At 37.9% G+C, this 135,402-nt stretch overlaps 3 protein-coding genes, 1 non-coding gene and 1 pseudogene across 6 annotated transcripts; 2 read left to right on the top strand and 3 right to left on the bottom strand.

Moving 5' to 3' along the window:
- Positions 1-25,367: 25,367 nt before the first annotated feature.
- Positions 25,368-38,821, bottom strand: LOC132436640 (uncharacterized; annotated as a pseudogene).
- A 13,201-nt stretch (positions 38,822-52,022) lies between these two features.
- On the bottom strand, positions 52,023-71,767 carry C13H18orf54 (chromosome 13 C18orf54 homolog). The gene is made up of 9 exons (XM_060029551.1): positions 71,602-71,767; positions 70,926-71,022; positions 68,917-69,245; positions 67,426-68,208; positions 66,720-66,870; positions 63,368-63,470; positions 57,020-57,151; positions 55,631-55,701; positions 52,023-52,183 (listed from the first exon to the last, which is right to left on the bottom strand). Exons 3-9 carry the CDS (start codon positions 69,197-69,199, stop codon positions 52,099-52,101), a joined length of 1,608 nt encoding a protein of 535 aa, XP_059885534.1. The 5' UTR covers positions 69,200-69,245; positions 70,926-71,022; positions 71,602-71,767; the 3' UTR covers positions 52,023-52,098.
- A 181-nt stretch (positions 71,768-71,948) lies between these two features.
- On the top strand, positions 71,949-97,942 carry STARD6 (StAR related lipid transfer domain containing 6). Its single transcript, XM_060029084.1, is given in 9 exon segments — positions 71,949-72,684; positions 73,316-73,544; positions 74,841-74,934; positions 75,124-75,173; positions 85,262-85,388; positions 88,491-88,608; positions 90,945-91,038; positions 95,184-95,315; positions 95,317-97,942. Coding segments are annotated over 7 exon segments (678 nt in total). The 5' UTR covers positions 71,949-72,684; positions 73,316-73,544; positions 74,841-74,844; the 3' UTR covers positions 95,384-97,942.
- Positions 78,897-78,969, top strand: TRNAA-UGC (transfer RNA alanine (anticodon UGC)). Its single transcript has one exon. It is a non-coding gene; the product is annotated as a tRNA-Ala (tRNA).
- A 10,122-nt stretch (positions 97,943-108,064) lies between the features above and the next one.
- POLI (DNA polymerase iota) lies at positions 108,065-134,188 on the bottom strand. 3 transcript variants are annotated; one of them, XM_060029082.1, is made up of 10 exons: positions 134,097-134,188; positions 132,514-132,636; positions 130,380-130,544; positions 126,137-126,289; positions 123,717-123,953; positions 122,726-122,904; positions 121,810-121,901; positions 119,393-119,523; positions 114,253-114,458; positions 108,065-112,244 (listed from the first exon to the last, which is right to left on the bottom strand). In XM_060029082.1, the coding sequence occupies exons 1-10, from the start codon at positions 134,134-134,136 to the stop codon at positions 111,423-111,425; spliced, it is 2,148 nt and encodes a 715-aa protein (XP_059885065.1). In that variant the 5' UTR covers positions 134,137-134,188; the 3' UTR covers positions 108,065-111,422. The 3 variants fall into 3 exon arrangements, with proteins under 3 accessions (XP_059885065.1, XP_059885064.1, XP_059885066.1); XM_060029081.1 differs by having other exon boundaries at positions 126,146-126,289; positions 134,097-134,167; XM_060029083.1 differs by lacking the exon at positions 132,514-132,636 and having other exon boundaries at positions 134,058-134,174.
- Between the last annotated feature and the right edge of the window lie 1,214 nt (positions 134,189-135,402).

The following is a 135,402-nucleotide window of genomic DNA, read 5'->3' as shown; positions in this document are numbered from 1 at the left end:
CTTATCAATTCAACTTGCAGGACCCAAAATTAATTAGGAACACAAAAATTAAAGTGTAGTGAATTTATTATGTAAATATATTCCTTATATGTGTTTTCACTTCTATCACAAAACAGCAAGAAGGAAACAAGAATGTTCCAGTAGGATATACTTAATGATTGATACACGGAGCTCTATACATTTATGAAATATCAGAAATATAAAAAGAAATAAATGTATTCAGATTATTTAGCTCAAAACCTTGGAGATTTTAAAAGGATAGACAAATGGTTAAGATGGTAAATTGTATGCTATGCGTATTTTATGAGAAAAAAATTTTAAGTGTACGTAAAACGATGCAATATTCTCAAAAAAAGGCAACAACCATGCTGATACCTATAAATTTTTGTAACTTCTATATAAATAAAGTTTATGCAAAAGTGTTAGGAGTCCACCACAAGAGGAACTGATTTTTAAGCAAAATAGGATTAGGAAAACTGACCTGCTGACAAGCCTAAAAGGAGAGAAATTTACAGGTACACAATCAAGATTTCCTCGGCTTTAAAAGGAAGACCTACCCTAGATGTATAGTTAACTAGAATCTTCTGTTCAAGAAAAAGGGTACTGAGTTGAATTTGAAGAGATATGAAATATGATGCCATAATATGAAAATACCAGCTGTTCCAAAGCAACGTCTGTTCACTAGTGAGACGAGTGGTGTGTACCTTAAGCACCACAGGAGTGTGGCGTGAGGGAGATGGCGCTGGAGGTTAGGGAGGCTTTTTGAAGAGGCAGGCTATGAGCCGCATCTTTTGGGACCACAGACAGGCAGGAATAAGAGATGACATTGTACTTCAGGGAAAGGAGACGGAAGATGCAAGGTTTTGAGGGACAGTGAGCGCGCAGAGAATGAACAGATTAAAGTCTCACAATGGCGTGGCTGAATTTATCCATCCCCTTTCCCCTTCAATTTCCCTTTCCAGTTCTGGTGGTTTTAGTCACGTCCATGCGGTCCTGGGAGAGAGAACAGTGTCTCAAGATTTCCACCCTGGCTCAACCCCCCACCCGACCCAGAGAACAAAAGAGGCTGAGAGACAAAAGCAAGAGCACAAAGTGACTCTTTACACATGGGATACCTGCCAAGTCTCACAAACCCAAATGGCGCTCATTGCTTCAACCAGTACTTGATTTGTATTACTTTTAAAAGAATTAAAAATTGCATTACCGAAGTAACCTCAGTGGAGTGATACACCTTAACAGCAAAGCGAGTCACTGAGGAAGACAAGAGGTGCTTTTTTGTGTTTTGATTGTTTGTGACTAAGCTACGGCTCCAGAGTTACTATCTGATGCCTGGTGATGGCTCCCAGCTCCTCCAGGCAGCCAGCTCCAGGAGTCCTCTCTGTTTCCCCTTCCATCACAGCCCTGCTGGACTCTAGTTACAAATCTCTTTACATTTCTGTCCCTCCAACTAGGCTAGGAGCTTAGGGCAGGGATCCTGTGAAGGCCCGGGTTCTGGAGCCAGAACACCTAAGTTTGAATCCTGTCACTGCTATTCTCTAGCAGTGTAACTTCAGGTTAAATCACCTAACCTCTCTGGACCTCCCTTTCTGATTTATCAAGGGAGGTTGTGAGTCTATGAGTTAACTCATAAAAAGCACTTTAAACAGTCAGTGTCTGTCCACAGTGAGCATTCAAAACGTTAGCTGTTTGATTCATCCAGAGCCTAGCACAGTATCTGGCATATAGTGTGTGCTCAGGAAATACTCGTGGAAGGAAGGAGGGAGGGAGAAAAAAAATTATTTACTGGGTGGAAAAACACTTCTATTCTTCTTTGCACCTCTCCCAGAACCTAGCAGTGATTCGTAGATCTGTATTCAAAGAAAGACTGCAGGCAAAGATTCTACCTAAAATGAGGAAACAAAGCCACTGGGTGGCATTCCAGATCCCCACGAGATTTTTTTTTTTTTGATCAGAGATCTTACCTTCAAGATGCTCTATTCAGGCTTTTTTTTTTTTTTTTTTTTTTTTTTTGGCTGCGTTGGGTCTTCATTGCTGCACGCAGGCTTTCTCTAGTTGTGGTGAGCAGGGGCTACCCTTCGTTGCAGTGCACGGGCTTCTCACTGCGGTGGCTTCCCTTGTTGAGGAGCATGGGCTCTAGGTGCGCGGGCTTCGGTAGTTGTGGCACGTGGGCTCAGTAGTTGTGGCTCACGGGCTCTAGAGCGCAGGCTCAGTAGTTGTGGCTCACGGGTTTAGTTGCTCCGTGGCATGTGGGATCTTCCCGGGCCAGGGCTCGAATCCGTGTGCCCTGCATTGGCAGGCAGATTATTAACCACTGCCCCACCAGGGAAGTCCCTATTCAAGCACTTCTTTAGTTATCTACTAATCCACCAACACATGAGATACCCATAAGATCTCTCTGAACTTCACCTCCTACAGAGGAGGGGTGAATATAAATGGGAATGTGAAGAGATCCATTCGCATTCCTGAAATACGGACTTTCTACAATATGCACAATTCTGCCACCACACCCTTCCTGAAGCTTTGGAATCATCCTTTCATAACAATTCATAGAAACATTAGTATTTTGGAGCTAATCATGGGCTTGTGAAACACACTCAAGAATCAGCAATTGGCAGGTTAAACCTGTCCAGGATTTTATGGGTGGAGGATAGGTGGTGTGGACAAGTTCACTTGGATTAACATCAGTGTTATCTATAAACAATTTATCCCCCACAAGATTGCACTGGTTTTCCATCAGACATATGGACTGTATCTCACCTAAACACTCTAATATATTGAAGAGAAATTCCATAAATGTAAGATGAGACTTTAATTTTAAAGACTAAAATATTGAAAAAATTGCCAAAGGTCAAAAAAAAGTCAGGATTCTAGCTCTAGTTCCATTCCCTTCTGAACCATTAGGCCAGGGACAAGTCATTCAACATCCCTGAAATGGTGCAGTAACCCCTGCCTTGCCTACACTGGCGGATTTTTATAACCATTTATTCATTCAACAAGCATTTATTGGGTACCTACTATGGACCAGGCTGAAAGTAAAGCAGTAGGGTAAAAGATACACTTGATGAAATCTCCCAAAGAAATATGTTTATATAAACTGCAAAATGCTATAGAATGGATAGTTTTATTACATGATTATAAACATAACTGTATTTATTATTTAAGGACAATAAAAATAAAATCTTTCAGGTGTCCCTGGATTTTTTCCTAGCCTATTCCATAGGAAAGTATTCACTTTCATCTCTATTTCCTCTGTATTTTAAGTTCACCTCCCCAAAAAGGCCTCCCCTGACCATCCTAAGATATCCCTCCCCTCACTGTTTTTTTTTTTTTTTTTTTTTGGCGGTACGCGGGCGTCTCCCTGTTGGGGCCTCTCCCATTGCGGAGCACAGGCTCCAGATGCGCAGGCCCAGCGGCCGTGGCTCACGGGCCCAGCCGCTCCGCGGCATGTGGGATCTTCCCGGAGCGGGGCACGAACCCATGTCCCCTGCATCGGCAGGCAGACTCTCAACCACTGCACCACCAGGGAAGCCCCATTGTTATTTTTTTTTAAACCAAAACACTAGTTTTTTTTCCTTCACAGTAAATATTTGTAATTACATATTATTTGTTTACTTGTTTATTATTTATTATTATTTATTCTGCCACTAAACATGCATTCCATGAGGTCAGGGATTTTGTCCTTGTTGTCGTATACTCAGCAGTACCTAGTAAAGTGCCTGGGGTACATTAGGTGTTCAATAAATGTTTGTTTCATAAAAGAATGAATGGAAAACCAGTCATGTCATAAAGAACCAGCCTAAGTGAAGAGAAACTAATGAGGTGGCTTAGAAGTAATGGACTAAAAATGAATTAGTGAAGATTTTAGACTCAAATTCTTGGTTAGTGTTAGTCTGTATTTGTTGTTTATTCAGAGGTATAAGAAAACAAATGTTTCACCACATATCCATTATTTTGTTCAATTCTTATAAAAACAACTTTTCCAAGTACATATTATCCTCATTTTACAGATACGTAAACTGAGGCTCAGGGAAGACACTGCCTCAGATGGTGAGTGACACAGGCTGCTTCGCTGTGTTGTGTTGTGTTTTGCCTTAACCACTTCCTCCCTGTAGACTGATCATGAAGATTCCAGGAATAGTGGAGGAGAGAAAGCGGGAGGAGAGAGATCAAGGCACCAGAGTTCTTGCAGAGTAAGGAGATAAGAGCTGACAAAACACAGTAAAAATTCACCTCCCCAAAGATCCGAAAGCACTGAGGCAGCGTCCTCATCGTTACCTATATGATGAAATGCAGGCTTGCTCAGGGCAAGTGATTTGTCCAAAGTACTTGCACTCTGGGTTTCTCTATAGGTCAGCAGTGATCCCCGAGTCCAGACAATACCTCTCTCTCTAGCTCTCTTTCTCTGCTTTTCGTCTGGTCTTTTCGTTCTCGCTAAGAAAGCTGTTTAAAAGGCACAAAGACCAAGCAAGAAGAGACAGTGTCGCTGCACTGACAGAAACAGGATTTGGCCTTCAATACAGCCTGAGCTGGGTGCTTTACAATCAGGTTTTCGCGTGTGTGTATTAAACCCCCGCTTTGGAGAACTGACCTCTGGCCCAGAAGACTGCAGGAAATCAATTTGTTGCAATTTTTTGCGGAAAGCCACAGCCCTCCCCTTTGATAAAACAGAAACTTCAGACTGAGGCAGTTTGCAAAAACTTCTCTAATGGTGTGCGAGCGCCATCTGCTGCCCAGAGGCAGGGGTGGCTTCAGTCTCTAGTTTCAGGCTTGACATCCTAATCACAAAATGTGGTTATCAAAATAAGGAGCCACGCACTCAGATTCCATGAATTTTCTTGTCAATAATGCATAGCCAGTAATAGCCATTATAACCACTAAAAACCTCAGCTGTAAACTTGGTCTTCATATTTTTCTTTATATGAATTTCATTCTATATTTGTGACCTGAGTCTTATCAAGGCATAGCTCATATATGTATATTATGTCACCTCCAATTTCACTGATTCAACTAATATTTGTTAAGCACCGACCGTGTGTGACACCCCATTCTTGGTACTTCAGAGGAAACAAAAATGAGCAAGGAGAAAAAAGCCTTGCCCCTAGGAAGTTCCACTCTTGCAGTAGAGATAAAACATCTTGACAACTTAGGGGGGAAAAGTCAACATTACAAGTTGACTATAAGAGGGAATTGAAGGAAGCCGGGGGAATATTCAGATAATGATCCACTCTCTTATAGCTGAAAGGCTAAGAGGATCTGGGAGGTTTTATGAAATGTGGATATCAGATCGCCTGGGCAACAGCTGCCCTGGGGTGGGGGACAGGGTGGGTGGGATGCCTCTCCTTGAGACTGGTGGGCTCAGCAAGGGGAAGACTGGTGCAGGTACAGATCAGCCTGCTACGCTGAAACCTGGGGACTGGGGAAGGTAGGGGCACCTGATAACAGAGAGAAGGGGAAAGCAGAAGAATGCAACTCAGACACAATAAGAATTTCTTTTGTAACAGGATAAAACCCCAGGTGCTGATGATGGGGCCCCTCCCTCCCAACCCAAATGTCTGTGACTTCCAGCACTGGGTTCCTCGTCCAGCAAATGCATCCCCCCAAGTGGGGGCTGAACTGGGCTTTGAATTTAGGAGAAGGAATAAAGCCCCCAAGCCTCTGCACTGACCATGAGCTTAATCAGAAGCGGCTTCTTTCCATTACTCTCCGGCTAGTTCACCAGTAGTGTTTTAACTGGGTACAAGTGTGTTAGGACATAGAACGGCTTTCGCGGGACACATGGGCATGGACACGAGATCCTCAGTTTCCGTGTCTTTTCCTAAAAGTGACTGCCCCACACAGGCTCTGATGGGGGGCAGGGGCACCTGCCACCTCCCCTTTCACAAGAAGTCTCCCTCCTCACAAAGGAAAGACTCAGCCTTCACCCAGTCTGACTTTGGAGCAGTGCCCCAGGTCGGGAAAACCTCCAGGTCACTAAACCCATGGACAGTTTGAGAAAGCATCTCCCTTGAGGGCAAAGCAGAGCAAGTCAGGTAGGAAATACTGAAGGAGGTAACGCTCATTTCATCTCAGTGACACACTGATGGCAGTCTCTAAGCCTTTGTCTTCTATTGCTGTGTGCAGTGCTGTGTGCAATATTGCTCCCTCCACTTTAGGACAAGAATTCAGAAGAGGAATGGCTGTCAAAGGAATGTATCTGAAAAACATGAAGAACTTTTTTTTTTTCAGAAAGATTTGGCTGTTCGGGCTGAAAATGAGGAATAGTTTTGTGGGTTAATTACACGGTGGGCATATTTTATGACTAGATAACTCAAATCTACAGCTTCAAAAATACATTTGAGGCACACATGCAATAACCTGGTAACTGCACATTTATAACTACTTAAGCTTATGATTAAAATGTTTAAATATCAAGTATATATGTGAGAGGGGAGACAGAGGTTTTCAAATGATTTGGAGGCAATTCAAGCAGAAAGAGAGTGAGAGAGAGAAGGGCTCTGGAGGGTGGGAGCAATTCAGAATCTCTCTCTCTCACCTCACCCCCATTTGGTCTTTATTGTTGATTTATAAACACCTTCTATGGTGTGCATTGTTTCTTTCTTTGTCTTTGTTTCAACTTGTTTTATGTCCTTTAGTCAGAGACCAAATAGTCATACCTCACCTGCCAGCTTTCCTCCTACTTCTTTTCCTTTGATATTGCAGTATCCCAAACACGAAGGGTGTTCCTCCAGAAAGGATTCATGGCATAAATATGGGGAATGCTGAATACTCTACCCTTCCTCCTAGAGATTCACAGTCTATATTAGCATTGTCTGCCCTTCTAGACCACCAGGACCATGCCTGTGGTGTTCACTGTACCTAGTTCACCTGATACCTAGCAGGTGCTCAATGAATATAACTTGAATGGATCAGGACACCAGAGACCCTTAATAAAAGAATCTATATACGAAAACCTGTTCAATGTTCTTTAACTCACTTTCCCAGATTATTTCACCCTAGAACTCATGTGTGTGCATGTCCTGCTAAAACACTTTCCATGCAGAGACAACCCCAGAGACAGTAGCAAATGGTTGACCTGCTAGGGCTCCTGTGGCCTATTTAGGAACAATTTCTTCACCTGGTAACCATGTTGCGTCACGTACAGCCTAGCTCATAGGGGCACAAGGGATCATAGGAATTACTCATCACCCACATTTTGCTGGCTCTTATACTTAACTACCACAAAATACCCTAAACCCCTCAAGGCCCCGTTGTGTATTTCTGAGAATCCCCAAGCCCTTTCTTATATGTACTCACAGGAAAGCCTAGTCAGGTATCAGGTGGAGCCCCCAAGCCCCCATCTCCTCTGGTGACATAAGGTACCACCACACCTTTGGAACCTGCCTGCTTTGGGAAGCACCTATGTCATCTCCTCCAGGTACCACTGCATCCTCCAGCCACTGCTGCTGTCACTGAACAGCATGGCCATGCCTGGAACCTGCTTCTTCTGCCAGGTACTGTCCCATTTGCCAAGCACTGCAGCCTGATAAACACCTTGTCCACTGTGCTAATGTTCTAGAGCCACTGAGAAGCCAAAGGTACTCTGCATTCTCTGGAATCCTCAGTGTGTCAAAGCCACCTTGCATTCCATCTCCAAGTGGGGAGATCCTCGTTGGGGTTACACTCTGTTGACTGCCTGCCAAGGGAGTATCTCAGCCCTCAACAGAAATAGGCTCAGGTGTGGTCATCCACAGAAGAGTTTCCCAGAGATATATCTGAACCCCAGCCATGGATATTGCGTGGCTTTGAGCTACGAACCACCCACCAAGCCAACAGATAGCATGGCGCTCATCTCTATCCTCCCTGCAGAGCTGCTTTCTCCCTTCTCACCTCCCACTTGCACTGCCGTCAGCCCTCCTCTCCCACCCTCCAGTGGTGGAGCTGCTCCTGAGAGGACACCAGAGACCTAATAGCTAACATCAGTGCACTTTTCCATCCCCAGCTCACTGGACCACTCTGTGGCACTTGCCTCTCCTGATAACTCTCATCCTTGAGCTGTCTCCATTCTGGTGGCTTTCCATTTTCAGTTTAGCTTCATATGTATTTCCCCTCTCCTGCCACCCACTCACCCCACAAAAAAACCTCTTTATAGTGACCAGAGTGATTCTTCTGGGCCTTGAAACATTAAGGACCTAAGTAACATATTCATAAATCTAAATCTCTCCAAATTCCAGATCTGTATAATCAACTGCCCAACATACAACTCCATTTAGAGTTCCACAGACATTCTCAACTCAGCATGTCCAAATCTGAGCCTGTGTTCTCCCCCATCTACCACAGCTCTTCTTCCTGTATTTCCTGTTTCTGTTCATTTACTCAGAAATTCTTCTAAATGCTCTTATACATGTATTGTCCAATCTTCCCAAGAAACTTGTAAGAGGGTTACGATTAATTTCCAGATTTTCAAGGGGATAAAACTGAAATTTAGAAAGGTGACGTAAATTTTTCAAAGTCCCACAACAGGTAGGACATAAAGCCAAGGTTTGCCCCTGGTTCTCTCCAACTACAAAGTCCGTACAATATGAATGGACTTAAAAGTCCCTGAAGCTGGGGAACCTTATCTTAATCTTTGTACACCCAGTTCCTTCTACAACTTCCAACACAAAGAAGATCTGCAATAAGTGTTTGCCCCTTAAATTACTAAATATTTGCTTATTGCCAAATATAAGCAAGGTGCTGTGCTATGAATCAAGAGAGAAAGAATAAAAGAACAAGACATGGAGCCTGCTCTCAAAGAGTTATTATCTTGTTTAAAGGAAACAATACAGGCAAGATTCAGAAAAGGATGACCTCATCACCACTATTCTTTAACATTATTCTGAAAGTGCTAACCAAAGCAATAAGATGCAACGACAAAATAAAGGGAAAAAACATAGGAAAGGAGAAAAAGTCATCATTATTTGCAATGCTATGATTTGCATAGCTAAATAACCCAATTTTAAACATTTTTCTAGAAATAGAGAGTTCGGTAAGGGGGTCAATTACAAAATTAATATATCAAGGTCGATAGTTTTCCTAAAAATTTAAAGTAATCAGTTATAAAATATAATGAAACAATCCTACTTTTAATATAAAATACCCAAGCATCAATTTAATATGAGATATGAGAAAGCTACATAAGGAAAACTATAAAATTCTTCTGAAATATATAAAATATGACAATAAATTATTCAAAATATTGTATTTCTAGATAGCTCAATATTTTTAAAATGTCAATACTTTTCAAATTTTATGTTTAATAACACCCAAACAAAAGCCCAACATATATATTTTTGTGATATGAAAAAATAATACCAAGCTCATCTGGAAGAATAAAAATACAAGAATAGCTAAGAATTGTAGGAGAAAAGAATAATGAAGTGAGACCTATCCTTCCAGATATTGAAACATATAACTGAGCAAGGCTATTAAACAAAGGAGAAACAAATCAACAGAACATAATGGAGAACCCAGAGGCAGAACCAAGACAATGTATTTGGAATAAAAGTGACATTTCAAATCAGTGGGGAGAAGATGAACTATTCAGTGATGATATTAGACCATATGCTAACCCTTGATAAATAAAATAGGATTCCCTACTTCATACATCAGTTACCTTTTGCTATATAACCAGGCAATCTCCAAACCTTAGGGACTTAAAAACAACCTCCATTTATTTAGTTCATTTTTCTGTGGGTCAGCAACTTGGGATGGACTCAGCAGAGCAGCTCTTCTTCAGGTCTTGGCTCTGCTGCCCTCAGCTACTGCTCAGCTGATATCTTGGCTAGGGACCAACGGGTCTAAGATGACCTCACTCACATCTCTGTAAGCTGACTTGATGTCAACTGGAGTGATCGAGAGCAACAAGGCCCCGTGCATCTCATCACCCAGCAGGCTTGTTCATGTGTGGCCCAGGAAGGTTCCCAGAGAGCAAGCAGGAGCACAAAGGGTTTCTTAAGGTCTAGCTTTGGATACACATTGTCACTCCCATTCCATTCTATTGGTCAAAGCAAGTCACAAGGCCAGACTTCAGAGGTAGGGAAACAGATTCCACCTCCTCAAGGGCAGAGCTCAACTTGACATTGCAGAGAGGGGTGGTACTGAGAAGCATGGAGAACTGTAGCTATTTTTGCGACCTATCACACCTATTAAACCTGAATAAACTCCAGAATATATAATGATTTCTGTGAAATGATAAAACCACAGAAAACTTAGATGAAAATACGGATAAATATTCATATGAAGAGGAGGGAGAGATACTTTTTTAAGCAAAACTAGATCCCATAAAAGAAAAGGTGGATAGAATTAACTCTCTAAACACTTAAAATTTTCACATGACCAGAAAAACACCATAAAAAAAGATAAAAAGTAAACCGGGTGCAACGTGAAACGCTAGGAAATGGTTAATGCATAAAGAGTTTTCATAATTTGCCAATTTAAAAAAACAAAGAACAATTCATAAAAGTAAAAATCACAGATTATCAATAAAGATGTTCATCCTCAACAGTAACCAAAGATACATAAGCTAAAACGGTAATAACATAATTGTTGGCCTATAGGAGTGGCAAAGATATTTTTTTTTAATAAGACAGTGTTATCAAGGGTTTGGAGAAAGAAATTAACACACTGTTGGTGAAACTGTGAACTAGAAGAATCTTTCTGGATGGTAGTTTGGCAATAGCTGGCAAAAATTTAAGGACATATACTTGAACCCAGCTATTCCTTCTTTTTCTTTTCTCTTTTTTTTTTTAACGAATAAGGCAATTTACTAACCCAGCATCACTTACCGGAATGCTCCTTGTCGTCAGCCATCACCTTACCCGGCGATCCCATCCAGACCTCTCTGTTCCCGCGATGTCAGTCTGCGGACCCCACCTCGGGCCTTTTCCACCATTTTCGGCGCCTCCGGAGCTGGGAGGACCACAGGCCACGCTCTTGGAGCCTGGGCTGAGGCAGGACGCCGCCTCCCTGCGGCCGCCCCGCTGCAACTCGGTCACGGACCCGCCCCAGCGCTGCCCCGGAGGGACAGGTGACACGCGGTGTGCAGAACCAGTTCTCATGGTCGGGAGCAAGCGCTTTAGGCCTGGCCGGCTGACAGCGCCCACCCATTCAGGCACTTTCGGCCTCCTGGACCTTCAGGAAGGCTGCTAGGGCTCTGACGGACTTCCGCGGGCCTCTCAGAGTCACTAAGCATCGTGCTGCTTTCGCACCGCGGGCCAGGGAACAGGGAGCGACGTGGACTTCCGGCGCACCGTTTGGGGTTTGGCTCTCGCGAGAGTTCCAAGAGCTCCTCCCGCAGGTCTCTCTCTGGAAATTCCGCTCGCTATGCATAGCCACAGGCAAGAATGCGTAGGGCGAGTCATGTGTAGGTGGCAGGTATTTTTCCGTTTTAGCTAGGATGATTTTTTTCTTAAAAAAATTTTTTAAATTATTTTTTAATTGAAGTATAGTTGCCGTACAACATTATATATTACAGGGGTACAATATAGTGAACCACAATTTTTAAAGGTTATACTCCATTTATAGTTATAAAATATTGGATATATTTCTCCTGTTGTACAATATATCCTTGTAGCTTTTTTTTTTTTTTTTTTTGCGGTACGCGGGCCTCTCACTGCTGTGGTTTCTCCCGTTGCAGAGCACAGGCTCCGGACGCGCAGGCTCAACGGCCATGGTTCACGGCCCAGCCGCTGCACGGCATGTAGGATCTTCCCGGACCGGGGCACGAACCCGTGTCCCTTGCATCGGCAGGCGGACTCTCAACCACTGAGCCACCAGGGAAGCCCTTGTAGCTTATTTTATACTTAAGAGTTTGTACCTCTTTTTCCCTTGCCCCCATGTGGCCCCTCCCCCCACTGGTAACCACTAGTTCTCTGTATCTGTGAGTCTGCTTCTTTTTTGTTATGTTCACTAATTAGTCATATTTTTTAGATTCCACATATAAGTGATATCGTACAGTATTTGTCTTTCTCTGTCTGACTTATTTCACTTAGCATAATGCCCTCCAAGTCCATCCATGTTGCTGCAAATGGCAAAATTTCATTCTTTTTTATGGCTGGGTAGTATTCTGTTGTATATATACACCACATCTTCTTTATCCACTCATCTGTTGATGGACTCCTAGGTTGCTTCCATATTTTGGCAATTATTAATAATGCTGCTATGAACATTGGGGTGCATGTATCTGTTTGAATTAGTGTTTTTGTTTTTCTTGGATGTATCCCCAAGAGTGGAATTGCAGGGTCTTATGGTACTTCTATTTTTAGTTTTTTGAGAAACCTCCATAGTGTTTTTCACAGTGGCTGCACCAATTTACATTCCCACTAACAGTGTAGAGGGTTCCCTTTTCTCCACACCCTCACCAACATTTGTTATTTGTGTTCTTTTTAATGATAGCCATTCTGACAGGTATGAGGTGATATCTCATTGTGGTTTTTATTTATATTTCCCTGATGATTTAGCTAGGATAATTATTGAGAAAGGGACACTGGAGCAAAGCCCTGAAGCTGTAAGGGAGTTAGAAATCTGGCTAGAGTGATCCATGCAGAGGAGGACCACCGGTCAAATTGCCTAATTCAGAAGCACACCAAGGGAGTTTGAGGCTCAGCTCAGAGGCTGGTGTGGCCGGAGTGGAGTGATGGGGAGGGTCAAGAGTAGTAGTAGCGATGAGGCCAGAGAAGTTATGGGGGTGAGGCATGGAGGGGGTGACCGTGGAAGAGGAAGGGCATGGAGGGACTTTGGGGCAGCTTGGAAGGGTGTGGCTTGGATCAATGGGATATGGAAGAGGGTGGGGAATAAAGAAGGCAGATCTTTTAATTTCTGAGTGAAATGGGGAGTCATTGGAGTGTTCTGAAGAAAGGATGACATGATGTGACTTACTTATAAAAAGGACCTCTCTGACCACTTTGTTAGAATAGACTGAAAGTGAGGTTCAGAGGCAGAAAGAAAGCCAAGTTAAGAAGCTCCTGAAGCAAAACAGGAGAGGAGATGATAGTGGCTCAGCCTGACGTGACAGCAGTGGAGGGAGTGAGAACTGGTCAGATCCAGTGGATGGAGGGTGTGAGACAGAGAGGAGGCAAGGATGACCCTGAGGGTCTTGGCCTGAGTAATCAGAAGGATAGAGTTGCCATCATCCAGGGTGAAAAATGCTTGGGTGGAGCTGGTTTGGGGAGAAGACCAGAAATTCACCTTTTGTCATGTTAAGTCTGAGGTGTTTATTAGACAAGCAAGTGGAAATTTCAAGTAGACAGTTGATAATAGTCTGGAGTTGGAGAGTGAGGGTCTAAAGGAGAGATGGATTTAGGCGGGGGACCAATAACAATAAGGGTCTCAAGCACCATCGCAAGTCAAGCTGCCACCCAGGAACTGTGGGACATGGATTAGGCATGTTTGTCATTTCATCGTGGCCTTCTCTAAAGTGTGGAAAGGGAGGTTTGGACTAAGGTAAGCCTTAGAAGCCACAGTCTTCACCATAGTTCCCTGTGTTTAGCCTCACATTGGCACGAGAAGCACTAGCTGAAAGTTGCTATTGAATTTTTTTCCTGAAACAGCACGGACAATTCTCCAAAGCTGTGTACCAGAAACCAAGAATCTAGAGAAGGTGGCAAGCACATCCTTGGAAAGGTTAAAATCTCTGAATGAAACCAAAGCTTTACAAAGTTAGGTTGACCTTTTTTTTTTTAACATGTTTATTGGAGTATAATTGCTTTACAATGGTGTGTTAGTTTCTGCTTTATAACAAAGTGAATCAGTTATACATATACGTATGTTCCCATATCTCTTCGCTCTTGCGTCTCCCTCCCTCCCAGTCTCCCTATCCCACCCCTGTAGGTGGTCACAAAGCAACGAGCTGATCTCCCTGTGCTATGTGGCTGCTTCCCACTAGCCATCTATTTTACACTTGGTAGTGTATATATGTCCATGCCACTCTCTCACTGTACCAGCTTACCCTTCCCCCTCCCCGTATCCTCAAGTCCATTCTCTATGTCTGCGTCTTTATTCCTGTCCTGCCCTTAGGGTCTTCATGACATTTTTTTTTCTTTTTCTTTTAGATTCCATATATATGTGCTAGCATACGGTATTTGTTTTTCTCTTTCTGACTTACTTCACTCTGTATGACAGACTCTAGGTCCATCCACCTCACTACAAATAACTCAATTTCGTTTCTTTTTATGGCTGAGTGATATTCCATTGTATATATGTGCCACATCTTCTTTATCCATTCATCTGTTGATGGACACTTAGGTTGCTTCCATGTCCTGGCTATTGTAAATAGACCTGCAGTGAACATCGTGGTACATGACTCTTTTTGAATTATGGTTTTCTCAGGGTATATGCCCACTAGTGGAATTGCTGGGTCATATGGTACTTCTAATTTTAGTTTTTTAAGGAAGCTCCATACTGTTCTCCATAGTGGCTGTATCAATTTACATTCCCACCAACAGTGCAAGAGGGTTCCCTTTTCTCCACACCCTCTCCAGCATTCATTGTTTGTAGATTTTTTGATGATGGCCATTCGGACCGGCGTGAGAAGATATCTCATGGTAGTTTTGATTTGCATTTCTCTAATGATTAATGATGTTGAGCATTCTTTCATGTGCTTGTTGGCAATCTGTATATCTTCTTTGGAGATATGTCTATTTAGATCTTCTGCCCATTTTTGGATTGGGTTGTTTGTTTTTTTGATATTGAGCTGCATGAGCTGCTTGTAAATTTTGGAGATTAATCCTTTGTCAGTTGCTTCATTTGCAAATATTTTCTCCCATTCTGAGGGTTGTCTTTTCATCTTGTTTATGGTTTCCTTTACTGTGCAAAAGCTTTTAAGTTTCATTAGGTCCCATTTGTTTATTTTTGTTTTTATTTCCATTTCTCTAGGAGGTGGGTCACAAAGGATCATGCTGTGATTTATGTCATAGAGTGTTCTGCCTATGTGTTCCTCTAAGAGTTTGGTAGTGTCTGGTGGTACATTTAGGTCTTTAATCCATTTTGAGTTTATTTTTGTGTATGGTGTTAGGGAGTGTTCTAATTTCCTTCTTTTACATGTAGCAGTCCAGTTCTCCCAGCATCACTTATTGAAGAGGCTGTCTTTTCTCCACTGTATATTCTTGCCTCCTTTATCAAAGAAAAGGTGACCATATGTCGTGGGTTTATCTCTGGGCTTTCTATCCTGTTCCATTGATCTATATTTCTGTTTTTGTGCCAGTACCATACTGTCTTGATTACTGTAGCTTTGTAGTAGAGTCGGAAGTCAGGGAGCCTGATTCCTCCAGCTCTGTTTTTCTTTCTCAAGATTGCTTTGGCTATTTGGGGTCTTTTCTGTTTCCATACAAATTGTGAAATTTTTTGTTCTAGTTCTGTGAAAAATGCCATTGGTAGTTTGATAGGGATGGCATTGAATCTGTAGATTGCTTTGGGTGGTAGAGTCATTTTCACAATGTTGATTCTTCCAATCCAAGAACATGGTATATCTCTCCATCTATTTGTATCGTCTTTAATTTCTTTCATCAGTGTCTTATAATTTTCTGTATACAGGTCTTTTGTCTCCTTAGGTAGATTTATTCCTAGATATTTATTCTTTTTGTTGCAATGGTAAATGGGCGTGTTTTCTTAATTTCACTTTCAGATTTTTCATTATTAATGTATAGGAATGCAAGAGATTTCTGTGCATTAATTTTGTATCCTGCAACTTTTCCAAATGCATTGATTAGTTCTAGCAGTTTTCTGGCAGCATCTTTAGGATTCTCTATGTATAGTATCATGTCATCTGCAAACAATGACAGCTTTACTTCTTCTTTTCCGATTTGGATTCCTTTTATTTCTTTTTCTTCTCTGATTGCTGTGGCTAAAACTTCCAAAACTATGTTGAATAATAGTGGTGAGAGTGGGCAACCTTGTCTTCTTCCTGATCTTAGTGGAAATGGTTTCAGTTTTTCACCATTGAGAACGATGTTGGCTGTGGGTTTGTCATCTATGGCCTTTATTTTGTTGAGGTAAGTTCCCTCTATGCCTACTTTCTGGAGGGTTTTTATCATAAATGGGTGTTGAATTTTGTAGAAAGCTTTCTCTGCATCTATTGAGATGATCATATAGTTTTTCTCCTTCAATTTGTTAAAATGATGTATCACACTGATTGATTTGCATATATTGAAGAATCCTTGCATCCCTGGGATAAACCCCACTTGATCATGGTGTATGATCCCTTTAACGTGTTGTTGGATTCTGTTTGCTAGTATTTTGTTGAGGATTTTTGCATCTATGTTCATCAGTGATATTGGCCTGTAGTTTTCTTTCTTTGTGACATCTTTGTCTGGTTTTGGTATCAGGGTGATGGTGGCCTTGTAGAATGAGTTTGGTAGTGTTCCTCCCTCAGGTATATTTTGGAAGAGTTTGAGAAGGGTAGGTGTTAGCTCTTCTCTAAATGTTTGATAGAATTCACCTGTGAAGCCATCTGGTCCTGGGCTTTTGTTTGTTGGAAGATTTTTAATCACAGTTTCAATTTCAGTGCTTGTGATTGGTCTGTTCATATTTTCTATTTCTTCCCGGTTCAGTCTCAGAAGGTTTACGTTGCCCTTTAACTCCCTCCTTCACATGTGAGGGCTGGACTTGCAGTTCCCAGAAATCCTCCATTTCTCGAGCAGTTTTGTCACTGCCACACTATATGCTTTGTATCTAGGAAGTCAGCTCTTCAGATTCCAATTTCCTTACCTGGAAAGGAAAGCGAATGGACTATGTAACTGTGTTGCAAATCTTTTTCTGTTTTGTTTGAAGCAGGGCAGGGTGAAGGCCTGTACGAGCATTGAGCACCCCTAGTTTGGCTCTCCTCAGCTCTAAGTCCCAACTCTGTGCAGGCTGCTTAGGGCACTGTAGGAGCACAGCTTGGAATTACTGGACTAGCTGGTCCCTTCCCAGCTCTGAAGGTCTCTTTTTCTCTTTACAGCCTTCGTGTATATGGCGGTAGGGTGAAGTCAAGCAATGGTGAGTATCAGGAAGGCAGAGAATACAGCAGCACGTGGGGGCCTTTGACAAAGGAAATATGGTTACCACAGGTAGGAATTCTCTAAAACAAAGTAACAAGCTATGTGGCATTCCAGACAGTTATGGAGATGCCATAGCAGGTGACAGAGTAATCTGGCCTGTGACACTTAATGGATGAGGTTCTTCTCTCCTTTAAACAAAGGTACTTTGAGGAAAGGCTTCAAATACTAATTCAAGTTCGTGTTAATTTCTTACATGCCTATTGTGAATGCATGACTGATGGTTGGAGCCTCAGCCCTACATCTGGTTCATCATTCAGATCACACTGCCCTTAGCAGCAACTGTCCCAAAATACTTAATACAAAATAAATTCAAATTTTCCATGCATATTTTTTACTGAGGCTTCAAAAGGTGAGTCTCCTATTCTATTTGACCTTCACATTTTTGGGGTCTAGGTAATTTCAAGTGCCTACATATACAGAATTCTCAACATTTCATTTTGCAAATCGAAATGGTTCTCATGCCCCAAACAGAGGAGTACGGAGGGGGCGTCTCCAAATGAGCTGTTGTCTCTAGTCGACTTCCCCACATAGGCAGCCAGTGTCAAGGACTATAAGAAGGGACCTGCCAAAAGGATTCACCATCCCCTGTACCATATTCCACCACCCTGACACCGCTTCCTGCAGCCACTGCAGAGTTACAGGAGGGTCTGTAACTCCCTTAGCATCTAAAACCACAGCAACCATTACACCGGTTCCTCCCACTTCCTCCTACATTTTTCCCAGTGCTGCAAACGCTGATCATAAATATGTAAAGAAACATCAGAAAAGAAATGCACAATTCCCTTGTCTTCGTTTTATCAATATAACCACTTTGGCTGTGACCTAAGAATCTAAGTTGACTTCATTCCAGTGAATGTTCTCTGCCTTTGAGGTCAGAAGAATAAGTTGGAAGAGTGTTGAAACATCGTATTGATTTTCTTGATAACGCACTAGTGTTTGAAGTTGACACATTCAGACAGCTATTGGCTTTACTTCTGCACAGTGTATGAAAACGAATGAATTGACAAGTACTTAGTAAAAAGATGACCTACAAAATTACAGAGCTGCTATTATAAATTTCATACTGCAAAGAGATCTGGGCAAAAAATCTTTATAAAATCAATTGCTCAAACTTGAATGGGTTGTTTCATCTATGCTATATGCTTGTGAAGTTTAAATCTCTCTCTCTCTTAAACAAGAGGTTGCTAAATTTATTTTTGTATTTTATAAAGCATTAGCTCATTTCTCATGGGCAAGCACACCAGGAGAGGAAGGAAAAAATCATGAACAAATTACCGGCCAAACAAATCACCCCTTTATGAAAGCTGGTAATATGTTCCTAGATCACTTTCCTCTACTCCTCCTTCCCTAATTAGAGGAAAATGACTCCTGTTCGGGAAAGTGTCTCCATGGAGTTGAACCTGGCTGGTGTAGCCAGCATCGACATTCCTCCCACCTGAGGGACTGGGGTGGAAGGGGTTGGAGTGAGGAAGAGTGTTAAAGGAAAAGAAGCTTCATGCAGAGAATGCTGAGCTTGTCATTTTCTCCTGTCTCTTCTTAGCTCTCAGTTCTTCCCAGGTAACCATGCAGAGGAGAAAGAGCAGGGACGGCCCCAGCCATCAAGGCCACCAGGAGGACCTGACTTGGAGTCACTCTACTTATACACATGCCATGGCTGGCAACACTGCATCAAGGAGGTGACACATAAAAGCTAAGTGTTTATCTGAAGAGAAAGAAAAAAAAGAAGCATAGAAGTTAAGAGAAGGAGCAGCAACATGAGTGAGTTTCAAAAATATAATGTTGGGGAAAATAAATCAGGTACCAAAAAACACAGAGAGTATGATTCCACTTACCTGAAGTTCAAAAACAGGCACAAGTAAGTTTATCATATTGGCGGTGGTGATGGAAGCTGGACCCACAAGAGGACTTGCAGGCAATGTAGTGTTTCTTTTTTTTGTTTTTGTTTTTGTTTTGTTTTGTTTGTTTTGCGGTATGCGGGCCTCTCATTGTCGTGGTCTGTCCCGTTGCGGAGCACAGGTCCTGGACGCGCAGGCTCAGCGGCCGTGGCTCATGGGCCCAGCTGCTCCGTGGCATGTGGGATCTTCCCGGACCGGGGCACGAACCCGTGTTCCCTGCATCGGCAGGAGGACTCTCAACCACTGCGCCACCAGGGAAGCCCAATGTAGTGTTTCTTGACCAAAGTGCTGGTTGCATGTGCATGTTCTGTCTGCAGAAATCACCAAGCTGTACATCTGTGATTGGACACTTTTCTCCATGTATGCTATATTTAAGTGAGGAGCTAAAAGTTAAAAACCTAAGGGGTGGTAGCTAAAAACATGGGCAGAAGTAGATTGTGTCTGGTTAGAAAAGAATCCCATCCCAAAGCAAATATTTTAAGAGAAAATTGAAGATATCTCATGGGAAGGAAATTCAAGAGTTCTACTCCAGCCCTAAGTCATGACATTTTAAAACAACAATTAATCATAGGTTTCCCTTATCTTGTATGTGTTCCTGCTTCTCTCTGTTCTGTAGCTGTGTATTTAAGAACGCCTTCCCATACCTAGGCCAGGGAGGAGCTCAGAACTATAAACTTGTAAACCCATCTCCAATGGTTTACTTTACAACATTAGAGAAAGTACATTTGGAAGGACAATCCATCCTGGTTGACAGAAGTTTCTTCTTCTTGGTTCTGCTATCTATAACTCCTTACTAAGAGAGACAAAGTTGTCTCCCAGGACAATAATCGTCTGAGCAGTGCTGATTCTGGAGGAAAAGTTATCAAGGTACAGGAGACATTTAAAGGCTCTGCATGAATCACTTGAGACCAACTTTACTAGTAATTGTTCTATTTTTTATTTAATTTATTCTTGACACTAACAGCTACAGCATACTGCATGCTTAACACCAAACAAAAACAAATTAAAAACTCTGCCTCTTAATTGTGCAATTTCCTGAAAAGACCAAAAAAAAAAAAAAAAAAAAAAAAGAAAGGTGCTACGCTTTCCTTTGCAAATTGTTTTCTAGGTGATGATTTTAAATTTCTTAAATATCTTCATTGACCCTACATCCAAAGTAGGCTTTTGGGATGTGTGCTAATGCCTCGGCTGACATTCCATGAGTCCAGGCCCCCACACACTACAACGGGCCCACCTGGTACAGTATCCATTTAGCCTGCACATCAAAGCTTGCTCCCTTTCAGCAAGAGCTACTCCACACTCTGAACCAAGGAAGAATCTGAATTCAACAGGCTAAGATACTAAAACAATAGATTTACTGCCAGTAGAATGAAGCTGCGCATTCCTGAACCAAGAGAAGAGATGTAAACAACACCTGCTGAGGCCACTGGGTTTCTTGTTAATGTTTAAAAACAAAAAAACAAAAAACCCCTAGAACTCACTCTTGCGTGGATATTTAAACTTCAGGCGCTAGAATGAGGTCCTGTCCTCAATAAAAGTAGGGGAAAGCGATTTTATGAAAGTTATGAAAAATCTGAGGACCAAGAACTGTTAGGACAGTGGAATGGGAACCACCAAAGGGGCTGAGTGTTGCCTTCTCTGGAAATATGAACACACAATGTATACTCACCTCTTTAACTCTTTTCATCTTGCTACTATGTACTCCTTAATATAGTCTGAATGAACAAATATTCTTTTGAATACTCATGATAAGGGCTGGGTTAATACAGGGGTGGGGAGGGAAGAGAAATATAGAACTGAATAAGAAACATTTAAATTATAAATTTTTTGAGGTCACATCTTTTTTATGTCTCTTCTGTATCCTAGTACAATAATGAGCACACAGTAAAGGCATAATTTTTGAAAATGAGTAAAAACTCATAAAAATAAGCATGGAGTAATAGTGTATGATTCCACTTATATGAGGTACCTAGAAGAGACAAACTCATAGAAAATAAAGGTTACCAGGAGCTGGGGGGAGAGGGGACTGGGGAGTTATTGTTTAATAGGTTTTGTGGTTCTGTTTGGAATGACGAAAAAGTTCTGGAAATGGACAGTGGTGATGGCTGCATAACAATGTGAATATCCTTAATACCACTGAATTGTACACTTAAAGTGGTGAATTTTATCTTAGGTACGTCTTGTCAGTGTAAAAAATTGTTAATAAAAATTTAAAATGAAAACGTAAGCAGAGAATACTTGGCTAGATAGGAACAGTGACCTGTGATGTCAGGAGGCTCTGATCACCTTTACAGAAGCAGCTGGGGCTGGGCATCTGGCACGTGGGAGGCTCAGAAAAGGAGAAGCAGCGCTGGCGCTGGGGCTGCTGATGTGTGGGTGAACAGAAGCCGCCTCTCCCATTTGAAGATGGTACATTTTCTTGTGTAGAGTTCTGCTTCAGGTGGAGGACTCGTTTATATACGTGAAGACAGTAATCACATAACTCTACACGGGAGGTGGGAAGCACCGCAGGAGATCTGGACTGTGGTCTCAAATACCTCACTTGCAATCTGGGTAGCTTGCTTACCCTTCTCAGGTCTCACTTTGTATTTCTGCAAGTTAAAGCATTGAGACCACATGATACGTGGCCTCTACCAGCTGTACAACCTCATCGTTCTACGTCATCCTTTCTTTTTTCCAAACAGTTCCAATTTAAGTTCAGTGAATAAAACACAGTTTTTCATCTCTTTAGCATTGCTATTCTTTTCTGGACTCTCCAGCATCTTACTATTCTGGTCAAAGGAACAGTGTTCCAAAGTGAACATATGAGTTTCACGAAGCTATGGTGAGTGCAGAGCATGAAGAAACACCACTTGTAACTTCTAATTATAACATAAAATCACCGTGGCCTTTTCTTTCTTTCTTTCTTTTCTTTGTTTTTTTTAAATTAATAATACTATACAGTTGAAAATCACATTCAACCATTGATAAATTATGGTCATTAGGAATCGAGCTATGGAGAACAGTATGGAGGTTCCTTAAAAAACTAAAAATAGAACTACCATACGACCCAGCAATCCCACTACTGGGCGTATACCCTGAGAAAACCATCATTCGAAAAGAGTCATGTACCACGATGTTCACTGCAGCACTATTTACAATAGCCACGACATGGAAGCAACCTAAGTGTCCATCACAGATGAATGGACAAAGAAGATGTGGCACATATATACAATGGAATGTTAGCCATAAAAAGAAACGAAACTGAGTTATTTGTAGTGAGGTGGATGGACCTAGAGTCTGTCATACAGAGTGAAGTAAGTCAGAAAGAGGAAAACAGATACTGTATGCTAACACATATATATGGAATCTAAAAGAAAAAAAAAGGTTCTGATGAAACTAAGGGCAGGACAGGAAAAAAGACACAGACGTAGAGAATGCACTTGAGGACACGGGGAGGAGGAAGGGTAAGCTGGGACGAAGTGAGAGAGTAACATGGACATATGTACACTACCAAATATAAAATAGATAGCCAGTGGGAAGCAGTTGCATGGCACAGGGAGATCAGCTCGGTGCTTTGTGACCACCTAGAGGGGTGGGATAGGGAGGGCGGGAGGGAGACATGAGAGGGAGGGGATATGGGGATATACGTATGCATATAGCTGATTCACTTTGTTATACAGCAGAAACTAACATAGCACTGTAAAGCAATTATACTCCAATAAAGATGTTAAAAAAAAATAAAGTAATAATGCTATACAGCTGAAAATCACTTTCAACCGTTGATAAATTATGGTCATTAGGAATCGAGTTACATAGTAAAAGTGACCATTTTCCTTTTCCTAAATTGGTTGGACAATAAAAAGCAGCCTGATTACTCTTCATAGGAAAGGATGAGAATATGAGCAAGGAAACTTTTTATACTACCTTGCACTATTTAGAAGCAATAAGGAACATTCAGTGGTGTTTACCTAACCTTGTAGTTCCTCTAGTCTAATTCATTCATTCCATTCAGTTATTCAAAGCTGCTGTTAAAAAGTTCTAAAGATTTTTTTTGACATTTAAGAACTTTTTATGTACAATTCATACCATTTCAAATGAATCAAATGTGCGTATAAAGTGGTTAAGGTAGGTTCAGTTTTAAAGGAGGTTTTCAGTTAAATGTCTGGGTTTTGCCTGAATGATGACAAATAATGTCTGATTGAGCAATTCACTCTTCAATCTATTGATTTGGTAATAAATAAAGTAGAAATACCAAACAGCCTAAAAGCACTTGAGTATTAATGGATGAAGTTACACTAAAGAATAAAATGGTATGAAAACTAGAAATCAGCTTTCCAAGGAGGGAAAAAGACTGAGATTAGAGCAACCAAGTGAAAATTAAGAACATATCTATCTAGTCCCCGTCCTGGGGAATTCCCTGGTGGTCCAGTGGTTAGGACTTGGTGCTTTCACTGCCGTGACCCTGGGTTCAATTCCTGGTCAGGGAAGTAATAAGATTCCACAAGCCAAGTGGTGCAGCCGAAAAAAAAAAAACACCCATAAAATAACATACCAACAATATTCCAATTGACATGTCTTCATTAGATTATTTTTAACATTTTCTCTTTTTTAAATACATAGTAGTCTGGAAACCTAAGTCAGGCTTCCAGTATATTATTATCAGGAAACCCAGAAAGTTCCAACACTGTAACATATTTTCTTTAGATGATGATATATCATATTTCAAGGATGCATAGAGGGAATCCAATAATGCTTCAAATTCATAAAACCATAAAAACAGGTTTCATTTAAAATTAAATGAGAAGATAATATGCAAAGATACACAAAATCTTTATTAAATGACCACATACTAATCTAATATAACACTTCCTGATACAAGAAAAGGGATCATGAACCAGTTCATAGTATATTAAAAAATTTCCAAAGTAAAACAAAATTTGCAAACAAAATATGTTGACACACATTGCCATTTCCTTTTATGACCAATTCCCCTCTATCTGGACATCCACCTTTCATATACCTATTGTCCTGTGCTGTTCCCTGCATCATGTTCTTCCTCCTGGATGGGGACGCATTCCCTACAAGGTCTCTTCAGAACTATACCACCACCACAAAATTCCTTTTGCTACCAAGCTCTGATCTCAGCTGGCTCTCCTGGAAAATGGCAATAAGGTAAATACACAGTAAGGTGGTTTCAAGGGATGACAGGCCTTTTATGACCTGATTATGTACGTTATGTAGATGGCTACTTCCCCACACCAAAAGTGAGTCATTCCTAATTCTCATTGTCTTCTATATAGTCAACAGAGCTAGTTATCTAGAAGAGAGAGAGAGACAGAGAGAGAGAGAAATACATACAGATTTATTTTTAGGTTAAGAGCAAACATCCTAAGATATCTAAAAATTCCATTATGTGTCAGGGAAATATAACTGAAAGAGGGTGGCGGTTCAAGGCATTAAAAAGTGTCTGTACTGACTGGGTTTTATATAGGGTAGCCCAGAACTGATGGTGATACCCAAGCAAAATGCAGGGGTACCAAATACCTATTAAAATAAATTGTAAACAAAAATGAAGCACAGATTAGATCTGAACAAATTCTTTTCTACTTAAGACAATGACCCCCAACTTAGAGACCACTAGCCTCTACCAGTTTTCAAGTGATGACAAGTAGTCCTCAAATTCATATACACACCCAGCCAATAGACTAAATAAAACACATGCTTCTCAACCATAGGGATGACTATTCCTCAAATGTAAATAGTTCATGATGTGATTAATAAAATCCAAACACATTCAAAGAAAGTATTGAATTCATAATTAGCTTGTCATTAAGTATTTTCTCAGCTAATATACAATAAATATTCAACTACTCGTATGACTGAGTCCTTGAAATTTTGGGCTTTATAAAAAGTATCTTCATGTCAACAAAAGGGTTGAGAATGGCTAACCTAAGGTTTTATACTAAACTCTCCAGACAAAGTTAGATGTACCCGGGTTCCAGTGCCTCCGTATGTACAACATACATAAGCTGATCTCCCTACTTCCTTCCACAGTGATGAATATAACCAAAATACAAGCACAGCACTAAGTTTCAGTGATGTGCAAAAAAAACGGATTTTCCTCTGGAGTAATAAATTTGAAGTAACAAAAGGAAAATAAACAAATATATACACGTGACTAAAATCCATACAAAAATATATTAATTTAATTTATCAGATCCCCTCCATAGATAATCTGCACAGAGTACACTGAAATGTTCTCTTAGCATGAATTGACGATGATCTTATCAGCTAAATGAGCCCACAGGGCTGCTTCACACCTGCTTTCCCAATATCACTCTGTAAAGAGCTCCAAGCTCATTAGCCAAGTGGACCTTCTTTAAAAACAGCAAGAATAACATATGAAGAGCAAAGAATAGATATGAACTCATCAGCAAATCTAAGGCAGGTTGATTGCCTGGTCCTCCTTGAATTTGGGGATCTTCTTAAACTCACTTTGCTTGAAGAAAAGCTGGGCCAGGATGTGGTCTGCTGTGGCCTGAAGATAATCGTCCATGTCAAGGGTTTGCAACTGACAGTGGAAACAAAAAGAAGATGTATCAGCACCAAATTACTCAGGTTTCTACAAAGATCTTACAGCCATCAAGGCATTTTCAAGACTGTAGGTATAGCTGTGTAACATTAGGAGCTATGAAATCCTGCGAACGGTCCCCTTGTACACTTGTCTTCTCTTGCCATGGGGAGCTCACCATTTCAACTCTGGGAATAAGGAAAATCTGACTGATAGCTAGAGATGCTGAGGCATCTGAAGCTTTTTTTATTTATTTTTTATTTTTTTGCGGTACGCGGGCCTCTCACTGTTGTGGCCTCTCCCGTTGCGGAGCACAGGCTCTGGACGCGCAGGCTCAGCGGCCATGGCTCACGGGCCCAGCCGCTCCGTGGCATGTGGGATCTTCCCGGACCGGGGCACGAACCCGTGTCCCCTGCATCGGTAGGCGGACCCGCAACCACTGCACCACCAGGGAAGCCCTGAAGCTTTCTTTAGAAGGGACCTCCATCCCACGGGGAGGTAGTTCTCTTTAAAGAGGGAGCAGGACCTTTTGTCTACTTGTAAGCAGGGACTAGTGGCAAAAGGGCCCCTCAGAGCTCCATGCCCACAGGCACCTGATGGAGGCTACCTGGCTGCCAGGTAAGTAGTCCTCCTCCTGCACAGCCAGAGACAGTAGTTCACCTCTGCTTAACTGGCCTGGCTGTCCAGTTGGCTGGCTCTGACTCTGTCTGTCCTTGTGCCCTCTCTCTATCACGATCTTACTGTCCTTTCTGTACCCCTCCCCCTTGACACTACCTCTCTTTCTCAGCCAGCCTCTCAATTTCTGCATGTATGTGGGTCTCTCTGTGTCTCTGTGTTTCTGTCTCTCTCTGTGTCTGTGTGTGTCTCTGAGCTTATCTGTCTCTGAATCTCTCCCCTAACTCTTTGTGCGTGTGTGTCTCTAGGTATGTCTGCCTTTCCCTGCCCCTCTGTGTATAGGTCTGTGTCTGGGTATGTGTGTATCTGTGTGTCTCTCCTTCTGTGTCTCTGTCTCTTTATGGGTCTCTGTCCCTCTCTGTGTCTATGTCTGTATGTCTCCTTCTTTTTGTGTATCTGTGTTGTTTCTCTCTTTTTCTCTGTGTTTGTGTCATTCTCTTTGTAGATCTCTGTCTGTCTCTCTCTCTCTCTGTATGTCTCTATCTCTGTGTGTCTCTGGGCATGTATGTCTCTCTCTGTGTCCCTATGTCTCATTCTGTGTTTCTTTCTAGGCATGTGTTTCTGTCTCTCAGCCTCTCTCTTATTCTTCCTCCTTTCTCTTTCCCTTCATACCCCTATGCAAAATAAATCCCCGTTAGAAACACCCCTAATACCCCTTCTAATGGGTTAGTTGGGGTTATGCTCCCTCAAGATGCATATCAGACATTCTTGGCGGTGGGGGTAGATGTAAAAAAAATTCCTTCTACCCAAAATTCTGATTCATTTTTTCCTTCCCTGCTGTGGATCACTCCCTTAAATTGCTTCTTTTCATTAAAAAAAAAAAAAAAGAAAGAAACCCTCTACTTCTATTCTCTTTTCAAAAGATTTATATTCTTTAATTCTTAACTTGTATTTAATAATTTTCAATTGTTATTTTTATCCTTCTTTCATATTTTTAAGTTTTAATTTGTTGGTATTAGCCTTTCACGTCACATTAGTCTTTAATTAATTTTTAAAATTCCCTTTTCTTGATCTTAATTTTTTTAACTCTAACTTGCTGTTTTAATGAGTTTTTCCCTTCTTTTCCTATTTATATTTGATTGGATTTCGTTTTGCTTCATGATTTGTTCTTATAACAGCTGCAGAGAATGATGACCAAGGGGGTGGCAGTAGTGGTGAGCCCCACACCAAAAGCAGGGGACACTGGAATCCTCTTCCCCCCGAGAGTCTACAGCTAGCTTTCCATTGCATCTCCTCCTCACAGAGCTCTTCACAAACCTCATCCCAGGCAACCCCAGGAAGGTTTAGAGACCCAGAGAAGCAGATGCTGGAATTTTCCAGTGTCCCTCAAAGAAGGAAAGTGTCATCATGGGAAATAAGCACCACTGAGCAGGATGGCGTAGGTTCTGTAGATGATACTGCTGAATTCATGCTGTGCTCTCCCCTGGAGATCTTGTTGGGTCTCCATGTAGGAAGAACCATGGCCAAGAGGAACGTCTGTCTGTTCCTGGATTTGCCCCAGGAATACCCAGACTCTTATAATTCTCACCCAGTCTCAGCAGGGAACCTAGTCCTAAGGACTGTTCAAAAATCTAAATTCCACTGTTTATTCTCGTTTTTCAAACACATTATTCATCTAATTAAGGAACACTGGGGTGAATTTTTAAAAGCAAACAACTATGTAATACAATAAACAATTCCTCTTAATGTATGTTTTATACTGCAGATCATGATATATCAGATTTGCTTAAAACAAAGAATGATGGGAAGGAATGCTACTCCTTCTTGGTAGCACTGCTCAATCATACGCAATGTTACTTCACGTCTCCTAAAGTCTCTTTTCATACACAAGAGACTCTTCTTTTCCTCTCTCTGCCAAGTAAATTCCAGAAGAATAAACTAGCCATGCTCACTTCAGCTTCTCCCTCTGTCTGGGAACTGGCAAAGCTTCAAAAATCATGCTCTGCTTCTCTACAATGTAAGGTAGTACAAGGGCCCACCTCAATGTCGGAAGGCCAGCCCAATTCTGGAGATAGATATTGGGAAACCCACTTGCCCACAGATATTAATCATATTCTCTTAAATACCTGCTTGATTAGTAATAGAAATGATTTCCTGGATCTCTATATACTGCTCTTTGGTCTTTTTTCTCAGCTGGTTGAGAATTGGGGGAATTAAGAGGGAATGTGATGTATTGGATCTCTTTATAACTGAATGAAAAGATTATTTGATTCTTCTCTTCACACATTCGTTCAGCCAGTTCAATCATTTATTCAACACACATATACTGAGGGCCCCCTATGATGCAGATACATTGCTTAGCAGAGTATTCTGCACATCACTGGCACTCAGCAATCTCTTTTAAACTGGCTTATTCTCACCTGGTCTCCAGTGCTGAAGGCAAGAACGAGAAGCAATTCCTTATCGCATGTACTCTTAACGTAATGCTGGCTCCAGTGGGGAAAAATATCACATCTCCAATGTGAACGCTGAACTCTATGGTACACTGAGCATTGATAATGCCCACCTAAGGCGGGGAAAAAACTATGCTGAGGGCTTTCCTGGTGGCGCAGTGGTTGAGAGTCCGCCTGCCGATGCAGGGGACACGGGTTCGTGCCCCAGTCTGGGAAGATCCCACATGCCGCAGAGTGGCTAGGCCCGTAAGCCATGGCCGCTGAGTCTGTGCGTCCGGAGCCTGTGCTCCGCAATGGGAGAGGCCACAGCAGTGAGAGGCCCGCGTACCGCAAAAACAAAACAAAACAAAAAAAAACTATGCTGAAGTTAAGCAAATAAAATCAAATATTCATTAAGGCTAAGTATTCATAGTGAAGAACAGATGGATAAAAGCATATGGTTATAAAGGGACTTCGCAGAGAGGGTAAATAGCAGAAAAGAGGCAATCCTGCACATTAACTCTCCTGTTTCTGAGACAAAATCCCACAAAAATTAAAAGATGCTCTATTTAAAGTAAATGTCCCTCAAAATGCATTAGTGAATTCAGTAGTGTAGAACATCATGCAAAAAGAGCATTAATCACCATGTTCTAATTAAGGGTTATCAGTGACATTCCCTAATTAGGCAGAGGACTTAAATTGCAGTGTTTTACCACCTCTACGCCCGCCTTTCTACTTGCTTGGGAAAATTCAGCCTTCTGGGAGAGCAGCATCCTAACGGTCTTTTAAAAAAGAGTTCGAGACTGAATGTGCACACAAACGCACACAGATGAGCACGAAGCACACCAACAATAAACTCCGATCCTTGAAATTAAATCTGTGGAAGATGACAATGCCCTTTTCCAATTTATTAAAGCTTTCACTTCTAAAAACATAAAACTTTTGCTATGGGTGACATAAAAGGTGAATTTCAGTCTGTTCTGATTCTTTCTGTCAAGACTGATTCAGGTACAAGCTAGAGAAGCCCATTTTACCTGTAGATCTCCCCAGGAGCCCTGTAGTAACATGCTACTTCGTGTGGTTTTTCCGAAGAATCAAAGGGGGTGATGTTAATAACTTCACCAAGATGACAAGTATGCGTCAGAAGGATCCTGGATAAATGGGGATATGTGGCCACCCTGCTGGCGCTCCACATCTCCCCACCCCCCCACTCATCTTACACTGAGAGGCAAACAGCCAATTTCACAGTCCCCAAAGTAGAGCACATTAAATGCTTGCATTACCTGAGAATGCAAAACTCTGAACATGTAAGCAGGTATTCCAGCCCCTCACCATCAGTGATAAACCTCTTTATCAGTTCTGAAATGTTCTTAGCCCCTTCTCATGCTAAGAGCAAACTTGGAAGTTACCTAGCAGGACCTGCGTGGTATCCTCTGTGGAAATGGCCCAGAAAGCCATTGGCACAGAGTCCTATTATGTTACCAACAACTGAACCAAAACAAAGAAATACCTCCTGTTTGCTTCTTTCTGCACTGAAAAGGAAAGTTCAAAAAAAACCTGTTCACAGAGGAATTACCTTTGCACATCCACTTATTACATATCCCATTTCATTTGCATTAAAATGAAAATGTGGCTGTCTTAATCTATTGTTATAAATCTTGAGTGTACTCAAAGTGAGGGCATTTTTGTGCTTGAGAAAGAAAAAGAAAAATGAAATCCAGTTATTTAGCCAACATTCAACCCAGCAACTTAACAATTCATATAATCATAATAATAACTAATATTTATGAAGCCCTCACTGAGAACATGCAATTTTTTATGTTCTTTACATTTATTATGTCACTTGTCCTTTATAATAATCTTATAAGGTTGCCACCAACCTTATGAGATGAAATTAAATTCTAGGTTGGTTGAGTATACTAGGGTCACCCAGTGGCAGAACTGGGATTTGAATCAGGGAATTTGATGCCACAGCTGTGCTCTTAGTCATTAAGCAATACAGCCAGTTGAGCATTTAAAACAAATGAAAATGAAAAGAGAAATCTCACGAGCATCCAGTCTCTTTGTTAATGTAACCACCCACGCCAAGAAGTTAAGCTCCCAAATTCACAATGAGGCCTCAATCAATAGTTTGCATTGATCAGATCAACCAGTGTTTGACTAGCTCTTTCCTTTTCCTTTGTCTAGAAAAATGATGAATCCAATCTAAATCTCATATTTCATCCATTTTAATAATAATTAAATAATAATTATTAAATAAATAATATTTTAATAATTTCAAAACATTTTTCTCAATTACCTGATTCAGGAATTCACCAAAAATTTTTTCATTGTTGCTTAGTTCACTTCTGTTTTTCCAATATTGTGCCAATTGTATTATTCCTCCTGGAAATTGATATTCTTTTGAACCTGAATCAGATGAAGTTTAAAAAACAAAATAAGATAAAACTACTTCAAAATGGTACTACAAAAGGAGTGTCAAATGCAGTTCTAGTAAGGTACATAGCCCTTCTATAGTCACAGAACGTTTATGTGGTAGGAATTGCCAATACCACATCCTATGTTCCCCCAAGATATTGATCTGATACTGTCAGATACTATCCTAACTTCCCAAACTCTCTTGAAATTTCTAACATAGAGTGACCTCTTTAAGACAGACATTCAAGTCAGGGGACCTGGCTGGAAAACGTGAGAGTCATCCTAAATACCAATCCCTACCTCTCCCCTCAATCCGTCAACGAAGCCCTGTCAGTCCTGCGTCTCTAAGTTCTCGGCTTCTCAACAATTCTTTCCCTCTCACATAGTGCAGGCCACCATCATCCCCTACTGGAGGGACTGCAGGAGCCCCCTGACTCATCACCCTGCCTCTCACCTGGCCACTTCCAATTATTCTCCACAATCCAGCTGGATTGGTCATCACTTGAAAAAACAAAACTAACACCAACTCAAAAAGATATATGCACCCCATGTTCATTGCAGCATTATTTACAATAGCCAAGATACGGAAACAACCTAAGCGCCCAAGCACACAGATACAGAGAACAGAGTGGTAGCTGCCAGTGGTGGGGGTGGGGGTGGGTGAAATGGTTGAAGGAAGTCAAGAGACACAAACTTCCAGTTACAAAATAAACACATCATGGGCATGTAATGTGGAGCAAGGCGGCTATAGTTAGTAATGCTGTATTGCATACTTTAAAGTTGCTAAGATCTTGTAAGTTCCTGTGACAAGGAGAAACTCTGTAACTATGTATAGTGACGGATGTTAACTAGACTTATTGTGGTGATCATTTCACAATATATACAAATATTGAATCATTGTGTTGTATACCTGAAACTAACATAGTGTTGTATGTCAATTATACCTCAATAAAATAAAATAATTAAAAACCTCATTGTGTCACTCTCCTATTTAAAGCCCCTTAATTGCTACATGATTGGCCTCTCCTCTCTCATAAGCCTCTTCTCCTACAGCATCCCCCAGCCCCAGCACACCCCCCTCACACTCTGAATTTTTTTTCCACATTTTCTTTTGTTTCCAGGCCTTTTCTCACATTTCCTACTCTGTTGAGAAATGTGTCTTTTCAAACTTCTCTTGACTGTGACCCACTGTAAAAAACACATTACATCTCAATCCAATACACCTATATAATCATATATATAAATACTTAACTAAAAAGGCTTCACAAAATAACACACTATACCTTTCAGGTCATACAATTATCTCCACACAAGGCTATCTGGAGACTGTGAGTAATCAGCATTGACAACCAGTTCTGCCAAGCTGGGAGGAAGACTGACCCCCTCATCCTCTTTTTGCTTATGGAATGTTCTAATGAAACTAATTCCACCTTCAGGCTGAAACACATAAGAGACCATATAAGGTATTTGTGAAACATTCTACAAATTTTAACAATAGAAGGGGCGGTAGCTGAGGATAGGGCAGCACTGGCACCAGTGTGGTTTTCAGTGGCCCAGTCAAAAGAGCTGACCTCGATTAGCCTAAGACTTGTGATCTTTATGAAAATCTTCCAAGCATTCAATGTATGGGCATTAGTATTTTATGGTCAATATAAACGCCTGCAAAAATATACACTGGTTCCCATGCTTACCAACACTCTCACTAATGACTCATTTCTTCTACTTCTCCCTATAACATTAGAGCAGGATCTGCTGCAAGATATATCTCAAAATCTTATTATTTAGATTCCTAAATTTACCACAAAACCCCTTCCAGGTACCACTCACGGGCCATCACCAATTCTGATCACCCATTTGCACTGTCAGCATCCACATCTGACCCTCTATACCCAGCATTATCAGCAATCCCTCCAGTGATAGTATAACTACTGAAAGAGATCAGAAAGAGAAAAGCAGCCGTTCCTCAGGAAAACTGTGGGAACCTCTGCATTAGATTCGGAAAACACAATTACATTATCTGTAGCGAAGTTATCCCTGGATGAGCAAATGGCTTTTCAGAGATGAAAATTATAGTAATTTTTATTAACTATATCGTAACCTTTCTACCAATTCACTATACAGTAGCTCCTACAGCAGGCCTTCGTAAGGGAAAATAAAGAGCAATTCAACTTCAATGCTCTTGAGCCCATTACCCCAATGTCACTTTGTTGACTGCTACCTTAGAAACCCGAATATTCGTGCCCTCTTTGTACCCTCATGGGATTTGCTCTCAGCAGTGGTACAGACCTCAAGTGACCTGGAAGCAATGCCCTCAGGTATAGAAAAAATTACATCATCAGCTTCCAGGGTTTGAAGTTCATGATGTGTAGAAAAGAAGAGCAAGAAAAGCAGTCTTCACTCCCCACATTCTCTATCCAGTGTACTGTGTTTTTAGGGAAGAAGTTCACCTGGCCAGCTGTAACACTGTACGTGGTAACGACAGCACCATCAACCGCCCCAATCCACGCTGTCCCCTGAAACATAAACAGAAGAGCTCATCCAACACTACTTTAGAGCAATGCTCCTCAACCTTTTTTCATTACCTCCCTTCTAAGGTACCATGTTAGACTTTTTTTTCTAATCACCACCCTATGAAATGTTAACACATTATACATAGGTACTATAATGTTAACACATTATACAGAGGTACTATAGATCTGTATACTGTATACACATACTGCTCATGTACTACATGTACATCTATGCTTTATACATAAAAAGAGTAATATTTTTACCCTGCTAACAACCAGTTTTTGCCCCCTTTTGGGCAATACCACCCCCACTGAGCATTTAGAGCTCTAAGTTCATGCTAGTTTGATAGTCTGAAAAGACTGCAGGCACATGTGTACGCACATGCATGTGTGTGCTTGCGTGTGTTTGTGTGTGTATGCATACAGAGACGTATGTATTTTCCAGATAAGAAAAAGTCTGCATATAATTTTGATAATAATAATAGTAATAACATAGTGCTTTACTGTGTGTCCAGGTATTCTTCTAAGAAGGGTTTCCTCTCATATAGATAAAGCTCTAATCTCTCTTCTTGCTGTAAATTCTAAAATCAAGTGAATTGTCCAAGTATAAAAAAGGAGTTTTATTAACAACAACAGAAATATGTCACACACAAAAAACTGGCTGATCTATTAATAAGATCATCAGGGTAAGACCAAACTCTGAAAGTTCTATGAGAGCTTAGTCACTTCAGCTTCCCCAGGGTCTGGAATACAGAAGCCATAAATACATTTCAGAATTAATGACTTATTTGAAATTCAAGTAAGCACACTAATTTCACTTCCAAAAAATTCTGAAAGGTCTAAACCACAAAAGGGCATCCAACTGGCTGATCTCAGAGACTCCAGGCTGAACATCAGCAAACCAGTTTGTTATTACAGTCACTGCTTTATTCCTTAGAGGGAAGCTGTAGTTTCTTTGATCATTAGATCAAGCTACTAGTTTTAGCTTTGGCTCAAAGGATGGAACAGTGGGGATTTCCCTGGTGGCACAGTGGTTAAGAATCCGCCTGCCAATGCAGGGGACACGGGTTCGATCCCCGGTCCAGGAAGATCCCACAGGCCACAGAGCAACTAAGCCCGTGCACCACAACTACTGAGCCTGCGCTCTAGAGCCCAAGAGCCACAACTACTGAAGCCCATGCGCCTAGAGCCCATGCTCCGCAACAAGAGAAGCCACCGTTATGAGAAGCCTGTGCACCACAACGAAGAGTAGCCCCTGCTCGCCGCAACTAGAGAAAGCCTGCGCACAGCAACGAAGATCCAACACAGCCAAAAATAAATAAATAAAATTAATTAATTAATTAATTTATATATAAAAAAAGATGGAACAGTGATCTTAGCTTAACAATGTATGAAAAATGATCTCATACTGAAGAAAGAAGTTCAAAGTGATGCCAAGAATAATTAAAACAAACAGGTTAATGCTTCAAGGCACTGATAACTAATCTAATTGAGTACACAGCCAAAGCCTGGATGTGGTCTACCACTTATTTAAGTAGGTTTTGCAACAACCTAAATAATAGCCTGAGGACACACAGCACAAATGCTTAAGGGCAGAACGTGGGCAAACTGGTGATACCTGTACAAGACAGCCGTGTTCGGAGGCCGTTGCTTTTTATTCTCAGGGTCCCCAGAGTCATCTGTGAGCTCTGACTGTTCAAGCTGCTGCCAAAGGCGTCTTCTTCAATGCTGAGATAGTCTTCGGCATTGTTCCTGTACCAGGCCCACTGGATTGCACCACCGGGGAACTCAAACACCTGAAAAGCCATAAGCAAATCAGCAGCATGGAGGCCACCTCCTGAGGAACGTGAGGCCACCATGGCCTATGGGGTAAGTGGGAAGCACAAGGGAAAAGGCAAGGTGGTGTGGCGAGTACTGGAGGCCCCAAAAGGAAGAGAAAGAATAGGTCTGCAAGACTCCGGGAGACAACGTGGTACATGCAGTGCTATCAGTCTCTGTTTGACATAGAAAAGAACACCTGTCTTGGCAAGAGAACAGGGCTGTCCTGCACTTCTCCCCTCCAGCCAAACATAGAACTATCTACTAAAGAAAAATTCTGCCTGGAGCCAATATCCACCCAAATTTCCCCCTTCTCTATCCCTCACTTCCTTTCCTCCAAACAGCCCGCAGCTGCTTCCTTCCAATGAAGAGAGAACAAAGCTTAGAAAACAAGCAATGGAAACTTTGTTCTGGAATCACCATTTATAATAGATGATTCTTTTTCCTAATACGTGTGATCCATACGTTGGATTTAGGTAAATGATTAAGAAACTTGAATTTTGGATCAACACCCTTTTGCACCATGGGAATTGCTGTTTGCAGAGGCTGGGCTCCAGGTTCTGAATGGGGCTGAGAGTTGTTAACATAAACCAAGGAGAGAATCAGGACTCCAGATGCAGTGGTAATGGTGCAGCCAAGAGACACACCAGGAAAATGCTCGTCAGTGACCACTGCCTCTTCTTTTCCTAGGAGAAATTATGAAGCCATTATTCTCTACTCTTGACGCATGAGAAATATTGCCTCCTTTCTCAATTTGGTTTATTTTCTCTTTATTTAAAAAAATGCATTTGTGGGATAAACATACTGAGTAAAATACTACATGTGGGGCTTCCCTGGTGGCGCAGTGGTTGAGAGTCTGCCTGCTAATGCAGGGGACACGGGTTCGAGCCCTGGTCTGGGAGGATCCCGCATGCCGCAGAGCGACTAGGCCCATGAGCCACAACTACTGAGGCTGCACGTCTGGAGCCTGTGCTCCCCAACAAGAGAGGCCGCGATAGTGAGAGGCCCGCGCACTGCGATGAAGAGTGGCCCCCACTTGCCACAACTAGAGAAAGCCCTCGCACAGAAACGAAGACCCAACACAGCAAAAATAAATTAATTAATTAAAAAAAAAGAATAAGGTCTTTGAATGCAGAGAATGTGCTTTAAAAAAAAATACTACATGTGTAAATAAATACACACATACGTACACTCACAGTATGGTCAGGCCCCATAAGACGGCTGCTCTCTTGCTCCCTGTACACCCCCTGCCCCCCTCCCCAGCCCTGCCTCATGCTTACTTATGCACATGACTGCCTTCCCTCCTAAGTGGAAAGTTTAATCAGTAACCACCTGCCTGATCGCTGCCCCCCACAGCCACCTCCGCTAACCATTGTTCTAGCCCTGGGACCAGACCAGCTCCAGTATGTTCAGTCATCAACAGGAAACCAGGCACTTGCGTTGGTTGCTAACCCAGAGAGCTGTGCGGAGATGTGTTCCACAGTCCCCCTGGCAACCAAGGAGCCCTTCTGATGTCATGCCCCCTATAATTGATAGCCTCTTCCTCCCCTACGCAGGGAAGATTGCTGTCTTGTCCTGCCTGCCTGCCTGTACATGGTGGGTGTCACTCCAGGACCTCGGCCTCTGACTTGTAAGATTCCGTGTCCGGTGAATACTGATGTCTCTGCCACTGACTCAGGCTCTCTCTTCAGTCTAGCAGCTGGGCAAGTGCAAGGACTGCAGGCTGCGGGGCACAGCCCCACACTCACACACACCCCGTATACCCAGATGACATCCAAATAAACAAGGATAAAAATAAAAATACAAGGAGCTGGGGCACAGAATAATACTAGAAAATTAAGTACCCAGTTAAGTTTGTATATGAAATGCATTCCAAGTCAGTCAGTTAGCCCCTATTTACCAGTTTCTTCACCTGAAAATCAAAGAGGTTATAAATAGTATTTTCTAAGAACTTTTTGGTTCCAGAATGTACAAGTGCATTTACATGTACAGCTACATGCATGGGAATAAGCAACATATCAGTAGTCAACGGGCCTGACAGGTCTCTGTCTCTCTCTCCCCCTCCCTCCTTCATTAAATAGCTTCATTAAATTCCCTTCCTCCTGTGTATTACCTAAATGAGCTTCCAAGTCACCACCCATCTCCAAGTCACAATATTTCCATGTATTTCTATGTTACTATTTCCTGGTTTCATATCACAAATATATGCTATAAACAGCAGTATTATTTCTGAGTTACAACCCACATTACTGAAAGCTGCCAAGAAAATACACACCCTAACCTTTGGACCAATTTGCCCTCACTCCTCTGACCGCTAAAATGACCTTTATAAGCAATGATGTCCAGGACTCCTTTTCCACTGGTCTTTCTCCCTGAGCAAGCAAACCTTTGATCACTAATAATTCTAACAGACATTCTTACTTTAACATTCTTAAATATTCAAAAGAACACAAATAACAAATGTTGGTGAGGATGTGGAGAAAAGGGAAGGTTGGTGGGAATATAAACTGGTGCAGCCACTGTGGAAGTATGGAGGTTTCTCAAAAAAACTAGAGACATAACTACCATATGACCTGGCAATTCTACTCCTAGGTACATAATAATAATTTTAAAAAACACTTATTCAAAGAGGTACATGCACCCCAGTGTTCACAGCAGCATTATTTACAATTTCCAAGATATGGAAGTGTCCATCAACAGATGAATGGATAAAGAAGAGGTGGTATATATACAATGGAATACTACTCAACCATAAAAAGGAATAAAATTTTGCCATTTGTAGCAACATGGTTGGACTTGGAGGGCATTATTGCTAAGTGAAATAAGTCTGACAAAGACAAATACTGTATGATATCACTTATATGTAGAATCTAAAAAATACAACAAACTAGTCAATATAACAAAAGAGAAGCAGACTCACAGATATAGAGAACAAACTAGTGGTTACCAGTGTGTGTGGGGGGGAGGGGCAAGGTAGGGTGGGGCAGTGGGAGGTACAAACTATTGGGTGTAAGATAGACTACAAGGATGTACTGTACAATACAGGGAATATAGCCAATATTTTGTAATAACTAAATGGAGAGTAATCTTTAAAAACTGTATAAAAATTTAAAAAATTATCAATTCTTAAATGGTACATTTTGTATAACATAATCATTTACCAACATATTCAATTTAACATTGTATAAGGGTAATATATTGAACAATAAACAACTCATTAATGCCATGAACAACAATTCATAGAAAGCTGGGCCATTAAGTAGCTACAGGAGTTAAGAGTTTATGAGAGATGGCAAGTCAGGAGATATTCAGAGCAGGAGATGCTACCTTTCTGAAGAAGGTCACTTGAAGAGAGCTGGTCTAAAGAGGGACTGTTTCCTGAGCTCTGCATAAAGGTTATGGGGGGAACTAATCTCAAGACTTAAGTCCCCATTTACATTCTTACCATTCTGGACATGGTATTCATCTTCCCCCCAGACACAATATTCTGCTTTGCATCTTCATGCATTTCAAATGCTAAGTTGTCCATTGGCATAGATGGGCAAGCAATTCACTGAAAAAGAAAAACGGGGGAGGGATGTAGCTTTAGCAAATGGAGAGATCCCTGAGAGGAGAAGAATGATAATTCTTAAGGAAGGAAGTGCTTATATAGAGCTGAAAGTTAAGGAAATGAAACAAGGAAGTTGTTTCTTAAACAATAATCTCAGTTGAAAAAAAAAAAACCATTGAAAGCATTGCCAAATTGGAGACCAACAAAACACTTCTTTTGGTCCCCAACTCTTTGCTCACTGATGGCACATACACAGATAATAATAACAATAGCTAACTAACATTTATTTCCTCCCTTCAACAAAGTACCAGGCACAGTACTAAGTGCTTTCCATACATCATGGGATTTAATTCTTACAGCAATCCTGTCAGGTACTATGATGATTATTCCCATTTTGTAAATTAGGAACCTGAGGCATGAAGAGGTGCGATACCTGCCCGAAATCACACAACTAGTTTTAGTGTAGAAGCAAAGCACCCTTTATCAAAAGATTCTTCCATGGCATTGGTTCTCTGCAGAGTTTGATGGTGGGTGCTCAGTCTAGCATAACATTTTATCACCCAAATCAGTCCTGCCTCTAGATAATGAGTGATTTTTCTATGTGGTTTACTTATTAGATAATTTTGTTACCTGAAAGTTAAATCTTCATTTAAAATTCATCTTGCATCAGCTTTCCTGGTGATGAGCTGTGGCCTGAGTAAGCTAAAAACTACTACTGTAATCCACAAAACAGTCACCCATCCTCTTTTCCTTTCTATCTTCCTACCTTTATTCCTTCCATAAACATGGTTGAATGCCTACTCTATTCCAGGCTGAATACCACTCTACACATTACGAAGCCTTTTATTACCTTATAATCTAGTAGGAGAAATGGAAAAGAAAGCAAATAATTTCCCCCCAAAATGTGCTGTGTTCTGATAGAAATATGTACAAGATCTTGTGAGCACAGAAAGAATAATTGTGTTTGAGATAGGAAGAAAAGGCAAGCCCTCTCTGAAACCATAATTTTGAGCTAAGTCTTCGAGTCCCAACACTGTTTCACTTGGTAGACACACTTAGTTACATTCTATTTCATATTTCTGACTTGCCTGTAAGTAGTTTAGTAACAGACCATGTGGTAAAAATATAGATTCTATCTGGGTCAGGCAGCTCAGGCTCTGACAAGGCTGAAGGTTAATCTATGCTCAAGTGATAGGGAGTGACTTTGTGGCTTTCCTAACATATCTCATCAAATCTAAGATGCATCAGTGACTCATATCAATTTAGCCTTTTCTCACAAAGACCTGGAATTTAAATGTATGGCATTGATTTTTGAGGCAATAAAATATTCAAATAATTTATCTGTGGAGCCAGCAAGGTGATTTTCTCATCATGCTATCAGAGTACCATAAAACATATTTTTCCTATTAAATTTTCCTTGTGCATTTGTTAGAATGAATTCAACATTTTAACATCTCTAAAAATGGGATGTGCTTTACAATGAGTGGTCTGTAAGACTCAATGGAAATATAGGTGGTGTGGTCACACCAGTATATACTAGATGAATATCAGTCCTGCCAGTGGCTATAACCAGGGCAGAAGTTTATCGTGTGTGATTAAGAGTGAAAATTCTAGAGCCAGACCACTAAGGTTTGAATCCTAATTCTGCCACTTATTAGCTGTGTGACCTGGGGCAAGGTATTTAACCTCCCTGTGCCTCAAGTTCTTTATCTTTACAATGGGGCTAACAATGTTGCCCTCATAAAGGTGCGAGAGGACTGAACTAGTTAATATAAGTAAAGCACTTAGCACAGTGCCCATACATAGTAAATGTCCAATGAATGTCAGGCTTTTCCTTTTTAATAAGCACAAGTAGACTCACTACTTTAATAACACCCTTATCTTTATATGGTAGAAGGACATCTGAATTCATAAACCACCTATTATCCCTCCTAGTAAGTCAAATTACTACATCCTCACCCATTACCTTGAATCATTTATAGAATTGTCCTTATTCTGCAAATTAGAAAATCGGAATAAAAGACCTGCTTATATAAAGATAACAGAATTGTAACTAAAACCCAGGTTTTCTTATTGCCATTACAGTGAACTTCCTATCTAGACCATACCTAAGTACTACTGGCAATATATTTCTTAACTTTTAACCCCTTCATCTTCTTCTAACCCACCCTTTCACCATTTAACATCATTTAAACCATGGTCACTTTAGTCTCCAAAATGGGCAGTGCTGGTGGGAAGGCAGAAGTCCTTAATATCTATGTAAGATATATATCTATGTAATATAGAATATCTATGTAAGATATTCATCACCCACCAAAAATATATTTTTTAATGAAAGAAACAGAAAATCACCATTAGATTATCATAATAATAATTGCTTCAAGCAAGATCCCTTGGTGGGTGCTTTTAACTTTTTAGTAATTTTATTACTGGTTGAAAGGTTAAGCAGAAAACAGAATATATGCATATTGTTTCTGTTAGAAAACCTGAGCCAACAGGATTCTTCCTTTATGCCATGCTGGCATAGAAGAAAAGGCAGTGCTTCTTTGTTTCAATAAGAACATTTCCCCAGCGGCCCCCATCTCCAAGTTATCTGCCTTCTATGATTCAGGTAGAAAAAGCTAATAAGATAAAGTTGGCAATTATTTGATTACTTCCTTTGAAATGTCTACCAGTAACAAGACTGATCAATGCTCTTATTATGCAAATGTGTCTTATCTATTGCCAACTTTCAGATGACCAGACACTGGAGACTGTTACAGTATCATAGAAGATATAGACCCTTGTCTCAAAGACAATAATGTAATGATTTGCAAGAGAAAAACTATGTTTTATAGTACCCTGGTAACAAGATGAGGAAATCCCCTTACTGGTCCCACAGATAAAACTTAATTTATTTTAAATATTTTGTCACCTCAAAATCAATGCCATACATTTAATGTTCAGACATTTGTGGAAAAAGACTCAATACATGTTCCCACTGCTGCCATAGTCCACCGTTACCCACTGCAGAATGTTCTCAGGAAGAACTCTAACACTAAGAGGTGTTATGTGGGTATGGGCTCCTAAAATAAGTGTCAGAGAAGGGAAAGAGCTGGGAAGGAGCTCTGAACTTGTGAAGAAAATGAAAATATTCTATTCACGCAGCTCTACATGACGATGATCTTGGACAAGTTCCTTAACCTTGCTAAGTCAGTTTTCCTCATGTGTATAAAATTAAGGCTAGATTAAATAACCCTTAGGACTGTCTAGCTCTACCCACTTGAATTAGAGATATAATTATTTGGGGAAATAACACTGCTGGATTCCCAACACTCCCATTTTTTTCAAGATTTCATTGACATAATAATTCAAAATATTCAACATTCCAGCTTTTGTTTGTTCTCCAATATAAGTGCTTCATATGTAATTTTTAGTGCCAATCCAACAGCATTTTAGAACAGAAGGCTATTGAGTGGTGATATGAACAACAAAATCAGCTGAGTCCAACTCCAGAGAACTGTTACAGCTCATGCGCATTCATTCAACAAATATTGACTGTAATGGTTTATATCAGTGATATATCTGTTTAGAAGGGCATAGTTAACTTCTCCAAGAAGCAAACAACAGATAAATCACGAGAGATAACAATGATCTTAAGTTAGTTAATATGAGCAACACTCTATTGCTCCAATGCAAAAGAAACACAGAAACATTATACCTAGTGACTAATAACAATTGTAATAATGTAATAGTTAACATTTATCGAGGCTTCCTTTATGATCTATTTTACTGTCCCATTAAATGCTCATGACAATCCTCTGATGTAGGTACTATCACTAGCCCCACTTTACAAATGAGAAAGGCAAAGTGTAGAGAAGTTAACTAAACCAGGGTCATATAGCTAGCATGTGGTAGAGCCTCGAACACAGACAGGTCTGACTCCAGAGCCCCCACTTAGCCCTTGGAAACAAACAAACACCCAACATTTCTTGTCACACACAACCTTTGTTTTCTGAAATATATGTAACTATGAAGATATCTTGGTCAGCATTTAAGGATGAAAACATACAATGTAACAGAGGCTGTCAACTGCTTTTTGTCTCCAGACACTGACACTTGCAACACATTATCCCTCATCACAACCCAGTGATGGAGTTGAGGAAGAAATACCACCCAGCTAATCCTGATATACCCACCCTGAGAACTCCACAGTATACATACTCATATCTGTATTCAAAAGCAACACTACATATGGCTCCACCTAAATCTTGCTTGTGGCTCCAAAAGATTTTTAAATAAAATGTATATTCAAAGATTTTTGCCACATTTCTCTCATGCAAGACTCACGTTAAAAAAATTTCATCATACTTCAATAGCAGCTTATAATAAAGAAAACTGAATTAATTAAAAAAATTTAAATGATATATGTTTATAAATTACAGGTATATTTCTACATAGATACTGCAGTAAACTAGGGAAGAGAACAATGAGTAAGATGAGTAATCCAGGGAAAGCAGATACTGAACCCAAATCAGGAAGGACTGAGACATAGTCACATATAACTGGAAGGAAGAAGGTTCAACAATTAATCAAGCTAGCAGAAGTATAACAGGGCTTCCCTGGTGGCGCAGTGGTTAAGAATCCGCCTGCCAATGCAGGGGACATGGGTTCGAGCCCTGGTCCGGGAAGATCCCACATGCCGCGGAGCAGCTTAAGCCCGTGTGCCACAATTGCTAAGGCCTGTGCTCTAGAGCCCGCGAGCCACAATTCCTGAAACCCAGGCGCCTAGAGCCCGTGCTCTGCAACAAGAGAAGCCACCGCAATAAGGAGCCCGCGCACCGCAACGAAGAGTAGCCCCTGCTCACCTCACCGCAACTAGAGAAAGCCCGCGTCCAGCAACAAAGACCCAATGCAGCCAAAAATAAATAAAGTTTTTAAAAATGTTATTTAAAAAAGTACAACTTTATTAAAAGGATGACTACTTCTACTAGACTGTTTATAAACTAGTTCCTGTACAACCAGTGGTTGCTCACTTTTTTTTTAAACATCTTTATTGGAGTATAATTGTTTTCCAATGGTGTGTTCATTTCTGCTGCATAACAAAGTGAATCAGCTATACATATACATATATCCCCATATCTCCTCCCTCTTGCATCTCTCCCCAACCCTCCCTATCCCACCCCTCTGGTGGTCACAAAGAACCAAGCTGATCTCCCTGTGCTATGCAGCTACTTCCCACTAGCTAGCTATTTTACATTTGGTAGTATATATATGTCAATGCCACTCTCTCACTTCGTCCTAGCTTACCCTTCCCCCTCCCCATGTCCTCAGGTCCATTCTCTATGTCTGCGTCTTTATTCCTGTCCTGCCCTGGTTGCTCACTTTTAAAGCCAGTAGTGAAATTAGTCATCTCTAATTTCACCCCTTATCTCAACTCTGCCAACATTAACAGCATTCCTAACTTGCCCTCTTTTTATTCGAGGTCAGAAAATGTGGTGGTTGTTTTTTTTTTAATTTTATTTATTTATTTTTGGCTGCGTTGGGTCGTTTCTGCACGCAGGCTTTCTCTAGTTGCGGTGAGAGGGGCTTATTCTTTGCTGCAGTGCACGGGCTTCTCATTGCTGTGGCTTCTCTTGTTGTGGAGCACGGGCTCTAGGCACATGGGCTTCAGTAGTTGTGGCTTGCAGGCTCTAGAGCACAGGCTCAGTAGTTGTGGTGCACAGGCTTCGTTGCTCCATGGCAATGTGGGGTCTTCCCAGACCAGGGCTTGAAGCTGTGTCCCCTGCATTGGTAGGGGAGTCTTAACCACTGTGCCACCAGGGAAGCCCAGAATATGTGATTCTTGGACAAGATACTGTTTAAAGTACTGAACCAAAGCCCTCATTTGTGTCATTCTTGCCAAGTGAGGCCTTCCAACAGTCAGAAAGGCCCCTGCTACACAGGTAATGCTAAGAGTTTGGACTTTCCCACTTGAACCTGAGACTATGGGTCAGAGAATGCTATAAAAACTCCGTGCTATAAAATCTAGACATTTCTAGATCCTAGAACTGGGATACAGAGACATCAGCTCCTACTTTTACAATTCAGAACTCTACAAAGATGACTCAAAGGGGAGTCCCCCTTCTATCCCTACTAGACAACAGAGGATTCCTACCCTTCCAATCATCCTGGCAGATGTCCCCTCTACTCCTCACCCCTCACCTCTATACCTTACTCATCCTTTCATACTTGGGGGCTCCTCTTTGTGACCATGGCTAAGTAGAGACCTGACACTGAACCCCTCAAATTTGACATTCTACTGTATACAGAAAACAAGTCACATGCAAACCAGGATACAGATGTTGTAACATCCCCTTGTAAAGTTACTTTGTAGGCATGGTCACCAGCTAGGAATCTGAAACTTCTATTAATCCATGAAAAAACTAACCAAAGCAGGGTCTGTTAGTTCAAAATAGTGATGCTATCAAAGTTCGTATTTCACCTCGTTGCCCCTTTCTGTTTTTACTCGTTCCCCACCTCACACCTTCTCTTTTCTCCTACTAGAAGTGAGAGTGTTGGGGAGGTTATGGCCACTGGCTTAGTCTACCAGCTAAACTTGCTTTAATCATATGTGCAGTGAAGAGGTCTAAAGGATAAGTAACAAGTGTACTTCCCTTGAACCTCCACTCCCAACTCATGATGTCAAGTCTATACCTTGCTGAAGATCCAAAGTGAAGTATTCTTCCAAGGGCCACCACTTTACAATGGCAGAAGCATTGCCTAGGCTCAAACACCCTCCCATTATGTGAGTGTGGGGATGGTAAGTAGGAGAGACGGAGCACAAAGGACATCAGTGGTCTAACAGGAACCCTGGGCTGAAGCATCCTGAAGAGGAAGAAGAGAATTGGGGTCCTAATCATAATGCTTACAGTCTAAAGAACGTAGGTGGCCTACAGAATGGAGAGAGATGTTTCTTTCTCCTCAAAACGAAAGAGTTATACCTTGGTGTGGGAAGAGAGGGAGATAAGAGCATTTCTTAATATATTCCAGCACAGTTTTCAAGAGTTGTAACTGGTGAATGCATGTCAGGGGCTGAGCTCAAAGCCTCCCCCCACCTAAGTGTATTAACATTATTAGCTGCTAGTGTTTACTGAAATCACGTGAGAGGCATTACCATTTAATTCTTGAAACAAAACTGCCAAGTACCTACTACAAATGGAAGGGAAAATTTAAATAAAGCCTCAGGCAAGATCAAGGAGCTTGTTTACAACAAAGAGCTAATAAATGGTGGAATCATAAAACAAATCTGCCCGATATTAAAGCACTGGTTTCTTCCACTAACAACACACAACATACCCTTCCAACTCAGTAATTTTGTATCAGACCTTTTTAATGACTCGAGTCTTTGCACGTCTTACTCTCTGCCTAGAGCAAACAACCTTCCATCCAATTTCTTTGATGGCAAATTTGTTCATTTTGGAGATCAGCTCAAGCATTCCCTCCTGAGCGAACTCATTCCTGATTCTTCCGGCCACTTAGCTGCTCCATCGCCTGTGCCTTAATAGCAGTTGCTCCATCTTCATTTCTCTGAAACAATACTTACCTGGGGTAGTGTAACTGTATACACTTATATATTTCCATCGAGTTCCTCACGATAGCCATACTTTGTCATCATCTCTCCCACCCTTACACTCCTCTCTCCTCCTTCCACCGCCACGCAGAGCCAAATAAATGAATGCTGAATGGAATAATAAATTATCAAAGAACAATATGTAGATCCTTTATGATCTACTCTATGCATCTTGGACATCTGATGCCACATTTCTTAAAAAATGAAAACAACTCACCAAAATAGAGAGAGATAAATATGAGGTGATGAATGTATTAACAAGATGGAGGAATCTTTTCACAACATGTGTATATCAAATCATCACGACATACACTTTAAATATCTTACAATTTTGTCAATTATACCTCAACAAAGCTGGGAAAAAATTAGCTATGGGTGGCAATAAGAAAAAATACAGTTGATGGATGTTAACTACACTTATATACAAATATCAAATATACAAATATCGAATCATTATGTTGTATACCTGAAACTAATATATGTCAATCATGTATCACTACGAAAAATAAAGTGCATACTCTAGAGTTTTGCTGTTAAGTAGGGCTCTGGATCATTTGTATAATATAGACATTTAAACAACACAGGGAAAGCTAGACAGCATTCAAAAAAAATGAGACAATAATGAACATAAAACTTTGTCCAAAAAAATAATTTAGAAACTAGAAACAGCCTGAAAGATGGAAGTAGCATTATTTTTGTTGGTTCCAATATTAGGAAGACCAAAATGTGAGATTGTCTTGAAAGGCAAAATTAAGAGTAATATGTGGAAGACACAGAAAAAATCATGGCTTAATTGAAGCAATATACTACAAAACAAAGCATTCCAATTGCAGGAAACGCTCAATTTCCAAAAACACTCAAAAGTTATGTGGCACCTTGATGAAACACAATGGAAGGAACGCAATCTACTCCCCTGATAGTCTGATCTTCTTTCATATAATTCCAGAATATTTACAATAGTCCCAGATTTCTAGTTCAGATCCGTTTTCTTTTACAAAATTATCAAATTCATTAGATTTTGAAAATATTGCCCCAAGGTTTCTTACTCGGCCTGTTTTCCAAATGACCTGACATTTTTGCTATTTTATCTTTATTCCAGGTTCTTGGTTTGGACAGGCTACATAGTATATTGCAAAACAGGGAGGTCAGAGTTGGACAGGTGAAGCATTTTTTAAATTTCCCTTATGATGTTTTCTCCCACCAAAACCTTTCTAGAACCTGACAAGTTTCCATGCCAGTCATCAATTTATAGTCTCTCAGCTCCAAATTCACCCTGACAGGGCTCACCTGCTGCTTTCTGGCAGCTCCACCATCAGTAAACAAGGTGGGTATAAAGACACCAGGTAGTTCTCTGCCCCAGTCACAGTCCCAGAATGTATGGTTCTCCTTGGCGACCTCACAGACCTGGCCCAGGCTGGTGATCACCCTCCCAACTTTCCCAATACAAACCCCTTACGCTCCAGGTGTCCAGCCAGCACTGTCCAGCATGCAGAAAGAATCCTCACTCCCTCTCCAGGCCCACACCCAGACACCACCTGCAGCTTCCCTGAACCTTGGAGAATGGCTTCCTGCTTGCCTAGTAACTGAAAACCGACTCTGGTCTGGACAAACCAGTAAACTGTGCCATCAAGTGACTGCAGCTACAAGCCCTGACCCCAACTCTTAGCTCCTTCTTAAAAGGTTGTCCTTCCTTGAGCACTCTCCCTTATCTCTGGGGTACCATATAGAGCTCTCTTATATCTTATCTCTTTTGTCACAATTTAAAACTTTTTTTCCCCCTGTGGAACCCGGGAGAGAGGGAGGCAGCCAGGTCCAGGGAAATACCACTTCTTCAGCTGCTGCAAATGCTGAACTCCTGGGAGTCTGACCAGTTTAAAACTTTTTTTTATATTAAGCTTCTCTTGTTTACAATCACTGTGTGGTTTCTGTTTCTAGATTGGACCCAGACTGATAGTTTCCCATCAAGCCAGGCTCAAAGAAGCAACACAATGAAAACCAGCCACTGAAAGTTTCCCTAGACTTAGTCCTAGATCTGTAAAATAGTTCATGTACCTGATGAAATGCAGATATAAAAACTCAAAAATCTTAAAAGTTTTCAGGGCTCAAGAGGTTAGAAAGCTTATAACCAAGTCATCCAAAATACAAAAATGTTAATCTTATTTGATAAACTGCAATATCAAAAAAGAAATCTCTTCCATAATAGGTTTAATTTACCTCATTTTAAAAAGGATTTGCAGGACATCACATAAATAAAAGACGTGGTTTCTCCTATCTTGAGCTTACAACCTTATATAGGAAATCAGGCTTAGAATTATCAATTAACACTTTAAATTTACATGTTTCTGGTTATACATCATTATGTAAGAGACACTATCAAGGAGACAAAACAAAATCAATCATCTAATACTTTTTGAGACATTTTCTCCCCTAAGGATACAAATTTGCTACAAGAAGAATATCAAAAACATAAACAAGAAATATAACAGCTAAATGAGCGATGGGGAAGGAAAACGGAGAGCCAATCTACCAGAGTTTGGAAGGTGAGAATGTTTGGAAAAGTAAGTATAAACTCTGTCAGAGCTTTAAAGAAATGGCAGAGTAAGCTTTAAATAACCAGAATGAAAGAAAACTGAGTATTTCAAGTATGAGAAATAATATGCATAAAGGTGAGAACATACACAGAAAGTTTGGGAGAATCTGAGTAAAGCAATTTAGCTGCAGCAAACTTGCTGAAATAAATCAGTAAGATTACAGTGGCGGTGTGTACAACAGTATCTTGTAAACACTAGTCAGGATGTCTTTGGATGTATGAACTGAAAATGAGGGGAAGAATGGTCATGGGTGAAATAAATATTAGGAGGCAAATGGACTAGTCTCCGTTAATGTAACGAAGTTGCTACATTGTAAAAAAAAAGTTGTTACGCAGACATGTCTGGTCTACCATAAGGACAATGTAGAATAAACTGGGAGGGTAAAAAACTAATACTTTTGTTCAAAAAAGGAAAATGATCTTAGCCACAGATGAATTTTGTTCCCTTTCATGCTACTTGCCTATTGTCAAGTTTACTTCTTGAGAGCACTTCTAACAAAGAGGTTTTGAGACACAGTGAAAGGTGGGACAGGAAAAAAGGAAACAAATTCAAAGTAATGAGTGATTCCACATATTCAAAACATAGGGGGAAAAAAAGAAATCTTGTCATGATTTATCTTCAGGCAATGTTTTGGTATAACTGCATATGATTTAACAAGACATTATCCAAAACATTAAATACAAAATAATAACCCCCCAAATCCACATTTATAAATTTCAACAAGAAATAACATAACTAGAGAGACATATAACCCAAACAAACCCAAGAAGACAGAGTTCCTCAGTTTGGTCAGAAATCTCTATGAAGCTGAAATGAATTGTCCCAGAAAAAACTGAGAGTTCTTACTGATAACAAAGAAAATACAGTTGAGTTTCAAGTCTTCACATATGCATCACACTTTTATCGATTGATCTCAAATAATTTTTGGAATTAGGTTAAATTTTTTCATGCTCAATTAAAAATCTGAAATGTCTTATTAAAATTTTATCACTTTTTCTATTTAATATTTTTCAATATACCTAAAAGAGAGAAAAAGGTTGATAAAACTTTATATTCACAATCCTATTTTTAAAACTAATTGTTCTCATCTGCTTTAAATTCCCAACTCAGCAGTCTCAATACTGTTGTCTCCTTTTTTTCCTCTGGAAATCTCAAAATAAAAAATACTGAAATATTTAACAATTAATTAAATCAATTCCTTAAAGAATTTATTGAACATTTATCATTTACATTTTTTTCTTGTTTGAATCTCCTATATATTTTTTGAAAGGTTAGAATTAATCATTTAAAGTTCTCTTTTTTGCTAAAAAACTTAAACTTCCATATTTAATACAAAAGGAAAAATACTCTGGGGTAAGTATAATCAAGTTTCTTAAAATACTAGTTATAACAAAATTTTAGAACAGGCTTATCTTATTTAGTACTGGATATATGTTCTTGCAAATGGAAGAACTAACCAAATCAGTGCTACTCAGAGTCAACACAGCATAATAATCCCTTTGGAGATGCTTTCTAGGTATACTAAACATATTATATCTGATCAACAGATAATATGTAATTATCTGCTATCTTTGTCTGCTCTGCCTTTAGAATTCGTTGGATACTGGATTTCACTGGAACACGCTCCGCTCAGATCTATGTTCATCCACTTAAAATCTATCTGCACTTTTAACAGCCAACCACATTTCAATCATCAAAGTAATGTCTTGTTTGATTGTATGCAAACTATCTGCTGTGAAGCAGAAGACCATAATCAGAAATAGAATGTCTGCGGCAAAAACACCTCCACAGAGTAAACACAACAAACTTATTAGCAAGTGACTCTCAAACTGGGCAAAAAGAATTGTACAGTGACTGACTCACTAGGCAAGGAAAAGAAAGACAGGATTCACTCCACAGTCTCTGACATGTAAGTTCTATAACAAAGGCCTTAGATAGTGATTTAAATTGGGGGGAAAAAATTCTTTGACCCAATGTACTTAGAAATTCCTATTTGACAGTGAAGCTACTTATTAGCAAAAGCGCTCCAATTTGGGTAGTGTTAATTTGTACTATTTGTATGCATAACAATTCTTTAATTTCATCAGGCTTTTTTAATATGCTTCGCCATGTCTTATGAATTATTCCTTCATTTTGTTGGTAAAGATGCTTCCTGCTTATTAGACGCTCATTTGGTAGAAGTTGCAAAATTATAGAGCTCTGTTCAGTTCTAGCTAGTGACAAACCTTAAAGAAAGTTCAGCACTTACAAAATAGCTTTAAAATAGTTACTTTCTAATTTTCCATATTCATTTAAGTTTAGTTATCAAATTCCATAAAGCAACTGGCCACTGATATAGTTTTTACTAGTTTGAGCTAACCTCAAAACTTAAATCTGGGAAATAATATCAAAATATTAAAATCTCAAATATCCCCCCCAAATATTTTATAAACTGTCAAGTACTGTCAAGCTTATCTTACATATAGAATCAAAGCATTAATTAAATGAGGTTTTCCTGGAATTCACAATATAAAACATCCTTTTAGCACTGCACCAGTTAATGTTATTTGCAAATATAACATATTCTTAAATGTTTGCTTTATGAAACTTGAAAGTAACATACTTCCATATGGATAAGATACACCATAACAATTTTGACATTCCTCAAGCTCCTTAAGTGGATACTAACTTTATAAAAGAGTCTATTTAAGAGATTTTGGATAGAAACCAGGAAAAGCTTCTTAATGATCCAGAATCAGATGATAAAATGATGAGGATGCTGAAGAAGGTTAAGTCCATGTAAGCTTCAAGAACGGAAATCATCCATCTTTGAATATTAGATATTTGACAGCCTGAAGACCAAAGTCAGACTAGGCCATATAGTGTGGGTCCTTCTAGTTCACCTCCTGGTATTTCGGCACAAAATGAGGATAGACCACAAAAATCTATGAACATTTTCAAGTCTGGTTTTTAAAAAATATATAATACTTGAACCAATCACAGAATAATATATGGCTTCTAATTACTTTGTCAGTTTAAGCAATAGGAAAAAAAATACATTTTTGTTCTGTGGTGACTACTTATTGGTTAGAGTTTTATTTTCCTCTTCGTATTTTCGGTGACTGTTTCCCACTGGAATCATCAACCAGGTCTCTCAGGCGAGATAAATGGTGCAAAGCCCTTCATTAAAAAGTATAAAACACATTATAAACCAATATTAAGGACTGAATAGGTAATGCAAAAAGAAATGGTGATTATATTGTTTCTTAACTTCAAAATTAGTATGAGAGATAAGTTTATGGAATAGTTTTAGTATCAAAACTGAAAATTTTTCTTTACAAAACCTTGCAATCTGAATAACTGAGGGTTAAAATAATTCATCTAAAATTCTATAAACACTTACTTAAAAAAATTATATGTTTGACATTTAAGGGTTTTTTTTTGAAAGTGTGCCAAGTAGCCTAATAAGAAACAATAATAGGTATCACTTGTGTCACACTTAAAGCATCTTTTTCATGTACTTTGCAGAATGAAATGATACCTTCTGATATACTGTATATCATTTATACATGTATATACTGTATATCATTTAAGAAATAAAGGACATAATTCATTTTTAACATGTACAATCAAGAGAGCTAAATTTAAATAGCACTAAACAATCAGTTACAATTGAGGAAAACTCATTTTTATTGAGCATGGGGGAAAACAAATGACAATTACATTGAATAATGCAGTATTATACCAACACCCTGGTTTTTCTCAATCATCCCTCAGACAAACCAAGAAGATAGGAGCCCTTAACTTTCCAGTCTTCCTCTAAAAGTATTCTTCCAGCTTTCCTTCTCCCTTACCCTTCAGATCCTTGAGGATCACTCAAAAATATCAGTTAATCAACCATATTTCAGATCTCTGATAAATAAGAGACCAAGAAAAACAGAAATAATATACCAGTAATCTCTAAAGTGAGAAATTAGTGAGAAGTTACTGAGTGGTGACTACAACACCTTATTCTACAGTCTCCAACACAGGTTCAATTGATGTATATTAAATAAAATACATCTTCCACTTTACCAAGGATAAGGAGAGGGAGGAAATTAGTAGTGTTAATTACTGCATTACGTCTATTTCCCTGTACTCTATTTCTTAGACACTTCTACTCAAATGTATTAAGAATCTGAATTCTGCCATCCTTTTGGCAGCTTCTGTTAATTTCTGAGATTGTCATTTTCATTATCTAAATGACAATAACTCACCCAGAGTTACTAAGCAATCAGAGGTAAAATTAGACTTTATTATTTCTACATCCTAATATCTCTCTACTTAAAGAATTATTTTCTTCCTACAGACATATTTATGAGGAAGAAGATAATCTGTAAATATACTTGGGGCTTATCTTCCTTTTTTCTTTTCAGGCTGTGACTCAAGAGAAGGAAGATGACAAGTGGCTAGAATCTGATGTTACTGTTTACAAATCGGAGGGTCAACAGATCCTTTAGATTCAGAGGGTCTATGAAATTGGATGGGGAAAAAAATCATCTTTATTTTCACAAAATGCTATCTCTAAATTAGCATTTCCTTCCATTATGAATGTAAGCAACAGCCAAAATCTGTGACCTCATATGCCACAGAAATCAGAGGTATTTTGATATCACATTATAGTCATTGCAAGCATGTTTTATACCCATCACTACTTCAAAATTACAATAGTTATATAATAGTTACAAAATTACAACAGTTATTAAACCCACTGCTAAAACATACGTCCTCTAAGTCTTGCTGTCTACAGTCCAAAAGTTCATATGACATAACTGGCCAACTATTAGACAACTTTAAGTCTAGTTTTCATCCTCCAAATAGTGAAGTCTCACTGGTAACCCAGACAGCAATGCCTTCCAATATTCCCTTTCTGTAATCGTTTGCTGATCAATATGTGAAAGGTAAGTAAAAGAGCACACCATGGTTTAATGCTTTTATTCAAGTTATGCAAAAGGCCTTCACACTAATACATGTTTTTACAAAATGAATTTTAACTTACCTGTATTTTAAATGTATTGTCTTATTTTAAATGCAATAAAGAGAAGCATATTTTACTAATTAGAAATGTATTTTAATATTTTCATAGTTAATTCACTATAACTGGTTTCCTTTCTAATCCCATGTAGTATATTTTATGTCTTTAAAACAAAATGTCAGGTAGAAAGGGGAGTGGGTAATAATGGGAAGGAATAAAAAAGCTAAGTATAAGTGTGAAATCTTCAGTCTCCCTACCTCAGCTATGCAATCATTTGGCAGTTCCTTTCATCTAACCTCTATCTCCCGTTTTGAGAATAAAGCAATCTGTTTAGAGAAGAGTCTATCAAAAGTGATTGGTATTTCAAAGATAAGTGTAGGGAGAAGGGAAGGATAAAATTGTAGAAGGAAATTATTCTTGATTTTCTTCTCTCAAAAAGTGAAAAAGCAGGCTAATGGGGAAAACATCAACCTAAGGGTTGTATTACAACATTGAATAGTCATTCACCTTAAAAACTGAAATTAAAAAACTCATTTCTTATTGTGACAATGTATCTATTGATGATCATTCAAGTAAATACTAATCAACCCACAGAAACTCAGTAACACTGATTATGTGATGGCAATTTAGCTATACTTTACCCATTGACATCTTACATTTGTTTTTCTACTAGTACTACTATACTGGCTGTTCTCTTAAATACTATGTTTACTGGCCTATATTCAGCCTAGAATCCAGCAAGAACTGAATGAAAGGCTTTTCAGAACAAACTGCCCACTCTTTCCTAGATCTAAGTAAAATATGAGCACATTAGAATAAAGAAAAATGTTTGCTTCAGGGTCAAGTTTTGCAAGTCTGAGAGCTAATTCTGTCTATCCCTAGTGTAGAACGAAGACCAGAAAATTGAGCAAGAAAAGAGATCTGAGAAATGAGACAACTTCCCAGCTATCGTTAAGTTTGGTTTTCACAGCATGGCCTTTAGTATTGAGAATTACAAAATCTTACACATTCATATGTGTAAGGGCGCTTCATATTCACACAATCAAATCTATAAAATAAATACCCGTCTCTTCTACCAATATCATGACTATAGGAAATTCTTCCCAACTTTTTAAGATATGTAACTAAGAAAATAAGTAGATTAACACCTTAGGGCATTTAGACCTATCTTTATATCCAGGACATTATATCCACTTAAATTTCTGTGGCGATATGTCAAATAATGATATACTTACTTAGGATTATTTATCTCTTCTAGAAGGAATATATGACAACACATTTCACGCACAAGTTGTTCTTCCAGAATATCCACACCAATACTATCTCAAATTGTTGGTATTACTCAGAAATGAAAAGATATTTTCCCTAGGCCATTCACATCTATTATATTTTTAGTGTCTACAGTTATCTCATTAGGTCCTAAGAACATTTTCAATAGAAAATAGCGCAAATTTAAGAGAAAATCTCAGGATTAAAAATTATGCTCCAAGAATCTTAAATATACCTAGCACACCTCCTCTTCCAGCTACTTTAATTCCATTCTGTAACCTTCTGATTTCAATCAGAGATGTTTGTATCCATAACATACTCAGAAATTAACAGAGAACACTTACTTTTGAAGTGACCTATTAACAGGAGCCATACTTTCCTTCAACTGTAATTTAGAGAAATCATCTTCTGAAACCTATTATTAAAAACACCAAATATAATAAAACAGTGAAAATATTATATAATTATAAACTTATATGCTATTTAATATGTGTGATTAACAACAACATTAAAAATATTGTCCGCATTCCCAAGGAAATAATTCTAAGCAAATAATTTTCAGTAAAGCATTAAATATATATTTTTTTATTCTAAAAATACTACAACTTTTTCATCTTGCAACTGTCCTAAAGTATGCTTCAAAATGTTTGTTCATTAAATATCAAATCTTGGCTTGAAATTATGACTTTACTGAACAAGGCTTTATCTCAAGAATGTTTAAAAGGGGAAGGAAAAGAAGGATGGATTGCACTGTATGTTAGTGTCATGATCATTAGAATGTAAGGAGAAAAATTAAGAAATACAACTTAAGTGAGTAGCATGTGATAGTTCCTAAAATCTAGTACACTCACTTGTAATGAAAACTGAATTTTGTAAAGCTCTACTGAATAACAAAATAAACAATATCAATTAAAATGTATTAAGTATTTTCCAGGTATTAAGTTTTTACCAGGTGCCAAGGACTATAATAAGTACTTTCTATAGTTTGTTTCAATTTGTCTTCTCAACAATCTCATTTTACAGAAGAGGAAACTGAAATTAAGGAGGTTAAGTGATCTGTACAAATACTGCACTTGCTAGTAAGTGGCAGAATTAGAATTCACAATCAGGCTTGGAAGAACATAAGCTAGGTTTGTAAACACTATACTACTGTGAGGAAAATTCGACCCCTATGAAATATCAGCCCAAAGCAGAAACAGATTTCCAAATTCCTAGGAAATACACAAAAACACAATTACTTTAAAATAAAACTTTACATAACCGTATTAAGAGTCAATAAACACATGGTAACAAAATGAAACTTCAGATGACAAAGGTTATGGGGAGAAGTCTAATGTCGAAAGGTTCTCTAGGCCACCTCAAATATAAACACAGGAAGTTGGACTACACAGAATAATTTTGTAGGGCATTAAAAAACAACTCTTAACAATCCTTTCATCTACAGTTTTAATAACATCATATCTAAATACAATGTTGTATTTATAACCATAAACTTAATAGAACAATCCATTCAGGGGTACACAACTGCAAAAATCTTACAGTATTAAATTTGAGTAAGTTACTTTCTAAAAAAAAGAATAACAACAGTACAACTCTATGACATGTGTTATATACCATGCTTATTAACATAAAATTAGAGTTGAGGCTAAGAAAGACCTAGGAGGAAATCTTATCCTTCACAGATCTCAATTCACATTCATAGATTTCAATTCATAAATTAAGTTTGTGCTTACTTGTTTAATTTCACCTTTTGGCTCTGTGGTTTTATTCTGATTAAAACTTTCTTGCACTGCTTGAAGATTAAATAACATTTGTTTCAGGGCTTCAACAGGACCATGGTGTTTCCCTCCAGAAAGGGTACAGCTCTACAAGTTAAAACAGATGAATGATGAACCATCCAAATTCAGAAGGGGAAAAGTTCTATTTTGTATTATTTCCCCACAATATAAATCAATGCAAAATCCAAACAATACATGTCAATAAAGTGTTCCAACAAATCAAAACTGTAACTCATAAACCTCTCCTTACCCAGTCACTTAAAGACAATCACTATTAACAGCTTGGCACATCCTTCCCAGTCCTTGTTCTTTTAAAATGAATGGTACATGTTCACATTTGCAATGCGTTCACTTAGTACATTTAAAATTATAGATTTTTCGAACTGAAAGGTCCTCAGAGAGCAGGTAAGTCAATATGCTCTTTTCAAGTGTGTAAATGACGCTGGTTATCAGCTGAACAAGGACTAGAATTTCAAATATCATATTCTCTGCACACTTCCAAATACGTTTTCACACAGGGAATGCTGGTTTTTCACCTCTTTATGGACCACACATTCCTTGCTACCTTAAAAACACTCACACCTCGATTACCACTGATCTTATCTGCATCCAAAGAAGGCAACAGCACTTAGCCACATAAGGTAGTCAGTTAAGAGAACCTGTACAGGATATTTTTAAACTTCTTTTTTAAAGTCTTACCTTTATTTTTACATCTTTCAAATGAGTTGCTGTGTCCTGATAATCATCCACAAAGTGGAAAATAGGCCTCTTAAGATGTCTATAATTTAAAATATTTCAACATGGACAGTATAACATATATACGAAGTTAAGCACAGTGGCCAAAAAGATTTTAAAGGCACTCTCCACAGTTATATGAACAGGGTATAAGAAACAAGGTGTGGGAACGTAATAAAATGGTGCAGCTCCTGTAGAAAACAGTATGGTAATTCCTCAAAAAACTAAATACAGAATTACCACAATGATCCTGCAACTCCCCTTCTGAGTATATACCCAAAAGAAATGAAAGCAGAGATTCAAGCAGATATTTGTACACCTATGTTCATAGCAGCATTATTCACAATAGTCAAAAGGCAGAAGCAACCTAAGTGTCCATCAACAGACAAATGGATCAACAAAACATGATACATACACACAATGGTGTATTATTCAATCTAAGAAAGGAAGGAAATTTTGACAGATGATACAACATGGATGAACCTTGAAGACGTTATGCTAAGTGAAATAAGCCAGTAACAAAAGGAACGATATAGTATGAGTCTTCTTATAAGATACTATGGATTGAATTGTGTCCCCCACCCCAGAATTCATGGTGAAGCCCTAACCTTGAACGTGGCTGTATTTAGAGATAAGGTTATAAGGAGGTAATCAAGGTTAAGTGAGGTTATAAGGGTGGGACCCTGAAACCATAGGATTAATATCCTCATGAAGAGACACTTAAGAGCCAAGGAAAGGCCATATGAGGACAAAGTGGGAAGGTGGCTTGTATGCAAGGCAGGGAGAGAGCCTTCACCAGTAACAGAATCAGTCAGCACCTTGATCTTAGATTCTCCCACCTCCAAAACTGTGAGAACCAAATACCTGTTGTTTAAGCCACCCAGCCTATGGTATTTTGTTATGGCAGCCTCAGCAGACTAAAACATATACGGTTCCTAGAATAATCAAATTCATAGAGACAGAAAGTAGAATGCTGCTAGCAGAGGCTGGGGGTAAAGGAGGATGGGGAGTTAGTGTTTAGTGGGTAGTTTCAGTTGGTAAAGCTGAAAAAGTTCTAGAGATAGACAGTGGTGATGGTTGCACAGCAATGTGAAGGTACGGTACTTATTGCACAGAACTATACACTTAAAAATGGTCAGGGCTTCCCTGGTGGCGCAGTGGTTGAGAGTCCGCCTGCTGATGCAGGAGACACGGGTTCGTGCCCCGGTCCGGGAAGATCCCACATTCCGTGAAGCGGCTGGGCCCGTGAGCCATGGCCGCTGAGCCTGCGCGTCCAGAGCCTGTGTTCAGCAACAGGAGAGGCCACAACAGTGAGAGGCCCGTGTACCGCAAAAAAAAAAAAAAAAAAAAAAAAAAAAGGTCAAAATAGTAAAAATAGTAAATATTATATATACTTTACCAAAATTTAAAAAAAAAGAAAGAAAGAAAAAGAAACAGGGCATAAGGATCCAGTTCCACTTATACTCCTACAACCTCAGAGACAGCACCTGAGGCATTATCTCTAAATGATCTGCATCCAGCCACTGGTTTAGAAGAAATTCAGGTTGCCTAATGCCAACCATAAAAGTTACAAAAGCTTGCCTCTGCAATTTGCTATGTCTGCCTTGAGTGAACTTTTCAGGCAAAATTCTGGTCAGAGTACCAAAAAAGAAAACTACAAAACAGTTTATATGAACTGTTCTGTGCCACTCACGAATGAATGTTTAATAAACGTTGGCATGTTTGATAGAATTTGTTCTGAGACTTCTCATTAAATCCTTGTAGTGAATGTCTCTGAGTATGTCTTTTTGTATAGTATAGCTCTGACTCTCGGAACTATAGTAATGTTTCATGTATTCAAAAACCAATTATTTAAACCACATAAAATGTGGGAATAACCCAATTTACACAATAAAAAAAATGAGCCACCTAACAGCATTACAAATGAACAACATGACCACATTGAAAGGAGTTGGGCAGAAAATAATTAACCACGGTAACCTTGGAAAAGAATATTTTGACTGGATATTGCAAGGCAAAAGACAAAAAGAACCATACACAAATAATATAATCTAATTAGTAAATGTGTTTCTTACAGCAGTATGGGTTAGCAATTCTGAAACTATGCATATGCTAAGACTGAAAAAATAAGTAAACCTATTATAGATAATAAGAGTAAAGATTCTCACCAGATGAGAAAGAAGTTACAAATAAGGAACAGAGGGGCTAAAACAAAGTCTGTGGTATTGGACTAGAATAAGTAGTATCAGTACGAACTCATGATTTTATACCTACATATAAAATATATATATGTAAACAGATATACAAATAAGTATGTGTGTATGCGTGGCTTAGTAAACTTATGTTTCCTAAGTCTGCCTGCTGAGAAAGTCTAGAATAAAAACCCAGCAGCAATAAGCACACCTAGTGCCTAGATCTTAGTTTCTAAATACCATTTTCCAATAAAAAGAACCATGGCTCCTCAGAGAAGTGCTCAAAAAAGCATAGGGACATGTCAAAAGGACACGTGGAGCCAACCTGAAGCAACTCTTTATGGCCTAAACTAAAACAATTTAAGCAACAAAATAAGTAATAATATTGTATTGTGTTAAACCTAGAATAAAATAAATATCTGAGTCCTAATATAAATAGTTTAATAAATAAATGGGGGAGAAGGAATAGCTCTTCATTACACAAGAATTTCAATTAATAATGCAGACAAAAAGTCAATATCCACCAATGGATACTAAATTAGTAGATGAAAGTTTGAGACTACTTGCATAGTCTCACAGTATCTCCCCTACAATATTTATTAATTACAAGGGGAAACCATGATTTTACTAAAGAGAAAACCAGTAGGCACCACGTGTTCAAGACTAACATCACAAGTATTAATATATTATAATTTTATAAATTACATATTATTTTATTAACATATTGCTCTGGACTGAATGTTTGTGTCCCCCTACAATTCAAATGTTGAAGCCTAATCTCAATGTGACAGTATTTAGAGGAGGGGCTTCTGTGAGGTAACTAGGTCATAAAGGTGGAACTCTCATGAGTGGGATTAGTGCCCTTATAAGAAGAGAAACAGAGAGCTTTCACCCTCTCTGCTCTTGAAGATACAAGAAGATGACCATCTGCAAACTAGGAAGCAGGATCTCACCAGACACCTTCATCTGGACTTCTCAGTCTCCAGAACTGCGAAAAATAAATGTTTGTTGTTTAAGCCAACTGGTCTAAGGCATATTTATTACAGCAGCCTGAACTAAGGAACATATCAATATTACCAATGATATCAATATATCATGAACCCTCTTATATGATGCACTGAGAAGGGCACAGCATGATTTCTGTTGCATTCTTGCCAAAAATTCATAACCTCATTCTAATCATGAGAAAACTTCAGATAAACCCAATTCAGGAACTATCTACAAAAAAACCAATGACCAGTAACTCTGAAAAAGTGTCAAGGTCATGACAGACAAGGAAAGACTGAGGAACTGTCAGACTGAAGTAAATTAAGAAGACATGACAACTAAATGCAATGCTGGATCCTGCAACAAGACATTGGTAGAAAAACTGGTGAAATCAGAATAAGGTCTGTAGTTCAGGTAACAGTATTGGGCCTATGTGATCATTATGATATAAGATGTTAACATTAGGGAAGCTGGGAGAAGGGTCACAGGAACGACCTGTATTATTTTTGCAACTTTCTGTACATCTAAAATTATTTAAAAATAAAAAAACACCATGGTAGTGAGGCTGTGTGTGTAAAGGCATAAGAAAAGGGATTAGTTGGTTAGTATTTAACAGTCATCCATCTCAAACTCTGAAAAACTTATGCAAAAACTTATGGTCCAAGTAAATTGCACCACCCAATCCTTTAGTTGCTTGGCTCAAACATCTTGGACTCATACTTTGAATCCTCTCTATCTCCATCCTACGAGGTCACCTTCAAAACACATCCCAAGTCTAACTATTTCTGACCATCTCCAATGTACCCACCTAGCCCAAGCCTTTACAATCCCTATCCTGGAAGACTGCAAAAGCCTCCTAACTGGGTTCCCTGTCCTTCTCTAGCTCCTTTCAAGGTCTATGTTCCATACAGCTGCCTGTTTATATTTCAAAATGTAGATCTGATAATTTCATTCCTCCAAAGTACTCCAGTGACTTCTCATCTCGCTGAAATAAAACATAAAATCTTCATTCCATTACTTACATAGCTACATGATCTGACTCCTGGTTACCTCTCCATCTTATCTCTTAACCATTCATCCTTGTTCTTTCTGATTGAGCTACACTGACTGGACTCTGATATTCCTTGAACATGCCAAACACTTCTCTGCGTTGGGGTTTCTGCACTTACTATTCCCTCTACATGTAAAGTTACTTCCCTATGGGTACACACAAGGCTTATTCACTCATTTTAGGTTTTGGCGCAAATATCACCTCTCTAGAGAGGCGATTCCTACCTACTCTAGTTAAAATTTCTCTATCCCAAGTAATTTTTCTTTATAACATTTTGTAGTATCACCTTATATATTACATTTTGATATAGCTTATCTCTCCAATTTGGAATAAAAACTCCAAGATGCAAGGTTTCTTCTCTCTTATTTACTATTAGGAATACAGTTCCTAGAAAAGTGCTTGGTATCCAAATATTTGGCAAATAAATGTTTGATAATTAAGCTTCACTTAATCAGCATCTGCTATAGTATCTTATACAGAGCTCTAAGGTCAGGGACTTCCCTGGTGGTCCAGTGGGTAAGACTCTGCACTCCCAATGTAGGGGGCCCGGGTTCAATCCCTGGTCGGGCAACTAGATCCCACATGCATGCCACAACTAAGAAGTCTGCAACCCTGCATCCCACAACTAAGACCAGGTACGGACAAAATAAATATTAAAAAAAAAAAAAAAAGAGCTCTAAGGTCAGACATATTCTGACAGCCTCTACTTTCTCTAGTAAATTTCACTGAAGGAAAAGATATATATTGTATTAAAATTTTTAGCTAATTTTTGTTTTGAGTGTTCAATCTCTCAAATCTTCCAGATGTTAAAATATCGAAAGTGTATTTCAATATTTAACAGCCATGGCTTATACTTCTAAATCATATTATATATCATTCCTTATGTGTATATATACACATTTACACTTCATTTTAGGGTTACTTGCAAGATACACATATGCTGATTTTATAAAACTGGATAATAAATTTCCCATTTTAAATCATAGGGGTGATAATTGCATCTTAGGAACATAACTCTCAATAAGCAACCGCCATATGGGAAAATATAATTTACTCTATAAGATTCTGTTTTGTATGTTTTTCACAAGAAAAAAAAAAAACCATTGTAATAACAATTTAGGCTCCCTGTAGAGTTCAATCCCAGGTCACTCTACTTTAGAATACTAAAATAAAATTATGAATAATTCTAGGAGTGATGGTTTTATGGAAGTGTGTTGGGGAAGAAGGGATTTTAGTCATTTTTTGTTTTATACTATCTAAATAACTTAGAAATTAATATCTATATATATTAGTCATAAATATTCTTTTAATAAGTTAAAAAGATTTAACATCACCCACCTGATTATCATTATTTAAAAAGTCTTCAAGGAACCCGTCAGCATACTTTGCCCTTGAAGTTTGTTGAACACTATCATCAGAGTTAACCGGAACAGGAGATTTGCTAGGATTTAAGGATACGAGACAGCAAATAAGTTCCCCATTTACAAAAATTAGACAGTATATAACTGATGGTTATCATTTAAAGTGGTCACCACTAAATAACCATTAGGATTCATATTGATGCTGCTTAGTGATTCCTTCACCTTCTCCCTAAACTTCTTCCTTCATCCCGCCCTATCTCCTTGCTTCTCCTTTAAAGCTTTAAGGAAAAACTATATAGAAACTGAAGACATTAGTCTTCAACTAACCAAATAAGCCTTCAAATATAAGTATCCTCCAAAAGCTCATTTGCTTGAAATAAGCAGTGCATTTTTCCAATTAAACATTGTTAGTTACTCAATATTAATACACAAAACTGCCAGAAATTTATTAACAGTTTCTACTGGGATGGCAGTTACATGCTCTTCTACGTCAAAGCAATAGGACAGACTTCTCCCCCAGAACTGGCACATATTAATATAAAGGACAGATTAAAGTGGGAGAAGGATCAATTTTGAAATTAAAATACCTGAGTTCAAATACCAGTCCCACTCACTTATATGACTTCACAAAACTTTATCTTCAGTTTCTACATTTGTAGCCCCACTTATGTCACAGAAGTATTGCATAAATTAACTCAATATACCTGGTACATTGAATAGAGCTCAATAAATAATAGTTTCTATCTTGATGTTCAAGCAGAAGGAAAGGGGATCCCCAGCAAGAGTAAAAATTTTCCCCAAACCAAATTCTATTAGTTACAGAGAATAAAGAAACTCATTTTATCTTTTTCATTTATATATCAATATAAGATGTATCTCTAACTCAAATACTCAGATATCTAAGAATCTTCTTAAAACATTTAAATGTAATAATGCTTTTTTCTCAATAATTAGCAGCACTTCATTATTGACTCATTTGATTTGTAATTTACTAGGAACTTTTTCTCGCTTCCAAGTAGTCTTTTCTCCCATTCTTTACCAAAGAGTTTGTACATCCACCAACTATCAACAAAAAAGGATTTACCTCATTATAGAAGATGGGTGCTGGATATATAGGGAATCATTATACTATTCTTATACTTTTGTATTTGTTTGAAATTTTCCATTATAAAAAGTTAAACCAAAAAAAAAAAATTGTCTGGTTGTAGTTATTCTATCTCTCAGTACACTACTTGGAGTATTTCCCAGTCAATTTTGTTTCTGATGACAGATTGATAATAATTTGTCATTATCACAGTGAAGTAAGGTCTATTCCTTCTTCTCACACCATCATTAATTTAATGTAAAACATATCCATCATAATATGAATTTAATCTTCCAAAAATCAACTACTGTACCATAAGGTACTAGGGCAAACCATTAATAATAATTATACAAGTTAGAAGTCATAGTATCTAATTACAAAATACATTTGATGCATTCAAAAATTTTACTCTTAATTTAAGCATCTCTGATATGATTTGCTCACCCATTTTGGTTCCACTTGAAAGCAAAGTATTGCAGCTATAGGACTTTACAAATACAGATACAAATACAACCAACTGATAAGAAGATAAGAAATTAGTAAAGATGAAAGATAAGTTTAAGAATTAAGTGAGCTAATTACTAACCCAAGTTTTTTTTTTAAAAAGATATTAATGAACCAACAAGTGCAAAATGAAGCTAAACAAACAAAAAATACTCTGGATGATCATCGCCACTATTAAAATTTTTAAGAGAGCATCATAAATCAGAAACTGTCCTAAGTACCTTATATTTACTTATTTTTTTTAACATCTTTATTGGAGTATAATTGCTTTACAATGGTGTGTTAGTTTCTGCTGTATAACAAAGTGAGTCAGCTATATGTATACACATATCCCCATATCCCCTCCCTCTTGCGTCTCCCTTCCACCCTCCCTATCCCACCCCTCTAGGTGATCACAAAGCACCAAGCTGATCTCCCTGTGCTATGCGGCTGCTTCCCACTAGCTATGTATTTTACATTTGATAGTGTATATATGTCAATGCTACTCTCTCACTTCGTCCCAGCTTACCCTTCCCCCTCCCCTTATCCTCAAGTCCATTCTCCACATCTTCATTCCTGTCCTGCCCCTAGGTTCATCAGAACCATATATTTTTTTCTAGATTCCATATATATGTGTTAGCATACGGTATTTGTTTTTCTCTTTCTGACTTACTTCACTCTGTATGACAGACTCTAGGTCCATCCACCTCACTACAAATAACTCAGTTTTACTTTTTATTATGGCTGAGTAATATTCCATTGTTCATATGTGCCACATCTTCTTTATCCATTCATCTGTTGAAGGACACTTAGGTTGCTTCCATGTCCTGGCTATTGTAAATAGTGCTATATATTTACTTTCTAATCAACTGAATCCTCACAACCCCAAAGTAGAAGTGATTTGTACAGTCTCAGCAAGGAAGTGACAGAGGCAAGATTCCAAACTAGAATTAGTCAGTGTCCACTTACAAAAGAATAAGATGTTCAACTGAGAAGGAATCAAAAAAAGGATTCAGGAATTAACAGACTGTCTGTAACAGAATGAAGGCTTAGACAACTGAAGATAATAAATTATCAGAGCCTAAGGCAGGACACAGGATTACCAAGAATGCATTTCTGATGAATATACGTGTAATAATATCACTAAAAGAAACTTTCCTACCTAAGCTCTCGATTCCTCCTCTATACTCATATTCACGGGTATCTAGGCAAACACTTTTTAAATTATTCTGAGAAACTATGGCATAGAAAGGTTAAGTACACAAATGAAAACAATCTTAGAAACTGCAAACATTTACCATACAAGAAAATGCACCATTATTTACAGAAAATAATGACTAAGAAAGTAAACTGTAAATGAAAAGAAATGAATAACTCTAATACATGGAGAGAATATAGAGGAAGAAAAAACTTAAAGTAAAAAAAGTAACGAGAATTTCAAGCCTTCTCCATTTGCAAAATAGTTGCTTTTGGTTCTAATTCCTCATATTTAATATATATTAATATTTTACAGTGCAACAAAAGGACCATGTAACAAAGACAAAAATTATATAATGTACCTAAGATTATGAAATATTACGCCATCTTGTGGTAACAAATGAAAAATGCAATTTAAAGCAAGCAACACTGAAAGCTATGCTCTACAGAATTACCATGTTATTACCACTGTTAATTATCATTGTTATTTAAAAGATAAATCAGATGTTCACATGACATTCTTCATTTGGAAAACTGAATAGTTTTTCTATTGTAACTTACTTACAAAGTAACAGGAATATTTTCCCATGATCTTTCTGCTTCAAGTTTATCTAATGAACAAGGACTGTCATCCTTCTTCATAGACTTCGGTAATTCTTCAGTACAATGCTCTAGATTTCTCTTGGCCTTCAGGATAAGCAATTCAATTCTGTCACCTAATTTAAAAGATCACATTAATTCTTTAAGAAAAGAAATAAATGCAAAGCACAGCAAAACCTCACAAAGGCAACAAGAATTCAGATAATTTGGAATACACACATATCTGTAATAGCAAGCTATGTTAAAATGTGACATCTGGGGCTTCCCTGGTGGCGCAGTGGTTGAGAGTCCGCCTGCCGATGCAGGGGACATGGGTTCGTGCCCTGGTCTGGGAAGATCCCACATGCCGCGGAGCGGCTGGGCCCGTGAGCCATGGCCGCTGAGCCTGCGCGTCCGGAGCCTGTGCTCCGCAACGGGAGAGGCCACAACAGTGAGAGACCCGCGTACCGCAAAAAAAAAAAAAAATGTGACATCTGTTGTGACACAAAGAAAAACAGAAAAGACATTTTCCGGTCACAAAATGCTACGTAAATGAAGACCATTAAGAGTTCAAAATAGATATATCACTTGATGGTTACATCAAGAATATGACACAAAAACTCCTAGATGTGAGGTCAAATTTATAGCACTTTCTTTGGTTCTTAAAAACAACAACAAAACAAAACAATTACCACTGAATGGCTTTTTGGATCCTGGGAGAAGTGGATTGTCACACTGACATTGGCTATGTTCAGAATCACATTCATATTCATTAACTAATCCTTTATCATCACTCAAGGAATGTGAACTGTTTGACGGTTCAAAAGAATATTCAAAACAATCTAATTTATTCATTAGCTGAGAAGTTCTTTGTGCCTGGTAACTATGCCTAGGGGAACAGTGATCTTCTTTAAATATTTGATAAATCCTTTGACTATTTGTATCGGGCAGCAAGTCTTGATTGTAGAGCCAGACTGGGTATTTGAAATCCGGTATACTCGTTATCCCTGAAACATTAAGGTCAGACTTCTGGCTAGTGAGCCATCTTGGGTAATTCTTTTCAAGTTTGTGTTCTGAACTGTCCCTAAAAGATGATTTCTTGTTAAAAGATAAAGATGGTACAGAAACACATTTATTAACCTTATTCACAAGTTTTGGGTTTTTCAGCCTACCACACTGCTTTCCTTTTACATTTGTGTATACAACCGGGGTAACTAAGTTATCCTTGCCCAGTAGAGTGGCTGGTTCTTGAAAATTTTGATTCTTTTCACTGTTGGATGAACTCAGTCTTCCAGTATGTTTTTTGCTTTTCTTGCTAATTCCATGACCTGCTCCAACATAAGTGAAAGAAAATGATCCATCTGCTGGAAGTTTTAATAGATCATCAGTTGTTAGGCTAATGGAGTCCATGTCATTAATAGTCTGTCCTCTACAGGATAAGGACAAATCTTTTTTGTCATCAAGATTTTCAAAAGCTGAAAAACAAAGCATAGTTCTGTTTACCTTCCTGTATCACATATAAAAATACTTTATAATATTCAACAGTAAATGAAAATTAAGAATTAAGAATCATGTTTGCCATTTTCCCTTCCGGAATATATTCTCCACTTCTAAGAGTAGAATGTAACCTTTTTCCACACTAGGGGCCATTCTGTAAGTGCTCAGTAAAGTGTTAACTGGATTATCAACAGATGCATTTTCCAAACTTGTATTCATGGAAACCTTACCAAGGAAAAACCCTTAACATCTTGTGAATATTACTGTCCTACAGAATACAGATCAGGAAGACTAATATAGCCCTAGCCCATCAATTGGAACTGATCAAGTATAAATTCTGAAAGGCTGAGATTTGTTTAAAGTCATTAAGCTAGTTAATGGAAGCTAGAACCACCAAGTCAATGCTATTTCTGTTATGCTATGATAGAACGGCTTAAGGGTTTAGGATCAGCCATCTACTATTATTAGTTACATTTCATGAGCTTCTCCTCTAAGGTCAAAAGGGGATCTTACCTGAAAACCCCTGAGAACCAGAAAATTACAGAATCATTTAAGAAATATAACCAGATCTCAATATTACAAATCATTTTTACCCCAAAAGAAGCATTTAGTTTTCCAAGGCTACAATACATCTCTCCAAATGCTTTAAATCGGTAGGCAAAAAGAAAACAAAGAATAAAGCATACCATTCTTTGGTTTATAAACATAGTTGGAGAATTCTGGCATATTAGCAGAACATTTATCGATGTTAATCTTTCCAGTGCTTGCACCAAGATACACACAGCTTAGATCAAAATCATCAATATAGGCCTGTAGAGCCTGAGATGCAGAACTGTACAGTCTATCCTTATACTGAAAAGAGCCATCAGAGTTAGAGGAATTACTACCACTCAGGTTGCAGCTTGCTAACAGAGAAGATACTGAAGATTCCCGAGAACAAACTCTGCGCTTTGTATTTAATTTTGCCATGGCTTCCTCAAAATGGGTTATTTCCACTCATTTCTCTTAGAAACAACTGTAATACAAAAACAAAAGGTTAAACTTCCAATTAAAAGGAATAATAGCTGTACAGAGAGAAATTACTAAATCTGTAAACGTTTTATAACTTTCTTTAAAAAATAAAATCCATTATCTATAAATTATTTTTAGGTAATGTACATTATAGATTATCTGTTTTAATTACTGTGAATTCCTTCATCATCAATTTAGAAAACATTTATTGATCACCTATTATGTGCCTGGAATTATGTATACAAAAATCATCTAAGACTATGTATAGAAAGTACCAAGGGAAGAATACTCACTTTTTTTTTAAAGTCCTAAAAACTACGATGTACAGTCTTTTCTTATGCTGATATAGGCTATGACATCACAATACCTAACATTCCCTATACAAAATATTTTTCAATTCTTAAGCCTACCACCACGCGCTGCACATAGTAGGTGCTTGATAAATTTTTAAAAGGCATCAAATGACGTAGCTGAAACAAGAAGGAACAATGGAGAATACCCACCTTCAACATTTTAAATGCCAATTTGTAACTTCAGCCAACCCCTTCCCCCAAGACTTGAGAAAACAAAACAATTTACAATATTCATTTATAAAGAAATAAACTGCAAGTCTTACCATATAATGAGCTAGCAAAATGTTCTTTTCCTAAAATAACACTGTCAATAATCATTTTCTGACATTCATTTTTGATACTATCCTCACTATTTTCAATTCTTATGTAAAATGGATTCAGCCCACCTCTCTTTCAAAGGAGACAATAGTTTGGAAATTGCTTTAATGTATTCATCTGTTTTTCCATTATTAAAATTGAGAGAATTCCAGTCTACCTTAATACAGCAACAATAGGATCTATATTTGAAAACCTAAGAAATAACAGAGTGAACAGGTACTACTTCAGTAAATAATATGACATTCTTTTAGAATTAAATCAATGGATTTTCTGAAGTAAAAATGAAAGCTTAATGTCTAGGACTTAACACATGCTATGATGTTATAAAATTAATGTTTAATTTTTGGCCATAATTTTTGGAATGTTAAAGTTTTAACAACTTTTAATGTAATCTTAATAACTGTCAAATTTGACTTTAAAATACTGAGAAAGTTTTCCGTTTACGAAGAAAAGAGTAAAAGGTCAGAGCTGACACTAGTCAGTGCAAAGCAGCAGCAGAACATAAGATAATGGTTATTTAGCCTCTGCTTTCCCTGAATGCTGTGATGCTATTGGTATACCTCGAAAGAATGGCTAGGCCAAGTCAGCTCTGCCCTTTCTTCACCCCTCTCACTAATGATTTTAACTTTTCTCAAGTAAATATTGCTTGGATAACAAACTTGACCAAACGTTTCCTCCCTTATTCCAACACAGGACAGGTTACCGATTTTGTAATTTATTTTACAAAACCCTGAAAACGAAAACAAAACCCTAAAAAGGAAAGCTGTTGGATTACAGTTCTCAGTAAGTGGGTAATAACATTTATTTTAATTCACAAAAGGCAAAAAGAAAATCCACAAATGAAATTTTATTGTGCAAAGTTTCCAAAAGTACACCAAAGAAGAAAGAAAAGTTTAATCAACTCCTATGCACCCATCATCCTGCTTCAACTACCAACACGACGAAACTCTATCCACCCACTTCTCCTCACTTCTGCCACAGAATTATCTGGAAGCAAATTCCCTGCATCTTACCATTTCTTCCGTTAACACTTCCGGGTGTATCTCCAAAAGGAAATCCATCATTCCGACGAATAGAACGTTAGCACGAGTGGCCAGAGATCTCTACTACCTTTCATTCAAAAACAGAACGTAGAGCGTTAAATTACCAATGAGAATAGCTCACAGGAAATGAAGAACAACTCTTAGAAATAACAGCTCTGATTTATGTTATGAAAATGAACATGTGCTTGTTCTGCAGCAAAAAGACAAGAATTAATGACCCTGGAAAGCGAAGATCGCTGGCGCCCCTGCAGCGGAGCATCTTCGGCTTCAAAGCTTCCGCCCTTAACTAGGAAACACCTCCCTCAGGGATTCCAGCACCCACCCACCCACCCCCCACCGCAGTCCCAGACACAGGCTTCTCACAAACCATTCATCAGACAACAAGAGCGAGCAGCCAGTTTTGCCGAGGTGACGGCCCCTAAAGCCCAAGACCCTGCCTCCCCGCCCGCTTCAATCGCCGACAGCGCCTCGAGGTCCAGGTCAGGTCCTCTCCTTCCCCTTCCGCGACCCTCCCCCTAAAGTTGCCCGCTTTCCACCGGGACTCTCATCCCGGCCCCTCCCTCGGGAGACAGCCCACCCCTCCCCTCGGGCTGTCAAAGGATGGGACCCCTTTCGAAAACACACGCCCTTTTCCGGCCAAACTCACCGACGAAGGCCTGGAAAGAGAGAAAAGCGCACACGTCCTCAATTCTCCACCCAAAGCCCTGTCCTGCCACCCGACGGGAGACGTGACAAACACCCAGACCCGGACGCCGCCCGGCCTCAGGTTCCGCTAGCTCGCAGGTTCCTCCGCCGTCAAGGCCGAGCGCGGATCCCGCGCTCCCTTTCAAACTGACCCAACATGGCGCTGGCTTGCGGTGCGCATGCGTGGCGCTCGGGGGCTGGGGCTAGCAGGGCGAGGGGCAGGGGGCGGGGCGGGGCGTTAGGTCGCTCTCCCTGCTGGGAAGTGTAGTTTCTCCCTCCCGGTCTTTCTTGGGCGGGGAGGTTCTCGACTACCTCCGCGTCGCTACCCCGCGTGCCTTCCCCACCTCGGTCACGGCTCTGCGCGGCCGGTCTGCGCGTATGAAAGGCTGAGCTTCCTTAGGCCAGTTTCCCGGGGCTTCGAGACGGGACGGGGCGGGGATGGGGACCTGGGGCCCCGGCGGCTGCCGTTTCGGTCGCTGAGAGCCAGCCCTACAGCCACAGTCCTTCCAACACGCTCGGCCTCTCCGCTTTCAGAGCACCCCCTCCCCGGATAAGACACCGACCCGGCCGGGGGGGTGCAGATCCCCCGACCACTTTTTTCCCTCCTCTTCAGGGCCTTCCCCTTCCCATCCCGGAGCCCGGCCTTCCTGGGTTTCCAGCCGGCCCCTCACCCTCAAAGCAGACGCGGGATTGGAGGAGGGAGTTTGGCCAGGGATGGGACTTAACAAACTCCTTGGGGACCTTGATTCCCAGGGAACAATGGCAGTGACCCAGCACGGATTGGGAACCCAGTCAGGCAGCCCAGAAACAGGGAGATTATACAAACAGATGTAAAGACCCACTTAACAACATGTGTGAACCTGTCTACAAGGCTGGGACGGGATATGAGTTGCGAAGAATCCAGTTTCAACCGAGTGGTGTATCGGAAAAAGATGCCATCTCAGTGTTGGTTTGTGTTTATTTTCCACTGACCCTATGGGTGAAGATATCCTTGACCATTACTCCATCTGAATATGTTCCAGCTCATCCGATGTTACATCACCAGGTAATACAACTGTAGTCTTGCTGTTTGCTCTTTTCTTCTCTTCACCCTCTCTAGCCCAGTAAGCTTAACCTTCCCTTTTTTTCTTAGCAAATGAAAAAGTCCAGAAGCTACAAAATTTAGTTGAGTGGTTCAATTAAACACATGTTTATTTTGGCAGTAAGTAGTGCTAGTGATTTGAAAATGAGTAAGACAAAGTCCCTGCAGGAAGTTTACATGCTAGTGGTTTGTTCCAAAAATCTGCAATTTCTTGAGCCTTCAGTATCAAGTATGTTGCTGGTAGGAAATAAAGAACCGTGTTATATATGCTGGGACAAGCCCAGGTCAGGGACCAGCCAGGATTGTTAATGGCGTGACCTTAAAAACTTCGACATTTTTATCCACATTCCACATAAGTATCTTTTTAACCTATTCTTTTAAAAGATAATTTCTTAAAGGTTCTTTTTCATTAACATTACCTTTAATGTATCTCTTACTACGTTTTTCCTTCATTGAGGAAAGATATATCAAATGTTTCCAAATGAGTACATAGAGTGTAAATAAAGGACACTGAGAAAATATTAAGGAAATTATCAAATATATTTACCTAATTCATGGATCAAAATAATTCTACTTCCACTTCATTCCTTCACAGGTTGAAAGCTATGGAGATCTCCACAAGGATTTGGAGAAGAGTCCTAATAATTATTAAAATTCTGGACTAGATCTACTAGGAAAGGTGAAGTAACCATGAGTCTACTAGGAAGGAGAAATTATAATGGTTTACTAATGCTTTTCAAATATACATGTCAACTACGTGCTGTGCCTTGCTGGAGAACTAGACACGAGAAAATAAATTTATGATCCCACCTAAAGGCCTTTAGGTGAGAGCTAAGGAAGACGTGTGCTGATAATTAAACTTTAAGGTTTATTCAGGCAGGTCTTAGGAGAGTTTTTTTTTAAGGTAGATTTAAATGTGTCCATTTTAAGAAAAAAAACTAACTTTTTGATCACCAAGAAGGGGCCTGACACTGTTTCAATCACTTCTACGTATATTAACTCACTTAATCCTTACAATGACCCCATGAGATAGGTATTACTATCCCCAATCTATAGAAGTGAAAATTAAAGTTCAAAGTTTAAGCAGTTTACTCAGAATGATAAAGCTGGTGGTGAGTGGCAAAACCAAGATTTGAATCCAGCTCTGTGTTGTCATATTCTTTCCACCACACCAGCCAGCTTCCCTTAATTGAAAACTGGGTGATGGGCCAAAGGACCAATGAGACTCCACCTTCCTGAGCTCATTCAAAGCAGAAACAGCATCTTACTCAACCTTTTTTGCCACATCTACCACAATATCTAACCCTTAGCAAGGATTTAGTAAATGTGTTTGAGTTGAACTGATGTGAATTTGATCCTCTCTGAAGAGGTAACATTTAAGCAAAGACACCAATGAAGAGGAGTCAGTCCTCTGAACATATTGGGGAAGAACATTAAAAACATAGGGAACAGCAAGTACAAAGACCCTGAGGTAGGAAGTTGCTTGGTTGTATTTGGGGAACAGCCAGGGGGTCAGTATGAGTGGAGCTAAGTGGGAGAGAAGGAGACAGGTAGGAATTGTCTTTGGAGAGGAAGGCAGGGGTCAGATCATTTAGTGCCACTGCCACTCACTTTAAAAAGATGAATTCCCAGTAACACATGATCAACAGATTATGCTGCTTTACAAGAGAAAGGAAGCATGATTTAGCTGTTAGAAATAACAATTTATTGAATAACTATTATGTGCCAGGCAAAGGGGTAAGACATTTAAGTGCATTACTTCATTTAATCCTCATATCAGTTCTACCAGGTTAGGTATTGTCCCAGCTTTACAACTTGAGAAAATGAGGAAAGAGAAATATGAAATAACATGGTTCACAATTAGTCTGTGGCAGAGACAGGATTTGACCCAGGTCTCTTTGACTCCAAAGCCAAAGCCTGCTCTTTTTACTATATCACATTTTCTCACTTGAAAGACTATGAATAAAAAGGAAGAGATTCATGCATGCATGCATTCCAAAAGTAGTTATTGTTCATTGCTATGTGACAGACATAGAAATAGTATTAAAATGTAACACAGCATTTAAAAAAATTTTGTATGATTACATTCTCATCAGTCATTTGTTTTTAAAACTTTGCAGGTAGATGGACTATAAGGCACTTGCCCAACAAACTGCTCAAGAAATTTTAGGTTACTATCAAGATACATCAGGCTGGAAAGTGGTTAAGACTTCAGTAAGAAGAGAAGTTAAATATGTTTCAAGAGTTTGTTTTTTAATGAGAAACAATTCATTGCAAGGACATTTTTAAAAATATTTTCTTCTACAAACCAAAAAAAAGTTTTTACTTTTGCTTTATTTTTTGTTTTTCATTTTTTCTGTATCTGACAGTTAATGTATTTGTGGATTTTTATTCCCCTTTGAGAAAAAGATAAGTGGTTCCAGCAAGGCTTCTAAGAAATTCCATGGAAATCTGTAAGTACAATCTCCTATTTACAATCATTGTTTTGAATTCAATGACATTGATGTATCTAGAGTTCAATGCTACTTCATTAGCTATAAAACGTTATTTGGTAGTGAACAGGAAGTAGAAATTAATTATAAAGTCACTTGTTTGAAATGTAAAATTAATAAAATGAGCAATATGTACCATCTAATTTCCAAATCGGAAGACAATCAGAAAAGAAAATCACTTCTAGTGAATAATTCCCTAAGATAGGAAATTTCCACTTCAAGAAATAATTACTATAAAATTAGATTGATATTTTCTTTCTAACAGTATTTCGTGGTCTTTTAAAACTTCACCTTTCCATTAAATGAACCACTTAAAGACAAAGTTTATTTTCCCAATATATTCCTCTTGCTAACATATATGATTTATTCTGTAAGCTGCTTTTAAGGATATTTTTGAGGATCCTGTTATTTCAGATACAAGTACTCTAAGGGAAATTGTGCTGACATCTTTAACCTTCTTTTTAAGAGTTGTTCCTTTGTTGCTCGTGATATCACATTAATGCCATCAGATCATCATATGCTATTGAGAAAACCAAATATTATTTAGTTTATTTTTGAGGGGTAGGGATCCACTCCTTCTTTTCACTACTCTGTTTTGTGCTTATTGCTCTTTTTTTCATCTGACTATAATTATCTATCTTGTGCTTCATTTCAATTTTTTTACTGTAGGACAAAGCTGGTATACTTTCTCCTATTCATTTTAATAATTATCAGGAAGGTAATCCCTACCTTTGTAATCTAAATAATTAATGATTCTAATGGTGGCACTTGAAAAAATAGATTGAGCAGGGAGTGGGTAACGTCAAGCCCAGGCACACTATGGGAATAAACTTTTGGATGTTGTAGTTTTTTGGTGCCTTCCAGGTCAGACCAGTGTGGACAGCAACCTATGCCTCAAAGAAACCTTGGAAGGTATTTATTCTACAAATACTTGCTGGGTACTTTTATACAAGGTGCTCTACACAATGCCTAGAGCCATTCAAAAAATAGCCTCAATAAGGCTGTTTTAAAGCTTTATTCAAATTTTTCATCAACGATATTGTACTCTTACATGCCATACTACGCAGACAAAAAAAATTGAAACTTTTTGCCCTTGCTTTAAGAGAAATTTATATGCACTGCATACTAGTTTATTTATTAATACACAGTAATATCTTATCCCAAATCTTAGTGATTTAACAGACACTGTCTCATGGTTTATGTCATCAGGAATCCAGGTGTAGCTTAGCTTGGTGCCTGTGCCTCAAGGATTCTCACAAGGCTGCAGTCACGGTGTGGTCTGGGGCTTAGGTCGCATCTGAAGGCAGCTCTGCTTCCAAGCTCACTTACACAGTCACCGGCAGTCAGTTCTTCGTGGGCTTGTTAGACTGGGGACCTCAGCTACTTGCCAGCTCTAGGCTGGAAGCCTTCCTCAGTTCTTGACGTATGGGCCTCTCCATAGGGCTATTCACAAATGCCAGTCTGCCTCCCTCAGAGGGAGGGATTTAGGACAGAGCCAAAGAAAGAGCAAACAAGATAGAAGCCAGGGTCTTTCTGTAACCTAATCTTGGAAGGGACCACCCCCCCATCATTTTGGCAGTATTCAGTTTATTAGAAGTGAATCACTAGATCCAACCCTGACTCAGGGGAAGGGGATTACATAAGTGTGTCAATACCAAGAAGTGGAGATCACTGGGGGCCATTTTAGAGGCTGCCTATCACACGATGATTTTGGCAAATTCTCTTTTAATTCCTTTTTACAGTTGAACTATCATCCAATAAATATCAAGCACAGCTTCAAAATTAAGACTGCTAGAAGATACACACATCTCAATTTTACATGCTTCTTTTGTCAAGCACGGCCCACTGACCCTTCTAAGTTTAGCATGTTTATGTACAGAAGGAGAGTGTGACTGGAGCAGTTAATATTTTTCAAAATATCTATATTATTCTAAATCAGCTGGGGCAGATATTTAGGTTCTTCCAAAAGAAATCAATCTGAACATGTTGATCAGGTTGGTCTGCCTCAGTCGAAACGTTTACCTCCCCCAGCTTGGAATGAGAAGAAGGTGAGATTGCCGTCAAATAAATCAAGGGGAAAAGCTAGGGAAGCTTAAAATTTTCCAGTACTTCAAGCTTCACAGTTTTATTTATAGGGTTATAAATAATCAAAGCAAGAAACATATGCATGTTAATTTAGACTGGACAACCAAGTGTAAACATTGCACACTTTGGGGATATGTAGCATGGTCTAATATGGTTTGCCGAGCTAGTGTCTGGGAGAAATTATCCTTCAAAATGCCCTGTGGGAAAAATGGGTTGCATTGTCAAGTTTTTCAAAACACTCTAGACTATTTTCTCTTCTCTAAGGTTCGGAGAAGTCCTAAAGTAAAGACATCTGTCAAACTGTAATTCAGACTCTTCCAAATGTTTTCAACAAAGAACATGCTTGCAAAACATTGACCTAGATAGATAATGGGTCACTCATCTCAGATTTGGATTCTAATAGAAGCTCTAATTGACTAGGTATGTACAGAGAGAAGTGATTTATTTTTCATTATCTCCCTACTATTATTCTCTCGCATCTCATGGATTATTTCAGTAACTTCCTAGTGGATTCCTCATATATACCTTTACTCAACTACATCCTATTATTCACACAATGGTTAAAGTAGATTTTTGAAATATAATTCAGTGTTGCTCCCCTGCCTAAACTCTTCTAAAGGCTTTATTATGCTCTGCAAGGCACTATCTGGCCCCCACCTACCTCTCTGGCCTCTCCTACCACTGCATCTTTGCTCTCCTTATGCTACAGCCACGTAGGACTACTGTTGGCACGAATGAACATCTCAGAGCCTTCGTAGTTGCTCTTTTCTTGCCTAGCGTGCTCTTCACCCAAATGAAGGCTGATGTCATTTTTGTTTTCAAGATCTCAGCTTCATTGCTTCTCTTCAGAGTGACCTTCCTGGCCAATTGGTCAAAGTTCTCAAATACACCAAACCACCGTTTACTACCCTATTCTGCTGTTAACCTTCTTCATAGCATCTATCACTAGATGAAATTTATCTTCTTCATTTGTTGTCTTATTTATTACGTCTCTCTTATTAGAATATAAACTTGAGAATAGGAACTTGAACAAGAAGCAGACTAGAAATAAACTCTTGTTCATCATAGTATCCCTAACACCAGAACAGTGTCTGTCATATAAACACTTAATAAATATTTCCTGAATGAATTTATGGACTTTAGTTATGTTATATTGGCTGCCAAATAGAAAGCATTTAAACATATTTGTTTCCATTATAACTACAGAACAACAACAACAAAACCTGAAGATATTCTCTCAGCACTTTCACCTTTTCTTATTAATTTCCCACCCAAAAAGCTCCTTTTGTGGTTAGCTTTGAGCACTTGCCTATATGCATGAAAAGGGGGCCAGTTCTTTGGTTGGAATTTTTTTCCTTTCTACCCTCAAGAGATGAAATACAGTTCAGCTGACACATTCCCCTATGTTCCCTATTAATTCCCTTATTAATCTACTGTATGTCACACACTAAGCTAAATAATTTCATTTTTAAATTTAACCCATATATCCCACAAATACTTTCTATTGCCTGTTGTTTTTCCTGTGTATAGATCACACTTTCCATGTTTCTCTGCAGGCGTGCCTCACAGTTTTCTTGAAAACTGGACATTTTAGGGAATTCCCTGGAGGTCCAGTGGTTAGGACTCTGCACTTGCACTGCCGAGGACGCAGGTTCGATCCCTGGTCGGGGAACTGAGATCCTGCATGCTGCATGGCTCGGCCAAAATCAATCAATCAATTTTTTTTTTTAATCCTTAAAAAAAAAGAAAACTGAACGTTTTAGGTAATATAGCAACTCTGGATACAGATCCCACCCACTCACCCAGGGCTTCTTATTGCTTGGGCATTTATTTGTTTAGTGATTTGTCTGGACTAATTCCATGAAGTCTGTTCCCCTCCCCAGTCTGCAGCCTCAGATATACCTGCCCTGATTTTTGTCCTTGTTTTTATCTTTCAGCCTGGCATCCTATAGGTCATCCCTAGGTTAACACAAGCCATTATTGGTCACAAGTTGTGCTTAGCACCCAAAACCAGTAAGATTTTTACCCTTTACTGTCAATTCTGTGTGTGGCTTGGAAACTGTTTTCACAGTTCAGAGAGTTTTATGGTTTTGCCTTGCATGTAGCCAGGGGGCCGGTAGCTTGGAAGTTGTGTCACCAGTCATTCCCCAGAGGACATAGCCTTGGGGTGCACACATTCTTCCAAACCACCAGCGATGAGTATGATTTTATTTTAAAGTGGTCAGAATAGCTTATTGCTCAGTCAGTGATGACTCAGAGATTATGCTTAAGTCTCTTGAGCCAGTAAGACTTCAGCCCTTCGCTACTTAATCTGTGTATGGCTTGGGGAATGCTTGCAAGTCAGTGAAGCCACATATTGGACTGATTGCTCCTAAGTAGGGGCAGCCTAGCATATCCAGCATGATTTGTCTGAGTAAGGACAGCCTAGTACAAAGCTCCCGTTGCTTCTCGGTTAGGGACAGCCTGGTACGTCACTCTGAATGTTCCTTAGTAGGGGCAGCCTAGTACACCCACTCTGATTTCTCCTGAGTGGGCAACCTTGTATATCTACTCTCATTACTCTGATTAAGGGCAGCCTAACATTCACTCTGATTGCTCTGAGTAGGGACCTATGCACTAATACACTGAAGCCAAGTAACACTTCTACTCCATGAGCAAGTGGGTGGCATAGGGGAAGGATGGTACCATGACTTTCTCAGTTTGCTCCTGTTATTCTAGGGGTGAGGGGCAGTTTAGGCCCCAGGATTCGCAGCCTACTGTTCCTTAGGCAAAGCCCTCACCCTACCAGTGAGATCAGGGTGTCAGGAAACTCTAGTCTTCTGAGCAGTGCATGCGGGGAATAGAGCTTCTACAACATGAGCTGAGAGTTTTGGTGATGAGAGATGTCAGTGTCCTGCTGATCCCAGGATGAAACCATAGCCCTAGCCTGGATCTCGTGGGGAGAGGGAGCCCCTGTCTTCTAGTCTGCACCCAGCTGTAGCAGAGCTACCGTAGAGGGAGGGGGGTGGCTGGAAGGAGGTCGTGGCTCAGATGCTACAGACTCTGACTTTTCCTACCTAGATTTAGTAGATTTTCTTGAATAAATGTTTCTTCATTTCCTGTGTGCTGTTAGGTCAATTTCTAGGGAATTTAAGTAGTTTTTAAAAGTAATGTTCACCAGTTCAATGACTGTAGAAGAGGGTTTCCTTAGCTCCTCACATAGCCACTCTGGAAGTCCCACTCCCAACTCTAATTATCACATAGGAAATGCCAAAAATAAGATCACTAAAAAGCCTATCATCTTACAGGTGCTTCCCCAGGTTTAAATTTCCAGTATGTAAAAACAGGCACTTTCCACTGTTTTTCTCCTCCCTTATCCTCCTAGTTTACTGTTCAGCAGTACTCATTCACAGAAGCCATAAAAGGCTATAAAATGATTTAGAGATGCATGCTCAAATTAGCATGTTGAAACAAATGCACATTTACTAAAAGGTGTTCATTGTTTCATGAAATAATGATCTGTAAGAAACATAATTTCATGTATCAATTATCCCACATACCAGCTAAAGCTTGTCAGAAACTGTGAGAGACAAGAGAGAATAATTAAAATATTTTTAATTTGACTTGGTCACTTTATTCATAATGAGCATGAAGCTTTATTATAGATCTTAGTAAAATATCCAAAGAACCAATCATTTTAATGATCAATAGATATAAAAATATAGTTCTTAGATTCAAATATGACAAAATTGATATCTCTGAAGAGTCTTGAACACAGTAGATACTGAATTGCTCATTCAATGATAGATTCAATTATTCAAGACATAGAGATGTTTTATGTTTTCAAAGAGGCATTATATTTACATATTTTTTAAAAGCCAGTAACTCCAATACACCTCTAACTAGTGAATTAAGATAAGGTATTTTTTTTTAAATATAGATTTTATTCATTTTTTAAAATTTGGTTTGTTTATTTTTGGCTGCGTTGGGTCTTCTTTGCTGCCCACGGGCTTTCTCTAGTTGCAGCGAGCGGGGGCTACTCTTTGTTGAGGTGCGTGGGCTGCTCGTTGCAGTGGCTTCTCTTGTTGTGGAGCACAGGCTCTAGGCGCACGGGCTTCAGTAGTTGTGGCATGCAGGCTCAGTAGTTGTGGCTCGCGGGCTCTAGAGCACAGGCTCAGTAGTTGTGGTGCACGAGCTTAGTTGCTCCACGGCATGTGGGATCTTCCAGGACCCGGGCTTGAACCTGTGTCCCCTGCATTGGCAGGCGGATTCTTAACCACTGTGCCACCAGGGAAGGCCAAGGTAAGGTACTTCTTAACTAGTAACCTACCCTCTACCCAAGACACAACTTTAATTATATTTCATAATCTTATAGGAAGCAAAATAAATAATTTCTGCCTTGCAGTCATATAATACCAATAACTCAAACTTATCTCACCTTTACAAATGACTGGAAAATGAACAATTAGCCATTGAGTAGACAGTCTAAACCAGGAGTTGGCAAGGTTCAGCAAGGTATCTAGACTTATTTAAAATGATGTTGTTCATTCATTATATTCAGTTATTCATTAATCACTTTCTAGGTGCTGGTAGTATAGTGGTGAGCAAAACAAAATGCATATACTTGTAAAGCTTATAATCTTGACATTCTCAAGAAAAAAACCTCTTAAAGTTAATTTTTCATGATTTTATCCAGCAGATTTGCTCCTCAAGGAGTTTTTAGTCTTTGTAAGAGAGAAAAGTACATAAATACCTATAATACAAGGCAGAGTGGGATGACTATCATAAAAGACTCAATATATGTGAAATAATAATGGCTAACATGTATTGAACAGTTAATACATGCCATGTACTATCCTGTAAATATATTAATTTATTCAGTCCTCATGACAGCCCTATGAGGTAAATATTACTCTCTCTACATATGAGAAACCCAAGACTTCGAATAAGTAACCTGCCTAAGGTCAGATAACTGGTAAGAGCTAGAATTTGAAAACAGGTGGGCTGACTCTATATGCTACTCTCCTAACATTTTAACGTTATTGCCTGTGTGTAGTAGCAACTATGAAACATCAGCAAAATCAAATATTAAGTATCTCAGTGTAAAGAACTATGCAGATACAGGTGTAAAGTATTATTAGAATTATTACAAGCCAACTTCTATCAAGAGAGTTTTTAATATGTTCCTGTCTCTTTTAGGGAGCTTCTTTCAAATGTCAGGGAGGCTCTGCAATAATATATGGGTGTGATCAGGCCCTACACATGTGTGGAAACTTGATATGTAACAGATAAGGCATTACAAAAACATGGAAAAGGATGAACTATTTATAATCAGTTGTGCTAACATAAGTGATTATTTATATGTAAAAAGTAAAATTAGATGCTGACCTCACACTATACACAAATATCCATTCCAGGTAGATTAAAGTCCTAATATGAATACAAACTATAAAATTGTAGAAGAAAATGTATGAAAGTAGCTTAATGATCTTGAAGTAGGGAAAGATATCTTGTAGAAGACGTAAAAAAGCACAAACCATAATGGAAAATATTGGTCAATTTGACTATGGTAAAGTGAAACACTTCTGTACCAAAAGAAGTGAAAAGGTAGGCTGTAGCCAGAGATATAATATTTGCAATATACATAATTAATAAAGGATTTTAATTAAAAATATAGAGAACTTCTATACTAAGCATTTAAAATATTATACAAGAAGGATAGCTATCCATATGCATAAAATTTTAAAACAAAGTTTTGAAAGAAAAAAGCGAAATGCTTTTGTAAATTATATGTAATGTGTGTACTGTTACTTAAAGTTAAAAATCGAAACTTCCTCTCCGAAATAGAAGAAACAAAGCAGCTGATGCCTAAATGTCCTCCATTTCAATATTGTCCATCCCTAATTTTATCGTGAATAACTATGAAAGGGTTTGGGCAAACCTTCCAAAAAGAGCTTCAGCACATTATTCCCCTTCTTACCTTGATTTTTTTTTTTTTTTTTTGCTTTCTGTCTCTTCAACACTTATCAAACCATATAATATTTTTTTGATTATATGTCTGACTCTCTGCTAGGCTGAAGTATATATATAGTTAACCCTTAAACAACATGGGTTTTAGCTTCGTGGATTTTTTCTTGATAAATACATATTACAGTACCACAGGGTCTGCAGTTGATTGAATCTTTGGATGTGGAACTGTGGATATGGAGGAACCACAGATACATAGATCCGACTCTAAAGTTATACACGGATTTTTGACTGCATGAGGCTCAGTACTGCTAACTTTCATGTTGTTCAAGCGTCAACATAATAAATAGTAAATGTTTGATCACTCAGTCAATAAAAGAATGCTATTAAAAGATTAAGGGTAGTCATTATCAGTAAATATATAGTAAGTGCTTAATAAAAGATACCTAATTCGATGTTAGTTAGAAATACAAAAAGGTCAAAAACTCTTTATCCTCAAAATTTACAATATAATTAGAGAACAGATTAATAAAAAAAAGCAATCTAGGGAGGTATATACAAACCCCTTAACAATAGTTTTGTGCTTAAATTTTAACTGTTTTATATCTGCCTTCTTTTTCAAAGGACCTGATAATTATTCAGGTTGTTTTGTCACTGTCTTCTATAGAGTTTAATAATAAGCTCTTAAAAACTTTGTAGATCTGAAGGAAGGAAACCTTACATACTAAGAAAATTTTAGGATATCTCACAGAGAAAACTAGGGACCAATTGAGCTTTTAAAGAGAGACTAACATACAAAAAAATAGTCTAATGATTTACTTGTTTACCAAATCATAAAAACAAGGTTCAGAGGAAGAACTCTTCATAAATATAACAACTATTTTCTGTAATAATAGCATTTAGTTTTTACCTCACTTCCTCCAAAAATTTTAACTTTTTAGAGGTTTAAAATTTTGATTTTACCTAAACCTATCTCCTTAGTTTAGAAAGAATGATTAACAGAGAGAGAAAGTATGGCCAATATTATTCAGATTTCATTTTCATTTAACAACCTACTGCTAAATTGTGGGTTTTAATCCAGTTTTCTCACATTGTCCTAACTTCATTGGTTGTGATAGCCCAACCCAATTCTATTGATGGATTAACATAAAGGTTAGTTTCTTCTCCAAATCTTGACATGTGAAAAATAAATGAAATTCAGAAGTCAATGTCTATAAATGGAGTTTAATTGTAACATAAGAGTGACTATTATATATTGTCTATGGCTGCTTCACTGATACACTAGCAAAGTTGAATAGTTGCAACATAGAACATGAAGCTTTGCAAAGCCTAAGTTATTTACCATCTGGCCCTTTACTGAAAAGTTTGCTGACTACTGCTTTAGACCATATTACATCCTTCAATTAAGAATTAAGGCCACAAGATATTGCACAACCACACAAACTTCTCATCAATTACTGTTGGCTTATGATAAATACAGTAGGTAAATGTTTATGAGAAAGAGTTTAGAAAAATTCTAAATGAAAGTAGCCCCTTTAAAAAGACAACTATAGAAACATTATAAACAAAATTTGTAGAAAAATGTAGAAAAATAATTTATATTAATTATTACAGTGCATATTTTTATAAACTGGCGACTTCCAATTGAATATTAGTTTTTTTTTTTTTTTTTTTTTGCGGTACGCGGGCCTCTCACTGTTGTGGCCTCTCCCGTTGCGGAGCACAGGCTCTGGACGCGCAGGCTCAGCGGCCATGGCTCACGGGCCCAGCCGCTCCGCGGCATGTGGGATCTTCCCGGACCGGGGCACGAACCCGTGTCCCCTGCATTGGCAGGCAGACTCTCAACCATTGCACCACCAGGGAAGCCTGAATATTAGTATTTTAAATTGCTGATATTACCTTCAAGTTTTCTTTACATTATTTGCTAAATTAGTGTGCTTTATACTGTGATAGCATTATATTTTCAACTTAGACTAAACTTATTAAATTTTGAATTTTCTTTATTTTGTTAACTATAGATATCGTGTTGAAGGAATAATTCCAGAATCAACATCTAAACTATCTGATTTCCTCTACAAACCTGAAAACAGGGTCACATGGGACAAATCATTGAAAATGTACAGCATGGTACAAAAAATTGATTCGGTAATTTACTGTTTAATATCGGACTTTCACTGTATGAGTACACTTTTAGTTTGCTATCTTAGTGATTTGAGTTTATTAAATCTGTATTATGTGGACACTTTGTATTTTATAGGTTCAAACCAAGTTGAAATTTTTATAAAAAGCTTAAAACTTCCTTCTTTATTAGTCAAGAGTTCAATTCCAATTACCTTTATTCTGTTTTAAATGAATACCACATTCTGAACGTGGTCAGCTCTCCTGCAGATGTGTGCCTTCGGTTACTGAGGGGACTGAACTCATGGATTCACCTCCTCCATTAGGTGGAATAAAAAGATTAAGCATGCCTTGTTGATGGGAAGTCAGTAGATTTATCTTAGTCATAATACACTAGATAACAGGAACATCGCAGACACTTACTGTAAGGACTTAAGAACAAACAGCATGTGACTTTTTTAAAGAGTAAGTGTGAAATAACATTATATTGTGGTTTTAGAAACACTTTCAAATACATTATCTCAGAAATGAAGAGGGAGAATAAAAACAGAAAAGAAAAATACAGGTAATGGACTAGAAATCTAAAGTCATAGAGGTGAGAGAAAGAAAGACAGAATGCAAGAGGCAAATAGGGCTTAAAAGGGGAGAGAAGATCAGGGTGAGGTGAGGGTAGAGTGAAAGCTCAGGAGGAGAAAAACATGAATGAAATGAGAAAGACTGTTAGCTGGTAGAAAGAAGGAGGAACAGGAAGAAGACAGGAGTGGGGTGAGGGATTCTGAACTCTGGTACAGCACAGTATAGGTCTGACACTTATTAAGACTGATAGACTTCACGGTATGTAAATTATACCTCATAAGCGGCTTTTAAAAATTGAGTCCTACTGTTTGGCTAATAATAACTTTATTAGAAGGAGCTGGTAAATGTGACTGTTGGAGTAATGCAAACTTAAACAGTTGCATTGGTAAAATTCCACATCACTGAGTCTTTGGTTCTTAGAGTCTCCAAGCCGCATTTCACTCATCAAAACAAATGGCCCACATATCTGCCATCACCTTATCAGGTATTTAGAACTCTGTAGGTTAACTTTACCGCCTTTTATTAAACTGATTTTGAAATCTGGGATGGGGGTGAGATTGTAGAAAAGCCCAGAAAGGTAAAGCAGTTTCATCTTGTAGAGAGGCCTTGAAGTTCTTATCCACAAAGAACGCCTGTCCGTGACCTTCTTGGGATTTGAACATGGCCCATCACAAATGAAAATCCAAACAATTGGACTGTTTCATTCATGATTGTATGATACTAATTATACAGTTTCATTAGCATTTCAGATATTTCTGCTGTTGCTGCAAGTCAGCTGTAATAATGGAAAGTATACTAGGTTTGGCATCAAAAAACTTGAAAACATAGAGGAATTTTGTGATTTGCCCAAGGTCACCACAGCCAATGTATGGTATAACCAGGACTTATACCTGATCTCCTCATTCCAAATTTGATGCCTTTTCCAGTATACCACAGTATCTCTGAATCACATTATACTGTGAGAAGAATTAGTCTGCCTTGCAGTGAATGTTTGTAGCATTCACTTCCAGGGGTGCATTTTAATTGACTCATTCACCCCATTGGTGAGGAAGGGATTCCTGCTCTAGGGTTATGGTGGTGGTCAAACACATGACACCAGCACTAGACAAATGAGATCCACAGCACTTTGTTAATCCTTAATCACAGCCCAGGAAGGACTGTTAAGACTTTGTTAAATTAACATTTGTTAGTGGAGCACAGGGTGCCAATAGTGAGCCAGGTTCAACAAATGACCACAAGAGAAATTGAAATAGAGAAGTTTATTACTCACAGGTCGAGGAGGAAGTGTACAGCACGCCTAAGGGCCCCATGTGGGGAGGTCAAGGCAGGCTGCAGACAGAGAGAGGCAGGACCTGAGGCACATGCCTTTATTAGTGTCTGTGGGTGGAGTGCTTTGGGGTTCCTGGGCTAAGGCCAGATTGATCAATTGGAACCAAAAAGAGCAGGGTTTTGGTAAGCTCCACAGGGGGCATCTTACCTAAGGTGCTCACAAGGGGAAGGCCCTGGGAAGTGGGAGAGACAGTTGATCAGAAGCGCTGTTGGGGAAGTCATATCAGGAACTTACATTTGCTTGTGACTCTGAGGGCTGTTATCTGGGGGTGTCCTTACATGAGAGGACTAGTGTTAGTTTAAGGCCCCTGCAGGCTGCTCGGACAAACAAAACGGATACTGAGGCAGCAGTACATGGAGTAGCTTAGCTAAACTCTCAAGGATGCACCATGTCATGCAGTGTGACGTGGGAGCTGCACTCAGGAACAGAGTGAATAACTAGGGGTTGTGCAAGGCAGGCTTTGTAGTATCAAGAGGTTGAGGTGACCCCTGATTCCTGCAGGAGGATCTGATTGGTTGTTGGAATAATTCTGCAGGGTAGCAGGGAACTGAAACGCACTACTCAGGTATAAGTAGGCATTGTGTCTGATCCTGCTGATAAGGAGGGTTGTTGGACTAAGGGTTCTTATCTGTGGGAACAGAGTGGGGAGAGGAACTTGCAGTTAGGCCATTCACCACCCTCCCAGTTTTACCAGATGTCAAAGCAGTGCATATATTGGCCTTTAATTTTAGGCCTTACACCACAAGCTGCTAAGTCAATATATTTTTCAGAATATATTACCTAGTCAGTGTGGGGTAGTAGACACAATATTGTACTGGAAATCCAGGTTCTAGTTCTATACATATCTCTAGTTCTACATGTAATTTAATGTTAGGCTTCAATTTCTTCATCAAAAAATTCAAAGGTTAGATAATATCAAGATTCCTTTCTGATTCTGTCACACTTATGATTATATTAACTCGTGTTAGATATATGATTTGCAAATATTTTCTCCCATTCTGTAGGTCACCTTTTCATTTTGTTGATAGTTTCCTTTTCTGTGCAGAAGCATTTTAGTTTGATGTAGTCCCACTCGTTTATTTTTGCTTTTGTTGCCTTGCACTTATAATTATACATCTACTGTTTCTTTAACTGAAAATGCAAGTTGACTCGGTGATAAATTCTTAAAACCTCAAAGCCCTGCTTTTTCCAAATACAGTCCAGCCTTATGCAGTTTGTTTCAGGACACATTCATATGTCATACCATCACACAAAGTTTTGCCATGGGCTCAATATCCCCCCGAGACTTTATCGACTTAGTGTATTTGAAGCACTGCGAAGGGAATATCGATATTATCAGTTGTAAGTTGAAACATTTTGCCCACACTTTGGAATTACTGTGAGTCATTAATAAATTTTTTTACTTTTAACTCACAGTTTGAAAGAAACAATATTTTCAATTAATTATTTTTGTATTTACTTAGTGAGGCCAATAAATGCATGTTAATATAGATAAGCCTGAAGTTTTACCTAATTCTAGAGGTGCCATTTATATCATAGTCAATGATTATGGCATCTCCTGGCCTTTTTGCAGCATATACCCTGCAGCGCTCAGTGTAGATAGATACTTGCAGGCTAAAACGTCACAGCATACATTATAAAACTACTAAGAAACAAAATTGATCTTTGGATATATACTTTTGTATTTAAATTACATAGAATGGGTATATCTAGAAACTGAAAAAGCTCATGAAGAAAATTTCAATAGATAGGTGTTTTCATAAATGTGCTTATATTTCTTTTAAAAACTGGAGGTTTTGATATACCCTTATCCACCCCCCGCCAAAAAAAATGTGTCACTCTGTAAAATACAAATACATAACCACTTCCTAATTTGCGTTATTCACTTAAAACATACCAGTTCACACCCCAAAGATCTTTGGACTCCAAGAACTCAAGATAAATCATGGTGAAGGGACTTTGGTAGGACAATGACCTAGAGCCTTTTTTTCCCCTGTAATTCAATTTAATCTCACTATTCCTATGTGAATAGTTTCCCCTACTGTAAACTACTTGGGGAGGGACAGTTCAGTGTTGTTAATTATTATTTTCGAACAAGGTTGCAGTTACTTTGATATATCTGTAGGACTCTTAAGTTTCTGAGTCCAGGACTGAGTCATTGCTCTGCTGATAGCACTCATGTGCACAGTTAGCTCTCTTGCCCATACCACTGGGGACTGCTGTTCATCACTTTCACATATTCGTCTCGTATAGTTTCATACAGTTGTCATTTAGTCGTCTCATTTTTAAATGAGGGCACATAAAAATTTATTCACTGCCTATAACACAAAATACTGTCCATTTGAATCATAGATCTGTTATTATCTATATTTTGAAAGCATTCAATTTGTATCTCATTTTTAGTGGTCAGAGGGAAGGTAAAAAATAAGTATGGAAGATAAAATCAATAAATAGTTATAATCAGTCATTCAGTGATCACTACTGAATTTGCTTTAAGTGATTTTCTTTGAATGAGTTTTTGATGATTACTGATAGTTTTCTTCTTAATGTTTCTGTTGTTGTCTAGCTTACTGTGTATCTTGCTTTGAGCTAAATATTTTGCATGCATTTTCTCACCAATGAGGAAACCGAAGTTCACAGAAATCAAGTTACATAGCTAATAAGCAGCTCAAGTCTTTCTGATTTTCCAAAATCTGTACTACCTACCATACTGTGTGCCTCACAAAAGACCGATACTTGTTTGTGGAATATAACAAAATTTTAAAAAATAAAGACAAATATAATCTCCATATTTTAAACAGTGAAAAAATTGTTAATATCACTTCTGGCAGTACCATTTTGCCAACATAATTGGCTCTGTTAAGATGATGAAACAGGTCATGAAAATGGGAAATTGATTCCACCACATTTGTCTCCTAAGCTAGTCCTAAGCTAGTGCTTAACATTATATTTCTACAGAAGTGATTGCTTATGTTAAAATCACATAGGAAAATTCTGACAAAAGCAGGATTCAGTTGCACAGAATAAACAAATATATTCTGTTGCACAGAATAAACAGTTGCACAGAGTAAACAAAAATATTTGGAAGAGTATATATAATTATCATAATCATGATCAGATGACCTCCCTTCTAACTTCACATACAATATGCAGTTATGCTGCATAATTCCTAAAACAAAATCTACTGATTTTTAATTATATATTGAAGTTGGCTACAGGGAATTGGCAGAAAGGGGCATTTAAACTACTTGTATTGACAGACCAAATAACTACATCAAATATTTTATTTTAAAAATTTATAAACCAAAACATCTATAAACCCACTATCCTAATAGAATAGTCTCTTTCTTTGTGATTTCTGCTTCAAATCTCAGAAAGTAATTGAACAATACTTTTAACAGTTTTTCCTGTACGTGAAAGATAACAGCATCTTTCGAAGTTCTACATGAAAAAGTGTGAGAGGACAATAGTGATCATACTGATATTCTTTCATTTTTGGCCTGTGTACACATTCAAATGTGCAAACATACATACATATGTATAAAACTAATGTCACTGCTGATAATAACTAAGTTAAATCAAGTGCTATGTCATACATTTTTTAAAATATGCTACTGGAAACAGAATTTTTCATCTTTGTGGAATAAGTTTCATTTTAATTTTTTTTAATCACTTAGCTACTAGTGTGGATTTTCCAGCATATCCTCCATCTTCAAATTATATCCGTGGTTATAACCATGCTTGTGGCTATATGTGTTCACCTCTGCAAGAGTAAGTCTTATTTCCATATATTTATTTTTTAACAGTTTTTTAGTTCAATTTGTAATTTGTTAACTAACTCACCAGAAATATGTTCTGGTATATTCTGTTGGGAAAAAAATTGCCCCTAAATACAATTTTTAAAATAAATTTTTAAGTATTTTTGTCTTAAGTATAATCAGAATGGATAATTCCCTATGAAGTATGATTTGAGGTTTCTGGCACTAGTCACATACATACAGACATCCTCACCCCCTCCTATTAACCTTAACCTGATGTTTTATGTTTCTCCATTAGAGTCACTTCTGTGAATTATTAGGGAATTTTTGCAAATTAAAAATAAATTCTCTAGAATTATAATGCAGTTACGTTTATCAGCAATGAATGCTTTACCTTGAATAAATTCTTTCCAATGGACTACCTACTGAGAACAGATACCTGCAGAATGAGACATCCAGTAGGTAAATTCAGAAAGGGAAGAGCTGGAGAAATTAGAGTCACTGCCCACAGGTGGCCAGCCTAGGGCCACTAACATCCAATACACATAGTCTTTAAATGCCTATGTATTAATTCAATGTATATCATTCTACAAATTCATTACATTTTAATTTTTGGTAAATGATTTTATATTAAATAAAAGATGTCGACACATAGAAACAGGTGTAAAACTTTATAGTGGTCAGATATAAACCACTCAATATGAGAAAAATATTTTTGTGAAGGAAGTCAAAATAAAATTACATTTAGACCCGTACTCCTTAATATTTTCTCTACTGAATTAGAGAACTAAAAGATAGTCACAAATATTTACATTAATGGACAGGATCATTGATGCAGATGATGATGTTGATGACGATATGGCCTTTCTGCCCATCCATCAGTTTTGTGTCTATGGCCAGGACTTTATTCTCCACAGCAGGAAAGAACAAAACAGGGAAGGATTATTACTCCAAATCAGCTAGGTACATCAGCTGCTGGTGGGGACTCTTGTTGGGGAGCTACACAACCTAAAGTGTGCTTCACAGGCAAAGTCCCCTTCTTGCACCTTGTCACCGTTCCCTTTCCACTGCAAAAAGCATAGGACAAAAGCTCTGATTTAGATATCCCACCTAGGGTGGAAACTCTGCCTAGCATCCTGCTGGAGAAGGGTACTGACAAAAAAGTAATTTTGTACCTTCTCTTTCCATGCAGCCCAAGTCCTATAGTAAACTTATAAAACATAGTATCTGTAGTAAAGGTACTCTACAGTAAATGTTGGAAAGGCTTGGTTAAGTGTGTAAAGCCCTAGTAAACTCAAATAGAGATTTAAGACTATACAAACTGCTAGTGAGTCCAGCCATTTGACACAATGTAAAAATAGTCTAAACTCTGCATAGAGAGGGTGTAAGAATATAGACACTCACGGTTTGTTGGAGCAGTGGTCTTCAAACCCCCCAAGAGAATTTTGTAAAACTGTATACTGCCTTGCACATTTTTAAGTTGATATTAAAATTTTTCATAGCATTATATTAAGAGGGTGCAATGTCCAGCATACTCTAAATCCTGACATTTAAAAAAAATGGTTATATCACCCTTCTAAGTGCATCCAATGGAATCTAAATACCATAAAAACTTGAAACCCACCATTACATTATCAATTTCAAAATACATATAACCTTTAACAGTCAGAAAGTTTGTGTCATTTCTTTTCTTTTCTCCTTGATCCCATATTTTTACTCTTTTTCCCTTGCATAATTTTACCCTAATAGAATATATCTTATGCTTCGGGTTCTTTTATTAATCACTATCTATCTATTTTCAATCATACCTCAGCAAAAATAAGTACCTAATTTTTAAAATTTGTTTTATTTTCTATGACCCCAAGTATCTAAATGTTAAAATATATATATGTGTACTGGTTTAAATTGTTATTACTACACATTGATAAAAATAAAAATATATTACATAGTTGTTCAATATAAAAGCAAATTGTTGGGCTTCCCTGGTGGCGCAGTGGTTGAGAGTCCGCCTGCCAATGCAGGGGACACAGGTTTGTGCCCCGGTCCGGGAAGATCCCACATGCCGCAGAGCGGCCCGTGAGCCATGGCCGCTGAGCCTGTGCGTCCGGAGCCTGTGCTCCGCAACAGGAGAGGCCACAACAGTGAGAGGCCCGCGTACCGCAAAAAAAAAAAAAAAAAGCAAATTGTTATTGGAAACACATATTATTAGCAAAACTTAGCACTTACTATGTGCCAGACACTGTTACAAACAATTTACATATACCAAATAAGTCAATTATTTGATCCTCACAATTACCTCATGAAGTCGGTTGAAAAGAAAATGGAAGCCCAGAGAGATTAAGTAACTTTCTCACGGTTACACATAGGTAATAGCAAAGCTCAGCTTCAAACTATGCAGAGTCCATGCTTCTATCAATTACACTAATTTAACTGTAAAAAACATGGGACAAAAATGCTGATCTAGATGTCCCGTCTAATAGAATGAGACTATCAAGTCTACTTCTACTTTGCATTTTTATAAAATAAGCATAGGAAACTTTGTTCACATAAATGAGTGAGTTAAAATGGAGAGAGTGCAACCCTAGCACTGTCATTCAATCCCTTGAAATTCTTCTGAGTTATGTGCTGTGAATTACATAGTGACCTATAATCAAAAATTGTTTTTAACAACCTATCAGGTGACAACTCAATTAGATCCTTACATTTTATTGAAAGCAAAGAATTGACATGACTTGGTAAGGTTTTATTACCCAGTCATCTGTCATTCACTTTCTCAATTCACTTCCAATAGATTGAATTTTCCCTTTAGCATCTCAAAGATTTTTATATGCCGGAGTAAAGCACCTTGGTACCATTCAGTATTATTCAGTGGGGAATGACAGGCATCCCTTGGTTCTGTAAAGCAATAGAAGGGTGGTGTGAACAGGCTGGTGGCAAGAGAAAAGCCAGCATCTCCATCAGAGACGTATTCTCAGATCAGTTTAAGGAAAAGTTACATGGAAGTTAGAGATTTGAAAATTTATTCCCTTAAATGTTATTCAGTCTCTCATACCCCTTGGCAAGTCTTCATATACTCTAGTTTGAAGATCACTGGGTTAGAATGTAAAATACTACAGTCTTCTTGGAAGGCAATTTGGAGATAACATTTCAAAATGTTAAATGCACAAAAACTTTGACCCTAGAAACTCAATGTAAGTATTTATAGAAGTGCAAATGGATACATTACAAGATGCTTTATTGCAGCTTTATTTATTTGTTTATTTATTTATTTTTGCAGTACACGGGCCTCTCACTGTTGCGGCCTCTCCGGTCGCGAAGCACAGGCTCCGGATGCGCAGGCTCAGCGGCCATGGCTCACGGGCCCAGCCGCTCCGCGGCATGCGGGATCCTCCCGGACCGGGGCACGAACCTGTGTCCCCTGCATCGGCAGGCGGATTCTCAATCACTGCGCCACCAGGGAAGCCCTATTGCAGCTTTATTTACAGTGGCAAAAAGTGAGAAACAACCCCATGACGGTCAATAGAGGACTGGTTAATAGAGTATGAAATACCATGTGCAATCATGAACAACAATTAAGCTGATCTATATAGATTGACACAGAAAGAGGTGCATGATATCATACTAAGAGGAAAATGAAACTAGTTCCAGAAAAATAAATATGTCTCATTTTTGTAAAACCAAGAATGTACATGTGCATATATGTGGGGTACATATACATATATGTACATACATGCTATCTTTGTATATCCATAGACGATAACCTGAAAAGCTACAGTCAAAGTTATAAATAGTGATTATCTCTGGTGAACAGAGTGAGGGGGAATTGTGAAAATGCTCTACAGTTTAAATTTTCATAAGCATATATTACTTTTATAATTTTAAAAAGTCAATAAAATGACAAAAAGGAAATAACTAAAACTGAAGACTTTAAGATATAGTCTGACTACTTAATATTTTTATGTAAAATAGTTTATTTATGAGTGTGCAACTCACTCTACATTTTGTCCTTCCTTCCTTCAGTAGCTGTTTACACTGTCATAAGCGCTATGTGGGCAATCACTGGCGAATAAGACAAGCTTCCTGCTCCTTGTCAACTTGTACACTCCATAGATAAACTTAAAAATTCTTTATATTTTTTAACTCTTCCTTTGTTTACAGGAACCCAGCATATTCCAAACTAGTGATGTTTGTCCAGACAGAAATGAGAGGAAAATTGGCCCCATCAATAATTGAAGCAACCATGCCTTCCAATTTAGTAAGCTTCCTCCTCAATGTAAAGGATGGAGTAAAGACACAAAATTCCATCAGGACGTGGATGTCATCATGATGGGCATTCGTCATTCCTAAAGAAGAAATGAGGCCATTTAAAATCATGCGTGGCAGTTAACTGCCTTTTACTTCTAAGTCAATATGCATAAATACTGTTACACTATTCTAAACTGTATTCTTGAACAAACTACTGAAGGTACTTTGTGAAAATAAGAGCTCATAGTTGTACAAGAGAAGCATTAAATATAGTTTTTAATCTCATGTAAGAATAATGTTAAACAACATGTGTTCTTAATGCACTTTTATCTTTTGCTTTTTTCCCCTGGAAAATGCCCTGCAAGAAAACATCAATAAGAAAGCATATACAGGCAGAGGTCAGCATTAATTAAAGATTAAAATATATTTTAAATTGTTTTTCTTTCACTTACTGCTTAAATTGATAACTGTAGGAAGCATGAACATAAAAATTGAAAAGAATTCCACTAGAATGTTTGACAACTGATATCTGGAATCTGCAGCTGAATCATGAGTCAATTTTTGGTCTGGCCAGAATGTAGTAGCCCGTTCCTCCCAAGTCCTTCCTCGTAAAACTAGAAGACCTGCACTTACCACAACAGACAAGCATAGGAAGACTCCAGCATAGGTGGCAAGAAGAAGGTGAACTGGCCAAGGACCTGGAGACTTGAGGAATGTTTTAGCCGCGAGTTCTCTGGGTTTCCTTATTGCCATCCATATATTCCAGACAGGGCGCTGCCGAAGCCTCCAACCTGGAACTGCTGACAGGAAAGAAGAAAAAAGAGAGGGGGGAGGCTTTAGGAAAAAGCCTTCTCCTCCTCGCCATAGGAGTGCCCGCAAACAAAAGGGTGGCCCCACAGAGCACCAGCCAAACACCAACCGAAAAGCTGCACCTACCCCACCGTGTGGGCAAAGCAGAGCGAATCTTCCACCCCACCTCATCTCTGTGGCGCAGAAGCAGGCGGTGGTGCCTGGACACCCCCAGCCTGTGGTGTCGGCAGGGTTGAGCAGGGAGCTCATCTTCCACCTTCCATCCGGCAGAGGCAGGTATGGTGCTTTGATATCCCTGCTGGGGTAGTGTTAGTGGGATTCAGTGGCAGAGTGAGCTTCCACCCGCACCTGGCAGCAGCAAGATTTAACCAGCTAGGTCAAGGAAGAGCTAGTCACCAGTCAGCTTCCCTGATCCTTGGCGCCACCACGGCCCAGCACGATGTGAGCCTCCATCCCCACCCAGCATCAGTGTTTTGCCCTCTGTAGTGTGTTGAATGGTGACCCCAAAAGGTACATCCTTGTCAAATCCCTGGAACCTTGAATGTGACCTTATTTGGAAAAAGGATCTCGGCAGATGTAATTAAGTTAAGGACCTCAGAATGAGATCATCCTGGATTATCAGGCTCTAAGTCCAGTCACAAGTGTCCTCATAAGAGATGCACAAAGGAGAGACATGTGGAGAGGAGGAGGCCATGTGAAGACAGAGGCAGAGATTGGGGTTGTGCGGCCATAAGCCAAGCAACACCTAGAGCTGCCAGGAGCTGAAAGAGGCAAAGAAAGATTCTCCCCTAGAGCCTTCAGAGGCAGTGTGGCCCTGCCGACACTTTAATTTTGGACTTCTGGCCTCCAGAACTGTGAGAATAAAGTTCTGTTCCTTTAAGCCACCAAATTTGTGGTAATTTGTTACGATAGCTATAGGAAACTAATATACCCTCACCGGTGTCAGCAGGGCTCAGTGGGAATCTGGGCCTCTGCTCCTAGCTTGCATCAACAAGGTGAAGCAAGGTGTGGGACATGGGGTCAGTCAGCACTCCACTTCCCCTTCCCCTCCCTGGTGTCATCGGGGCCCAGTGGGGAGCTGAGCTTATATTTGCACTTGGAGGCAACAAGTCTATGCAAATCAGTGCCCATTTTTGCCAGCAAGGGGAGCTGAGCTGCCCCCTCACATCTGCAATGAGGGTCGGTCAGTGCTCTACTTTCACCAGGGTGGTGAGAGCAGGGCCTAGTGGGGAGCTGAATGTACATACCCACCAGTCCTCGCATTACACCTCAACTAGGAGACTGTCTGCTGAGATGGAAGGTTCAATAGGATCCAGAGTCCTTTGCAAAGGAAAGAAGAACATCAGAATGGGTAAAAAGAGGTGAAAATGTCAAATGTCATATGCTATTCTCAGGAGTATATTAAATCACATTTGATGGTCGACAGCGGTACAAAAGCAATTCATTGGAGGAAGGACAACCTTTCAGCAAATGGTGTTGGAGTAACTGACATCCAAAGGCCTAATCCTGCACTTTGTACAAAAACTAACTCAACATGGAACATGGGCTTAAATGTAAAACATTAAACTACAAAACTCCTAGGAGGAAAATCTTCAGAACCTACAGCTAGGCAGAATTCTTACACTGGATACCAAAAGTATGATCCATATAAGGAAAAATAGCAAATTAATCTTCATCAAAATTTAAAATGTATGCTCTAAGAAAGACCCTAGGAAGAAGTATTATGGAAGGTGTCATCTGTAATAACGAAAATCCTATATAACGCAAAAGTTTGAAGGTAATACTGTCATCCAAGTAATATGAAAAATAAAAATAATTTAATTCTAAACTTAGATTTTTCTTTAAATATTTTAAATCTTTCTAATCATGCAGCTTTCCTAATAATTTCAGATATTCAGACATTACTGGAATTACCAAAACAAAATGTTTATATTTAATCAAATGAAATGCTTATTCCCTATGCACCTTCAAATCTTGGATCTTATCTAACTGTGATGTTGGACATATAACATTAATGAACCAGAACTGTGCAACATGATTATATCAGTTAAGAAAATATTTGGGTGCAAAAAAAGAGGACTTTCAGAGAACATAAATGTTGAGAGGTTTATTGCTCTCACACAGGAACTCTGGGAGTGTGCAGTACAGAGCTAATAATAATTGGGACCGGGGAGGCTCTTTACATCACTCAATTCTGCTTCGATTGTAGCTTCTGTCTTTCTGTCCCAGTGGCACTGTCCCAGGGTTCCAAGCAGGACAAAGAAGGGTAAAAGCTAAAAGACATTTTAGCTGATTTCATCCTGGTACGTAGCCTTTTTGGAAACCTCCACGTTCAATCCAAGATGTTCACATCTCATTAGCCAAGAGTGGAACACACGGCCAGACCTGGCATCTGAAGGTATTCTAGCATCTGTAGTAGAAAAAGAAAAAGGGAAGTTCTACTGGGGTGCAGAAATAAAATATTACAACTTCTACTTATGTTCATTTTTTTCAAAAAATCAATTCCTAATATATGCTGTGTACCTTGCCTACAGTGTCACACTTCACCAGTTATGAAAGGGTCCTGAGACATATTATAAAAGACATTCTGAGGAGTAAGAATAAGTTCAACAATGGAAGTTTTGAAAGTGATCGTTGGCTTTCAGTATATTTTGACAAATTGGGTTTCCTAGGGTTACAGTTAAATTGATATAGTTTTAATGAAAGAAAAACCCTTGGAAAATGGAGAAGTGAATTTAAAAGATTTCTATAAAGAAACTAAGGATTGAAAATGCAAATAATGAAAGCAAAAACGAGAATATAGCAGAGCTGACATTTCATTAATGTGAGATCTTTGCAACATTATAAAGTAAACAATAACAATATATGTAATTAGATCTCATAAGAAGTTAGAAAAATTATCAAGACTATTTGAAATATAAAATTGCATCCACTGTCAACGAAAATGAGCTTCATCCTAAATGTCTTTCATGTCTTAAGATATCTAACAACAATAGAATAAATTTATAATTTTAAACTATGTAAAAATAGAAGTACATTGAATTAAATATACATTTTGGTCAAACAGTAGGTGAGTATTTCAGTATTTGTCCAAATCAAGGCCAGCTCCTATTATCACCATCATAGAATGAACTGGGACATAAGGATAAATCTGAAGTTTTATCAAAAAATATGTATTATAATTTTGTTTAAAATTTTTAGAAGTCTACATTTTCAAGTTTGACAAGAGTGTGCAGGGAAAAATAATTTCTCAGTATTGTCAGCTTCTGGACTATACCTACAGTCACTATATTGTACCCCTTCAATACACAGGCTCAAGTGGCACACATAATGATATTACTAACTCCTTTGGACATAAAATCTGGGAAAAGTTTCTTCAGTTCTGTGAGTTTCAAAACGAACTTTGGGGGCTTCTCTGGTGGCGCAGTGGTTGAGAGTCTGCCTGCCGATGCAGGGGACACGGGTTCGTGCCCCAGTCCGGGAGGATCCCACATGCCACGGAGCGGCTACGCCCGTGAGCCATGGCTGCTGAGCCTGCGCGTCTGGAGCCTGTGCTCCGCAACGGGAGAGGCCACAGCAGTGAGACGCCCGCGTACCGCAAAAAAAAAAAAAAAAAAATGAACTTCAATTTAGGATTCATAGCTTTGGCAAACCTTAAAATTCCTTTAGCAAAATGGCAGTCTACAATAATCACTTTAATAAGTTGCTTTAAATTTTATCCTCCAGTTGAAGGTTGTTTGGGGATTTAATTGGTTGAACAAAATAAGTTGTTTTTCACTAACACTTTTTTTCACTAACACTTTTCTCACAGACTTTATCTTTTTCATAAATCAAGATGACTTATATATACTATTGTAAATTATTGTATAACTATTGGTTGCCACAATAATGATGTTTAATAGACAACCATAAAACCTCAGAGGCATACAATTAACTTTATTTATCTTAAGTCTGGCAAACGGCTGTGGGTCATCCGAGAAAGGATGGCCTGGGCTGGAACAACTGGAGTGACGTAGCTCTGCTTCGAGTCTCCATCCTCCAGCAGCCTTGCCTGGAGGTGGAAAAAGACTAAGTGTTTTTCAAGTCTAACATTCCATTGGCAAAGCAAGTCACTCCGCCAAACTTGTAATCCTATATAAGCAAAGAAATAGAATCTGCCTTTTTAGTGAAACTGTAAAGTCCCATGGTAAAGGAGTATGAATACAAGAGGTGAAGAAGTGAGACCATTAATTCAGCTGATCTATGACATTTCACCGTCTGGTCATAATCACATTCCTTCCACATGCATGATATACTCACTCATTCCCAAGACCCACAGAGGTCTCATATAATCACAGTAACAGACTTCAAGTCTAGAAATTTGTGATATATATCAGGTCCAGATGCAGCTTCTCTTGGTCCAAAGACCTATGAAATAAAAACAAGTTTCCTAGCCCTCTGCCTCAACACACACGCAGCCAATATACAATAATGAAAAAGGAACAGGATAACCACAGTGAATAGTCCCATTGGAAAGGAGGAAGAATGGGAAGCATAGAGTCACTGGTTCATAACAATTCTGATATCCCACTGGGCCTGCCATTCTGACGATGGGGAAATGCTCCCTGATTAGACCCAACCCTGCTCTCTGGGAGCTGCTCCCTGACTCATTGTTCTCCAGCTTTTTGTCACACTATCTGAGATGCCCTCCTTTTCCCATCACCCTCCTTTATTCTTTGTGAAGAAATGATCCTTGTTAGCAGCTGAATAACTTTCTCAGGATGCTTCCTACCCCGAAAGTCAAGAGCCCAGAGACCTTTGTATAGCTTGACCCCTCTTGTAATCCAGGCAGTTGGTGTTTTTGCTAGTAGTACTCTCTTTAAAACTTTTCAGCTTTCTGTAACTGTCTGGTTATGGTCCATTACATATTCAAAAGCCACACCCCCATAACTGGTATCAACATATACTTCTCTAGATTTTCCTATGGCTAATTTTGGATCTGACTTCTGTGCAACCACACCCTTAGGCTTTTGTCCACTTCAGAAGATCTCAGCACCACCTTAACTCTCTCAGAAGTCTTATCAAAATATCTGATAGTCACAGTGTTCATTTGATGTTTGACACATGTTCACATCTCACTTTGAGACTTTGCTAACTGGGGTGGCTGGAGATAAGATGACAAGTTTTCCAATTTAGCAGTTCTGGCTCTCTATATTACCTTTAACTTCTGCTTGCAACCTAACCATCTTTTTTTTTTTTTTAAAGTTCAACTCTTTCTTGTACGTAGTATATTCCATGTAGCTAAAAGCCACCAGGTGGCGGTTTCTACATTTTGCCTGGAGATAAACTTGCCCAAACCCAAAAGTTAATTAGGTGTATTTTCTGTTTTCCAAGGTACCATAGGCAGCTGTTTTATCAAATGTTTCATGAAAGCTTTTTAATAAAGCAGTTTCCTCGTCATTATTTCAACCTCTGCTAACAGTTTTCTCAACTCCCTACTGAAGCCAATACCATATTTTCAGGGTTTTGTTGAACAGCTCCCCACTTGTATGTATTAACTTTTGTAGTAATCTATTAACAAAATAATGCCACAAAACAACGACACATTTTTTGTTGACTCAAGGATATGTGTTCATCATAAAGTTATCAAGTATTTGTACTCTTTCAACATTCATATTAACTGTCAATCTCTTTCCCTACTCAATAACTGAAAATTGTTCATTGTTTTTAATATAAAATTAATAGCTTTCATAATTATTGATTACCGCAATAATAAGCACTCCTTGGCGTGAGCCCTCCCAGAGTCCACGATGAGCCCCAACAAAGAGCCCAGGTAGTATCCAGTGTTGGGTTGACTCAGGCCAAACAACCAACAGGGAGGGAACCCAGCCCCACCCATCAGCAGACAAGTGGATTAAAGTTTTACTGAGCTCTGCCCACCAGAGCAACAGCCAGCTCTACCCACCACCAGTCCCTCCCATCAGGAAACATCCACAAGCCTCTTAGATAGCCTCATCCACCAGAGGGCAGACAGCAGAAGCAAGAAGAACTACAATCCTGCAGCCTGTGGAACAAAAACCACATTCATAGAAAGATAGACAAGATGAAAAGGCAGAGGGCTATGTACCAGATGAAGGAACAAGATAAAACCCCAGAAAAGCAACTTAATGAAATGGAGATAGGCAACGTTCCAGAAAAAGAATTCAGAATAATGATAGTGAAGATGATCCAGGACCTCAGACAAAAAATGGAGGCAAAGATCGAGAAGATGTAAGAAATGTTTAACAAAGATCTAGAAGAATTAAAGAACAAACAAACAGAGATAAACAATACAATAACTGAGATGAAAAATACACTAGAAGGAATCAATAGCAGAATAACTGAGGCAGAAGAATGGAAAAGTGACCTGGAAGACAGAATGGTGGAATTCACTGCTGCAGAACAGAATACAGAAAAAAGAATGAAAAGAAATGAAGACAGCCTAAGAGATCACTGGGACAACATTAAATGCAACAACATTCACATTATAGGGGTCCCAGAAGGAGAAGAGAGAGAGAAAGGATCCGAGAAAATATTTGAAGAGATTATAGTCGAAACCTTCCCTAACATGGGAAAGGAAATAGCCACCGAAGTCCAGGAAGCACAGACAGTCCCATACAAGATAAACCCAAGGAGAAACAGGCCGAGACACACAGTAATCAGATTGGCAAAAATTAAAGACAAAGAGAAATTATTGAAAGCAGCAAGAAAAAAAGACAAATAACATATGAGGGAACTCCCATAAGGTTAACAGCTGATTTCTCAGCAGACTCTACAAGCCAGAAGGGAGTGGCATGACATATTTAAAGTGATGAGAGGGAAGAACCTACAACCAAGAGTACTCTACCCAGCAAGGATTTCATTCATATTCGATGCAGAAATCAAAAGCTTTACAGACAAGCAAAAGCTAAGAGAATTCAGCACCACCAAACCAGCTCTACGACAAATGCTAAAGCAACTTCTTTAAGTGGGAAACACTAGAGAAGAAAAAGACCTACAATAAACAAACCCAAAACAATTAAGAAAATCGTCACAGGAACATACATATCAATAATTACCTTAAACATGAATGGATTAAATGCTCCAACCAAAAGACAAAAGCTGGCTGAATGGATACAAAAACGACACCTATATATATGCCATCTAAAAGAGACCCACTTCAGACCTAGAGACACATACAGACCGAAAGTGAGGGGATGGAAAAAGATATTCTATGCAAATGGAAATCAAAAGAAAGCTGGAGTAGCAATACTCATATCAGATAAAATAGACTTTAAAATAAAGAATGTGACAAGAGACAAGGAAGGACACTACATAATGATCAAGGGATAAATCCAAGAAAAAGATATAACAATTATAAACATATACGCACCCAACATAGGAGCACCTCAATACATAAGGCAACTGCTAACAGCTCTAAGAGAGGAAAGTGACAGTAACACATTAATACTGGGGGATTTTAAGACCTCACTTACACCAATGGACAGATAATCCAAACAGAAAATTAATAAGGAAACACAAGCTTTAAAAGACACAATAGGCCAGATAGATTTAATTGATATTTATAGGACATTCCATCCAAAAAAGGCAGATTACACTTTCTTCTCAAGTGCACATGGAACATTCTCCAGGATAGATCACATCTTGGGTCACAAATCAAGCCTCAGTACATTTAAGAAAATTGAAATCATATCAAGCATCTTTTCTGACCACAACGCTGTGAGAATAGAAATCAATTACAGGGAAAAAAACATTAGAAACACAAACACATGGAAGCTAAACAATACATTACTAAATAACCAAGAGGTCAGTGAAGAAATCAAAGAGGAAATCAAAAAATACCTAGAGACAAATGACAATGAAAACACAATGATCCAAAACCTATGGGATGCAGCAAAAGCAGTTCTAAGAGGGAAGTTTATAGCTATACAAGCCTACCTCAAGAAACAAGAAAAATCTCAAATAAACAATCTAAACTTACACCTAAAGGAACTAGAGAAAGAGGAATAAACAAAACCCAAAGTTAGCAGAAGGAAAGAAATCATAAAGATCAGAGCAGAAATAAATGAAATAGAAACAAAGAAAACAATAGCAAAGATCAATAAAGCTAAAAGGTGGTTCTTTGAGAAGATAAACAAAATTGATAATCCATTATCCAGACTCATCAAGAAAAAGAGGGAGAGGACTCAAATCAATAAAATTAGAAATGAAAAAGGAGAAGTTACAACAGACACCACAGAAATACAAAGCATCCTAAGACACTACTACAAGCAACTCTATGCCAATAAAATGGACTACCTGGAAGAAATGGACAAATTCTTAAAAAGGTACAACCTTCCAAGACTGAATCAGGAAGAAATAGAAAATATGAACAGACCAATCACAAGTAATGAAATTGAAACAGTGATTAAAAATCTTCCAACAAACAAAAGTCCAGGACTAGATGGCTTCACAGGTGAATTCTATCAAATATTTAGAGAAGAGCTAACACCCATCCTTCTCAAACTCTTCCAAAAAATTGCAAGGAAGGAAAACTCCCAAACTCATTCTTTGAGGCCACCATGATGCTGATACCAAAACCAGACAAAAATACTACAAAAAAAGAAAATTACAGACCAATATCACTGATGAATATAGATGCAAAAGTCCTCAACAAAATACTAGCCAACAGAATCCAACAACACATTAAAAGGATCATACACCATGATCAAGTGGGATTTAACCCAGAGATGCAAGGATTCTTCAATATACGCAAATCAATCAGTGTGATACACAATATTAACAAATTGAAGAAGAAAAACCATATGATCATCTCAATAGAGGCAGAAAAATCTTTTGACAAAATTCAACACCCATTTATGATAACAACTCTCCAGAAAGTTGGCATAGAGGGAACTTACCTCAACATGGTAAAGGCCATATATGACAAACCAACAGCAAACATCATTCTCAATGGTGAAAAAGTGAAAGCATTTCCTCTAAGATCAGGAAAAAGACAAGGATGTCCACTCTCACCACTATTATTCAACATAGTTTTGGAAGTCCTAGCCACAGCAATCAGAGAAGAAAAAGAAATAAAAGGAATAGAAATTGGAAAAGAAGAAGTAAAACTGTCACTGTTTGCAGATGACATGATACTATACATAGAGAATCCTAAAGATGCCACCAGAAAACTAGTAGAGCTAAACAATGAATTTGCTAAGGTTGCAGGATACAAAATAAATGTACAGAAATCTCTTGCATTGCTATACACTAATGATGAAAAATCTGAAAGAGAAATTAAGGAAACACTTCCGTTTACCACTGCAACAAAAAGAATAAAATACCTAGGAATAAACCTACCTCGGGAGACAAAAGCCCTGTATGCAGAAAACTATAAGACACTGATGAAAGATATTAAAGATGATACCAACAGATGGAGAGATACACCATGTTCTTGGATTGGAAGAATCAATATTGTGAAAATGACTATACTACCCAAAGCAATCTACAGATTCAATGCAATCCCTATCAAATTACCAATGGCATTTTTTACAGAACTAGAACAAAAAGTCTTAAAATTTGTATGGAGACACAGAAGACCCTAAATAGCCAAAGCAGTCTTGAGGGAAAGAAACGGAGCTGGAGGAATCAGACCCCCTGACTTCAGACTATACTACAAAGCTACAGTAATCAAGACAATATGGTATTGGCACAAAAACAGAAATATAGATCAATACAACAGGATAGAAAGCCGAGAGATAAACCCATGCACATATGGTCAACTAATCTATGATAAAAGAGGAAAGGATATACAATGGAGAAAAGACAGTCTCTTCAATAAGTGGTGCTGGGAAAACTGGACAGCTACATGTAAAAGAATGAAATTAGAACACTCCCTAACACCATACACAAAAAGAAACTCAAAATGGATTAGAGACCTAAATGTAAGACCAGACATTATAAAACTCTTAGAGGAAAACATAGGAAGAACACTCTTTGACATAAGTCACAGCAAGATCTTTTTTGACCCGCCTCCTAGAGTAATGGAAATAAAAACAAAAATAAACAAATGGGACCTAATGAAACTTCAAAGCTTTTGCACAGCAAAGGAAACCATAAACAAGACGAAAAGACAACCCTCAGAATGGGAGAAAATATTTGCAAATCAATCATTGGACAAAGGATTAATCTCAAAAATATATAAACAGCTCGTGCAGCTCAATAGTAAAAAAACAAACAACCCAATCCTAAAATGGGCAGAAGACCTAAATAGACATTTCTCCAAAGAAGCCTTACAGATGGCCAAGAAGCACATGAAAAGCTGCTCAACATCACTAATTATTAGAGAAATGCAAATCAAAACTACAATGAGGTATCACCTCACAGCAATTAGAATGGGCATCATGAGAAAATCTACAACAAATGCTGGAAAGGGTGTGGAGAAAAGGGAACCCTCTTGCACTCTTGGTGGGAATGTAAATTGATACAGCCACTATGGGAACAGTATGGAGGTTTCTTAAAGAACTCAAAATAGAATTCCCATACGATCCAGCAATCCCACTATTGGGCATATACCCTGAGAAAACCATAATTCAAAAAGACACATGCACCCCAATGTTCATTGCAGCACTATTTACAATAGCCAGGACACAGAAGAAACCTAAATGCCCATCGACAGATGAATGGATACAGAAGATGTGGTATATATATACAATGGAATATTACTCGGCCATTAAAAGGAACGAAATTGGGTCATTTGTAGAGACGTGGATGCATCTAGAGACTGTCATACAGAGTGAAGTAAGTCAGAAAGAGAAAAATATCATATATTAACGCATATATGTGGAACCTAGAAAAATGGTACAGATGACCCGGTTTGCAGGGCAGAAATAGGGACGTAGATGTAGAGAATAAACGTATGAACACCAAGGGCGGAAGGCGGCGGGGGGTGGGGTGGGGGTGTGATGAATTGGGCGATTGGGATTTGCATGTATACACTGATGTGTATAAAATGGATAACTAATAAGGGGAAAAAAAAAAAAGATCACTAGTGGGAAGCAGCCACATAGCACAGGGAGATCAGCTGGGTTTTTTGTGTCCACCTAGATGGGTAGGATAGGGAGGGTGGGAGGGAGATGCAAGAGGGAGGGGATATGGAGATATATATATATATATACATTTAGCTGATTCACTTTGTTATAAATCAGAAACTAACACACCATTTTAAAACAAATATAGTCCAATAAAGATGTTAAAATAAATGAATGAATGAATTTTAAAAATGTAAAAAAAAAAAACTTGAACACTAAATTAATTGGCATTTATACAACACTCCACCAACAGCAAAATACATATTCAAGCACACACAGAATATTTACTTAGTTACAGCACATTTGGGGCCATAAAACATCTCAAAACTTATTTCAAAATGTTCTGCAGTAGAATGAAGAATTTTTCTGCTCTTCGTCCAGAGTCCCTGGCATGGAGCTCCTAAAACATTTAGAATTTCCCAAATGGGAGTGTCTTTGTTATTCATCATGGACACTGACAATGTATGCTAATGAGGTGATTCGTTGTGGGTCCCTAGATAGCTTATATCAACAAGATGACTTAGGATGGAGATAGCCCACATCAGAAAGACCAACCACTTGATTAGAATGTTGAGGCTTTGAGCCAGTCTGACATCCAGGGAGGGTAGGACAGGGAAGCTGGAGATGGAGTTCAATCACATGGCCAATAATTTACTAAATCCTCCCTATGTAATGAAACTCCAAGAATAACTCTTGACTTCCTTAGATCTTAAAAGTTCTCATCACAAGGAAAAAAAAAATTAACTGTGTGTGGTTACAGATGTTAACTAGACTTATTATGGTGGTCATTTTGCAATATATACAAATACTGAATCAATATGTTTTACACATGAAACATGTTATATATCAATTATATCTCAATTAAAAAAAAAACTCCAAACTTCCTGATCCCTTGATATATTTTATTTCTTGACCTGGATGTTACATAGTTTTCGCTTATGATTACCCATTAACATGCCCATTCATTTATGTACTTTCCTATACACATATTTGACAATAGAAACTTTAAAATATTGATATTAATCCAGATTCAATGAAAGACATAAATCTGCAGATTCAGAAAGCACCCAAATCCCAAACATGATAAAAATAAATATATATTTTGACATATAGTAAAAACTGCAGACCTCCAAAGATAAAAGTAAATATATTTTAAAACAACCCGAGAAGTCAATTCTAAATCCACAGTTCTGAAGACATAATTTCAGAAAGTAAAAATAATCCTATTTTGAAGAAACATCTGCAATACAAGAAAAAAAGGTGAGCCTCCCCGCCACCAACAAAGATAAACATGTGAGCAAACCCAAACATTAACTATATAAAATACTAACAATATCCAATTTGGAGGTTATAGAAAGAACTAGAGGAATTTGATTAAAATTAATATATTTTAACATCTTTGTGTTGTTTGGAAAGAGGGTACAGATATATACAATTTTTAGATGTTAAGTATGTTAAATTTTTAAGGATAATCAAAAACTTAGAATGTTTAAATTTCAAATCAGTAGAAGGAAAATAGAAAATTCAACCAAGCCAAAAGGAAGACAGGAAAGGGATAAGGATGGGAAAGAAGCATAGCATAGAAAAAGAAAAAAATAGAAAGCACAAAATAAGATGGAAAAAGTAAATCCAAACAGACTTGCACTTCTGCACTATGGTGGGATAGATACTCTTAAGTGTTCTCCCAATACAAAACACTAGATTCTGAAGAAAACAAACGATTTAATTCATTGCTGGGTTGTGCTATATAAGAGAAATTTCCAGGTCCCATCCCTCTACACTCACACAGGGGAAAAAAAAATTGAGCTGAAACAAAAGCAGGAAAGGAGCAGGAAGCATCAGGCAAGAAGCAAACTTGTCTGAGTGCTGAAAATAAGACAAAGACAAACTGCATTCAGTCAGGAACCTTGCCGGGGCTACAGTGGTGCCAATGGGTTTGGTACTGCCTCACTGGAAGCAAATGCAAAATCACATCTGAAGGAAAGTATACACAATTTAGGTCCTTTGTTTTCCCACAGATTTAGCTTAGCCACACACTAAAGAAAACAAGCCAAAATAGTACACAACAGTATTTAGTACACAATGGTACACACAAAAATTTAGACTTATAAGACTTAAAATACTGAAATGATCAGAAATAGAATATGAAATATTTATGAAAATTTTAAAATTAGAAATGGACTTACAAGAGACTATAATGAATAAACAGGAAGATTAGAAAAAGAATAAAATGAAGAATATAACTACTGACATTAAAACCATCATTAGTGTTTTTAAATCGATCAGACATTGCTGAAAAATGCATTACTAAATAAGACACAGAGCTGATGAAATTAACCAAAATGCAGCACAAACAAGATGATGAAAAATATGAAAGATTAAAGGACATGATAGAGTAAGAAAGTCCATCATTTGTGCAATCAGAGTCCTAGAAGAATAGAGCAGCAGTATTTGAAGAGTGGCTAAAAATTTAATAGAACTAAAATGAATTGAAAGATACAGAAAGCCAGCATACACCAAGAATAAATAAAAAGAAATTCACATCTCCAAACATTATAGTAAACCTGTAGAACACCAAAGAAAAAAGAGATTATTTTATTAAAAGTAGATAGAGATAAAAAGATAATCTAAAAAGTCAGATGCTGAGGCACAAAGATGTTGAAAGACCAACTTAAGGCCACAGAATAAATAAATAGCAGAGCGGTGATATACCCCTTGCATTCTCACTTAAGAAAGTGTACTTTTTACTACTTCATTTTCTCTTTTTAAACTGTCCCAAACTGTTTACTTTACTTTTCTTAACCTTTTTTTTTTTTTCTAACTTTTCAGTTGTCCAATGATTTCTGGCTGAAACAATTACAAGGATTATTAGAAACTTTGTAAAAATGTATTATCCAAAAAAGTAATATATCCCTTCATATGAATTTTAACTACCTTACCAGAATACTGCATGTAGAAAATTCTATAGCCTTTGATCCTAAGCACTAAATATTTGCATGGTAAATAATTTCTGACATTCTTGCTCCAAGTTATTGTTTTTGATAACCCCAACTCCCTGTTAAAAATCCTTGTTAGGGAATTTTCAGATGTCAAGAAATCTAAAACTAATTAAAAGTCCTCACCAGGAAGAAAATATTTTTAAACAACTTTTATTCACGTTTGTACACTTTATTTTTATCATCCTTTCTTTCTTATATCTGGAAAGGATATAAACTTGAGAACAGACCTACTTCAATCCAATGCTGACCCACACTTTGGTGCCTTCTAGAAACATTCTCTATGTCCTGCAAATTATAAAATGTCCACAAGCTTATATCTGATTCTTAATCTTGAAGGCAAAAGGGGAACGCAACAACAATGGGAGAAATAGGATACCCATCAATTTAGTCACTGTGTATGATATCCTTAATCTCATCTCCAAATCTTCATCTACAAAATTGTAGAGATTAAAACACACCTAATCCATTGTTTTTAGACCCTACAGACTGGCCAGAGGAAATGGACTTCTTCCATTATCTGACATTCTTAAAGACCTATCACTTTGAATTTCTAGTGTCATCCTTCCCTTAATCAACTTGTATGGAGAGTTCCTTCTAGTTCTTTACAACAAATACACTCCCCAGACCAATTCCCTGCTGGGCCTCTGCCACACAACTCATTCGTTCAGTACTTACTGAGCACCCTCTGTGTGCCAGGCATTGAGGTAGGTTCTAGGTATACTAAGAATCATTAATTGAATATACATTGCTTTGGTATTTTTTTTTAAATCAACTTATCGAATGGTACATAGTACTTCAGTCAAAGACATACATTTTTAGCAGGCAATAGAATTTCTTATAGCTATTTCCTAATGAGGTGAATTTCTTGAGCAACTCCATAGTTCATAGAAAAAACCTGCTCTTTGGTACAGCATACCAATGATTTGGCCACTCTATTTTTTATATAGTCATATATATCTTCCTCCCAATGTTTCCACAATGAATGGAAAATGTACTAATGCTGACCATGATATTCTTTTTATTGAAAAGCAATATAAAATAGCTTTAGAAATAAGAGGAAGGTAACATTTTACATTATTTCTGTTACAAATATTTTTATGCTTTGTGCCAGAATTTACTTCCCATAACTATGTTTGCTTTATCTGGAACATTTTATATTGTGTTTCTACATTATTGAAAGTATTAGTGTTTAATTTAGAAGAGCTTAATAAACTGTTAATCTGAGAACGTCTTTCCCTTTTTTCTGAGCATGCTTATTTATGTACAGTGTGGAAATCTGATCCTGTTCTCTTCCAATCAGCCAACAGTTCTTTTTGTACCTCTTCTGGTAGTTCATAGAAAACTTCAGGATCAATGTCAGAAGGAAAAGTAATTTTCTCTTTGGTAGAATCTTGCTCTCTATTTTCTGTAAGTCCTTCATGAATAAAGACTGTTGCCATTGGTTGTTTATGGCTGTCTGTAGTGCAGTTTTTGGAGAAAAGTTGCTCACTCTGCACATTTGGAAATGAATGGAAAACAGATACAGCAGGGTCTGTTTTTGAAAAGTGGAATCCTTGAGACTCTTTAGGTCCTTGACTCATTAGTTCATCTTTTAAGTTACTGTCTATATAATGTGAATAATCCTTTTGGCTAGACACATAAGAGGAACTACTGCTATTTAAACCTGATGTTCCTGGTTCACAGGGAGATACAGAGGATATCTGTTTGGTATTGGATAAATGATCCCTAGGATTTAAGGAACCATCTTGCATTTGTTTTGTAGAAAAGAAAGATAATACTCCTCTAGAAGCACGTAATGGACAACTCAAACTTCCTTTCCCTTGAACTTTTTCTCTAGATTTTCCAGAAAGGATTTCTTCTTGAATATCTACTGGAAGCTGCTTAAAGACCTCTTGGTCAATACCCGCAGGAAGTGAGGAGAGTGGAAGTTCATTACTGTCTTTTTCTTTAGAAAAACTTGTAGTATCTGGTGGAGACTCCCCAGTTCTTGTACTTTCAATTTTTCCAGTTGGTAGAAAATCCCAATTTGTTTCCTTGTCTTTAGAAAAATCCTCCATATGAGTGTCTTTCATTTTCTAGAATACAAGGGTAACAGAAAAATTTAGATAACTGATATCTTTTAAACATTCATGCTGCTGAAGTGTGATTGTAGCTATTATCCGACCAACATGTTTCTATCCTACTCCATAACTTCAATCCTTTTGGCCAGTTCCAAACAACTAGAAATGATCAATCCACCACAATTAGTCACACAACTGTGTGGATCTTTACTCACGATTCCAGGAAGACGGCTTCCTTCCTAGAAAGCACTGAGCCAGAAGGTAGGTATGTACTGGAAACCTGGAAAGGACCTTAATCATGTATTCAAACTTTCAATTCTGTGAATAAAAAGACTGGTGGCCTATAAAAATAAAATGATTCACCAAGGGTATCTAAAACATATGTATATGCACAGATAGCACCAAGGGCTGGTTTTCTAAAATTCCCTATTTTTGAAGTGTAACATTTAACAGAAAGAAAAAAAAATACTTCTATGGTAAAAACCCAGTATCATTATTAAGATGTAACACTATTCTATATTTACATGAAATAAAAATTTTAAAACACTTTCCATTTTAATTTGCCTAATTTTCCCTCTAGTTTCAAGCACCATAAAAATGTACAGATAGTCATATATAATTCAGGAAACATCAACACATTAGTAACTTCCAAAAAGTAAAAGGAGAAGAGATTTGGGTCACTGTTTTTATTGAGCATGAACTGTGTGCCAGACATGTACAAGGTACTTTCACTTATGTTTACTCTCTAATACTACTGTGGATGAAAGACCTTTAATTCTCATTCTACAGACTAATTAAAAAGTAAACATCTTTTTAAATGTCAGTTAATATACAGAATAAAAAGGGTCACCGAAAAAAAAGTAATTAGAAGAGGGCACTAATTCAGTATTTCCATAACACTATTCTGTTCTCATTATAAGCTTAAATGTAAATGAAAATATTACTAAAATTATAATGACTGATTAAACAATAATAATAAAGAAAATAATAAAAACATTTAAAATTAAGAGTTGGACTTCCCTGGTGGCGCAGTGGTTAAGAATCTGCCTGCCAATGCAGGGGACACGGGTTCAAGCCCTGGTCCGGGAAGATCCCACTGCAGCGGAGCAACTAAGCCCGTGTGCCACAACTACTGAGCCTGCACTCTAGAGCCCGTGAGCCACAACTACTGAGCCCATGTGCCACAACTACTGAAGCCCACGCACCTAGAGCCCGTGCTCTGCAACAAGAGGAGCCACTGCAATGAGAAGCCCACGCACCACAACGAAGAGCAGCCCCCACTCGCTACAACTACAGAAAGCCCATGCGGAGCAACGAAGACCCAATGCAGCCAAAAATAAATAATAAATAAAATTTATAGATAAATAAATAAAATAAAATTAAGAGTTTTAATTTTATTTTATTTATAAACAATTTTATTTATAAACAATTTAGTAAAAAGGCATAAACAATTTAGTAAAAGATGATTATTTTTTAAAGCATTTGGTAAACAAAAGTTTGCATTTTCTTTTAGTCATGTGAAAATATGACTAGCCTCTGCCTCTCTATTGCCACACTCTTAATTTCTACAGTTGTAAAATGAGGAGTCATATTCTGTCAATATTGCTACCAGAATTTTATGTAATTTCAAAACCAAGAAAATTTAAATATTTGAACAAAGACATTTGGCGGGGGGGCGTCACTGGTAGCTTATGTATAAATTGACAACAAGATTAGATTTCCAGTATTTGAAAATATTTTCATGTGAGCTAATCATCATATTCCTATATACTGTTATAAAATGTTTTAACAGTTCCAAAACAGAGAACCTCTATCAAGGTTTTCTCTTTTATCCAGCGATGTTTATGTTTTATTCTTAGGTCACAGTACAGTATACTTAAGGCTAGAAACCATAATATGAAAGGCACTATTACAAGTAAGTCATTCAAATCATATCACCCATAAGAATCTCTAACTTATATCAGTTAAACACAAATTTATATCTCTAAATTTAACCATACAAATCCAGTAACAGTGTACTTACAAAACTGTGCTTGCCAGAGCGTGAAGTTGTTGATAATGATGGTGTTAAATAATAATCAATAGTCCCTTTCTTAGCAGTATTTAGGGCTTTAAGGTTGCAGAAGCACACACTTAAAAGGGTAAGATGAAATGGCATCTTCACATTCACCATATTTCGAAAAAGTTTCATAAGTACATCAACCATTGGGGTCATCACATCATAATTTCCTAAATAAAACGTTTAAGAAGACAATATCTAAACACATTATATCATAATTGATATTAAGAGCTTAATCTAATTTATATTGCTTAGATTAAGAAGTTAAAATCCTATAGATATCATTGGGACATCTTGACATTATTTACTGAACTGGGACAGCTCAACACTAACACCAACTGCCAAATGAGTTAAAGTTTTCAGAAGATTTGAAATATGGAACTTTTAGTTACGGGAGAATGATGAGGTCAGAAAATCTCCCCATAAAATTAAAATAAAACTGAACAAAATGGTCAAAAATAATCATTCTGAGATTCTGGAATGAACCAAAGGCAAATAAAGTGAGAAGCATTGATTTATGAAAAGCTGCTGGAACTTAGGTAATGAAGTGGGGACAGCAGCCTTATTGGTTGGAGTTGCTTGTATCCCCATTTACACAGTGCGGTTTGTATAGTAGTTTTACCAGGATGAGGCTGGCTGTGAAAGCCGGAAGCTTTGCTGCCAGCAAGGACTGACCTGATTTGAGGTAGAGGGCAAAAGCCCACACCCAGCAGTGTTGCCAGAAAAATGAACAAACTTGGTAGGAAACAAAGGAAATCACATAGCTCTTGAGCCTGGGGTGGCAACTGTGGTTGGGATGAGTGAAAGATCAATGGACCAGCCATAAATTTAACCAGGAGATCTGGAAACGAGAGAACCACAGAGGGACTAGATAAGCTCTCCTCACAACCCCAACTGACTGAGAGCTGCACACACAGAGAGGAGCCAAGCTTTCCATATGTCTCTCACCAGAATGGCAGCAAGTATACCAGGGGAGGTGCAAGAGGGACGAGCCGAAAATAAAGGCCAAGGCAGATTTGAAAAAGGCCTAAATTTTGAAAGTGCTCTCCAACCCAAGCACTTGTCTGCTGACAGAAAATGAAAGCCTTCCAGGCTGTTGTATTTGAGCAAACCTTTGACCAATTATTGTCTAACCACCAAACTATGCAGACACAGGGTAATCTCCTAAGAAGACAAAATTAAAAATTTAAATTTAAATTAAAAAAAAGAAAAAAAGTTAAGCAGAGAGATCAGGGGCAACACATCACAGGGCAGGTAGATTCTGCAGCTTAAGTCCAGACAGGTTACAAAGAAAGAAAAGGAGAAAAAAGCCCACAGGGAAAAAAAATCCAAATCCAGAGTTTCTAGAATACATTATCTAGTCCAATTTTCAACAAAACATTACAATACATACAAAAAAAAAAAAACCAGGAATGTGATTCTTACTCAGGCAGAAAAAGCAGTCAGTAGAAACTGACTTTAAGTTCAATTTAGCAAAGACTTCAAAGTTGCGATTATAGATATTTTCAAAGAATTAAAGAAGATCATTTTAAGGAATTAAAGTAAGATATAATAACCGCTACCAAAAAAGAGGGAGTCTCAATAAAGAAACAGAATCAAACATACAAACAAAACAAAACAAATGGAAATTCTAGAGTTATAAAGTATAGTAACCAAAACAACAAAATCACTAGATGTGTAACAAAGTTTTGAGGTGACAGATGAATCAGAGAACTTGAATACAGCTCAAAAGAAATTATCTAATCTGATAAAGAAGAAAAAAAGTCTGAAGAAAAATGAATAGAATTGCACACACCTATAGGACATTATTATCAAGCACACCATCATATGTGCAATGAGAGTCCCAGAAGGAAAGAAAAAGAAGAGAGAATATTTGAAGAAATAAGAGCCCCAAACTCCCCATATTTCATCTAAAAATTTAGTCTACAGAATTAAGAATCTCAATAAATCCCAAGTAGGATAAACACACACACACACACACACACACACACACACACACACACACACACACACACACACACAAAACCACTTAGATATACCATGATCAAACTGCTGAAAAAGACAGAGAGGTAAATAACTCATCACATTAAGGAGAACAACAATACAACTGTGCCTGGTAACAATTTATTGCCTCTCAGCTACAAATCAGCCTTCAGTAACTGCTGTGTGATAATGCGTTGGACTCTAAAATTTTTTTACATTGAACTCAACTGTTAAGTTTTGTCAGTAGAGAGAACTGGAGGACCATTAAAGGAGAAAGGGTGTTTCTCTTCCTGGTTCCGATGTACTGTCATTTACCTTTTCTTGCTCCCGTAACACGGTCTGTGTGCAGTACATATGTGTGGAAATATCCAATACTGCTGTGCCATACCACGTGTGTGTGGAATGCTCAGTCCCTCAGCAACCTCCAGCCCCAGTCTAAGCCTAGTGACCATGTTACCATGGCACTAGCAACTCAAACACTGCACATACCAGGCCTGTGCCATAAACAGCACCCTGACCCTTCCTGCATACCCACCTAATAGGCTTGACTTGCACATGCCACAGAAGGTTGTTTCCTCCAGCTCTTCCTGTGCAGGCACCATACCCTCCACCTTTGCACTAGCAGAAGAATGAAGATTCCTTCAGCATAAACACCTACCAGTCTCAGCTTGCCCACATCCTGGAGGATTGTTAACAGAAGCCCTCTCAACATGGACACCTGCATACCCCAGCTCATGCGCTGCCCTGCCAGTGAGCAAACTCCCAATATCCCAACACCTCCTGTGCATCCACCAATCAGCCTCAGCTCATCTGTAGATCAGAGCATGGTATTCTCTTTGCCCAATAACTATGGACCAGCTCTGGGCCAGGTAACTCAAAGGATTTCTCTACCATTCAGTGTTCTGCAACCACACCTTCTCCTTGAGGGGTAAGAGGACTCTCTTTTCCAAGTTTGCCCTTCCTTGGATACTTTTTCTTAGCGCTCGGGTACCTCTTATAGTATCTTTATATCTTTATAGTTACTCCCCTATCATAATTTAGTAATTCTTTGAAACTTTCCCTGTTCAAATTTCTGTGTGGTTATTCTCTCTTGATTGGAACTAGTAACAGGAATCTCTCCTGATTAAGCTATTAACAGCTGCCTCCTCATCAAAAATAACGAAAACCAGAAAGCAATGGAATACTATATGCAAAGTATAGAAAGAAACCAGTAAAGGATTATATATCCAGACAAACTGTCATTCAAAAATGCTATTTTGGAGAAGTAGTCCATAAATTTTAGTTAAGTAGAATGGTTTGATAGTGTTGCTCAACTCTTCTTTTCAAATGCAAACGGAACATTCTCCAGGGTAGACCACATGCTAGGCAACAAAATAAGGCACAATATACGTAAAAGGATCGAAGTTACTTTAAGTATGTTCTCTGATCAACTAAAATCAAAATGGAAACCAACAAAAAGAAATTTGAAAAATAATCAAATATTTGGAAATTAAACAGCAAATTTCTAAATAAGTTTAAGGGTCAAGGAGGAAATCACAATGGATATTAGAAACTACTTTAGCGTTAATGAAAAAGAAACACAACAAAATTTATGGAATGCAGCTAAAGCACTGCTCAGAAAGAAATGTATAACTTTAAACTTGAATTATTAGAAAAGAAGGTAAGTATAAAATAAATAATGTAAGCTTCCATCTTAAGAAACCAGGAGTGGAAAGGCAAATTAAACCTAAAGCAAGCAGAAAGAAGGAAATAACAAAGATCAGAGCAGAAATAAATGAAATAGAAAGTAGAAAGACAATTGAGAAATCAATGACACCAAAAGTTGAATCTTGGAAAAGATTAACAAAACTGATAAACCTTTGCTAGAATGACCAAGGGAAAAAAAAAAAAAAGAATACACAAATTACCAAAATCAAGAACGAAAGAGAGGACATCACTACAGACCCTACAAAAATTAGGATCATAAGGGAATATTAACAACTTCATGACAACAAATTAGACAGCTGGGATGAAATGCATACATTCCTAGAAGATACAAATGACCAAAACTGACTCAAAATGAATAGAAAATCAGAATAAACTTGTAACAAATAAAGAAATCAAATTCTTATTCATAAAAGAACAAAGCTAGAGAACTTACACTACCTAATTTCAAAACTTACAACAAAGTATCAAGGCAGGGTGGAACTGGTATAACGATAAACATATAGATCAATGGAATAAGAAGGTCAAAAATAAACCCTTACACTTATGGTCAATTAGTTTTTGACAATGGTGCTATGGCAATTCAAAGAGGAAAGAACATTCTTTTCAACAAATTCTGTGGAACAACTGGATACCCACATGGAAAAGAAGGAACTAAGACTCTTACTTTACACAACACATAAAAATTAATTCAAAGTGGATCTAAGTAGACATCTTAAAACTATAAAATTTCTGAAAGAAAACATAAGAGGAAATATCTATGACCTCTGAGTTAGGCCAAGAATTTTTAGATGATATCAAAAGTACTATCCATATAAGAAGAAAAAACAAAACAATGAAATACCATTACACAGTCATGAGAATGAGTATAATAAAATAAAATGACAGTACTAAATGTCAGTGAGAATATGAAAACACTGGAACCCTCTATACTTTGTTGGTGAGAATCTACATTGTTATATTCACTTTGAAAAAAAATGTGTCAGTTTAGAGTTCAACTTTACCATACAACCCAGGAATTCCACTCCTTGTAATCTACCCAAGATGAACAAAAGCATATACTTGCCCAATGACTTGCACACAAATGTTCACAGCACCATTTTTCGTAACAAATTTTTCTAACAGTCAAAAACTGGAAACAATCTAAATGCCCATAAAGAAGTTATCTCGTGCTATATAATTAATTACCATAGTTTTGTTTTCTCTGGAGTTGGGAAGCATTCCTGAGTCTTTACTTTTAATATCTATTAAAAAACAACAAAGTTTTCTAGTGAAAATTTCATATAGAATAAAAGTATTTAATAGTTCACTAACTCCCTGTGAAGACTACCCATCTTTGGATCATATTTCTAACTCAAAATTTGTTTTTTTAAGAGTTCGACCTGCCAATTAAATTATCAGAAAATTAGTCCATTACCTATCCCTAACTTCTGAATTATGTGGGATGGAATTGGGCACTGACGACTCTCACGGCTATAGTGCTTCTCAGATGAATACCGACGGATTATTAATCTTACTGTATGTGGCTTCCTTCCATCTTGGCAGACTCTAAAAATAAAGAGAAAGAGGAAACAAGGAATTAGAAAAAGTATTATCTAAAGTTTTTTTAATGGTCCAATATACCTCATTTACCTAAAGGTGCCAGATTTAGTAACTGTAACAATTATAAATACAGTTGATAATTAGGCAGTAGGCAATAAAGGTCCCTGAATAGTCCAAGCAAACTTCACAAAGTCTACATAATAAAGCTCTGAAACTTAAATAAGGCTCTCAGGCCTCATGCAGAATTGAGTGCTATCAGAAAAAGAAAAGAGATAAGATATAATAATAACAAGCCATTTTACAATCCAAATCCAAAACATAACTAAAAGCAACATATTAAAATCAGCAGGAAATTTAAGAAAGAGAGAATCATTTACTGACAGAAGCAAATATATTAAAAAATGACAATTTTTTACACATGTAAAAAAAATAAGATTACAAAAAAAAAATTTTTAATGAGATTATTTCTGTCAAAAAGCACTCCTCAAATAGATCCAAGGGAGTCAGTAATATCACCATTATATGGCTTTAGAGAAATAATGTGAAAGGCTAATTATATACTATGTTTAGGAAGGTAAGTACTTGTCCATGCATCTTAAAAAGTGTTCCATCCAAATAATCTTGGTTTTAGTGTTGAAAACAAAACTTTTAATGACATGGAAAATCCGCTTATAAAGTAGAAAATCTAATTACTAGAGAAAATAAATGTCATCAAAGAATAACATTTTCCTTTCTATATGTGTCACAAACATAAAATACAAGTATTATTAAACATACTCAAATTGATTTTGAATTAGAAAATTTGGATTTTTGTAGTAAACAATTTTTTTCTTATTGCTTTATCACAAAACTTCTTGACTGCTGCTTTATTAAGATAATATCTTAAATGGTTCCTGTAAACATGTTACTAGTTTAAACATCTTCCAGTTCTATTAAGTTAATATGCAACTCAAAGAGTGCAATTTGGTTCCTATAACTAATTAAGACATACTAGAAAAAGGTTATACTCTAAGCAATCTTAAGACCAGTGCCTAGGGAATGGATTAATGGACCAGTGCCTAGATGTATGATTTTATACCTCTTACATATCTATAGTATTAATTATCATATGCTTGAGAACATTCACACACACGCACAATTTTTTTTTTTGCCATTTACTTAGATGGCATTATACAACTCAGTCACTGATACAAGGGGCCACTATGTAGAAAAGGGAATGCCAAGCAGAGATAAGGAGAAATGGTTAATAGTTATTTCACAGGTTTAGAGCATCTAGACTCATTTCTGGGTTGATGCTTCAAATAAGAGAACCTATAAAATGTATACTTCTTGTGGTTTCTCTACGTACACAACTTTTTCCAGTGACCAGGCATTTCACAGTAGTCTTATATTTAGCTGAAACAAAGCAGATAACCCAGTTTCACTAGCATAGTCACAGGCTCAGCCTGAGTCATATCACTGAAGCTGGGTCATATAGCCAGCCAGTTGCATGCAGCAAATGATGAGCTGCACGGCCCTGCTCAAGACATGGGATTGCAATGCATGTTGCATGACTGCGAAGTTGAAGGAAATATCACTTTATCAGTTTTCTGAGAGTTACAGTCATCCAAAAACCATTTTCTCTAGTCACATTAGCCATCCTAGCATCATTACAGAAGCACACCTACCCAAAACTGTTAGATCCCTGACACCTCACTTTGAGAAATCAAAGAAATGGGAGGAAAAGAAATGGAGTACTGAGAAATAGATATATGATGGCAAAGGAGCATCAGAAAACTAAATGTCTTGTTCAGTTTATGCAATGCTATTTGTATACTTATAATCCCAATTGACACTCCTCATGTATTTATAGGCCAGTAACCCTGCACATACCCACAATCACTCTCACTGCTCACACATAATCCCATTAAGCTATTCCTTCATCTGACTCCATTTTCTTGCACATGGTCCGAGGCACAGGAGATAAAAGGGTTCTTCTGCTTTCTCCATCAATTTCCTATCCTCAATCATCACAAAGTTTATAGGCGCCGTGATTCTAGAGATACCCATAAAACTCCCTTAGGTTAATGATCAGCAGCTTAAGATCCACAGTAAACCACAATGTTACTAAAATTAAGACCAATGGAAGTAGATGAATTAAATTTAGTTAAAAACATCTGTTACTTTATAATGATCTATCTTTGCATGTTTAGTCTCCAGTTAATCGGTAAGTTCCAAGATAGAACATCAAGTATTCTTTCCATGTACTATACACAGAATCTATAAGATGATACGGCAAAATGGAAAAATCACCTGTTCAAAAGACTAGCAAGTAGCTCTTCAATCTTATTTTTAGCTTCAACTTCTGATGAACATTTTTTAAATGAATCTTCCTCACTAAAGGACTACCAAAGAAGCACAAATAAGGATTAATAAAAACCCAAATAAACATCTCCAATTATCAGTGTGTATGTTAAATAAATATTCAACACATTCTTTACTAACTTACCTCAGGTACTTAGTTTGAGCCATTTAGTTCACTTTTATATTAAATCTTTTTATCTGCAAGTTATTGTACTCCACTAGAAAGTGCACTGGAAGTCAAGAAAATTACAAAGCTCTAGTACCAATGCCACGCTTTATTGTACAATTACAGTGAGGCTCTTAATCTCCTAGGACTTGAATCTGAGTTTAACCTTGGGCAAGTTATTTAACCTTTCTAAAGTACAGTATCTTCATCTTAAAAAAATAATGGGAGGAAGAGGGAGTAAGGGAGGGGGAAAAGGTATAAACAATAGTACTAACTACCTGGAAGACTCACTGTGAAGATTAACTGGGATAATGTATATATTATTATCCCTCAGGAAAAAAATTCATCAATGTTATCTGGGTGATTATACCTTTCTCCATTTCCTAAACCATTAGACTACTCTGAAAACAAGATTTTTAAAAATTAAAATATTTTGCCTACTGTATACAATATAGGCTATTAAAATTAAGTAGTATTCAATCACAGTGGCTAACTTGAGACTTAAATACTAATTCTTAGATTCAATTTAAGACTATTTATTAATCTACTATAATAAATAGCCTTCTCATAGGAAAGGGATCATGTACTAACCTAAAAAGCAAATTAGAATAGTAAGAACACAGTAGTAAAACTAGAAATCTTTACCTCAAATAATGTGACAACCAGTATTCAGTTAAAATGAACATCATCGCCACGTACCTGAGGAGGTCCTGAGGGGGTCACAGGAGAGTTATCCTCTCCAAAACTGAGCTTCTGGATACGCTGAGCAACTGAAATTCCTAATTCCCTTTCTAATATTTTGGATGAAAAGGTTTGAAGATCACGCACACTACTGATACCCAGTGCTTCCAGACGTTTGGTAGTTTTATAGCCAATACCTAAGCAAAAAGAGATGCATACGGTGTTACAATAGTTTTTCTCTTTAAAATTAGCTAATTAAAATATTATAAAGATATCAACCACGTCTTTTGATACCATAATTTGTATTTTGCTAAGATCAAACTTTATTAAAAATTAGGTTGTTGTTCTGCTCAAGACCTCTGAGTTATGAACCACCTTGAAAACCTAACAACCATAGTATAATATAATGAATAAGGAGACAACCAATAAATGCTATCTTGATATTGATAAAATGAAATTTTTACCACCTGTTACATAACAATGTGGAAGTATTGAAGAATCATAGTTATTATCCATGTAAAGAAAGACTGTCACTAGAGCAATTAAAATGCATTACCATTTGCTAATTATTAGCTAACTTGACTGATTTCTATACACAATACCACACATTTATATCTGGAGGTAGGAACCATCCCAAATACAACTTCGAGCCAGAAAGCAAACAAACGAATCTTCTCATTAGCGAAACTCCTATGACAAAGTTCTTGCACTAAAACTCAGTCATACTTTACCACAGGAAAAAATTTAATGCTGTGATAAAGGACCATACGTTTCCAGGTTATAACTTTCATAATCATATTCAAACTATACAAAAGTAGGTAAAACTAGGAAAATACTTTCATATATATAGATTCCTAATATAGATTCCCTCCAGAAAACGTCAGGTTTTTTGGTTTTCACCAAGAGCCAAGTACACAGGCTCTAAAAATTAATTACACGTAGCTGTAATTTTTAAACTTAAAGAAATACAATAAAACCAATATATATTTTTCAAATATATTTGTCTTACCTGGCATTTTCTTTATGTGGTTCAAACTATGAATGAGATCTTGAGAACTTTCAGGTAGTAAGAGTGTTTGCTGATTTGGTTTAAAGATGCCAGACACTAATTTTGCCAATAATTTATTAGAAGCCACTCCAGCACAGCCTGTGAGACCCAACTGATTATACATGGCTTCCCGCATCTCAGCTGCAATCTGAGATCCAATAAGTAGTCTGATGTGCAAGATGTCATGCAGGTTTATAGCTATAAAAACAGCCAATGTTGTTAAAAGTCACCACCACAAATTTTAATTTTCTTTTTAACAAATGAGTTTTAAAAAGATAAAGGGCTTAATCTATATCCAACCCCCCTTCCCTACCACCATACTGCTACACACTTAACTAATCTCTCTTGTCCTTCACAGGAATTCTGTAAAGTAACTACCACAAGTAAATTCCAAGGCCTGTGATAGCAAATGCATACTGGGAGTGCTGAATGATTAACAGATTACAAAAATTGATCACATAAAAAATTCCAACAGACATTAGTAGAACTTTTACTCATGTTTATCTGGAAGTAAGCATAAAAGTAAGTGTTACATTAATGATAAAGCTAACATTACAGCTTTAAAGATCTGAATCTAAACTTTACACACCAGTGGTATGTGCTATTAAAAACAATTTTGGATTTGTATACAGTTTAAGAGATCTTTTATTAAAAGTATAAGGAAATTATATAGAAACAAATTTTCTTAGGTGTGAAAATGACATTAGAGTTATATGAGACAGTCCTTATCCTCAGGAGTATTTACATTTCAAGTGTTATGATGTCTGTAATAGTGGCTCAACAATCTATCAACCAATCAATAAACAGCAAGATAAAGCAAATGTGGCAAAATGATAACAATGGGAGTATCTACAAGGAAGGGCATAATGACTGTTCTCATTATACCATTCTGTCAACTTTTCTGTAGGTTTAAAAAAAAAATTAACACAATCTTACGTGGAGGAGAAAGAAGAATTCATGAAGAATTAGATATTTTAGGATATAAGACCTAGCTCTCTGCAATATGTTCTAACAAATAGAATCTAAGTTTGCTTTAAAAATTATACAGAAACATATTTGGAACCTTCTTGCTACCCAGACCTCGTAAGTGACAAAAGAGCACAGGTACAAAAGACACATGAAAGCTTCATATCTTCTTCTAAGGCAGAATGGTAGCTCTACTTCTTTTCTTCTTTAATATCAGGGAGGTGGATAATGACTGGAGATTGATCCACCAGCACTCAAAAAGGGGGAATAAGAGAAAGCACATGCTGCCTGAAACCTATGAGCAAGTATGTCAGGACAAGTCTTAGAGAAAAGCAGAGTAGCTTGCCTTCTACGTGGTATGATTTGGAAGTCACCAGCAGTCACAAGATGTTTGAAAGCCTAATTAGATAGTCAGTAGAGTTGATTGCAGCTTATTTTCAAATGCAAATAACCCTGGAAATACCATCAGTCATTCATACTTTAATACACGAAGGAGAGGAACCATTCTGTTTTCTTGCTAAGAGTTGGCAAAGATTATTTGAACTGATTAAATATGAGCTTGCAAAATATGGCAGGTAGCCCTGGACAAGCTTCCACAAGGGCTAACTTGGGAGGGTCTTGATGCCTTGGGAGAATAGAAGTGAACAAGCAAAGAGGCAGCAAAGGCAAATTTAGTCTACCTAAAATTTTGCTTAAAAATGGTTTTAAGAAAATCAAAAACTACTCTAAAAAGCCAACTCCTGTAACTTAAGGATGACCTAAAGAGTCATCCTCTTTAAAAACGATAACACAGGGACTTCCCTAGTGGCACAGTGGTTAAGAATCTGCCTGCCAATGCAGGGAACACGGGTTCGATCCCCACTCCAGGAAGATCCCACAGACCACAGAGCAACTAAGCCCGTGTACCACAACTACTGAGCCTGCACTCTAGAGCCCGCAAGCCACAACTACTGAGCCCGCATGCCACAACTACCGAGCCCGCGTGCCACAACTACCGAAGCCTAGGCACCTAGAGCCCGTGCTCCGCAACGAGAAGCTACCGCAATGAGAAGCCTGCGCACCACAACAAAGAGTAGCCCCACTCACAACTAGAGAAAGCCTGCGCACAGCAACGAAGATGCAATGCAGCCAAAAAATTAAAAAATAAAATAAAAACCGTAATACAGGACTGTGTCAGAGAAATGAAAAGTGCACAAAGCACTGAGCTACATGTCATCAAAATACGATTTTCTGCCTATTTAATATGGAATATCAATACCTGATTTTAATCATCTTAGACTGCTGAAATATGGCTAATATATCCAACAAAAGCCAGAATACTTTCAGAAAGACATAATCGACTCTCTGAACTGACTGAACATTAAGAAATGTAGATACTTTTAGTTACTAAATTGAATGAATAAGAACCCACTTACGCTGATTACCGTATACATGACCCGACACAGTCAGTGCTGAGGGTTCATCCCTTTGAAGCTGCTCTAGTCTCTTCTCAACCATTTCTGTTAGATCCACAAAATTTTCATCAAATCCGAGTCTCTCAACAACTGGACTAAATTCTTCCAACAACTCTAAATTAAAATAACATTGGAGCACAGATGTAACTGAAGTTGTAACTAGAATAGATTTAACTCTTTTATGCTTAAAAAAATAACAAAATATGTTGTTAAAGGTTTTACATATATTCACAGTCCCATAATATCTTTAATAAAGTCCTCAGTTAACTGGGATTTTTTTTTTCTGTACCACATTCTGAGTAAAGGCAATATTTTCCAACAAAATAAGTCCAAAAATAACATTTCCTGGGCAGATGCTCATAGCAATAAATTTCTCAATCTCCTATACCTATAATTTCTCTATCTGTAGTACATTAAACATCAATGCTTATAGTTAATTATGATCTTGAAGCAGTAGGTCAAAGAATAAATTACAGTCTGCTTAGAAAAGTAAAAACAAGTAATAATATATTCTAGCTATGTTTTTCATAAGAATTTTAAAACGGCAAAACAAAATAAAATTTAAAATGTCCAGTTAATACTAATCCAAAGAGAAAAGTTACTTAATTTTCAAAATATACTACAATGCAATACTTTTTGATTAGTCACCCTCCAGCACATTCCTTAAGGGCAGAGATGGCCCATGACTTACATGTATTTGAATGCCCAGCCTCTAACAGAATGCCTAGTCCATAACTCAAACGTTTACTAAATTGAGCTGAACCAGGATTTGAAATAAGTTCAAAAAGACTTATCAATTCTCATTTTTAGGATTAAAACTAATAATTTGAAATCATTAAGAAGAATTTTCACTTCTCTCTGAATCACCTATGATACCAGCTGGATGGCAGAAAACAATCTATTAGCCTCTTATTATATAAAAATGCATAGGTTCTTAAAGTCCTATAATATGAAAGCTCTGTTTTATTGATGCCAACACTGATAACAGCAGGAAAAAACAATTAATAAAGACAACAGTGTGATCTGGTAACCACCAAAAATCACTTTCAACCTACCTAGAGAAAACCATATATCTACTCTGAGGAAAAACTGACAATGTGTCTGACCATATAAAAGGATTCTTTTGAATTTCCCTCATCAATTTCTGCTTTTCCTCCCCAAAAGTATATACCTGATGTCCAGCAGTAACAGATAGAAAATAAAAGTTTATCAAAACAATACTATATAAAAAACAAAGAACAAGTTAAGTGCTAAGGAGAAAAGCAAATTAAGTACCGAATCATGCACAAAGCTGGTGGATCACTGAATATTGATTGATTATATTGGTTCTATTACTAGGTCATAGGAATAAATCACTTATCCATTCCTGAAGTTAACCTCTTTTTTGCTGTCAACTTGTCAACTCCATAAACAAGAGGCATTTATTAAACATATGATTACACAAGGCCAAAGAGAGGAGTTATAATTAGAGAAAAAACTATCTAGACAAAAATGTAATACTGTAGAATAAACATATGAAATAAACAATAAGGTTATACATCATAAATAGGTCTGAAATAAATTCAGTATAGGACTATTAGGCTATGTTCCTATTTCAACTCAGATAATACCATGAAAAAAATTAACAAAATAACATTTTATTGATGCATAAATCATACTTAGAATATTTATTGTTATTATATTAGTGCATTTTTAATTCTTTCAAGATACTACTTTATAAGTTAAGAATCAGCATAAAAACTAAGATTTACTCATTGAATTTCCAGTAGATATTTTCACTGTGAAGAGTTGCAGTGGCACAGAAATCATAAGAGAAAGACTGATAAATCTGACAACATAATGTCAGACAATACACAAACTGGAAAAGTAAAAAACATGAAACACAAATTGGAAATACATTTATAACACATGACCATCAAAGGGCTAATTTCCTTAACTTCCCCAAACAATGACACAAACCAATCAGAAAACAGAGGAGCAATCTAAATAAAAACGGGCCCAAGTGAAAAGGCCATTCACAGAAAACATATATAAATGACCAAAAATACATGAAAAAATGCTCACACTTACTTATAGAGAAATGCAAATCAAAACAATGATTTACTATTTTTTCTGCCTATAGGCAAAATCTTTATGAATATCTAATACTGTCATACATACTAGCAATATGTTGGGACAACCTCAAGTGCAACATATAGCAGTATTTCTAATGCAAATTATCTTTGATCTAGCAATTAAACTTTAGGAACTTACTTTAAGGATATCTTCATGAAAGTATGTGAAAATTTCTGTAAGAAAATGTCTACTGAAGCATATATTTGTAAAAGCAAAAAGTTGGTAACAGAAATAATCCCTCACTATCAGGGAAGCCACAAAATTTACAAGATATCTTTTGAACAAAAGGAGGTGCTATTAATAATTACATAGGGACAATGGGCATAAAGTGGGACATACTGTCTTCATATCAGTAAAGGAATGGTTAAATGTTTGGGACAAAATACAACAGAATACTGTGCAGGCACTAAAAAGAATGAGGAAGAGCTATATGAATGAGATGAAAGATCACCAAGAACAAAGGCAAGATGCACACTGTCTGTATTATATCACCTCTTCTATGTACAGTAAAAATTAACTTCTGAGTATTCAGATACACACACATAATTGTGCACATTGTCTATTCACACACAGACATATACACATATGTGGCGGAAGGGGTTTGGGTCATTGTTTTACACATATGGAAAAACCTGATACTGGTTTTTGCATCTTGCCTTCTACTCACTCAACAAGGCATATCTCTATGAGTCAAACAGTACAGCACCAATTCATTCTTTTTAATAGCCATATAATATTCTATCATAGAGAAGTCTTAGTTTATTTAGCCATTCTCACCCTGGTGAGCAATTGTTTTCATTCCATATTTTTAGTAATTATGAACCATGCTACAAGAAACATTTTTGTACATACACATTATTTTAGTTCTATTAGATAAATCCCCAGCAGTGGTATTATTGGGTTAAAGAACATAATAGGTATCTTTAATTTCAAAACATGTTTCTAGATTGCTTTCTTGAAAAGGCTGTAATACTTTGTTTCTACTTTTTCTCACATTCTTATTTTTAGTACTAATGAATTTGAGCATTCTTCTTCCACATTGTTGAATTTGCTCTTTTTGTTAATTGCCTATTCATATCCTTTGTCCATTTTTCTTAAGTTTCTTTTTCTTGTTAATTCCTAAGAGCTCTTGGATATTATATTTAATGCTTTCATCTGAAAACTGCTACAAATAACCAAAGAACAAGTAAACAAAAACAATAGCAGGGCTTCCGTGGTGGCGCAGTGCTTGAGAGTCCGCCTGCCGATGCAGGGGACACGGGTTCGTGCCCCGGTCCGCGAAGATCCCACATGCCGCAGAGCGGCTGGGCCCGTGAGCCATGGCCACTGAGCCTGCGCGTCCGGAGGCTGTGCTCCGCAACGGGAGAGGCCACAACAGTGAGAGGCCCACGGACAGCAAAAAAAAAAAAAAAAAAGAATTTACTAAAACAATAGTAAACAAGATAAATAAAAAGCTGATCCTTATACATTTTAAAACTGTATATATTTGCCATATGCCAGTACAACACATGGTTTCATTTTTCCTGTAATTTACTAAAACACTAAGATTCAAACCCAAACCTTAGTAAGGGGGAGTTTATCTACACTGAAATATTTAATATATACATAAAATCTAAGAAAAAAATATACTCCTTATCTTTGCTAATACTTCCTAACAAATTGGTTTTTAATTATGTTAATCAAACATTACAGAAGCCTCTCTCAACTCCCATTAGTGCATTAGAGTACAGCATATTTCTTCATAGTTTATTTAAACTTGGCATTTAAACTTATAATTAAAAATACCTGGTTCTTTTTGGTTTATCTTCTCCCATTTTCTCACTTAAAAATTTTTTTACATTTTCTCATATTTATGTAAACATCAGCGTGACAGAGTTCAAATTCCTTCCAACTATACATTTTTGTCACCGTTACTCATAATATATTAAGTCATTCTCATATAAATTTTTTTTACATGGGAAAGCCCCAAAATAAAAGGAAACTGACTTATGCATTTTACATTTATTAAAAGATTCATGTAGTTAACAGGCATCCTATATAAAAATTAATGCTGAAATTATATTGCCCATAATCTGTACCTGTAACGTACCTGTAACCTTATATGACACCTCTCTGTAACGAGTCAAATCTTCTCCATTAACTAATACTAGCTGTGGACACTTTTCTTTTGCATCTCTGACATTCATAAGTTTCTTAACTCCAAGTTCCCTAGCTTCATAGTTGCAGGTAACCACCAAAAATTTCTGTTGAACCCCTATAAGAAACAAATATTTTATGAGAAAAATATTTTATGAGGATTAAAAATAAAATTTAAAATATAATTTACTTATTCCATATTATAGTTGTAATACCATGTTTTGATAAGAATAAAAAGCGCTCAGTTAAAAAATACAGCCTCCATTCATCAAAGCTCTATGAAGTACAATTTAACAAAAATTAGCACAAACGAGCAATTCTATGAATTCTGCAAAAAGATACAAATAAAATCCTTCGAGGATTTTTTTCAAACAATACAAAACCTAAGAATTAACTCTATATAACTTTATATATAACTCTAGGCCATGTTTTACCAAAAAATAAAGCAGATGAAAATAACTGAGTACAATTAACTACCGGTTGCTGCTAGAAAACCTAACTTGTCTTCCGAGTAACTTTCCAATGAATATAAAGCAATGTTCTGTTACAAGTGCCAACCTACAGCAATTACTAGGGATCTCCCCCAATCAGTGTTCTAATTATTGAACTGTTCTTCATAGTAATCTTCAGAAAAGATTATAGAGAGTGAGGTGGCATTATGAGCCCCCTCCTTATCAAAATGATTAAGTTATGATCATCTACAGACTGTTTAAAAATTCTAGTTTTTCGGTAGCTTAAAATTGCTAAAATTATTTGCTTTTCTCTTTACACAGGTTGACTACTTGTTTACCACTATTAAAGTAACGTTCATCTAAAATATGTAAAACACAAATATGTAGATGGGGAAAAAAAGGTTATGTCCATTCCCCTAATGTAAGACATTTTGTTTCTAAAGTGTTGATACTATAAACAAGGCAAAGAAACATTATTTCGTATATTTTTGATATACCAGATTATGCCCAAAAATAGAAGCACTGGGTCAAAAGTAATAATTTATGATTCACCAGTGAACTATGTAAAAAATCAGATTAGTAACTTCCTTAACTAAAAAAGTAGTCTTTTAATGCAGGATTAATGGACTCACCGTTATGTCACCAGCCCAAGTTAAGTAGTCATATATTTGCTTAGTACAAATGGAAGACTATGCTGCTTTCTCCTAGAAACTTTCAGCATTATATCCCTCACTTCCTGGTAATCATTCATTCCTGCATCTTAATTACACAATACCTTTTTACTAATCATTACTTACAGAACATCTTGTTACCATGCTACTAGTTAGAAATGCCTTCAGAAGAAAATTGAGGTCCCCTAATCCTAACTCCTTGACAGCCTTAATTTTAAAGATCCTAGACTGACCTTGGCATACCAAAAACTAGTCATCAGTCATCCCTCTGTTCCTTAGTAAATCAACTAGGCTGAGTTGAATTGGGGACTTATCAAAACCAAAATAGACAACAGAGGGAAGCGGCAGGTGAACCAAAATTGCTCTTTATGCTTTTACTAAAAGATAAATCCTTACTACATGCATAAAATAAATTTTTAGAAATTTAAATTACTTTCCCAATTTAAGATATAATAAAAAAAAGAAAGTTTTTTTAAAAAGCCAACATAATAGTAAGTAGATCCCCAATGTAAAATTTCTCTTTGCCTTTTAAAGATACTTATGATTTTATGGAAAATTTGTACTGTATGCCTTAACATTTTGGGTTCTGTTCAAAATCCAACTATTTTGTCGAATGTTACACAATTCAAGAGTTAATTTCAAAAGTGAGAGAATAGATGACAACTTCCATTAAAATTAATAAAAGAGATTGTTCTTGAGATAAGACGGTTGTAAAATTTCAAACATTGAGAAAAAGACTAAAAGTTTATCATGGTCTCTCTGTCCATCCGTTTGGTGAACTATACTACTTGTGTCACATTCACCATTTATTAAACGATTATAAAGTTTACACCTGTAGTGAAGCAAAGACTACTGTCTATAAAGCGTCACAGAACTGCTTCCAACTTTATTAATATGGTTAATAAATCATAATAAATAATGAATCCTATTATACAAAGAAAATAGTATCAAACTCCAGAATTACCTAAAGGTTTGCCCTTTAGTTCTGGATGTGAGATCATTTCTACTTGTGCGTAAAAGCAATCCAGATCCACGTGTACTATGACTCTAGATGAAGAGCTTCCTGCTGGCACCACTTGATCATGGACTGTGGCACAATATGCAAAGAAACATAAAAATACATTCAGGCAGCTTATCGCCTCTGAGCAACTGCCAGCCCCTTAAAACATGGCAACTGAGAAAGAAGAATGCAGAGCGATTTTTAAAGTTTTTTTCCTGGATTTATCACATGTGTCAAAGCATCTAAAAGTTACAAAGACATGAGAGAAACTCCACCCACAGTATAGTCTTCAGTCCTGTTTACTTACTATTTCTTTGTATACTATATTTTTCTCAGGATAGTAATAAATTTAAGGAAAAAAAATTATCAATAATGGAAGATTGCAAGAGGTAATCCTAGGACTTGGAAGTTTATGGGAAAATTTAGAGAAAGTTGCAAGGGGCAGAAAAGTTTAAACACTGATCTTTCAACCAACTTAAAAAGTACTCTAAGTGGCATGTCCTTAAATTAAAAAAATAATCTGAAATACAAAGCAGCACAAGACAGAACCTATGGGTCCCGATGGACTACATCTAGCTCCCATATGATATCAAGATTAGCTGGTTCAATGCTGAATACCCAATACCTAAAACAGAGACTGGCATATAATAGACTACCAATGAATACTTGCTAAATTGCAAGACAGAGTAAATATTTCCTGGATTTTAAAAGTGGTTCATGTCTTGAGGGAAGGGGCAGAGGGATAAGACAGAGGAGATTACAGCTCTTAACACCAGTTAAAAACAAGGCAGGCTAAATGCAATGTGGTTTTCTGGTTTGGAGCCCGGAACAGAAAAAAATTAAGTGGAAAAAAACTGGTAAAATCTGAATAAAGCTTGTCCTTTCATTAATAGTATGCCAATGTTACTTTCTTAGTTTTGACAAATGTATCACGGTGATGTAAGATATTAAAGTTAGGAAAAGCTATCTGTGCATCTCTCTGTAAATCTAAAATTATTATAAAATTTAAGTTTTTTAAAAAGGGGGCGGGGGTCTAGGAGGCAGGGAAGGAGAGCCTTGGCCCCAGGCCCGGGGATTGGCGCGCTGCAAAGTAGGGTCCAGAGGCTGGAAGTGGGTCACCGGAGAGGCGGCCACTGCAGACGTGCCTCGTCCCCGGTTCCGAGCTGCGCCGTCCCTTCCCGTCTGGGCTGAGCCGGGGCCCCAACCTTTGCCAAACGGGCGACAAGTTCCCCCGCTACTGCAACCTTTAGGCGGCCGGGGACTCTTCCGCTTTCACTGGGCTGTTTCAGGGATTACAAATGCAACCTCGATTAACCAACTGACGCGCCCACCCTACTACTGGTCAAAAAATCCCTCTCGGGATCTTGGCCTCAAAACACCGGGCAGCGAAGGGCAGCTCTCTCAGCGGAGCCCGGAAGACGAAAGGACCCGAGCCGGGCGGGACGGTCGCACCCCAACGGCCGCCGCCACTGCCCCGGGAGTCCTCCCGCCCCGCGCTGCTCATTTACACCAAGGGAGGCCGCCGGGCTCCTCAGGCCCCAGCGCACCCGGCGAGCTGCCTGCTGCCCACGTCTCGGCCCGCTCCATGCCCAGAGCCGCGTCCTCTTCCTCGTCGCGGTCGCCTTCTTCCTCAGGCTCCACCCCCTGCTTCTGCGTCCCGCCCCAGCGGCCAACCGCAGGGCAGCTTCCGACCGCTTCCGCCCGGTCTCCAGGGAAGCCGCTCCGGGCTGGCGCCTGCGCGGTCTGCGCCGACCCGCGGGCTGCTCCGAAGGACTAGCCGGCTGGGAACCCTCCAGACCAGCGTGCGGGGGTTCCCTCCCGCCCAGCAGTGAATGAGAGATTGCCTTACCAAACAGCTCATTTTTTTCTTAAGGTCTTCGGAGTGAGTCCCACACCACAAATTTTAACTGTTTATCTTTACTTAGAAGCCAGCCTGTTCTCCTGATAACTGTTAGCAGAATTGCTAACCCTTAGACGCTGAATGATTTATGCTGATGGAGTTGGGGGAAAGGATGGAAATTATGGTGACAGCAAGGCGACCATGTAAACTAATATGATTAGCAAGTATGTTAAAGTTTGCATTTTGTTTGTTTGGTGTTTGATTCAAAGATACTGTGACAGATTGGACCCCTGAATTTTTAATCATTTAAACTGAATAGGATGTTGATACATGAGCTTTGGAGTCTGGTAAAATTCTCAATCCAGACCCTCCAACTTGCTAACTGTGACTTTGGGCAGGTTAAATAACTGCTCTGAACCTGTTTCTCCACTGTTTAAAAAAAAAAAAAAACAAAAAGGTCTTGAGTGTATTGGGATTAAATGAACGAATGAAAACTAACATACGCTTTAATATTCCAATGAATATAAAACACTTGGGACATGGAAGGTTAGAAGGTGCTCAAAAAATGTTCATTCTCTTTGCTTTCTGTTAAGATGCCTTTTGTGCCTGTGTGTGTTTCTTCCAACAGAAAATTTGGAAATTTCTGTGCATGTGAATGAATATATATATATATATATATTCACACAATTATTTTGATTTTTTTTACAGGATTCTTTCATAAATAGCTTGTGAAAACTTTGAGAAACCCATTAAAGGACATGCTGATGCATCCATAAAGAAGGAATAACAGGCAGAGCTGGGGCTCGGTGGTTTGGAGACCAGGTCTTCCTCTTTGGGTATTTTACTCTTAGACATCTGGACCAGTTCCTTCAAACTCTCCAGTATGGGATCTAAGACACCAATTTAAAGCTATCCTGCTTTCTTTGCGATTGCTATTTGCTAAGTCTAGATAAAGTACTTTTGAATTAAGTGCCTCTTTGGCTATCATCAAGGGTCCAATTACTTGTAGACAA

The sequence above is a fragment of the Delphinus delphis genome, chromosome 13 (genome assembly GCF_949987515.2).
Source record: "Delphinus delphis chromosome 13, mDelDel1.2, whole genome shotgun sequence".
NCBI lineage: Eukaryota > Metazoa > Chordata > Mammalia > Artiodactyla > Delphinidae > Delphinus > Delphinus delphis.
Note: the sequence above shows the minus strand (reverse complement) of the source record. Positions and strands in the feature narration are given on the sequence as shown.

Bases quoted from the DNA above. Each gene is read 5' to 3' on its own strand.
- POLI (XM_060029082.1), bottom strand. From the start codon at position 134,136: ATGGAGCGGGCCGAGACGTGGGCAGCAGGCAGCTCGCCGG. The intron at 132,637-134,096 runs GTGCGCTGGGGC...ATTGTGCCACAG, and splicing joins GGCAGCAGGCAGCTCGCCGG to TCCATGATCAAGTGGTGCCA. The intron at 126,290-130,379 runs GTACGTTACAGG...ATTTTAATTTAG, and splicing joins GGTGTCATATAAGGTTACAG to AGTTGTTGGAAGAATTTAGT.
- C13H18orf54 (XM_060029551.1), bottom strand. From the start codon at position 69,199: ATGGCAAAATTAAATACAAAGCGCAGAGTTTGTTCTCGGGAATCTTCA. The intron at 57,152-63,367 runs GTGGGTGATGTT...TTTAACTTGTAG, and splicing joins TTTTAAATAATGATAATCAG to AGCTGTACCCTTTCTGGAGG. The intron at 55,702-57,019 runs GTAAGCACAAAC...TTTTAATAATAG, and splicing joins CAAAAGGTGAAATTAAACAA to GTTTCAGAAGATGATTTCTC.